General features: G+C 43.0%; 4 protein-coding genes across 4 annotated transcripts; 1 reads left to right on the plus strand and 3 right to left on the minus strand.

Moving 5' to 3' along the window:
- The first annotated feature begins 35,258 nt into the window (after positions 1-35,258).
- On the plus strand, positions 35,259-37,591 carry LOC133453496 (UPF0696 protein C11orf68 homolog). Its single transcript, XM_061733101.1, is given in 3 exon segments — positions 35,259-35,391; positions 35,394-35,549; positions 36,516-37,591. Coding segments are annotated over 3 exon segments (732 nt in total). The 5' UTR covers positions 35,259-35,291; the 3' UTR covers positions 36,992-37,591.
- A 1,267-nt stretch (positions 37,592-38,858) lies between these two features.
- Positions 38,859-68,075, minus strand: card14 (caspase recruitment domain family, member 14). The gene is made up of 20 exons (XM_061724702.1): positions 67,804-68,075; positions 64,171-64,308; positions 63,761-64,086; positions 61,328-61,486; positions 59,706-59,825; positions 59,001-59,126; positions 55,015-55,155; positions 54,804-54,926; positions 53,948-54,042; positions 53,381-53,436; positions 53,150-53,210; positions 50,310-50,526; positions 50,106-50,232; positions 45,694-45,934; positions 44,850-44,913; positions 44,651-44,768; positions 44,405-44,569; positions 43,917-44,035; positions 41,443-41,558; positions 38,859-39,290 (listed from the first exon to the last, which is right to left on the minus strand). Exons 1-20 carry the CDS (start codon positions 68,015-68,017, stop codon positions 39,083-39,085), a joined length of 2,934 nt encoding a protein of 977 aa, XP_061580686.1. The 5' UTR covers positions 68,018-68,075; the 3' UTR covers positions 38,859-39,082.
- Positions 68,076-78,799: 10,724 nt separating this feature from the next.
- Positions 78,800-100,413, minus strand: ccdc40 (coiled-coil domain containing 40). Its single transcript, XM_061718927.1, is given in 19 exon segments — positions 78,800-79,164; positions 86,963-87,121; positions 87,195-87,383; positions 89,820-89,934; positions 90,065-90,156; positions 90,239-90,408; positions 91,814-92,027; positions 92,120-92,365; positions 93,075-93,256; positions 93,627-93,638; positions 94,343-94,526; positions 94,528-94,630; positions 94,767-94,888; positions 95,908-96,030; positions 96,153-96,310; positions 97,109-97,328; positions 97,456-97,539; positions 99,334-99,463; positions 100,352-100,413. Coding segments are annotated over 19 exon segments (2,802 nt in total). The 3' UTR covers positions 78,800-78,927.
- A 2,442-nt stretch (positions 100,414-102,855) lies between these two features.
- On the minus strand, positions 102,856-139,017 carry LOC133446713 (testis-expressed protein 2-like). The gene is made up of 13 exons (XM_061724716.1): positions 138,866-139,017; positions 137,193-137,265; positions 119,613-121,156; positions 115,644-115,844; positions 115,212-115,536; positions 114,803-115,059; positions 113,542-113,712; positions 113,042-113,141; positions 108,612-108,738; positions 107,000-107,113; positions 106,662-106,871; positions 106,161-106,281; positions 102,856-104,710 (listed from the first exon to the last, which is right to left on the minus strand). Exons 3-13 carry the CDS (start codon positions 121,131-121,133, stop codon positions 104,561-104,563), a joined length of 3,297 nt encoding a protein of 1,098 aa, XP_061580700.1. The 5' UTR covers positions 121,134-121,156; positions 137,193-137,265; positions 138,866-139,017; the 3' UTR covers positions 102,856-104,560.
- Positions 139,018-144,179: the final 5,162 nt, after the last annotated feature.

Consider the following 144,179-nt stretch of genomic DNA (forward strand, 5'->3'; position numbering starts at 1 on the left):
CTGGTTCTTTTCATTTTTGGAAGCAGAAGCAGTTGGAAGCAGAAGCAGTTGGAAGCAGTTTGGAAGCAGAAACTGCTTCCAAACTGCATTCAGGACCTGTTCCAGATAAGAGAAACCCGCTATGACCTGAGGGGGAAACTCATGTTTGAGATGACGACAGCAAGAACTAATATTAAAAAGAAATGTACATCAGTTAAGGCTAGAGAAATTTGGAATAGTTGTAATAACAACCTAAAAATGTGTCGCTCTATCGTCAAGTTCAAGAAATTGTTTAAAGAAAATATTGTAAATAAATATAAAACACTATAATTATAAAGTATACAATCAAAAACATTCTAGGATGTGAAATGTCAATTTTATATTTTGTCTTACTTATTTTTTTCTTCTTTATGTATTGTTTGTTTTCACTGAGTTAAAGCTAATTTCTCATATTTTTTGCTGATCAAAAGAAAAAAGGGTAGGCACTATAAGCTACGGCTTCAGCCTACACCTTTTCGGCAATAGAAATGTTGATTTTTTTCTTCCTTTTCATCTTGTTCTGTACAAGCCGAAATAAAGATTAATTCATCTTGTTCTGTACAAGCCGAAATAAAGATTAATTTTTTCGTTTCAGGAAAATGTACATAGTATTACATTTATCTCTAATCTCTAATGTGACAGTAATACTTGATTTCGCTGTTGAGTCGATGTATTAACTGGAGTATTTCAGCGGAGATCTGCTGACGAAGCTGGTAGCTAAACATGTGACCCAATGGTCATGTTTAAGAAATTAACGGTGTGTGTAGCCGACGAGGTTAGTCTTAAATACTGATAATGGCTAGTCATTGCCTGAGCTGACTGTCAATCAAAAGGCTAAGCCTCATATGACAAGTAAATGTGTTTCTGATGTAGTAATGTAGTTTAAAATTTTGTATGTTTTTTTTTAACTAGGCTGTAAATATGTTTATTAAAATCTGCTCAAAAACAGGGGACGTGTGACTGGACATTAATATTCGTTTGAAATACTCAGATCGTCATCAGTTGCTGCTTGTTGGACCAAAGTTTGCCCCTTCTAGACTTTCAGGACATGTTTTTGACGTACAAGGATAATTGTCCGTTCTTATAGTATTGCAATTTGAAAAATATCTTTTTACGACAAACAGAACATAAAGAAATGTTTATGTGATTAATCGTGATTAATTGCGTGTTAACTATAAAAATCATTCAGTTAATCCCATTAAATCGATCAAAAACATTGATCAACAGCTCTCATGTGAAGACATACAGTCACGAGTACTTGTATCTGCTGGAAAGGAAATCAAAGTCAACTCAACGGGTTTGGTGGTCCATCAGCCTACAATTACACTAATTATCCATAAATGGAGCGAGATTGGTTCTGTGGTTATTCTAGAAGTGCAAACAACGAAGATAACGCCAACGGCAAAATGCAGAGTCCTCATTGAGGTGAAGAAGAACCCAGAAGTAACAGCTGAAGGTTGGCAGGGATCACTGGAGCTGCCAAACATCTCTGTTTGTGGGTCTACCACACTGAAGTCTTGAATATGCAGGATGTCCCTGGAAAAACACCACAGAGGAAGCTTCTGCTAGCCAACAAAAAATCCCAAAACGAAACTTCCCTGCACAACATAGGTTTGCAAAAGACCACCTTGGCAACCTGCAATGCTACTGGGAAAGTGTAGTACAGTGGAGGGAGCATCATGATTATGTTTCCGTCGATGCATCGTGCAGGGCAAAATTAATTCCCACATTTACCGAAATGTCCTACAGCAAAATTTCAGAGTGGGAGTTTAATAAAGGTTGGGTGATGCAGCAGGATAATGAAGTAAATGCACAAAAGAATGGCTTCAGTAAAAGAAAATCCATCTTCTGGAGTGACTCAGTCAGACGTAACCCCACAGGAGACTCTGACCTTCAGAGCTGTTCACACCAGCAGACATCATGCAAATGTGCCTGAGCTGAAGCAGTTCTGGAGAGAGGACTGGTCCAAAACTCCTGCAGAACGTTGTACGGATGTGGTGAAGTCGCTGCGGCCATACTGGCAGAGGTGGACAGAGTACTCGACCCCAGTACTTGAGTAAGAGTACAAATACTACTGGTCAAAATTTACTCCGTTACAAGTAAAAGTAGCTACTAGTAGGTACTTAAGTATCCAAAAGTAAATGCTTTTAAATTTCTTTAAGTAAAAGTAAGAGTAAGAGTAAGAGTACATTTCTTATTTTCCACATCAGTAAATTACTATATTTTTTTAAAATTAATTTAAGGATCTTTTAACTCTTGTTTCTGAGAATTAACTCTTTGAACCCAGCTGCACTGATGTGCTGCTTTTAGAACCACAATGTTATATAAAACCTGCAGAAACACCAAAAACAAATCAAATGAATGGGATCATAAGAGGACAGCAGATGATGCAGAGTTTATTAACAATCATGAACTGAAACCAAATGAACCTGCACCATCCAACTAAGTCTGGATCCCCCTCAAAGACCACTGCTTTACAAAAAATTGTGCCCTCGTTTTTTACTCGGTCGAACTCAAACATTGAGTTAAGATACGGCCAAGGATTTTGTGAAAGTTCCTGCTCCGAGTCCGGCTCATTATCAGACTCAGACGACTCAGCGGATTGTATTTCTTCTCCTGACGCAGGCGTAGCCATTGTTGCAGCTCTGTCTTGACTTGTTGCGACTCTGTCTTGACTTGTTGACTCTGTCTTGACTTGTTGCAGCTCTGTCTTGACTTGTTGCAGCTCTGTCTTGACTTGTTGCGACTCTGTCTTGACTTGTTGCAGCTCTGTCTTGACTTGTTGCAGCTCTGTCTTGACTTGTTGCAGCTCTGTCTTGACTTGTTGCAGCTCTGTCTTGACTTGTTGACTCTGTCTTGACTTGTTGCGGCTCTGTCTTCACTTGTTGCGGCTCTGTCTTGACTTGTTGCGGCTCTGTCTTCACTTGTTGCGGCTCTGTCTTGACTTGTTGCGGCTCTGTCTTGACTTGTTGACTCTGTCTTGACAAACGCAGGCTACTTTGGCGGTATCGTTTTGAGGAGGCTTGACGTATTTCCGCTTTACGTACATCCCAGTGGAGAGCGTGCACTGTGATAGGTCTCCTCCTTTGACAAAAACAGCTTGTGTCCAATAGGATTTTAGGGGAGAAGAAAAAAGAGCAGACCTGAAAGTAACGAGTACTTTTCAGCCTTCCTAGAAATTTACTCGAGTAAAAGTAAAAATATTTGTCTTGGAAATGTATTCAAGTAAGAGTAATAAGTACCAAAGAAATCTAATACTCAAGTAAAGTACAAATCCTCTGGATATGTACTTAAGTACAGTACTCAAGTAAATTTACTCCGTTACTGTCCACCACTGCTTACTGGCAACTCAAGACCCTGAATAAGGGAGAAGCAAGCGCTGATGGGTGGATGTATGGATGCAGTGGAGTTATTATAGAGTGTTACTGAGAGTGTGAGTGAAAGGCTTACAGACGAAGTGAATAAAAGAAAAGATCAGGATTGCGGTGGTTTGACAAAGTCATGCATCCCTTCCTATTAGCTGGACTAGCACAATTTGAATCTGTTGTGAGGGAACCTGACATGAACAATGCCTCGGGTTAAAAGCAAACTGGCGTTGACCCCCCCCCCCCCTCTTTTTCTTTCTATACAGCAATGAATCCCCCGATGTCACGAACAAGCCCTTATTTGGCGCCGTGCACCAACATTCTAGGAATTTAACTAATTTAGCCGGCTTCAACCTGGACATGTGCAGCTGATGAAACGCAGGCTGTTGCCGGGCAACGTGTGACCCGAGTCCAGGACGACCACCATTCCAGCTCGTTTTTTCCATGACCTCATGAAAAGGATCTTAAAATCGCGCGGCGGCGCCGCGGTTTTGATCCGTGCCGTTTGCTCTGTGATGAGCTCTCGTGCCCCAGTAAACAGGCTCCAATCTAACAAGTGGAGGTCGATACTACATCATCTAATTCTAGCCCAAAGGCACAGGCCACACCCGGACACAAATCTAATTTTGCCTCTGGCCTTTTCTCTCTTTTTTTTTTTTTTTTTTTAAGGGGGGCAGGTCTGTCAGAAAAGGCAGCTAGTTGCTTCTGTTTCACAGGTAATCTGTCCTGCACCGACTTAATGGGCTGAGCTCTGTAATAGAGGTCATTTAGCACAATGGTTTAGTGCTGTGGAACATTATGGGTGAAAGTGGGGCTTACCAATCCTAATGTTACATTTTAGCTGCAATTTGGGGATATTTACGCTCTTCCTTCAGTCCCTGAGCCCCCCACCACGGTAAGCCCCTCCCAAAAAAACCCCTGGAGCAGCACTCAAACAGCCCCTGGAGACTGCAGATTTACAGGATCATCTTCCTCTGTGTGCATGTGTGAGCGCAGAGCGGTTTGTAGATGGCTGAGGGGGATAGATTGATTTGGTTTTGTCAGGCAGAGCAGATTTGCACTATAGCGAAGCTTTAGCTCCTTTAAAATCTCTCCTTCTCTAAATTTCCTTCCACTCTTCCTCTTTTCAGCAGGGACAGGGAAGTAATTAACAGCTACTTAAATTCCCTCAATGGATTTGGCGGACCACAGAGAAGGGGAAGGGGGCAGAGCAGTGAAAGATGGGTTCTCTCCTCTGCTCCCTGCAAATGGTGGCATTAAGCTTCAATTTGGTCGATGAGATTTCTTTTTTTTTCTTCCACATTGGTTGGAGGGGAAAAAAAGATTCATGGCGTGGCATTATTCAGTAATGAAGCAGAATAATACAAGAGGCTACTAATGCATTATGAAAACCTCTTTGCATTTATTCTGCTGCCATTGATTGCATCAAAATCTCAACCCCCCTTTTTGGTCTAAGAGTGGTTCAGAGCAGCGCTGCCTTCCCTTACAACCGGCTTTTAAACCATCCCAGTAACATGTTTTACACTGTAACTCCAGCTCTTTCTCTTGTCCACCGTAACCTGCTAAAGGCTGAAGCAACGACTCTCCACATCCTTCCACGAAACAAAACACAATGATTCACACCACAAGCATGCTCTCATGTGTCAAGACAAAGCCCATAAAGTCTGTATTATTGTCAACCGCTGGTTCTTTAATGAGTTAAGGCAATGGCAAACACATTTTTGGTTTTCCCGATGAAGCGGCAGCAGCGCCCAGATGGAAACAGCAGCACTTCCTGTCAGCACGGTTCAGTTTCCTCTCCGGTTCTGCTGCCCTAACAGCTGTGTCGAGTGTGTCGGGGCTGCCAGATCAGATGTCCCGGGTCCTGTGTGTATATCACAACAGACAATGGACCTCCTGCTGCAGGCTGAGAAAACGCCGTCTACCCAGAAAGCATTCATTTCCCCTGTTGAGCTAATCCTCCATCCCTGGAGAGACGAGCGGGTGGCTAATGAATACAGAGGAGGTAATCTTAGTGCCCATTTTCACCGCCATCAAACACCAGCCATCCCTTCACACCAATACTGTACACGTAGTGTTTGGATAGATGCAGAGATGCATCAACGTGCCAGGATATACCGCACACTCCCACAGCGAACGTAAAGAGTGCAAACAAGTTGATTATCTCAGACTGCATCAGCGGTTAGGTGAGCCTCATTATCTGACTGACATCCAGGAAATATCACGGCCTGCGGTCCATGGATCTCTTCACGTTGCATAACAGGGTGGGTTAATTATTTACTGTTTGGTTTTCAGATGAGGTTATGGCAGGATTATGAAGCAGGAGCTCAAACACAAGTCCTCTTCTTTTATCTTTATCTCTCCGACGCCCTGATGGATTTAGCAAACGTTTGCTGGAATAAGATCGATGTGTCAAGCTTGACCTCCAGAATGTCTTTCTTTCATGTATCTAACTTAAATACCCGATGTGGGGTTATAACATAGATTTTAAATCTTTACAGATACTGTGGTTGTGATGGTGGACAGCTAAAGCCGTTATATGCGTGGGTTTGGAGGGTTTAGTTGCTCCTAAGCACATCGGGGGGTCATCCCACATCCTGGCAATTCAATGTATTGAACAAAACTGCCAATAAAGGCTGTTTTTTCCTTCTCTTTCAGTTTAATGCTGGGATCTATGCTGTCTACAAGTGGACTTGTCTAAAACTGAAGGCACATGTGCAGTTTTCATGTCCTCCGAAGAATACTCGTTTTTGGGTTATTAAAGGGAAAGTTCGTTTTTTTACAACCTGGACCTTATTTCTGGCATTTTTTATGGTTGTATACTCACCCAGAGGTGTTTGGTGTCATTTGGAGTCCTTCGGAAGATATTAGGAGTTTTTTGCGAGCCGCTTCTCCATATAACGGTAGTGAACGGGGCACAGCGGGACACAGACGATGCAGCGTCTAAATAACACATGATTGCCGCGAAACTCTTCATTTCTTTTATGAATCACTAGATCTGCTTCCAGGACCTGTTGTCTATATCCGGGGCTGTGTGTGTAACAAATAAATCAGTTTGTAAACAAGACCTCTAACCTGAATGATCATCTCTGTGCGCGCATCCCAGACACAGCTCTGTGTACAGCTGGAGTTCACTACTGTTAGTTTACTGTTAGTTATTTGAAACATGTCTGAATATTTGTCAAATTCTGAGGTTGTGGACGACGACTTTGAATATGATGGACGTCCTTACCGTTTTGAGCCAGAGTATACGGCTGAAGAGCTCACTGAACGGAGGACAGAGTGCGCGCACAGAGATGACGTCATGAGTTCAGAGGTCTTGTTTACAAACGGATTTATTTGTTACACACACAGCCCCGGATATAGACAACAGGTCCTGGAAGCAGATCTAGTGATTCATAAAAGAAATGAAGAGTTTCGCGGCAATCATGTGTTATTTAGACACTGCATCGTCTGTGTCCCGCTGTGCCCCGTTCACTACCGTTATATGGAGAAGCGGCTCGCACAAAACCTAATAAAAACCCCTAATATCTTCCGAAGGACTCCAAATGACACCAAACTTTTCTGGGTGAGTATACGAAAAAATGCCAGAAATAAGGTCCAGGTTGTAAAAAAACGAACTTTCCCTTTAATGCATGAAAAGCATTGATTATCTTTGCGACGCAATCAGTTCAGTGTTCAACGTGATGGAAACTGATGAAATATCATAGCTTTTAGAGATATATGAAGTAATTATCCAGATTTGTCGCGGGACTTGGGCGTCCTGAATCCCATAAGTGAATCCTGGTACTCACATTCTGATTTAGACTTTCCAAATATCCTGTACATTTCAACATCAATAAAACTGAAGGTAGTTCACGCTGACAGCGGGTTAGCTGTACTCTGAGAGACCGAGCAGGTTCGGAAGTCTTGTAGATCTTGAAGATCCACGTTGCCCACAGACTCACGTAGGTCCATGGACCAGATGTTGGCCAGATGTTGGATGAAAAAGAAAAGAGTCCGAATCACAACTGCACTTGTGTGTGTGTGTGTGTGTGAGTGTGTGTGTGTGTTGCCTCCAGGCCCAGCTGAACGTTTCCAGCTCAAACGCTGTGAAAAACCTTACGAAACACAAACAATACTGTCCAAATTATATACCTCAGTCACTGTACAGTATATCCCTCATCGCAAAGGTTAACTGGTCAACAGGCTCTGGAAATGTCCCTCAACAGCTGCGGGATGTTTCAACCTCAGAGGCTGACAGCACAGAGAAATGAGTCTCCAATTAAATCAGTAAAAGCTGTAATCTTCCCAAAAATTCCCCAACAAAGCATCACTCATCCAATCTTTTCAGGGCTGCCATTAGTGCAAGACCCTCCATCACTGTTTTTATCCTTCCCTGCACCAATAAGTTCTGTTTCAGAGGAATATTAGCTCTAATGTGAGGTGGCAGGAGAAGGGAAGGGTCTTGATTCTGTGAAAGTGAGGGCTGTCACCATTACAGCGCCCTGCAATCTGCCCCATCAGGTGTCTGAACGCTCTGGATATAAATACGCACCATCACCGAGAGGTTGCCAGGGGACGGATCGACTAGAGCAGGGGCTGTGAGCCTCCTTACCACACACACACACACACACACACACACACACACACACACACACACACACACACACACACACACACACTGAAGATAAAAATATCTTCCCTCCAGTTGGCAATCACAAGCAAATTTTCTCAAAACAGCAGTGATAAACTCTACTCAGAGCCAATATATAGATCTAGTGGAGTGTAAAAAGAGCCTTGGTAAAGCTTTCAGCCCCGTGTGAGAGGCCGTGCCTGCGTGGGTGTGTGTGAGCGCCGAGGCCATCTCAAACTGAGGGACAGGTGCCTCCCAGCTGCCCCATCCCCCCCCCCGGATCGATAGCCCTCGCTCCAGGTTTTAATTAGCTAATCAGTGCAACATGGGCTTTTAAGCACGGCGGCAGAACATTGCTAAAACCTGCCGTCAATACCCATTAAAACATTCGCCTTAAACGCGCCTGCGATTGACTCGGAGCCACAGCTTTTTATGGCACTCCAGCCAGTTTAGTGCTCTAATGAAACCGGCAGGAATAAAAGGCAGGGAGCGGTCCGGGGAAGACGTGTTACAGAAACCTTTCACGACCAGTTAATGGGCATACTGTACATTTAGAGGTGCAATATTGTTTGTAGACTACGGATCGTGTGAAGAGAACTGGACAAGAGTTCACCCATAGATGCCCGCTGCTCACGGTGAAGCAATGGCTTCATCCCAGCAGCTGTTACCCGGCTAAAAGCCCTGGGAATCACTAGAGCTGCACATCCACGGCTGGAGCAGACACATGTTCGGGTTTCATGCCCTGCATTTGTGCTGCAGAACCAGGCACACCTGTGCTGGAGCTGGGATTTTCACATTTCTTAGCTCAGCATCCCTCCATACAATGAGATGTACGTGGATTCCACCAATCACAACAAAGGAAACAAAGCTACAACATCCTGGACAGTTTGCATTTGGTTTTCCCGCCACAGACAAAATACCTTTAACACATGCAGGGGTGGACTGGACCACGATGTGCCCTCACACCTCGCAGGAAAGGGGCTGTATTTTCAGAAGCAACTCATTCCTGGAGCAAAAAGATGAGCCTTGACACTGAAACACAAAACGAAACGTGAAATGAGACCTGAGTCAGGATTTAATTTACAGCAGTAGCTGAAGTGATGACAACGTGACTGCAATGCAACCGTCACTCCAGCGGAGAAAAGGAAGACGACACGCCTATTTGCTTATATTTGTGAATTTTAGGTAATGAGGTGCAGAAAAGTTCTTATTATTGTTGGCAAGGATGCGACATCCAGCTGTATTTCTGCATTTTAACTTGCAGTTCGGTGGGATTTGAATGATCTCACTTTCACTCACTGATGGGTTCTTTTTAAACTTCCACGTCTAGTTAAACGTCTCATTTTAAAACCAGCGGTTTCCTCCTGATGCACACAGGATGTTCTTACTATCATGTCTTAACTTTCAGTTTGGACGCCTCCGTGTTTGAGCTACATCGAAGCCTTTTTTAAAAAAAACGTTTTTAAAAAACGTTCCCTACTTGGGTGTCTGTTAGCAGCACTGAAGGTTTATTACCGAGATGACGTGCAGTAACAGCCACCGGGCTTGTAGAAGCAGCGTCTCCACGCTGAGAGATGAAATCTGACCGGGATACTTGCGCTTGATTTTTTTGTTAGAGAATATAAAATCACAACCACAGCTGTGAATCCATCTTGAAACCTCGCTCTGTGAATGTCTGCTGTGTGCACGTGTCACATGCTGTAAATACCAGAGGGATTAAGACTCGTAAGTTACTGCCAAGAGACGGGCCGAGAATTCAGCGGCAGCCGCGACGAACTGCTGGGTAAATATACTGCTGTGTGTGTGTGTGTGTGTGTGTGTGTGTGTGTGTGTGTGTGTGTGTGTGTGTGTGTGTGTGTGTGTGTGTGTGTGTGTGTGTGTGTGTGTGTGTGTGTGTGTGTGTGCGTGCGTGCGTGCGCGTGTGTGTGTGTGTGTGTGTGTGTGTGTCTATGTGTGTATACGGTATACGTGCGTGTGTATGTACATGTCTGTGTGGCGATGTGTGTGTGTGTGTGTTTGTGTGTGTATGTGTGTGTGTGTGTGTGTGTGTGTGTGTGTGTGTGAGAATGTATATGTATGTGTGGCTATGTGTGTGTATGTGTGCATGAATGAATATATGTATGTGTGTGTGTGTGTATATGTCTATGTGGCTATGTGTATATATGTGTGTGGGCATGAGTGTGTTTGTGTGTGTGTGTGTGTGTGTGTGTGTGTGTGTGTGTGTGTGTGTGTGTGTGTGTGTGTGTGTGTGTGTGTGTGTGTGTGTGTGTGCGTGCGTGCGTGTGTGTGTGCGTGCGTGCGTGTCAGAGGTCAGAGCTGGGATGAGTACGTGTGTGTAAATGTGTTAGGATGACATGATTGCTCCGTGTGGTGAGTGTGTCACCTGTGCCGGCCGGCCTCCCCTCCAGGACGGTGCAGAGTTACGCCGGGGCCCCGGTGCTCCACCTGCCCGGCTCGTCCTGCCTCCAACCATCGCCTATCTCTGGGACAACTCCCTCGCAAACAGCGCTGGCCTGTAATTTGGACTTCAGTTTGATTTAGCTGCACCGAGATGATGTGGCGCAGAGCGAGACAAACACAACCCAGAGAGAGTGTTTAGGCTGGAGCTGCTCGGACAGGATCTGCATTCCCGGCGCAGGAAGCAGGCGGGGAAGCAGGCAGGGGCCGAGGTCGGCTCGGCTTTCTGGCACGTTTCTAAATGCGCTTTGCACATGAGAGCAGGCTCCTCAGTTCTCATGAGCGTCAGCGAACATTAGCCGTCTCCGCAGCCGGTACTAGGACTCTAGGAGCGATGCGAGAAAATCCGCATTTCAACGTTTCCGGAAAAACCACTCCAGTGAACATGTACATTTGGGATTTTGCAAACATCACTGTTTCAGTTGTCTTGGATGTGTTTTTTAACCCCTGACCCATATTGAACATAATCACGAATGTTTCATAGGTCTCACAGGCTTTTACTGAAAAGTATATCCCATTCATGCAGAGATGATATTCGCAGAGTTCCTTCATCAGAACTTCTGTAATCTGCTCCGACATGCTGGATATCTGCTTCTTCCAAATCTGATGGAGATGTATTCTTGTGCATGTTTTAGTGCAGTTTGTATTCCCGGCTGTGTTTGGAGGGTAGGATTCATCCCAGACACAGCTCCAATCATGGATGTTTCACCGTTTGCATGCTGACTCGTGGTAGACTTAACTTCTTCAATTTTACAGATTCCCTAAACAGCTGGACGGTGGCTTCGTTGGAGAAAATAACTTTGCACCTGTCTTGTTCTGCTAACTTGAGTATTTCCTGTTGAATTTCAGTCTGTCCTGGATGATGGCTTCTTTGCTGACCTTCTTGACACCAGTCAACACTCCCTGTGTTGACTGGCACATGTGGTCCAGCTGCTGCCCCGGCGCCACCAGACTGTTAAATTACACCTCTTTTTCTGCCCAAATATACATACGCACGAAGGAAATCAGCCTACCCACCTACGTATGTCAGTCTCTGCCACGATAGGAGGGGGTGTACGCGCTCTCGACTCCTTGTTAGAACTGGGGTAAGCGTACTCTTAAATTAAATACTTATGACTTTTGAAAACTGCGTGAAGTTACACCAGTGATGGATAAGCCCTGAATGCAGGCATTGTGACGTAGAATTGTCAAATTGGTCTGATTCACCTCACAACTCAGCACAGATTGCTTTTGTAATACTGTATTTGATATGGGCTCAAATTAATGCAGATACAAAGTATTTTGTATCTGTAAATAAACTTTGTACTTGCAAAAAATATTTGTACTTGCAAAAAATACTTTGTGCGTGTGAAAAAAATATTTGTACTTGTAAAAATATTTTGTGCGTGTGAAAAAAATATTTGTACTTGTAGAAATATTTTGTGCGTGTGCAAAAAATATTTGTACTTGCAAAACATTTGTACTTCTAGATACAAAGCTAAAAACCTTTTACAAAGCTACAAACTTTTTTTACAAAGCTACAAACTTTTTTTACAAAGCTACAAACTTTTTTTACAAAGGCTACAAACTTTTTTTCAAAAGCTACAAACCTTTTTTACAACTACGAGTTTTGGCAGTGTTTTGACGTGCCAAAACTGGAAACTAATACAAGTAAATGAACTTATTCTCATAAAGCAGCTTTCTACAAAGAAATGTACGTTTTACGTCTCATTTATTCATTCACACACCCACTAATATACTGGGGAAACAGTTAGGCACCAAATATAATATATTAAATTTTCTCAGACGCAAAAATAAGAACTTTATTGATCCCACATAGGAGTAATTCATGTTATATCAACTATAGAGAACAAGGTAGTGCCGAAAAACAATATATAATTTGACCCGGTCTTTGTACGTTTTGACCGTATAGAAACGTAATTCTTGCCATTGTAAGAATGAGATGTACCTGCTGTACTCTACTGCCCTTACTTTTTAACAACTTGTGCTTTTTATTATTTCACCTCTATTTTTATCATTTTATTTCATCGTATTTGATATTTTCTGTTTAATTGTGTCTTGCCGCTTTTAATGTTGATGTAAAGCACTTTGAATTACCTTGTGTTGAATTGTGCTATATAAAAAAACTTGCCTTGCCTTGGGGTTTCACATTTGACCTGTAATGTCACACGCCCCACCAGCAGATACATCTTTGGTTTATCAAAGAACTGGCTCTTTGACGTTGTGGATGTATCTGTAAATAGATCCCTGAGGTTCACTATTCTTTAGCCACCATTTCTTTGCATGCAAGATCATATTGATGCAATCACAGCTGGAGTTTCTTTGGAGGTAAGCATCTCTGACACCATGAGAGAGCACCTTCTAGCCTTTCCGTCGTAGCCGTCAATCCTATTATTCAGTCAGAATGATTGATTGATTTCAGTTGACTTGTACTCGTCAATAAGCCTCTGCTCCCTACTGGGTAGCTGAAACCACGTGGCCTAAGGTACAGCTAAAACTGTCCTTGATCTTGAGTACATTCTGATGCCAATGAGGCTATTCTGCGATGTATTAAAAGACAACACAAAGGAACATTTGTAAGTTTTAGCTCAGTGGGTCCCCCTACAGGCGTGGAGGTTAAATCACCTCTACATTACCGTCTAGCAGTGGCGTCAATTCAGTGGAAGCTAAGGTATGGCAAGGTTACGAGTCACAGAACTTAACTAGAGTATCAATCAACACGTCCAGCAAACACTCATCACACAAGTCTGCTATGGAGCTTATCTGTGTGGTCAAGAAAATTGGAATTTTTTCAAATGCAGTCTCACTCACTGCAAAAACTCAAAATCTTACCAGGAATATTTGTCTTATTTCTATTTAAAATGTCTAATTTTTAGTAATTTTTAGTCTCATTACACTTAAAACAAGAGTCATCGCCAGAAAAATAACTTATTTGACCATTTTCACCTGTTTCAAGTACATTTTCAATTGAAATAAGTAGAAAAATCTGCCAGTGGGACAAGATTTATCTTCTCATTACAAGCAAAAAAACATTTATTTTCAGTGAAAATCTACTTGAAACAGGTGAAAATGGTTGTTTTTTGAGTTTTTGGGTCTTGTCTTAAATGTAATGAGATTTTTTTTACTAAAAATTAGACATTTTAACTAGAAATAAGACAAATATTCTTGTTAAGATTTTGAGTTTTTGCAGTGTATAATAACTAGTGAAATCGATCATGTTGTTCTTATTTGCATTTGTAGTTATTCTATATGTATTAAGTAATAGAATAATCAATACAAATAGACACAGAGTAATTCCATAAATGTATTTAAAAAACAAACATTTACATTTTCCCTTGAAGCCAAGGTGTGGCGGCTGCCATACCTTGGCATACCCAATTGACGCCCCTACCGTCTAGTGCCTTGTTTGCACCAAGGGAGGTGCAGAAATGGTGTATTACGGGAATATAAGCAGAGTCTGTGTTTTTTAGTGATTTACAAGCCAAACAGACAGGTGCTGATGTCAGAAATGTCCGTTATTTTAGCGTGAGAACAGCCAGACTCCCGGGCCTTGGTTGTTCACACCTGCGTCAGATCAGACAGTTTGACTGCAGAACCAACATGTCGCAGTTTGACGAGTGAAACCCTGAAAACAGTTCTTTTGAAATTGTCACTTGTTTGTAGCAGGTGTTTAAGTTGCCATAGTAACGGTGAACAGCAGCTTTTGTGGTCGTAAAGGCTTTGTACTTTCAGATTAGTTTTTGAAAAGAATTTTCTCTCCATGCCTCCATACGCGTCATCCCTCTCATCAACGCTCTTCTGATCGACCTTCGTGCTTTCATGAGCCCCCCCCCCCCTCAAAATATCTATCACTATGTGCATTCACACAGTATTAAAATGATACCAAACCTTATCCAAGATACCTTATCCTTGCTGGAGGCAATGTGGTACTTTAAATGCACATCATGCACATATTTTTTGGGATTGTGAAAAATTGAAATTTTTCTGGAAAGATGTACATTCAGTTTTGACAAAAGTACTTGGATATGAGATTCCATTAACATGTACTGTCTTATACTTGTGTCACATTGCAACGGTAGTGCAGGCAGAGGATCACTGGTTGGTTAAGACACTCCTTACAGCTGCTAGGAAAACCATCACTAGAGCTTGGTATAAACCTGGATCGCCTACTCTAAAACAGTGGCTGGATATTATTAAAGAAATATGGACGATGGAAAGACTGACCCGTATCCTGAGTTTGAGGGAAGGACTATTTGAGAAGAGATGGCAAAAGTGGACATTTTATCTACAGAAAGCACAAGGATGCGGGCCTCTTTTTTTTTCTTCCTCTTTTCTTTTTTTTTGGATAGATTATTAATGTGCTAACCCACAAGTTTATGTTTGTTTTTCTACTTTTTATTTTTATTTGTTTGTTTGTTGCACGGTGAATATACAGATAATTTTTGTGATCTGGTAAAAATGTGCAGCTGTAAAAAAACTGAAAATCTAATAAACACAAAGTGAAAAAAAAAAATGAAACCAAACACTCCATGTTTGTTGATCAGAGGTAGGGAGTGTGAGGAGAAACGTCCTCTGCAGATCCAACATGCGTCATAACAAAAAGACATGACTGGGACGAGATTCCAGTTTCTTCGGCTGGTTTTTGTCAAAGGTCAAAAGGCCATGAGGTGAGATTGCATGTTCTAAAGATGATTAGGATTTCATATCTTTTAACAATAAACATAATGTACTTGTTCATTTTACACAGGAATCCAGAACTGTGAACCACACACTGCTAAACTGCAAACGTATACCGATGCTGAAACTTCTTAGCGCGCCTGTCGTCTCGTCGTCACTTTATTGACCCTTTTCACCAAGTAAACGGATTAATTGAGCTTCAGTTTAAAGGCATTATGCTTTGTTCAATTTCCACTCCTTTTATGCGGTCACAAAAAGAGAGATGGATCAAAACGAAGCGGGGAAGGCGAAGGCACAGAGAGAATTGCTTTTATGAGGTGTGACTGCTTGGCCCTGAGAGCTCAGCGGAATTCAATATTTTTTCTAAAGATGTCAGACACATTGGTATCTGGCAATAAAAGAATGAACAACAAAAGTATCCATTTTCACTCAGACAGAGCGAGGCATGAAGACGATGAGGGAGTCGGTGGGAGACGGAGGAGGCGAGTGATTGCATGTGGGGAGTGTGGGGGGGGTTGGGCGTCCAGCGCTTTAATATGATGACACCGGGCCGGCTGAGGCCATTATCGCCCTTGTAGACTTCTCCCAACGCAGACGGGGTCGACGGAGGGAGAGAGAGAGAGCACCCCCACTTTAATAAAAGGAGACGTTTGCCTGGGTCTGATTAGAAATATCATTTCCTGACGCTCATCTTTTCACTCCCATTAAACCGGTCAGGGATTGACTGTGTATAATAAGCTGCGGGGAAGCATCCACACGCCGCCGCCGCCGCCGCCGCGCACACAGACTGCTCAAGTGAAGCCTCTCTGACTTCACTCAATTTCTCCCCGCTTTAATTGGCTTCTAGGAATTTAATTTCCTGACGCTTCTGCTTCAGAAAATGTAAAAACAACACCAAAGAGTATGTGCTGTAAATAAAACGCATTATTGTCTTTGTAAAAAGACGAGAACAGCAACAACGTTTTTATTTGATCACTCTTATTTCATTCACTTGACTCTTACTTTTAGTTAGTGTCCCTATCATTATCAAGTCCTTATTTTTGTATTATCGTCACTACAGCTAATCAAAGATTGCTGATGAAGTGATTGGTCTCCGTGTGTTTGAAGATGTTAGCAGAGATAGTTGTTTTATAATGAAACAGAAACTCCTCCCAAGCTGAGTGAGGGAGATGGCCCGATAAGTGGGGAGGTAATAAATAGCCCATCTCAGTCGTGAACAGCATGCAGACAGCCGTGCAAAGACACACACACACACACACACACACACACACACACACACACACACACACACACACACACACACACACACTTTCCTTTCCTCGCTCCCTCTCTCTATTTGGCCCCGTGGCCAAAGAGGCATCTGCTGCTCATACTGATGTCATCTGGAGATAATAAGCAGGCCCAGTGTGGCACCGGGCCACAGCGAGCGCCTCAGACCCCCTCCACGCCGCGTGAGCTTACTACGATCTGGCAGGCTACATCTGGGAGAGCATGAGGACCTGCAGCGGCGAGGACCTGCAGCGGCGAGGACCTGCAGCGGCGAGGACCTGCAGCGGCGAGGACCTGCTACCCGCAGCTGCTGGGGGGACAGAGGGGCCTGGATGGGTCGGGTGGCTCTGGGTGTGGGTGAGGCCTGGCGGCCCCACCGCTGGAACGGATGTGCCGTTTCCTCCCCCGCCACGAGCCCGGCGGGCCCCGTTACTCCACAGCTGAGGAAGCAGCACCGCCTGTGGACGAGGGGGGGATTTCACAGACGGCTGGCGGAACACGTGACGGAGGGAGGAACCCGACCCCGGACTGCTGCCTGCGGGCTCCGCACGCGGCCTGCTGCGCAGGTGTGCTGCTCTGTTACCTTATACTGCACACACAAGCAAGAAATGTGTTCTAAACCAGACAAACTGGATACAAGGTCTCAGGGTACATATCTGTAAGTGTTTGATCATGAAAAAGGGTTATATTTGTCCAAAAAAAGTACTCATTTTTGATTAATTTGCCAGTTGTTGACATTGTCTGCCCATCTTTACACCATTTAGGTTATTTTCATTTTATGTTATTTTTTCTTTAAATTCTAGGCAGACTGATCCTCTCATGGTTCAGTTACATTTTAGCTTTTTATTCTTTGGCTTTTCAACCAATTATATATATCCTAAGACTTTTATCGTTTCAAATTGTAATTTTTCATATTATTTCATTGTTTTTGTTTTTATTCATTTCAATTCTCTTGGTGTTCAGCACTTTAGCAAACGGCAGTGTTTTTAAAATGATCTTGAGTTTAGATGTGAGAAAAATGAAAGAAAAATCCATGTAAATGTAAAACTTGCTGGATTTATTTTATTTTTTCTGCATCACCTCAGCTCATCCCAAATATATATTTAATTGTTCAATATTGTTCAATGAATAAGCACCATAGAAATGTATTAAACCGTAAAATTCTGCATGACAGAATGTGTGTTTTTCCCCATGGCCTCATGACTACTTACTTATTTATTGTAATAGTCATTTTCCTTTGTATTTAGACACAGATGACTGACTGGAACCAGAATATGGATTATTAGCAATCTTATCTGAGGCTGATGAAATTGTATATAGATGAAGTATGGATGGTTGTATGTAGGACTGTAAGGATGGATGAGTATACGGTTAGACGGATGGATGGGTGTAGCCACCATCTCCTTTGTATTCTTCCCATTTTCCTGTCATGATATTTTAATTTATGACTTAATGCTTCTCAGTTTCAAATACCCATGTACATGTTTCTTACGTGTGTGTACATGTTTCTTATTCAGGACCAAAAAGAGAATCATCACTGATAGAAATGTCAAAATCAACTAGATTTCCAGATTAAGCATCATTTTTGCAATTAATCCAGCAATTCTCACTCTTTCTGAAGCATGTGCACCATCATACACAGACAAACTGAGCAGAAGTGATAAAACAATATAATGAACGTCAAAAAGCACAAACACACACACACACACACACACACACACACACACACACACACACACACACACACTGAGGTGGACACACCAGACCAATCCAGAGTGCTGCATGAGTGTGTAGTTCCTGATGAACGTGTTGCTCAAAAACGTTTAAAAGGACATTACTGTGGCAGGTGGTCAGCTGCTCGGAGCATAATTCACCTGCCAGACGCTCTCTGGTGGATAATAAATCTATCTGTGTACATGATCACATGGAGGTAAGAGGGCCGGTCCTGCTGGCCACCCTGATGTGCTGAGAGGGGCTGAAACAAGAGAACAAACCCCAGGAATTGAGTTACTTTCAACAGAATGGCTCTGGTTGCCGCTGCCTACCTAAACTGCGGTCTATTATTGACGCTATTATAGGAGCTAAGAGGCGTCAATCTTCTCATCTGGACAGCAGAGAGTGGGAGGACTATTAAGTGGCTGGCTGGTAGCCTGCTATTGTTTTCCTCACACAACCTCTGGCTGCTCTGTGTTTCTCCTCTCAGGGTTCCTCTTCTCATTGTGATTCTTTTTTTTTGGCGTTAGTCTTAATTACCTGCTTGGTGTTTCTTTCACACTTCAAACAGCACTTTCCTTCCACCTCCATCTTGTACCCCGTCTTCATCAGCGTGTCTCATGTTGCTCTACCTCTGAGCATGCAGGCTTTTTTTTCTGCAAGTATCAAACGAAACCCTCTCTGCTGTCTGTGGAGGAAACGAGGGCCTTGAAGACGAAGAAATCAAATTGTCTGCTGGTGTCTAATTCCCCCCGACAGCCACTTCAGGCTGGCTGTCTTCACCCACATCCTGGAGGGAGGAGAGGGGAGAGGGGGGGGGGGATTCTGTAGAGGCAATAAAAATGAAGGAGCCGTGGTAAGTGTGCTTTTGTGTGTGTGTGTGTGTGTGTGTGTGTGTGTGTAGAAGATGGGGGTGGGGGGTAGTTGGCTGGAGGCGGATCCTGACTCTGTGTGCTTCTTGTCAGATCAAGCGTGGATCAACCTGAGGCTCAGACCTCACCTCAACATGGATTTATAATGCACAAGCACACACAGCTGCTCGTGTAATGAAACATCTTAACAACGGCTTTTTAAAAAAAGGTCATGAATGCTGTCATCACTAGAGCTCTAATGTTTACTCAGCATTCGCCTTGAGCCGTCACTTTCACTTCTACGGACAATTTGCATGCTCTAATCATCCTGCATGTATTCAATTAAACCGAGGGAAGAAGCCAGAGAAACCCTTACGTGAATCTGAGCTGACAAGCAAACTGCACAGAGAGAGAACTCAGCCGGGGTTCACCGCGTCATGTGAAAGGTATCAGTAAGAGCTGCTAGAAGCTTCCGGCCTCCGCAGTCACAGAGCGACGGCAGGTGAGCTTCACAGCAGTCATGGAGAACTAATCTACTGCAGGTTGGACTGCAGTTGGAGTGGTGTATCTCAGTTAAAGCAGCATGGGAGCGTACGCCGCGGGGGCAGTATCCATTCAGAAGCAGGTCAGGAAGGTTTTGCAGCATCACATCCGAAAAAAGTATTGGATATAATTTCCAAGAATGAAAAAGGAGTCATGATCATTTGCACTAAAAGAATATTTGTGAAGTAGCTTAACCATTTTAATTTTCTAATTCTTTTGTCCAGCAATAAAAGAATTGCAGAATCGCAGAAACATGTTAGGTAATTAAAAAACTAAAAATGTTTTTGTCTGATAAAAAGAATTAGAAAATTAAATTGTAAATCCATAGACAAAATGAACTTTATTAAATCAGTGGCTTAACCAGCAAACACATTTCTTCTGTTGCATGAAGAACAGGTTTCGTGCATATGTAACCTATAATATGGGCTTTTCAAACATTGTTTGTGTTTTTGATTTGTTGTGTTGTTGAAATATTTAAACTTTTACCTTGAAAACAGATCTCAACCATCTGTTAGAAGCTAATGTGTTTTTTGTTAATTACTTGGGTTTCCGAGAACAAAAACTGACATAAACAACAGCAACGCATGGAGGTCTATATTTGAAATAACTATGCAGGCTTTTGGGGGGGTTTCAAACGAAGTTAAAATGTTGTTTTTATCATGGACTAAATTAAATAGAAATTGTTTAATCAAAATTCCATCGCTTTTCTTCTTGGACCGTAAAACGCTTCAGTACATACAGAGAATAAACAAAAACGTGCCTTTCGTCTTATTTCATTCTGAAACATTATATTTGGGCAAAGATGTAACTGCATGCCATGAAAAGTGTTTTATTAATTAGTTTAGACAGAGTGGACCAGTGACATCTGTGCACTCAAATAGTTCAAAATGTACGTTTTCATGATTTAAACTAAACAAATCTAATAAGAAAAGCGACAAAGGATCATGGGGAAAACACCTACTTTAACTGCATTTGCAGTTCAAATCAGAGTTGGAATCAGAGTTTCCAGATAAAAGCAAACAAAGTTTAACTCAAAAAAATGTGAAAATAAATGGAACGACTGACCTGTTTCTTTTTTTTTCCATCAGCCTTTGAATAATAAAAGTGGTCGTGTAAGAATATTGCAGCAGTGTCTCTTTCGTGGCTGCTCACTGATGGTGGCAGCTCGCTGTGGTAGATTTGTACATATTTTGAGTTATTTGAGACTATTATTTCCCACAATATCAACGACTTTTGAATAATTTCTCAATCCAGTTTGGGTGCCGTGCTGCCTGAGGGAATTCCTCCATTGGGTTTTCATCTTTTACCACCTATTCTGATGAGTAACCATGACAACGAACGAGGTGTATACCAGAAGCGAGCACCTGATTGAGATATCAAGAAGTCACATTATACCCAGACTGAGACCCCAAACCCCCCCAGGAGGTGAAAAAGAGTCGTGGTGGATGTAGAGAAGGAACAAAGCGGAGCGAGAGGAGGAGGAAGTTTAAAGCAGCATCAGAGCCGGTGACTTCAGAAAGTGAACAAACTGATCAGGAAGGATGGATGTGTTCTGGAGACTCTGGAGCTGATTGTGCAAAGGAGGATACTTCATAAACCCAAGAAGATCATGGACAACCCTGAGCATCTTCCTCACAACACAGCTGCTCAGTAACGAAGAGACTTAAATCATAAAAACTACTGCAACAATTAATTTACCTTCCAAAAAATAATAGTAACTCTGAAGTAAAGTGAATAAAGGCTCTCTATGTGGAGTGGACCCCAAAACATGACAAATGCTGCACAAAGAAACACAGTTGTCAAGACGGGAAGGTAAATGAAGCTAAAACTTATATTTCAAAATGAAATTAGTCTTACTCTGAGATCTGACGAAATTGTGTTTCACACAAAATGAAATATGTATTCTTAAATAAAATGAGCCTCAAAGACTAAGTCTAATTTTTCAGTATTCCTTCGTATTTCTCTCTTTATTCCAGAGGCCACATGCATTTTTCTCCTCTCTCTTCTATTCTATGTCTTTGCTCAAATATTTAGTTTAGCTGGAATCATGGATCAACTCTGCTTTTTAATCAACAGTGACACCCATGACTCCGAGCCCTCCATGAGCCAATATGATAACTGTCTGCCAGACAATAAAAGGGAAAAGGAGCGCGGACGGACGGAAGAAGGAGTGGAAATAGTGGGTGCAAGTGTGATCACCCCCCATTGCCTCTACTGTAATATCTGTTCTGGGTGACGTACAATGATTCAAATTCCTCCTGTGAAAACCCGGTCTTTCAGGTTCCTCTTCAAGCTTCATCCCATCACACTCCCTGAGGGACCAAAATAACAGCCAACACCTTTCATGGATGCACTTGTGCAAAACAGATCTAGATATCCAGCATATTAATGCTTTATGAAGCATGAAGTACATGTGAGTGTTGAACTGGCCATATCGTACTATTCTTTGTTTTCTGAAATATCTGATTTCCTCTGATGATAAATGATTACGCTGTAGAATTCCTCATGGAGGGCGTCATAAAGAAACACTTGAGCCAAATCCTGTCATACTTAGGAGGAGCAGCTGCTTCTGATTCTTGTCTTTGTCATTGAGAATTAATGACAGGTTTTTGGAGTCTGGGTGCAAAGACTCTTGAGGTACCAGAGATGATAATTAGGTGGGTAATAATTAGCATAATAGAGTCAGTTTAAATACTGGCATCAACACGGAAATATGAAATTATGGGACGTGCAGAAGACACCAAGTATCCTGTAACTGAATGTTCTCTCGCTTTCATTTTCTCCTTCGTTTTACTTCCATTTGCATTTCAGAGTTTCATTTTTTTCTTCATCATCATTCTTATTATGTATAAGCATTAAATAGGAAATAAGTAAGACCATTACATATTTTGTTACCGTGAAGTTGCTGATGAACCAGATCAGTGAAACCTTGAACAGATTCCCGTTGAACAGATTGGTATTTCACATGGATTCTGCACGTTGTTTTATTTTGTTATTGACCACAAGCTTGACGCCACACCTTCTGTGGTTTATTTGACAAGTTGTATTTGTGTAACAGATTCAAATGAGCAGCAAGTCATACAGAACTCAGGCCGTCTCTGCTGAGACTACAGATGGAGACTTGATGGAAACTCCAGATTTAAGTTTTAAATCCTGGAATCATTCAAATCATTCACTGCCGGCAGCTCACACGCGCCGCTGCTTCGGAAAGCTGCTTAGAACACACACTGGTTTTCTTTTTTTGGGTGTTGAAGACATCATCTGTTGAGAATATTTCTCATTTCACATTTGTATGATACAATGAATCAATAATTAGAATTATATAAACAAACTTCAAAATAAAAACGTAATTAAAAACTTTATCTTAGTGACGCCTGAGAAAAAATAACAATGTAATGAAGGTTTTTGTGGTCAAGAAACAATCTAATTGTTAGTTCTTTGCAGCAAAATGATTCCAAATGCCTGTAATTATCATTATTATAAATATTTTTCTTATGTTCCAGATTGACTCAACAAATGAAGCATAAATAGACACAATAATGGAAATGAGAAAACGTTAAAAAAAGGATAAGATCAAAAGGCTACAGAGAGACAGAAGCGAGAGTCCTCAGCTTGAAAAAAAAAGACAAAACTTAAAAAATAAATAAATAAAATAAAGTACTTGGGGTTTCATGCAGTTTAAAATCAAAGGATATAGCTGATAAAGTTTTACAATTTTTTTTTCCTCTCAAGAAATGTCATATTTCTCATATGTTAATTACGGTATTATTTTATCTACATTGCTGCACTTTATGAAAAAGTTGATTTTCCACATTTAAAAGGTGTAATATAAAGATTACTTACTTTATTAAATAAGAAAATGAATTGACAAAATTATTTTCCTCACTTGGAAGCATGAAAAAGTTTACATATTTGGGTTTTATGTGAAACACTTTACAGATAATTAAGATTCATTCATATTTTTGTTGCTCTGTGCAACATCAATAGAAGGATATCGTCTAATGATCAGATGGATTGGCGATGTGGGGAACTTCCACAAGAATATATCATCTCAAAATATTTCACTGATTGAAGAATAAATGATCTGTGGATTCAATCTCCTCAGCTCAAAGTTTACAGCAATTAACGTACATCGTAAATCTTTCATCGTCGTCGTCAATAATAATAATAATAATAATAATAATAATAATTCATTCATTCATTTTTGCCTGTTATCATTTTAAAACACATCATAATTACTGGCTTTTCTTGAATTTGAGCAGATTTGGATCCCTGGAGGCTTTTGCATGAGCAGAACTAACGGCTCATGAATGTCTGCAGGTCCTCTCGCCAGTCAGGCACATGTTTTCAGCTCTTCAACACATCATCGACCGTATGTTTCTGATATTTCCTCCTAATGATCTGAATCCTTCCACTCATGCACGAGTGAGAACTGGATTCAGGGCATCAAAGTATTCTCTGTTGAGTAATTACTTCTCTTTTTACCTGCAGTTGGGTATCATTATTGATTATAATCTACGTTCAGTCACTCAACTTTGATACATGTTTTTCTGCCTACACCTATGCTAACTGGCCTAAATGTTTGGTTAAATGCCAGCTACGGTTGCCTGGGCATGATAATTATCCCATCTTTTATGTTTTCATTAGCTGCATTAAAGTGAATAGATTGTTTTTCTTGCTTGTGTGAGACAGAGCATAAAAACTTCAAGGACTATTCACACCATGATCATCCACACAGTTTTCCTCTTCTGGTGCTACAGTACTTTCAGCTCTTTAGCCATTAGGGGTCGCCGCAGCGAATTGTTCACTTCCATCTGACCCTGTACTCTGCCCACTCTCGCACCAGCTAGCAGCATGTCTTCTTTCACCACACCCAAAGGCCTCCTTGCTCCTCCTCTTCAATCATCAGCATCCTTTGACCAATATATCCTCTGGATGTCCAAATAATCTTAATCTGGCCTTCCTAACTGTGTCTCCTTCTAAGGAGAACATCAACAACCTCGAGTCTTCTACCTCCAGCTCTCCCTCCCCCTGTGTTTATGTCAGTGCCACCGTCTCTAAACCATATAACAGAGCTGCTCTCTCTTACAGACCTCCCCTATGACTTGCTCTCGTCATACATCACTCCTGACTCTTTTCTCCTCCCACCCCACCCTGCCTGCATTCTCCTTTCTCACACGCTCCATTTTTTCTGAAGAGTTGACCCTTAAACTGCACTTAATCTATTGCAACGTCTCCCCGTTCCACTTAGCTCCCTCTTATTAACACACGTACGCTGTCTTGCTACAAGTGACTTTCATTCCTCTTGTCTCTAGTGCATACCACCGCCTCTCCAGGTGTTCCTCTCCCTGTTCTCTGTTCTTACCACAGATTACCGTGTCATCTGCAAACATCACACGCCTGTGGATTCCCGTTTGACCTCGTGTCAGCCTGTCCGTCACCTTTGCAAACCAGAAAGGGCTCAGAGCTGATCCCTGACGCTGCCCCACCTCTACTTTGAATCCTCCTGTCACGCCTACAGCACACCTCACCTCTGTCATGCTACGCCTATACGTATTATTCACCAGTCTAACATACTTCTCTGCCGCTCCACACTCCCTCATTCAATACCACAGCACCTCCCTGGACACACAATGCAGCTTCTTCTGACCTTCTCTATACTTGTGCATAAGCATTCTTAAAGGAAATGTTGCATCTCACACTGCTGAACACGAATGGAAACATCCTTTCATAGTCTACATTCCACTACTCTTTCCCAGACCTTCACTGTCTGGCTACTCACATGTAAACCTCGATACTTGCTAGAGCCCTGCACATCACCCTTGTTCTTAAAACAAGCCTAATCTCAGCTCTAAGTCCCTTTTCGTCCATTCCTCTGGCATCTTTTCCCTTTCCGAGATCAAATCACACAAAGTACGCAGTGTTAATGGTGTTGTCTCACACTGGGGTTCACATTTCTGACCATCCTGAGAGGCAAATATGACATAAGAGACGTAGCAGACCCAATTCTGCTCCGAGTCTCAAGGCTGCGTGTTTGTTTTCAGGGTTTATAAAGAAACCACAGATGAAGGATGCTGGTTTTTCTCTTGATAGGGATCTTGTGTACAAAGAAATTGTTGACTGAGCAGAGTTCCCATGAGAGTTTAATCCATGCAGAGCTGCCTTCAAGGTGAGGTCTGAGCGTGTGTGTGTGTGTGTGTGTGTGTGTGTGTGTGTGTGTGTGTGTGTGTGTGTGTGTGTGTGTGTGTGTGTGTGTGTGTGTGTGTGTGTGTGTGTGTGAGGCTGCAGCCACTCCTCTGTGGCACGTTTCACACTCTCTCAGGTCATCAGAGGGTCAGCGCCGTTCACAGAGCATCTTTTCTCTTTGAGGTTTTAATAAAATCCCCAACAAAGACAGCATTTTAAGGGCTGAATTCCACTAAATCATAAATAATCAAATTCAGATACAACCGTCAGCTGCAGTTTGTTCAAACGGGCTTCTTCACTGCTCCACGTCTGCTGTGAAATTAGAAATGTGTCAGTCAGTAACATAACTAAATAAATAAAACAAATTCCACACATAGCGAGCGTTCATTTTCATTAAAAAAATAAGTCTAAGATATATTTTTAGACATCGTCAAGGCCTTGATATTTTGTTTCATCATTATTCTGTGTAGGTTTCTTATTTACAAACCCAGCACCACACATCGGGAATCTGTAAGGCACCGAATAATAAAATAAATGATGAAAGCAAATCAGGTCTTCGCCTCACATTCTGCACAGAGGCAAATGAGTCAACTGTGCTCAAGTGATAGTGGAAGAAAGAGACTTAATTTAACATAAAATGCAACTGCATGAAATCACCCCCCCCCCATTCAATTTTGTTCCATCAGTTTGTATAATGTAGTCTTGTATAAATGTTGCTGTATAAATCACTGCAGTGATGTGAGGATCATCTCCATGTCAGGATTTATGGTTTATTTTACGTTTCAGTTGTTCATTGGCTGCAGAATAAACAGCGAGGAGTGATTGTTTTTTTTTCTTTTAAATCAACTCCATAGAAAATTATTATTTTAGGCTCATTCATGCTCCCTTTCATATGTAAACATGCACGTCCATTTCAAGCGTTGTCCTACGTCGCCGTCCTACTTCCATGCGTCGTTTACGTCACTTTGGTTGTTAGGTCAGTTCCTCCACTAGGGGGCAGTGCCGAGGTCAGAATTCAGGATACACTATGGGCCTGATTTACTAAGATCCTAAATAAAGAGTACTAAATTGCGTGTGCACTGAAAAAGTTTGCACGTGCTGTTGTTGTGTGTTTTGCGGGTGATCAACTAAGATTGCGTGCGCAATTGATAACAGGTGCAAACCTCAGTATTTAAATGAGGTGTTGCGTGTCTTACGGTTTGCGCCATGGAGAGTCTGGATGGAAAGCAGGATAGTCGCAAGCGCAAAATGAAATTTGACGAGTTGGAGTTAGAGATATTAGTGGAAGAGGCAAATAAACACATTCATGAACTACAGCAAAGAAATTTAAACATTACCAAAAGAAACGCAATATGGGAGAAAACCTGCGATAGAATGAATGCAGTTGGTAAGACAAAAAGAACGGCAGATGAGGTTAAAAGAAGGTGGCAAGATATAAGGCGAAGAACTAAAGAAAAAGTGGCCTTTAATAAAACTTGTGCAACCATTTTTAAAATAGCATGCAGCAGAATAAAGACTCTCTCTCTGCGTATTCTTTGATGTTGCCGATGTCGCCTCCTTGCCACAATAACAGCAGCCATCGGTGCGTAATGCTGGGCAGATTAGCACCTTCCTTTTGAACGTATTAAATACAGACGCAATCACAATCCCCGCAATTACTTTCAGGCTTGGTAAATCTCATTGCGTGTGGTAAATGAACCTATTTGCATTTTCCCCTCCCAGAATTTAGCGTTTTCTGGCGGGTACGCCCCATATTGATTATTCATCAGGGCAAAAGTACTAAATGAACAGCGTGTGCTATTTTGCTCATTTGAGAGGGGCAGTCCTCTTTGCACGCTGTTAGTAGATCAGCTCGCACATTGGTTTGCGGGTGATGTCAAGTTTGCACACGTTTTTACGCACGCAAACCTTTAGTAAATCAGGCCCTATATGAATGAATTAATGAATGAATTGTTTTTTATTTATGTGTCATACACCTTTAAGGTGCCCAGCCTATAAGGGCTTACAAGACACAGATACCCTTACGCCAGCAAACAAACATCAACTGCGTACAAACAAAAACACAAACACAAAATTATAATATCCACTTATACATTACAGATCAGATCCTTTCTCTTTCCCTATATCTGCATTGACTGATTATTTTCCAAAGCAATTACAATTATTAATAAAATTAAACTCAGGAACATCAAATGTCTTGGTTGTCCTGCATTCACAGTGTAGAGAGACAACATTTAATCCTTGCAAGTAATCAGGGACTTTTGTCCTTCAGTTGGGCTGTTTTATTCCATACAGGATCATTTCTTGTAAGGAGGTGTTCATAAGGTTCATAAGAATTCTAGCAATGTTGTTATTAACACTGCACAACAAACCAGAAATATATTAGGCAAACAAATAAATACAAATATACTGAAACAAAACAAAATACGCGGCAAGAGTACGAAGGATAGGATCAGCTGCAACACCAATGCTTTTGCTCATTGCTTTGTTGTGTGAACGTACACATGTGTCCCGGTCACACCTCCACTTGTCCTTCTCCATCTTTGGACTCACTCCCTCGTTGCGAGCGACCTCATTCCAGCTATTATCATTTAATGGCTGCTCGTCCCTGTGCCCTTGCAATGTGATGTGGCAGATACGGCAGCAGTTACGGACACTCACACACCTCTCTCGTGCTGGTTGTACGTTAGCTAGACTGCTCAGCCAGGCACCAGCAGTCTCACTTCTCCAATGAAGCTCATGCCGATCTAAGTTTCGTTGCAGTTCCTTGACTGGCCGCTAGAAGCTGGCTGCAAAAACGAGTCAACCTCTTTTGACTCCCATGTTAAAATGTCCAACTTTGGAACAGAAATAAACTTATTTACAGCCTGGTTCAAAAACATTTTGGTGTCAATTGTTTGATTTCACATCCAGAACTCTGAGGGGGGAGAGTTCATATAATGCATTACATTTATTTCTAATCTGACTGATTGACAGTCGGCTCAGCCAATGGCTAGCCATCATCACTTCCTCATCTAATCCTCATGCTACCGCGCATAGTGAGGCAAAACCAAGTTGTTCAATTTGTATATGGTTCTTTAAATAAAACTCTTCCTAACTTTTTTCACAATTTCTTTTTCCCGAACAATGAATTTCATAATTATTCAACCCGTAAAGCATCCCAACTTTGGCCCCCACAATCGCAAACTATTACATCTCAATTTATGGAATTCACTTCCTCCCCACCTTGTCAAACTTTCTCATGAATTCTTTAAAAAATCTGTGAAACATATTTTGCTATATCAATAGCTTAATAATATGATGTAAACTTCTACTTACTCACATTTGTCTTTTTTCCTCATACCTCATTTCATTTTTCCTCGTTTCCGGTTTCTGAAAAACTCAGTTCCTTTATTGACCACTAGGGGAATCCTCCAAAAATGTTAAAATGTCCAATCCTCAGCAGAAATCAACATTTACAGCCTGTTACAAAGATCTGCTTTGGTTTTCATGGCTAGATTTCACATCCACGAGAACTGCACATGCCTTATCAGGTAAAACTAAATAAAAAGCATATTTTCATGTAGCCTATACCTGAGGGCATGATTTGTTCTTGAGTAGCAGTTGTAAAACAGTTGATCACAGTATCGGACAGCTGACGTTTCCTTGGCTACTGTGCGCTCACCATTTTTGGTGAATTTGACATCTGAACTGAGAGTAAAAAGCTAAGAGATCATAATTATTCTCATTTTAAAGATTATTTGGCTTCTTTTGGTGTTAATTGCACGAATCCCAATAACAGGCTATGGCTAATGACTGAACTGGCGACGCCGCAGCAGTCCTCGTTTCGGCTGAGTTAAGTTGAGTGTGTTTGATGTGACTGCCAGGTTTATTTGCTCCTCCTGTTTGCTTATTTTTGAATGAACTGGAGTTGGGTGGAGTCACATAAACTGCCTCCTTCACAGGCCCAGATAACTCCCTGAACCTGAACGTTGGGACTCCGCTCTGTGCCGTCGTCGGCTCTTCTGTAAGTCCCTGGCGATGACTGGCCACTGCCGTAACCTCGTCCTGTCTGCTCATTGAACCGCTTCCATTAGCGTCACTGCTGTGTGTCGACTCCTGCAACACGACTAAAAAGATTCTCAGCTTCCCAAAAATGGTTTGAGAGCAAACTGAAGCGTCTTCTGTCATTACTTTCTTAAATGTCTCCGTTTTCTCTGCCAAGATGCCTGCTGAAATCACTATAATAATGGATACTTTTATGTATAAACATAATTTTTACTGTTTCGAGAACTACTTACACACAAATTAAAGCGAAAATATGATGAAATTATTATTTTTTAAAGTATTTGAGTGCATATTCAGCATCTGGACATTTGAAATGACTACCAAGTCAATAATTGAAACGTGTGAAACCATCTCTTTGCTTGCGGACGTATAAGTGATCATTTGTAAATTAGCCTCAGGGTACTGTGACATCACAGGCCCAGATCACTATCTTCTCCCTCCTGCACTCCAGGACTGACAAGCACAAAGCTGCAAGACCAGAAAAGAGAGTGTAGTGAGGTAACATGCCAGTTCCATATTTACCAAAATATGTACTGTAACATTTATTTAATAAGAACTGCAGTTTTTGTCTGTTTAGAGGGTATAACATGACTCCGGTCAGGGTGTAAGTATCCATATGCTGCTGATCAAATGCATGTGATTCACTGAGGAACTGGAAATCCCCATATTCGTATTATAATGTCTAAAACCCAAGAGTAAATGTTTAAGATACATTTATAGTTTGATGTCAAATTAAGCAAAGTGTGGTCTCTACTTCCTGGGAATTTTAAAACTGAAGCCCGTTCAAGACGTGAAGGTCCTGCTGGGAATCTGGAGGCCGTGTTGCCACGCCGTCAAACTGACATTTATGACATTCATGTGTGGAAAGCCTGACGAGGCCTAAAGCACAAACGAGTCACTTTCAGCACGATTCTGCACGTCTGCGGTCGCGTGAACATATACGGTGGGCTAATTTCATTTCTGATCCAGTCCATACTGAAATACAGACGAGTGCTGTCCGAACATTCCTCCTCCAAGGTTTCAACAGTGATAATTACCTGCAGCACCACTTTATTTTTTATTGTTTCCAAACGCCTGCACTAAATTAATAAGAAAAAACTAATTAAGTTTTCTTAATCGCTGGTTTTTAAACCAGAGTTTCATCCAGCAGTGGTGATGTAAAGCTCGTCCTCGGGTGAAGATCAAGCTCTTCTCCAGCTAACACCTTCACTGCTACCGTGACTTAATTAAATGCTTATAAATAAGATACCAATCAGAGTCTTTCCTTTTTTATAAATAATGAACTTACAAATGTAGAACGGTGACATTTTCAGCTGTTTTTATCCACTGTACTTGTGTTTTACAGAATCACCACGTTTGGCACATGAATGTGAATCTTTCAAAAAAGACAAAAACATTTGGTACGATATCAACTCCTCTCACTTATGAAAACACGGAGGACTAAAAGCTTGACAATCTCCTGTAGGGACACTGCTACATCGTATTCCAGTCTTAACAGAAGATTGAAGCGTCCAGGTTTCTGCATCTCTAGCGAGTAAACGCTGCCAGATAACACCAGAAAACGCACACGTGCACGATGACATCTTGTTTATTAGGTGCATTTTACTCACCGAGACTGAAATTTGGCAGCCGACTGTGTTTTTGACTGTGGAAGGGGAGAGAAATCAGACTCAGTGCTCCAAATCTTGGCACCATATTTCCCGGAGATGCACAAACGCATACCGACAGTGATTAAGGGTAACTGCAAATAGCAAGCTTTTTTTTTTTTTTTTCTTCTTTCTGCGCTCTAACATCCAACTTCAGTCAATTAACCATCAAATACTCTCACAACAGCTAAGCTGCCAAGTACATTTTTCATTCCTTTAATCCCAAAAGCTGAAACTCAACCCAGTTCAAATGCCAGAGGAGGAGAAGGAAGGGGGAAGCAGGGGAGTGAAAGCACGGTGCCCCGCGGTGCAGCATGTGCTCACAGGAACACATCAAGAAAGAGAAGCAGAGCTGCAGCACATGTGCATGTCATATATATGTGTATATACATTTCTTTACTGAATCCTATCTCCTTCATCATATCGCTTTCTTCCATTCTCTGCAGCCGAGGCTCCGCTCCTTCCCTCTCTCATGTCACCATCTATAATGAATTCTGACAACACACAAATCACTGAAGCGGTTTCCCGGCAACAGAGGGGAGGGTTTTGGGGTTTTGGACTTTGATGGAGCCAGAAATGTCTTCCAGGAGAGGAAATTGATTCAGTAGAAGTCCTTTTTTTTAAAACAAAAAAACCCCTTCAGATCCACTCGATAATTACCATAAAAAAAGGAGTAAATAGATGAATAAAGGAGGGGAGAGATGTGGGTGGAGGGTGTGTTGTTGCTCAACTCGGGCAGTAAAAGCAGGAGCTGGGCAACGGCGGCGGAGCAGCATGGGAGTCTGATGAGAGACAGTGATGCTGTGGGCTCGTGGTCACAACCCACAGTACACCCCCCCCCACCACCGCCGCCTGTTCTTCTCCCAGTGGGAACCATGTTTTCCCATTCCAACCCCTCCCTCCCAAACAAATTCCTTTCTCTCTGCTTCCATCAAGTGGCCGACGGCGCTCAAGGCACCTTCAATTTAAAAACCTAAAAACCGTTCACCAGCATTGTCTTGTTCTTGTTACATCCAGGGCATAATTATTTCCACTGTTGCCTTAAACCTACATAATAACGTCTGCAGATCTGCAATAAAATAATCATGAAGCTTCAATGGTGCACCTTATTATTCAAATAAGAATCCTTTTTTCACTTCAGTCTTTGATATAATTGAGAACGATTTTCTCCATAATATAAGTATATAAATTCAGAAGTAAGCACAGTATGGTGCTTGTATCTAGTTTTCCACATGAAACAATGACCCAAACTGCAAACAAGCCTGGTAAAAAAGGCTTTGTTCCTCCGTTTTCATCTGTGAACTGGTCTGTTGCCATTTTCAACAGCTTCCCGCTCATTAAAAGGTCTCCTGCGGTTCGTCCTGGTGGGGGTAACGGGTCGGGCCGAGGGGAAGGTTGAGGTCAGGTTCTGCGTCTCACAGGCTGACAGGCCGGGGTCAGGGACCAGGTTCAGCTCAGATTTACTGAGGTTAATAACAACATTCTGCCTCATCTGTATTCACCAGAGAGTTTGTGAAAGGTCACAGCAGGACGCGGCTGTAATAATGGAAGCTGCGTGTCACGGAGGCGTCCTCCCCTGAGCCTAAAGAGGCCTGCCATGTCTTAGTGATGGACTTCTTCTCAACAACTTCTGGCATTTACCAACTAAACTTTTCCACTAGTACCTACTCAGCCTGATTCGACTCACCTCGGTTTGGCGCCCTTTCCACCAGGGGTCTAACGTGCCGAGTAGATACTTTTCTGTATCTATTCTGCTGAGGTTCTAAGCGGCTGAGTTGGCTGTATCTGACCTCATCACACTACAGACCACCGATTGGTCGGGAGGTTGGAGTCAGACGTCTGAGTCAGAGGGGGAAATCAGTGAAAGAGACTCTGACGGATTCTTGTTCATTTTATTCAACAGGCAATGGCAGCAAAAGTCTGTTTCATGGTCCAACTCTGAGGTGCAGATGTTCATAAACCTGGTGCTGAGGAGAGAATTAAAAAGGGATATAGACGGAGATAAGGAATGACCAGATCTACCAGGAGCTCTGTCACTTCATAGTTGCTCACGGCTCCAGCTGACTTTTCAGCAGCGCCCAGACAAACTAAAATAAATTAAAAAGCGTTGCTGCCTGAATCTTCTCTCACTCTCACTTTTTAACTTGATATGGAACACAAGTCACAGACCCAGCAGCACATTTATCATCTCCTCCAGGTTCTACATCTTTAGTGTTGTTGTCTTCTTCGTTTAGATACACAATCAAATACGTCACAGCAGCTTCTCCAACCTCCTACTTCTGCTCCAGGTGCTGAATTGTTATGGAGAAAAAAAACAGGTTGAGTTGAGTCGACTCGAGCTGAGATGAGATGAGTAGAGCCGAGCAGGTACGAGTGTAAAAGTGCCATACAACAGTTTAGTTTCAGAATCTGAGAATAAGGAGTGGCAGGGCTGCAGGAGAAACTGCATCAGAAACGGTCCTGTTCATCCCAGGATGTCAGCGATCCAAAGCACGTCGCTCCCTCTTGTGGTGACACGGCTGTTGCGGTGGATCATTGTTCTGCAGGAACCAGAACCTAAAACCCTTAAAAGACACATTTAAAGAAGATATTCACAGACTGGGGCATTTTTATTATATATTTTATATATAATTTAAGCCAATAACAGGCCACAAGGTTTTTAACATTTGGCTTGTTATTGTACTGTGATTCATTCTACATCCTCCATTCTGATCATTTCTGCTTTTCTTTGTCGTCTGATACCTGGACTAATCACTTTTGTCTCCCACCACAGATATAGCACCCCGACCCCCTCAGGGAAAGCTGCAGCTCCTCTTCCTGACTCTTTTTACCCTGAAGCAGCTCAGGTCCATGAGGTGTCTGGGTGTTGCGTGTTACTGAGGCTGCGATCCCTGCAGGGGGGATTCTGAGTGTGAGCAGGTGGGATTCTCTCTGAGATGAGCGTAAGCTTGTAAACGTTGTGGTTCAGCTGGGATCTTCTGTTCTCTGATCTGTGGGACGAGGCTGTGTTAGACATCTACTCTGCCTCCCAGACATCCAGCAGCAGCTATAAAACTCATAATAACGTTGTAACATTTTAATATTGTACAATGATAATGAATTTCACCATATAAACCAGGGATATTCAATTGGCAGGCCCGCGGGCCACATGCGGCCCGCCAGGAGCTTTTATGTGGCCCCTGGTCATATTTCAAAAAAGGGGGTGTTTGTTGAATTTTTTTTTTTTTTTTTTTTTTTAATAATATTTTTATAACTGGCTACTATGGACTAAAATGGTTGTGCTCAATGCTTAATATAATATTCAAATAAGGAAATCTTGGTGGAAAGTGGTGCTTTGTCATTATGGCGTGTTTTATTAAAAGTAGGTCAATATCAATTTCATTAAGTTTGCACAATGCATGGTCTCAAAATGAACTTGCATTTAAAATAATATTTCTTTATCTGAATATTATATTTAACATTCACAATTACTAAATCTGGAGACAATTAATACATAATTCATATGTAAACTAGATATATTCAAATGTATAATACAAATGTATTATATTTACATAAGTCTTCGTCTTTGAGTTCAAAATACATTTTGAAAACCCCCACATTTTCAAATTGTGCGGCCCTCTCCATACAGTCCTTTTGCAGATGTGGCCCCCGGCCGAATCTAGGTGAATACCCCTGGTATAAACAATCCAATATAAAGTATTAGAGGCACACCATCTCATATTAAAGGAAAATAAAAAAAATCATTAAACTGAGACGGCCTCTGTTGTGGAAGTGCAGTGTCTTAAATGACCACTAAAGGGTGTTGTTTTGGATGAACGTCTAAGTTGGAATAATCAAAGGAGGAAAACAAACTTCCACGTTGGAAGCAGGAACCCCGGGCCCTGCTGCCGCCGCTGACGGCACCATGGAGGACGGCGAGGCGGGGGAGCCCTTCCCCGCGGAGGCGCACGCCGCCGAGGCCATGGCCGCCGACATGGACCGCTGGCTGGTGTTCAATTCCCGCAAGACCCCCGGTCGGAGTTTGACGACTGGCTGCAGAGCAACATGCCGTCGCAGGTGTGCCGGTTCGGGGACGAGGAGAGCGGGACCGGCTCGGTGGGGTGGATCTCGGTCCGGGGCCCCCAGCAGGACAGCCCGGGGGACAGCGACGTGGACGTGGAGGGTCTGTATGGAGCCAAATCAAGGCCAAAAGTTTTGCTAATTTGAAAATAAAATTTGAACCTGAAAATTCTTTTTTACAGTTTCAATTTTATTTTTTTCAGTATCAGATCTTTTTTTCAGTTTCAAATCTTTTTATTTCAGTTTCAAATCTTTTTTTTTCAGTTTCACGTCTTTTTTTTTCAGTTTCACTTCTTTTTTTTTCAGGTTCAGACTTTTGGCCCGGATCTGGCGTGGGGGGCGTGGCATCAACTGAGAGGGGCGTGGCATCATGAGTGACAGCAGAACAGAGAAGGCGGGGGACGTTACTCAGTCATGTTGCCTTCAGGAAACGTATCAGTAGAAGTTTGATTCAACACTGTACACCATATTCACGTGATTGGCAGTGAAAAAAACTGATATTAGTGACACATTTCTGTTTAAAAAGCTGTTTTAGACCGTACTTGGTAGTATGTGGAAGTGGGAAATGTCAAACTTTAAAGTGTGGCTGTTGAACTGTACACCTGCATAGTTTATTGCTTTTATACTGCGATTGGTGTCAAGTACGGTCTAAAACAGCTTTTTAAACAGAAATGTGTCACTAGTATCCGTTTTTTCCACTGCCAATCACGTGAATATGGTGTATATACAGTATTGAATCATACTTCTACTGATAACTACTGCAACCTACGTTTCCTGAAGGCAACATGACTGAGGAACGTCCCCCGCGTTCTCTCTTATGCTTTCACTCATGATGCCACGCCCTCTCAGTTGATGCCACGCCCCCCACGCCAGATCCGGGCCAAAAGTCTGAACCTGAAAAAAAAGACGTGAAACTGAAAAAAAAAGATTTGAAACTGAAAAAAAGATTTGAAACTGAAAAAAAGATCTGATACTGAAAAAAATAAAATTGAAACTGTAAAAAAGAATTTTCAGGTTCAAATTTTATTTTCAAATTAGCAAAACTTTTGGCCTTGATTTGGCTCCATAGGTCTGCAGGACAGCTGGGACCAGCTGCTGGCCAGCGGCCGGCCCGTCACCTTCCACACGGTCCGGGAGCTGGCGCTCAACCACCGGGTGCTCTCGGGCAAGTGGCTCATGCACCTGGACCCCGGGTTCAAGGTGGACCGTGCGTGGGAGTGCGTGGCCAGGGCGACGCACGAGGGCAAGATCCGGAGCGTGAAGGTGAGCCCCTTCAACCCCGGAGGGGGCGCCCAGCACGTCATCTGCGTCTACAACCGGGACTTCACTGATGAGGCGGAGGTGGTCCGGCTGGACTCCATCATCCGCGCCACGGGGGTCAAATGCCCGCTGTACTACAAGCCCAACGTTTACACCCACCTGGGCATCTACCGCAGCAACCGCTGGAAGCTCTGCCCCACCATTTACGAGAGCAAATACGACCTGGAGTGCGTGCCCCGGCGCTCCCACATCATCAATAAAGTTACCAATCAGGAAGTAACATAAACACATCTGAAGAAGTGGCCAGGACTGTTTTATGAAGAGGCCTTTAGTCATTGCACGCTGCTTGGCTCAAATGCTTTTCAACCTAGTAATTATATTTTCATCCCAAGTTCTTCCATTTTTGCAAAGAGAAATGATTGACAATATGGTGAAATCTTGTTTTGATGCAGTTATATTTCAATTTAAATAAATGCCATCCTGGTTTTTGCAGACTATATTGTAATAAAAGAGCAGCGACTAGATTTATGTTAAAAGATCAGCTCTGAACTGACTTTGTTTCTCCTTCTTTATACCATCTGTGCATGTTTTCAGTGGATCATTTTTATTTTGTGTTCTTGAGAAAACATACATGCATTTGGTTAGTTTTTGTTTTGAACTGAACTATAATTGCAGCCTTGCCAAATAAAATACTTTTGAAGACCGTCAAAAAAAAAAAAAAAATAAATTGGAATAATCATATTAATCAAGTTTGCAAAAGATCAATGAAAATGCTTGCCATACTGAAAAAGGTTTGTCCATTGATCCATCCCTCTGCTCACTTGACTGTATTATAGTTTCCTATTTCCATATATGAATTACTGCAATATTGTCTGGTCTGAAACTTATCCAACTTTTCTCAATAAATTACTGGTAATCCAAAAAAGATTCTTAAGAACGATCTCTCAGTCTGGTAGACACAAACCATCTGCATCTCTTTTTATGAAATATTTCCATTTATCCATTCATAAACTTAATGTTTCTCACTCATGCTTGTTTGTGCATAAGTTTATCAATAGAAAATAAGATCTTCCTGTCACTTTCCAGCAGTTTTTTTACTTTTTCATCTGATTTTTATTCATATCCAACTAGACACAGTGGCAATCTTCATTTACCCTTCTGTAGAACATCTGGTCATTAATTTAATATTACATTTAGTTCCAAAACTCTGGAATGACTTGAATGTGTCGCTGTAGTCAACATTATCTTTTACTTCCTTCAGAAAGTTATTAAAAAAACATCTTATTCTGTCATAACCTACAATGTCTTTATCTTTAATGTAATCCAGACCATGTATCCATGTTCTCTTTTACATTTATATTTTTTTTTAATTTGTTGTACATTATCTTTGTTACTTCATAACAGTTGTTGATGGGAGTGAACTCTGTACAAAAACTGTTTAAAAAAAATAATTGTGCTAAATAAATAAATGAAATTAAATGAAATGAAGTGAGTCACCCTCCACCAACAAAAATAAACACAGATTTCAGATCCATGACCACCGTACAGGAGATGGATGTTTATGTCCCCCGTGTGTTAAAACTAAACAAAGCCTCCCACAGGCTTGACGAATGTCTACGGCAGGGGTAGGCAATTCCGGTCCTCGAGGGCCGGTGTCCTGCATGTTTTAGATGTTTCCCTGCTTTAACACACCTGATTCTAATTAATCATCGTCATCAGCTTGTCATCCAGGGCTGCACAATTCTGTTAATGACACAGGTACTTTTATCACGGTGTGCTGAAGCAGGGTAACATCTAAGACATGCAGGACACCGGCCCTCGAGGACCGGAATTGCCTACCCCTGATTTAGCTGCTTGCAGTGAACTGGCCTCCTGAACTGTGGATTAAAGATCGATGGACCATAATCATTCTTTGCAGCTTCTTGTGCTGTAAACTTTAATAATTATCGGCCGTGACCACCAGACTAAAAGTGGCTAGCCAGAGCTAGCCTAGTCTTCCACTAATGGGGTTTTGACGGAGAAAGCTCGTGGACGTCGTTTCAATCAGTGGTGACAGGTGTACACTTTCAAATCTTTAAATTTAAGCATCCTCATTGTGAGAAAATATGTTGTAGAGATACAAAAAACCTTTTAGAGGATTCAAAACAGCCATTTATTATAAACAAATACAAAAAATGATTGCAGTGATTGTAGAAAATATTTCTTTGTACACCTTCTGCACCACAGCTGCATACACTAAAAGTAATTTTATTTACCAATTCTCATCAAAGTATCATAGATACATACGTTTGTTTACAAAATATTTCTTGTAAAGCTTATATACAGCATACGGTATTAGTATATATTGTCTTTGTATTTTATAGCGCCTCCTGTGCTTCACCACAGGTCCGGCTCCACCCACACGATCTTCTTCTGCTCCTCCCAGATGACGGTGCGCAGGCTGGTGAGCAGCGACGCGTGGTCGCACCAGGCGTCGGGAGGAACGCTGTGGTACAGACACGGCAGCTTGTCCAGCAGCGGCTCCTCGCTCCTGGAGCACGCCAGCAGCTGCTCCTCCGACTGGCCGTGCCGTTGCAGCTTTGACCTGCAGCGTCCGACCAAGAAAATACCATTCATTAGTTTCCTCTGCTTTTTGTTCGTTTTAAAGCCTCTAAACTCGGACGATATGATATGAGCGATAAATGAATAGGTAAATTATGCTCCACCCTCTTTTTCAAAACATTAACGGAATATTTTTTGCCTTAAAAGACTTTTCTCTCGTCTCGTGTAAAGCTTGAGTTATGGTTCTGCGTCAAAACGACGCCGTGCCTACGGCGTGTGGTACGCGTCGACGCAGACCACACACCGTCACTGACGTGCACCTTCCGAAAATTGTAACTACGCGTCGAGGCCACGCAGACCACACGCAGACCGAGAGGGCTGTGATTGGTTCGCTTGGAAGCAACGCATTTCCGGTTTGAAGCAGTCGTGAACTTTCAGCGCTCTTTTCTTCGTGTATGTGTGATTTTTTTTGTTTTGGTTTTTTGCACAATAGTTGTCCTTATCTCTTTGATTCACTGTGACGGGAAAAAGTCGGATAAACCATTCAGAAAAAGATCGCTAACTAGCGGTCGCGGTTGGGTACTGCACCGCGACGAAATGGAGTGACGGAGAAGTCCGAAGGGTTCATGACGGCGTCACGGTGACGGTGTGTGCTCTGCGTTGGTTTGACACAGAACCATAATTCAGGCTTAAAAGTTAACCAACTCAACAAATGCGCTGTTTGTTGAGTTTAACATGAATGTTTTTTTCCGAACTGAACCGAACCAATCAGAACAGGGTTAGTGGTTAGGGCAGCCTTGGTGCAACCACTCATCCTGGACCATCATTTATTCAACACAACCCAGATCCCTGCTGTCACATGCTCCCCCTCTCTGATTGGCGGTACGTCTATACAATGGCATCTATAGGCAGTTTCTTCTACATTTGTTGGTACTGCCCCAAAACCAGAGGCTAATTCAAAGGAACCAGATCAATTCTTTGTATCAAAAAAGGCAAAGAATAACTATGGGTGACCCAGTTAGTTCCAAGCAGAGATCCAGATGATGACTACATCTGGATCCGGGTCCGGTTTTAGCTCAAACATGTACATGTCTAGACTTGTGTTTGCGTTCGACAGAACATAAGTTGTTCATGCTCAAGACAACATCTTCTCATTTAAATCTTTATCGTTCTTTCTTCATTCTCAGTATTTTCCTTTGAAGGAGCAATGTGTAAGATTGCAGGTTCAAAATATCCCAAAATAATGTAGAAACAACCATGAAAGAGAAGAAAAAAGTGCGGTCATGTCACAACAATGATGTGGATGTACTTGGCTGCTGAGATGTTTACCCAGTTAGCGTGCTAAACAACTTGCTTCGGCCTAGCTAGTCTTGTAATACCAGTTTCTGCCATGTGTGGCGGTATTGAGCAACGTAGCGGCCTCAGTACAACATGATGACGCAAAGGAGTTATGTAGGCACCACCATCAAGTTACCATTTTGGGACAGGTTAACAGAAACTAGCATGATGCCCGAGGCTCCCCACCACAACCCCACGGTACAGGGAAGAAAGACTTGGTAGGAAGCAAAAAAGAGAAAATAAAAACCACCAAAACCAGAGTAAATATCAGCGGTGCTTCCCCCGTTGGAGACGGCTCATGGACAGCAAAGACGCAAAGTCTGTCGTGGAATATTTCTGTTAGATTGGAGTTTAGTTTGGCTAAACATTTTTGATGGCAGAGTAAGTCAAGTCACTGTGGCGTTCAACCACAAAACACAAAACTAAGGATGACGGTTCAGAAACGGAGATGGTTTTAGAAATAAAGGTGTTTCTGAGAGAAAGATTGTAGTCTTGGTTAGATATGGTTTGAATCTCTCGGTTACAGATTCTGTTTTGATTCTCAGACTTTGGGTTTTTATTCGCGATACAATTGGCACTGAATTGAAGGCCTGGACTTGAGGAGGAGGGGGAAGGACCTTGCGTCTTCTGGTTTTTGACGTGAGGGTAGACCAATTCACTTTGGGAAACTATACTGCCCCGTCCTGATTGGCGTGTGGAGAGTGAATAACATTTTTGGCTCACATGACACATTGCTCCCTCTGTGGTATGAATACAAAAAGTAATCAAAGCTTTCTATAAATCAACTTGACAAGAGAAGTGTTAACGTTGCTTTCACACAGGAGGAATCAGCTTGTTGAGAAGAAAGACGTAGTTACCTCAGCTTACGTGCACTTCGTGCAGACTGGCTGATGAAGATGATGATGGGGAAGATGTCGGAGCGATGCAGCCGGCGCACACAGTCCAGGCCCAGCGGCAGCACACAGTGGATCCCCTGGAAGAGGAGGGAAAATCATCTTGAAGAATCACGTGTGGAGAGAGAAACAAAGCGTGATCGGATGATCCCAGAAGTGTAAATGCTTGCACAACCACTGTCATAAACGTTGAAGCTTCATAGAAGTCAGTACATTTCTTACACAGTAGTGACAGCAGAAGAACACTTGGGGATGCCATTGTGCTGGATTATGTTTCCCATCAAACAACCTTGTGGCATTAACATATCTGTGTCAAACATCCTTAGATGCTTGGACTCTTTTACTTATTAGTTTTGGGCTAGTGTGAAAATATGGTAGGTAAAGTCATAACTTATCATTTTATCCCAATGTTATGTTTGTGCTGCTATTCCAGGTGTCGTTCTCGCCACGTGTTGCTGAGCTTTATGACCAAACACCCCCTCTTTGTTTTCAGTGTCCAGTCTCCAGATAATATTTTCCTCAGATTGACAAGCAGCAACAACTGTTTCTCTAACATCATTGCTGATATCTTTCCTCTTTGGGATTGTGTTAGCTTTTACCTGAAAACTCCACAACTGTTCCAAAACTTCCACTTTTACAGAGGTGCCGCCACTTTCTGATGATCAATCCCAGTAATCCTGTGTATCTGACTAGTATCAGCTAGTGCTTACTCCGGTGTTCTGAGGCTTTCCCGCTACGCTGCTGCATATATGGATATATGAAATAATGGCAGGGTGTAATACGTCTGAGGTTGCATTAACTTTAACACCTGGTAAGGACCAAACTACTTCCATCGTGTCCTGATGCATAAAACCTTAGAAGTGAAAAACTGAAAAGGCCGCCGTTACAGCAAAGCCCCGTCCCGGGAGGCCCGGGTTATTCAGCAGGACAATGTGAGACCTCATTCTGCAGGAATAGAAACAGCATCAAAGACACGGTGTGTGTCCCTGATCGTCCTGCCTGCAGCCCGGACCGGTGTCTCCTTGAAGCTCCTTCAAAAAGACTGTCCATTCAGCAAGAATGGACAAAAGAGCCATCACGGCTCAAACTACTGAAAAGCAGAATGAAAGGAATGGTAAGGCAACGCTGCGACCCGCCCAGGGAGTAACTCTGAATCTAGCTGGGATGGGTTCAGATCACCGCTGCTGCATCAAACTCTGGATTTGTTCCCATTTCTTCAAAGACATTAAAGTTTTTGTTGCATTTTTGTAAACCTTCTAACGTTCCTCTTAGGAAGGTTTGTAAATCTTCACCTCCGTCTAAAGGAGCTCCAGCACATAGTGCTGACGGCACAGTTTGTTAGCACGTGGCTAACTTAGATGAACATTTCAGCGTAATCCATAGCTGAGATTGAGGTTAAACGCAGGTTCAGCGTATTCACAGCTCACGTGTCTGGGAGGTTTGTATCTGAAGTTGCTTCTGATTCCCGGCCTCCAAATCAGCTGGTGGCGAAACGGCTGCTGCTGAACTGAGCGTTACGAACCAGAGGCAAACTAAAGAGTTGTGAGGTGCACTCCTCTTTTGGGGATTTAGATATCTGAGTTAGTACAACCTAATTTAAACTATTTTTCATTTTTCATTGTCACAGATTATCAGACAGCATGGCCACAACTGAAAGTAAGTATTATCAGAATTTGCAAGTTAGAAAATGCCTCATTGTTAAAACGGACCCGGATCAGGTTTAAGCAAGCATGCAGAAACAGATCTGGAGGTTGATGGGATAATTTTAGAACATCAGTTAAGGTCAAGTTAACTTTCAGTGGCAGGTCGAACCCCAGGTGCTGCACTAACAACAACAACAACAACAACAACAACAACAACAGGTACAGGTGGTACATTTACGTGCCCAGCTTCGTGGAGATAGGGCTAAAGCTTGACTTGGCTGTGTAACTGGATTCCTTTCTTAGTCCCAAAATATGTGCATATGAAGGGAATTAATTTAGTACGGAAGACTATTAGGGGCATGCAGGAGAAAAAATATTTGAGAGGGGAAGATGTTTTTTTATTGTGCACTTCGAGAAAAAAGTCAAAATGTCGAGAATAATGTTGAAATACAATTTTGAGAAAAAGGTTGAAATGTTGAGATTAATGTTGAAATACAATTTCAAGAATAAAGTCGAAATTTTGTGAATAAAGTCGAAATTTTGCCCTTTTTCTCAACATTTCCATTTTATTCACAAAATTTTGACTTCAACATTAATCTCGACATTTCGACTTTTTTCCCAAAGTGCATAATGAAAAAAAAATGTTCCTGCTCTAAAATATTATTTTTATTTTTCTCCTGCCTGGACCTAATACTCTTCCGTAATTTAGAGATGTAAAGTATATGTTTTTTAGCGTAGTGTAATAATAGTGTAATAAGTATGTTCGTGCATTTTAATGTGTTGAAGCGTTCTGACCTTCTTCATGACTTTCTCAACGCCCTGCAGGGTGTAGCAGCGGTTTTCCCCCGGCTCACACTCCTCCAGGATCTCGGACCTCTGCAGCCGAGCGGCGTGCTCGCTGGAGCTCAACACCTCTGAAAACAGGGGTGGAGAGATTAGGATGGGATGATAAATGACATACAGTATCACCTAAAGCATGAATTATCTGAGTTTCTTCGGTAGAGATCAATAAATGTTCAGTTTATTATTGCAGGGAACACTGGCCCACACCTCCTGTTTATAGCATCTCTGATTTTTATAACTGTTTACCCATCGACTTTATTTCCTTCCTGATTTACAGCAAGACACCAAACCATAATATACAGTATGAGGCTGGATGTTTACCAAGCTGGGACAACACACATCCTCTGACACATAAAACTCAAAAATAGAGGAAGAGAAGCACGGGCGACCTCACCAATAAAACGTGACAGGAGCAGAACAACGGGAAGGGGTTTTCTTACCGGGCTCGCAGAGCTGGAAACCCTGCCAGCCGGCCAGCTTCTTGTCCAGCATGCGTCCCAGGACGGTGGGCAGCAGCAGCACCGGCCTGCAGATGGGGGGGTAGTGGGGGGTGACCAGGGTGTAGGGCATGAGGGTGACGCAGCATTTGGACGGCGTCGGACTGCCTGCAGGGGTAAAAAAAAGACTTTCACGATACAAATACTGCAGCAGATTCTCTGCATCTGCCGCTGCCGGTTGCAACGTACCTGGCTCTGGGCTCTTGCTGTTTTCCTCCTCCATGCTGACCCACAGGGGGTTCCTGCCCTGCCGCCCCGTGCTGACTATCCTCACTGCCTTTTTACACTGAGAGACCTCCTGTCCAGCCTGATGAAGGGGAACAATATCTCAGCACAACGATGCTTTGGAGTAAAGACACAGGAGTCTTCAAGATTCTTTCTACTTTACCTTTTCAGACTTGTTGGTTTCAAAGTTTATGTCTTCGAGTGCTCGAATCAAAAGTCCTTGGGCCCTGTGAAACCAGAAAAGCAGTTCCATTTTGAGCTGTGGTTCAGTTTTATGACTCCAGATCAGAAGAAATAGAAAATAAATAAATAAAAAAGGATTTTATTATCATAGAAGTTTAATTGATTCTCTCATAAATGCAGCATTTCATGGATTTACTTTGACCCCTATCATTTTTGCTGTGTGAACCCAAGATGTTTCATACTCGGCTTTATTTTAATTGTTTTATTAGGACTTTATATATTATATTACATTATTACATATTTATATAAAATATATATTATGTTTATATTACTTATATGGGACCATTTCTTCACACAACACTTCAGAAGGTCTTCTGACATTGAAGATACCGAGTGATGAAGCCTTTCAGCTGTAATTTGGTCCCGTTCTCTGAGACGTTATCCTTGTTGCATCTTTTGTTTTGAAATTCCCTTCACATTCTGTATTGGGGACAAGTCAAGATTGCAGGCAAGACCTACATATACCCTCTTTTTCCTCTGTAATGCAGTAATGGGTGGATGCTGCCTCTGTAAAGGGTTTCCATCTGGCCCTTTTATCCCACAACAGAGGAGAGTCTCTGTTCATCTCTGCTAAAGACTCTAAAGACTCTGCTGCTTTGGTTCAGAAGCACCGTTTAAAATAATATTTCATATCTGCACAATGAGCATAATTTCCCATGTATTGACTTTTGAAAAAAATGTGTTGCAGGCTTGAAATTCAAACAAAGATGTACATTAATGACCCGGTTGGCTCTTGAACTACGTGTTCCCAGCGGGGCTCCCACCTGTAATAGTTGGGGACGGTTCCACTGTCCAGGTCCAGCAGCTGACAGGGGTGAACCTGGCTGGCGTGCCACAAATCCTCAGCGCCTTCAGGGCGCGTGTTTGCTACATGCAGGATGTCGTTGCAGGACACGGCCAGGGAGCCACTGGAGCCAGCGGGGAGGGACAGATTGACCCGGACGTAGAAGGAGTCTCCTGACGACATCTTGTCCTTCTGCAGCTGCTGCAGCAGAACCTCGTAGTCTGAACAGACAGAGAAGGATCGTTATGGGGGACTGTAGCTCTGACACTCATTCATTGGTCATCAACTAAAGCATATTCCATAACCAGAAAGGAGCAGGAAGAAGAAAATCTTATTCTACCTGCCCCTCCCTCAAAACTAAATTGAACAATAATAATAGATGGTCTGCACAATTACAATAACTCAGTTAACATCACAAAGAAAGGAAAACAAAAAAAATCATAGATAGATTGTCTGTCTCCATAAGCATATATTATAAATCTTAACTATTTCATCGATACATTGCTTTTTTTTCTCTTTAAATTTTTTTAAAAACTGAAATATGTTTATACAGCCCTTTAAATCATCATGTAATTGAATTGAATTCCATAACTTAATTCCAACAACAGAAACACCCATCTGCTTTAAAGTTGTTCGGGCAAGTAGATGTTTAGAATTACATTTTCTTCGACTATCCTCATTATTTGAACTGAAAGTAAACATGTATTGTAAATTTTCTGGTAATGCTTTACATTTAGCTGATCAATAGTCATAATTCCTCAGTACAGTTTAAAAAAAAAAAGGTTGTATATTTCTGTCAAACTATCTGAAGTTGGTGGCAGGAGTCTCGTAACAAAAGCTCTGGCGCATCAGGCTATCATCCCTCGGGTTTGTGCGGATGTGACTGTCCAAAAAAACAAAAACTGGACAACCTCCCTTGGTTGCTTGGTTACCGGACGACCTAGTCGTCACTGTGCAGTTGACTAGCTGTCTCAGTAGCAGTAGCCTAACCGGGGAGAAGGTAGCCGCTTCCTGAACTCGCCGGGCTCGTCAAGGCCTCCCCGGAGTAGATTACAGCAGTTTGTTGGGATAATTAACGGTACAAAATGTATCTTATCTAATGTATCTTTTTAATCTTTATTCGCTGCACAGATGGCAAATTCACTGAAAATGCTAAGCGCTAACCATTGACGGCTAACGGTAAACATAATGACATCAGTTGGGTCTCAAAAAGTAAGTAAAATGGTTGGCTTTGTGTAGGGGTGTAACGATACACTAATCTCACGATACGGTACGATACACGATATTGAGGTCACGATAACGATACGATACAATATTATAGCAGTATTTTTTTATCAACCTTGAATGAGGAACATATGAAAAAAATTGTCTTTTATTTGAAAGACACAAAATACAAAACAATTCTGTGCGTTTGCCCTATTGTTACAGTTTGTAATGCTTTATAACTGTTTAAGTTTTAAAGAGAAAGCCAGGCCAACTATTTTCCACAAACTGAACTAAAAGTAAATGTCAGGTTTGCATTATGATCTTCAGTTTCATACAAGTACAAATATTTTGCCACAAACTGAATATTTTCTCTCATGTATGATTTGACTTTTTTCTTAGTTAAATAGTTAAATAAATAAATAAAAGTAAATAAATACATACAATTTTACATCATAAAAAAGATTGATTCATGCTCACCTTATAAGTGTAAGAGGAGATTTATTTTTGTTAAGAAGGTTATTTTGGTAATTCAGGGTTCATTATTTTATCAATATATTCTTTATATTCTGTAAATCAGGGACTATAATGACACTAGTCAGTTTATCTGTAGTGATTAGTATGTTTTAGATTGGGCGGAGTGATACAGCACTAGGTGCTGTGTTGATGTTCTAAAATCCTACACTGTTGAGGGACATTAAAGTACACTCAAACTCACGCAGAAGTTGTCCCCTGTTTATCCTACTCACGACCCGAAAAAGGTTTAATTTAATAAGGTAAGGCTTAACTCTACACCAGACTTACATAAGTAAAGGTTCAGAGCTCAAAACGGGACCGCAAAACGGGACTAGTTTCTTCTGAGTGTAGTAAGATTTTGGTCTGCTCGGTCGCGGTCGCGGTCGAGGCGTGGTCAGATGCGCGTTTCTAGTCAACACAATAGATTAATATTAATAATCCAATATCGCGATACACTTTGTTACCTCCACGACACGTATTGTGACGTTTTTGTATCGCGAAATTTCGTGGCACGATATATTGTTACACCCCTAGCTTTGTGCAACTTTAGCAAATGTATATAAAAAAAAAATCATAGAGTCAGATACGAAGTGTAGCGATGGAGACCAAAGCTATTTGTTATACCAGTTTTGAAACATGATCAATCATGCCATAAAGATCCACAGCTGCAAGTTTCCAACTTCCTCATCGATGTCACACTAGTGAGATGGATTTAGTCCCTTGCTGAAAGCATGCAGCAGTGTGTACGTGGTTACTGGTGCTGAAGGATGTAACCACTGTCAAAGGAACATAAATAATGTGTTATCTTATTCAGACCTGCTGTTGTTCCTGTTCAGCGTATAAACACGTCAACGGTGTATTCAACGGTAACAATAGCTGCCACTGATGCCCACAGTCCTCCCCGACTGCTGCCAACAACAACTTCAGCATTTTCCTAATCAAAACATATGCATTACAACAACGACGAGCGCAGCAGTGATGTGCTGATCTGGTTAATGAAGCTCTGTGAACCTGTTGGTCTGGCTGGTCTAGTTTACACCGCGCCCCGAGTGCTACATCAGCAATAGATCTGAACAGGACATCTAGAACTGACCAGCTGATTGCATATTAAACATTTATTCTCCAAGGTGTTGGACAATGATTTGTTGACCTTGGATTTCCTCCTTCTCCTGTTGGTTTCGTCTCACACCCGAGAGGGTCCTTAAAGTTCACGCTTCGCTTGGAATCAGCTACAGGAACATTCCACAGTTAAACTAACCTTGGGTTTATTGTTAGATGTGAAGGAATGTAAACCTTCGCCAGGGACCAAAACAGCAAAGAGCAAAGCAGTTTTGAGTTAGAATGAAATGTGTCTTTGCAGCTACATTTACTGTAAACACCTGGAGCACTGGAGTTACGCCAAAATAAAAAGCTATTTTAAGCCTCTGACAAGACTTGAAAATCACTTCCTGTTTATATGATCACATGGATGAAGTCCCTAGAAAAACAAAGCAAGGTATTATCTATCTATCTATCTATCTATCCGGTTTGTGGCATCAGTACAAGACCAGTTGTCAGACTGACAATAGAAGCGAGAGAGTTCAAGGCCTCTGCGTCCTTAGATCTTTAAACCTAAATATGCAAGCGTTTGAAGAAGAGGCCGTGATTTCTCCTCTTTTCTGACAGTAGTATGAGCAATATCAGTTGTTGACTCGCTCTACCTTGTAACAACATGGCACCAACTGGATGGAGACGCCACTGCAAACACACCTTTTTGTACACATACAAGATTAAAGTTATCTCAGTTTGCTTGTAGGGACCAGGGCTGGGGATCGATTCAAATGTCAAGATTTGATTCTGATTTTGATTTGGGTTAGTGTTATTAAAACTGTTTTTTGAGCTTTTGCATGAATTATATGACTGTGTAGTTATGCAACAAATTATTACTAGTATTATATTGAGATTCAACAGCAAGTATTGGCAGCTAATGATGCTGTAAGGACCAATCACCTCCCAGAATGCTGATATAACTGCTTTCAGAAACATCTTGTGGGGCAGAATTACCAAACAGATCCAGGGCAGCAAACAGAGGCCCTATGAAATCGTTTTTTTTTTTTTTCCCACATTACGTTTTTATATTTCCATTTTTGGTCTTTTTCGGTTTTTAATTTTTGAGAATTTGGTTTTTAGCATTTATGCAAATGTAACCCCAAGACAGTATATAAAGTAATGAAATATAGACAATTTACGCAATTATAACTGAAAATTTTAATGTTTTCATACCTTTAAACATATTTAAAGGCAAAAACATGGCACCAGTTATTCTTGTGTCCAATAAAACATTCCTTTTTTGGGAATAAACAAAAAAATACCAAAAGTTGAAATGTAATGATGAAAAAAAAAATCGATCTTTAGACATATGAATCGATTTTTAGGAATTAAAATGAGAATCGAATAGAGAATCGCCTAGTAGGGACCCTATCTACGCCCCACATTGTTTTGGTCACGATCACAGGTTTACGCTCCTTGCCATTTTTCCATCTAATAGGAAAGTTATGGGGTTGTTACAGATTTTCTCTGAAGAGGAAGAAATATTATTAGGACATTAAAATTCTTGAGTTCAAGAATGGAGAAAATGTTCACTACACTGGTGGTGAAATCCTTCATAAGAGTTGGTTTCCGTCTGTGACGTACCACACTGCCTGGGCCGCAGGGAGAGGTGGCAGACGCCTGTCACCTGGCCGAGGGCCCACGTGGCTTCTTCCAAAGTGGAGTCCTCCAGCACCATCCTCAGAGCTCTCTGGTGTTGTTCATAGCGCACCTGAAGAAAAACACAACCATGAGAAACTCTTCCACAACAGCTGAAGTACTGAATATGTCTGACACACTTTCACCCACCTCCACAATCTGAGCGCCGGGGCTGATGCCGACCGTGTGGGCGGCGCTGCCTGCAGTCACCTGGTGCACGAACACGCCCGTCTTGTTGCCCCCCACCACGGTCACCTGGCTGAGGAGAGCCTCGCCCTGGAGGGAGATGTTGAGGACGCGGCCGCTGACGCGAATGGCCTTTGGACGGGAACGCACCAGGAAGGTAGGGACGGACGTTCTTGAGAGGCTGGGGACATGTGGGAGAAGATGAAGAAGGATTTAGTCTCTGCAGAGAAGTACAATGTCACACGTGTCTAGTGGCCCGTAACTGAAACAAATATCATCATCAGTGACAGCGGTCATCACAACTTATTTAGCTAAATTTAGGGGGAAAAAAGATTCACTAAAACAGTACAATACCCGTTGGGTAAGAAAATCCAGGAGTTTGCTGATGTTTCATACCATTTATTTGCAGATGATATCCAGCTTTTTATCTACTGATGTTTTAACTTATCTTGCTTCTTATCTTGGGGCCGTCCTTTTTGTTCTTTGCTCTTTTAGCCAAAGCACTGTCGTCACTTTATCTTGTCCTGTGTTGTTGAGCGTATGGTTTTGGATTGTATGAGGAAGCACTCACTGTAAACCAAATTTACCCAAGGGTACAATAAATAAATAAATCTAATCTAATCTAATCTGTACTGCTATTTTAAGGCCTCTGAGATTCAGAAATTGAACTCCTTGATGGGGTGCCTTGTGCGGATAAAACAGTGGCTCGGAGTAAATTCTCTGCAGTTGAGTCTGATAAAACCGTAGTGCTGGTGATTGGCCCTGATGATGTCCTTCCAGCTATTAGCCAGTTTTTAGGTGATTTGAGTGTCTCATCTCAAGCCTAAGAAATCTCGGTGTTGTCTTTGACAAAGACATGTCATTAGAACGCCACTCCAAACAGCTGACGAGGAACTGTTTTTACCATTTAAGGAATATCTCCAAACTAAGAACAGTTGTTTCAAAAAATCATCTTGAGCTAATTATTCATGCTTTTGTGTCATCTTGTTTGGACGACTGCAACAGTTTGTTTTCTTACTTAAACAAGAAAGAACTGGAAGAACTGGCTGTGGAACGATCTCCCGCCGTCTCTGGACTCCATCCATGCTTCTAATAGCAAACTAAAAACCCACCTGTTTCTCCAAGCTTCTAAACATCAGTAGTGAGAGGGTTGTTTTATGACCACCATGTTGATTTTATGTACTTTTATTCTAGGAGGTTTTATCGGTATTGTCTTGTTTTTATCGTATTTCTACATTTATTGTTGTGTTTTATTCGTGTAATTATTGGTATTGTTTTATTTTTTGTGAAGCACCTTGTGACATTCCGTTGTCTGTGAAAAGTGCTATATAAATAAACTTTACTTACTTACTTACTGACAATGAATCCTGTTTTTTCAGTTCCTACTCACTGCAATATCATTACTGAAAGATGTTTGTTAGTCATTACTGGGGAAGATTGAAGAACCTCTACTGTTACAAAGACATGACTGACACTAACGTGTTCATTTGTCATATCACACATCCCTCACTCTTGTTGCAGGTCCTTTACTTTGTCACTTGTCCATACTTTGTGGTTTGTCTATTCTTATTTCTGGAGCGAATCTGAAGTAAGTGACAAGACAAACCAGTTTGGTGTCTGAAGATTGTTTTGTCTTACCCTGGATTCACACTGAAAGCGCCATAGGTTGCCATTCATTTTCTATGAAAGCGCGCTGCGAGAGACGTTGGAGGCCACGGAGCCATTGGAGGCGTCGGGAGCGTCAATTTGAAGTTGAAAAATCTCTACTTTATGCAAATGAGCAGCGGCGACGCCGAGGCAGCGTCCAATCACAGACCGGGATTCCCGAAGTGAGAAGCCTCAATGCAGATTGTACTTTCGTAAACTCACTAACGTACACTCATTCACATGCGTACAGGAGCAGAGCTGTGCACTAACTAACTTATTTTATCAGGAATTCATATATTTCATCCAGCAAACTGACATTTTTGCTGATTTGACTGCTGTTGTTACCTGAACTGCTCATGTGAAACACGTATCTGATGGTTGAGGAACTGGATGGTCTGAACTATTTTATTTGCTAAATCGATCCAACACAAAATCATTAAAAACCGTGCTTATTAATCGCAAAACACAGTTTAAACAATATGACCAAATCCGCTCCGACCCGGTGTGTCAGTGTTCACGCAGACAGACTGCAGCTTCACCGGGACCAACGGCTCTGATGGTTGCTGTTGATCCGGGACCAACCTGGTTAAGGAGGAGCATCAAACTCACTCTTATCTATGCGGAAATAACGCTGAAATATAAAGAAGGCTTCCCAAAGTGTGATCTATGGTGAAATAGGAAACTGAAGATGTGCACGCTATACAGTATATAGATATGTTTAGACTATATATAAACTTTGGTCCCTCCAGCTCTGCAGCGCAGCTTGAAAGCTCCGCCCACTGCAGACGTCGACAGGCTTTGTTAAGCAGAGATGCAGGAGTCCCGAGCCTGAACAGGCGATTTTTGACTCTTTCAGTGTGAATTCACCATTACTCATTTCCCTGGTCGGTGGGTCTCCTTTAATCTGTGTACCGACCTATTTAATCTATGTAGGAGGTGTTTTTCTCCCCACTGTCGCCAAGTGCTTGCCCAGAGGAAAGTGCTGCATTTCTCTTCGTATAAACGTGAACTGGTGCTACAGTTTTTATTTGTGATGTTCATCTTTTGCTCCTCCTCCTCCTCGACTTCAGTATGCAAGCCTGCCACATAACAATGCACTACGGTTCAGGTGTAAAACCCTCCGTCTGTGTCAGCATTGGTCCAATGGACCAGCTTACCCATGAGAAGTGGAGCCACCAGAGGAGGAAAGCCTGGATGTCTGCTTGTCTTCACTCGTCACTAAACAAAAGAGAAGCTGTGAGATGACTCTGCATCAGGGTTGTTTCCCTGGAGGTCATGTGACACAGTGCCGTCGTGGCAAAGATCCAGATTTAAACAACGGACAATGACGCTTGTTCCAAATAACAGCAAAGACACACACTCATTCAGAGAAAGATCGGTATGCATACCATCAGGAAGGAGCACGAAGTCATCTAAAAGGGAATCAGTCACTGTGCTCTCTGGGCTGTGGTGGAAAAAGAGGAACAACGCTGTTATGAACACAGGTGACGGATTTATGTTTGCAGCTCCTGCAGGTATGTTCTCACACAGTCGATTCTTTACAGCCAGTGTACTTTCAGGCAGCAGTGAGGGCGAAATGAGAGATTAGATATTTCTCCACGGACTGGTTTTCAGGTTTGAGATAATTACAGTTAAAGCTCAGTCTTCAGGCAAGACTGTAAAGACAGAGTGTTCTCGAAAGCTTTAATACAAGCTGGGAACATGTCCATCTCAACACCCTGTACGCCTTCATGCTTGTTCCTCTGAAGTGAGAATTTGCAGTTAATCCCTGTAAATCAATAATTAACTAAAATCTCTGACAGGAATGCAGAAGGGAGCAGCAGCAAAGAATCCTCCTTCCTGGTTAGACTCGGCAGACGGCCGTTCAGCAAGAACTAATGTATTTTACATCTAAAATATAACCTCAAACACACAGAGAGGAACACACTGAAAGTAAATCAGAAACACACACACACCTCCTGTCGGCATATAACACTTCCTGTCTTCGGCGGAGGGACTCTGGACTGGGTGGCTGTGCGTTCCTGGATCGGACGCTGCTGGTCGGAGTTTCCTCACACTTCAGACAAGAACACAAGTTCACATGTTCACAGGTGGAGAAAGAGCCGGGAACAATATCACTGTCACACAGAAAATCAAGTCAATATGTTGTTTAAAAAGATCACAGGAGAAAATCTTTAAAACTGATCAAAATATGGAAAAGACATTTTTTAAATGAATTAATTTATTATCACTTTTTTTGACTTTGCAGACAGTATGAACCCAAGATATGTCATACCTAAGAAATCTGGTATGGAGGGAATTTAGTGAAGAGTGAAAAAGTGAGAGGAAAAAAAAGAAAAATATATATATTATGTGATGTCTAAACAAATAAGACGGTCTACTTTGCCAACAAAGGCATGAGAAAAAACACGGAAATGTCTAAAAACCATGTTTCTCATTGGAGGGGATTTGCACATTCCTTCTGATACAGACCATAATATCACATCAAGTGTTTCAAGGACTCTGGAGGAATTTCAGTGCGTAAAGACAATGGCCCAATCTATCAACGATCCCTCATCATCATCGTCAACCAACCTTCTTCATATGAACGTTGGTATGAGATAATGAGCAAGTGATTCGTTTGGGAGATCTTTATCAAGCACTCAAAATTAAAAAATGCCCCTTAAATCTTGACTGTGCCAAAAAAGAAGCCCCAATCAAAGCTGTACTCTCCCAATCTTTATCCTTGAACTACAAATAAAGAGATAAAAATGTGCTGAATTAATTCAGTCAATGAACGACAGATTTCTCCCGACTGTAGTCATCACACACCTCGGAGATGTTGCAGATCATCAGCGTGGGGTTGAGTGCGTCCATGCGGCGAAGTCTGCGTCGAGAGGGCAGCTCCTCGGAGTTGGGGCTCAGGTTCTCCCAGCGGACCTCCTCATCCTCATCCTGCCAACCAAAGCCAAACGGAGGCGTTAGCAGGATTCTGTCTGCAGGACTGCTTTACTGGGGTACTGAGGTGTTTGTGTGAAGGTACCTGAGGTCTCTGGTCCCGGGGTCTCTTGGCCTCCAGGCTGCACACGGCCTCCTGCAGCTCCACCAGCTGGCACCTCAGGGCGTCCTTCTCCGCCAGGATGCGGGCGATCATGGCCTGGGCCTCGTCTCTGGAGAGGTACGCCTAGACGACACACAGGCCGCTCAGATTCATGACGCGCTCACCAGTTTACATGAATGCAGACACACCCTGATTCTTATTTCGCAGGTGCAAATACACGACATTCAAGACAGGTGTGGAAAACATGTTGACGCCCGGGACGGCAGAGCTCGTCACGCACCGCCACACCAACGCGTGAATGCGTGAACGTGTGAACGTGGACATTCGGGGGAGGGATTGTTAGAAAAATGGGCAGCAGCTGTCATCAGGTTTGTGAAATCCAGTCTGTACAGTGGAACGATGCTGAGTGGAAACTTGGGCGCCGGAGCGTCGGCGTCCGGCCAACATGATGCCGAATGAAAACATCAGGATTCCAACCCGCAGAGTGACTGGACTTACACACAGAAGGCCTCGATATTGCTAGTCTCATAAAGCAGGATTCATTCATTCATTCATTCATTCATTCATTCATTCATTCATTCATTCATTCATTCATTCATTCATTCATTCATTCATTCATTCATTCGTTCGTCAATTCAATTCAATTCAATTTTTATTTAAAAAGGGACAGTGTACAGTTAAAACATAAATGTTGCCATCTGATGCACTGTACCAGATTATAGCTTTGAGCTAATTTGCATCTGCAGTCCCTTGAAAGGTCACAATAAAAAAGAAATACAGTAACAAGTAATACAATACCAAGAAAAATTACACAGATTATTTAGAACACAATTTAAAACAACATGGCTACACACATCTGCGTGCAATCCCCCCACCCTGACACGCCCCCCAGCCACCCACCCATCCCTTATCCCACATACACACACCCCGAAGAGAGCCCAAATTAATGGTTACAGAGCTGAGCAGCTTTTAACAGATTTTTCAGGTTGGCTTTAAAGGCTCTGAGAGAGCTACTGCTCCTTACAGAATCAGGTAAGGTATTCCACTGTTTTGTGGCTCTTACAGAAAAAGCTGATTGCCCAGTTACAGTGCGGCGAAATGGTATAGTGCAATCCAGTATTGAGGATATCCTAGTGGACCTGATGGAGCTTAACGAGCGAGTGTGAACAAAGTCACACAATGGCTGTGGGGCCAAACCATTTACAATTTTAAAAACCATGCACAAATTGGCAAATGACCTAAAATTCACAAAGCTCAATAGGTTGTGTTTCTCAAGTATTCTGCAATGATGGTAGCGAATTGGCTTTTTGTCTAATGTTTTTAAAGTTTGTTTATATAAAGACTCCAAAGGTTTCAGAGTAGAGTCACCAGCCTGCCCCCAGCAGGTGATTCAGTATGACATATGGGACAGGATCATTGCGTGCATAAATATCTTGGCTGCATCCAGAGAAAGACAGTTTCTAATGTATTTAAAATTAAGTAGATTATATTTTATAATTGTAGCCATTTTTTTGACATGTTTCTTAAACTTTAAATTTGGGTCTAGAGTCATGCCAAGATATTTCAATTCAGTAACTATGTCAATGCTTTCACCTTTGACGAGGACCTCAACATCAGGGAGTTGAACCAAAGTTTTAGAAAAAAACATGCATTTTGTTTTGTTTACATTTAAACTCAAACATGATTGATCAAGCCGAAGAGTGATTTTCTCCAGTGCAGTTGTTAGCTTAGCAGCTGCCATGTCAGTTGTTTTAGCATGTACATGTACAACAGTATCATCTGCGTACATCTGCAGATTGACATCATCACATTGTTCAGCAAGATCATTGATATAAAGACTAAACAATAAAGGACCTAATACCGATCCTTGTGGAACCCCCATAGTGCATTTCATGTAACTGGACTGTGCATTACAAACTTTGACACATTGCCTCCTGTTTGATAAATATGACGAAATATGTTGTTCGTTCGTTCGTTCGTTCGTTCGTTCGTTCGTTCGTTCGTTCGTTCGTTCGTTCGTTCGTTCGTTCGTTCGTTCGTTCGTTCGTTCGTTCGTTCGTTCGTTCGTACGTACGTACGTTCGTTCGTTCGTTCGTTCGTTCGTTCGTTCGTTCGTTCGTTCGTTCGTTCGTTCGTTCGTTCGTTCGTTCGTTCGTTCGTTCGTTCGTTCGTTCGTTCGTTCGTTCGTTCGTTCGTTCGTTCGTTCGTTCGTTCGTTCGTTCGTTCGTTCGTTCGTTCGTTCGTTCGTTCGTTCGTTCGTTCGTTCGTTCGTTCGTTCGTTCGTTCGTTCGTTCGTTCGTTCATTCATTCATCAATTCATCAATTCATTGTTTGTTGTTATATTTATGTAATAATTGCTCAGGGGTCATATTCTGGGTCTCTGGAAAGATCCCAGAGACAACTTCTGTTGTAATATACGCTATATAAATAAAATTGAATTGAAATTGAAATTGAAATTGAAAATGAATGAATGAATGAATTAATTAATTAATTAATTAACCCATTCATTCATTCATCCATTAATTCATTAATCGATTCATTTATCCATCCATCAATCCATCCATCCATCCATCCATCCATCCATCCATCCATCCATCCATCCATCCATCCATCCATCCATTCATTAATTCATTCATTGATTATTAAGCAATTTATCCATCATTCATTCATTCATTCATTCATTCATTCATTCATTCATTCATTCATCGATTTATCCATCATCCATCCATCCATCCATCCATCCATCCATCCATCCATCCATCCATTCATTCATTCATTATTAAGCAATTTATTCATTCATTCATTCATTCATTCATTCATTCATTCATTCATCGATTTATCCATTTATCCATCCATCCATCCATCCATTTATCCATCCATTCATTCATTCATTCATTCATTCATTCATTCATTCATTCATTCATTCATTCATTCATTCATTCATTCATTCATTCATCGATTTATCCATTTATCCATCCATCCATCCATCCATTTATCCATCCATCCATCCATCCATCCATTTATCCATCCATCCATTCATTCATTCATTCATTCATTCATTCATTCATTCATTCATTCATTCATTCATTCATTCATTCATTCATTCATTCATGTATCCATCCATCCATCCATCCATCCATCCATCCATCCATCCATCCATCCATCCATCCATCCATTCATCCATTCATCCATTCATTCATTCATTCATTCATTCATTCATTCATTCATTCATTCATTCATTCATTCATTCATTCATTCATTCATCCATTCATTCATTCATTCACCCAGGCATCACTGAGGATCTGTACCATCCCTCTCAAAGACGGGGTGATTTTTGACTGTGATGCCAGCGTTTACAGATGCGATTGTTGGAGTTTGGGGAGAGACATGTTGTTCAGGTCTTGTCTGATGACGATCTGAGCTGCTCTATCAGCCTCATGTTGTGCCGCGCTGTCTATATTTTTCACGACATGGTCAAATGTGTCACTTTTAACATTTGCTATGCTTTAGGAGGAATGGGGGCAGAACACAGGAACATTCAGGCTTTTCAAACACCAGGTTGGGCAGCGGTTGCAGTCATGCTGCCACAGATCGCATAGCAATTGTGAAGCTCTTGTATAAATCCCAGTCCTGTTTGGCAGCTTTCTGCAGCGCTGCAGCGGGACGGCGGGCGGCTAGAAGCCACCAGGCGTTTCAAAGGCGTGGGTGGGTTGTACATTTCATTCTCCTTCAAAGAACACGGCTCAACGCCTCCAAAACGTTGTGAATAGCAACAATAGAACAATGCAGGACTTGAAAATGAATCACTGGTGCTGAATCATTGCGGCACAACAGTCAAACGTTTAAACAACGTCCCACATAAACCCGGTTACGCACGCAGCAGGGAGCCTGAGAGGATGACTGATGTGGTTTGACAGTTTCTTCTGGACAGATTGACAGCATGAAGGCAAACGTGAGCAGTTCCTGACCTGGTCTCTCTCGGCCTGCAGCTCTCGGATCTGGTTCTGGACCACGGTGCTCTTCTGGAGCTGCATCTTACAGTCCAGAGTCAGCTGCTTCACCTCAGCACTCAGACCCTCCTTCTGGTGCAAGAGCTGAAACACACACACACACCGAGGACTTCATAAGCTCCAGGTGGTAAATACACACCTGGTGTTACATAAGGTGAACTTTGTTTACTCGGTGTTAGAAGGGCAAACAGAGGAAACTGATGCACGTCATGGTGTGAAAAGAGAAGCAACGTGGTGGCATAGGATTGTCAAATTGGTTTAATTCACCGTACGATTTGTTACAGATTACTTTTGTAATACTGTATTTGACCCGGTCTTTGTACGTTTTGACCGTATAGAAAAGTAATTCTTGCCATTGTAAGAATGAGATGTACCTGCTGTACTCTACTGCCCTTACTTTTTAACGACTTGTGCTTTTTATTATTTTACCTCTTTTCTTATCATATTATTTCATTTTATTTGTTATTTACTGTTTAATTGTGTCGTGCCACTTTTAATGTTGATGTAAAGCACTTGTATTACCTTGTGTTGAATTTTGCTATACAAATAAACTTGCCTTGTCTTTTTTGAAACTGGAATATTTTTGATGTTTTCCCTCATTTGCATGGTGTTTCCTGATCCACAGGGACTGGGAAACCCAAACACACGCAGACAGACACACACCTCTTGTTTGTCTCTGTGCAGCTTCTCGTTCTCCTCCCTGTAACACCGGAGCTGCTCGGCCAGCTCCAGCTGACTGTCGATGGCCTCGGCCAGGTCCTGGGCCAGGATGTCCTGGCGAGCCTGGACAGGACAGCAACAACAGAACCGGAGAAAGAAAACAAAGACGTGAGCAGCTGCTCAACGGAACCGGTGTTGTGTCGATTTTTCCTACCCTATCAAAAAATGCTACCTAATGGTTTTCTACCTTTGTAGAGCTACAATTTTACTGTGTTTTACTCCCTAATCCACTTCCTTTTCCCCCAAGTGGTCCTTGTCTCTTGCCAGGCCGTTATTGTAAATAAGAATATTCTTAATGACCTGCCTGGTTAAATAAAGGCCAATGACTGAATGAATATCAAATAAAGCGATGGAATAGTTTTTTTCCTCTTTATCGTATAATGTTCTCAAAGTGTAATGCAATTCATGTCATGGGTAGTGTATTTTGAAGGATCAAATACTCAACATCCCATATTATCAATTTTAAATCAATATTTCAGGGGTAGCATCATTTGATAGTCCAGTAACATCCTATCAAATAATGCTCCTGTCACTTAATGCATTCAGGTAAGATACTAATCACCTCACTGCCACTGCAGGATGAATGTCAGCATACTTATACCTCAATTTATCAATGTTATAATCACTATTTTTCGATTGATAAGTATAAAAATTAAAGCTGCAAGCAGCGATGAACGGGCCCTCGCACCCTTGTGCACGTTCAGGCTGCAGTGGAAGCTTGTATGACTTGCATGTAGATTCTTCAGGCCTGGACATTTAGCGGATGACACCACCCACGACTCTCTATATCAAACCATTCAAAAGTTATGGCAGAAAATAGGAACTATCAGATATCGACCAATCAGATGAAGGGGGGGCGCGTTTTTGGCATCTATCATCACCACGGTAACGCTTTTGACTGAGAAAAGTAATGTGCATCGTCGCAGGATTGAGACGCACATTTTGATGTATAACACACCTGGGTGCACGTTACGGTTCGGGCAAAGAAGCGGCTGAAGAAATGGCATAAATTGCGCCAAAATTACACGATTAATTCAAAATGGCCGACTTCCTGTTCGGTTTCTGCCATGGCGCCAAGAGACTTTTCTTTAAGTTGCAACATGATACAGGTGTGTACCGATTTTCGTGCATGTACGTCAAACCGTATTGTGGGGCTTGAGGCACAAAGTTTTCTAGGGGGCGCTGTTGAGACATTAGGCCACGCCCATTAATGCAAACCATGAAATATCACATTTTTCACCAGGCCTGGCTTGCGTGCAAAATTTGGTGACTCTTGGGGCACGTTTAGGGGGGCAAAAAATCCTACAGATACAATAGGGCCTTCGTACTGTAAGTGCTCGGGCCCTAATAATAAGAAATAAAAGTAAAGGCACACAAACAGCGTTGGACTGAAGGGATGCAAGAAAATGTGGGCGTGGCAATCAAACTTCAAATCGACTGTGCGCGTGCGCAGAACCTCAAAGTAGCAGTTCTCGACGGGTAGCAAGGATCGACCGAACACCGGTAAAAAAAAAAAAGTGAAATGAGTGAAGAGGACAGAAGGATTGGGATTGCTCCTCACTCACCGGGTCCAGTTTCTGCGCCTTGGCCAGCTGGCAGCGCAGACTCCGGAGCTCCTCCTGCAGCTGCGGCGTGTCGGGGGCAGAAACACAGCGGAGGGAGCGCTGCTTCTGCCGGACACTCTCCATCTCCACGCTCTTCAGCTCCGTCTGCAGATGATACACCTGCAGGACCAACAGCAACAACCCGCCTCACTTCTCTGAAAGCCATAGACGTTCATGCCCATGAAACATTTGTTTGTTTTATCTGATAAAGACTTAAAAAACAACTTTCATAATGCAAAACAACAAAATATTTTATTTTGGCATGGCAGCAGATCAAATTAAAGCCCAACTTGAAAGATTTATTTAAAATTGATATAGACTGCATTGTTGCAGCTATCCTTGTCCAGTTTTTGATATTATTGTGTTTTGCCTTTGTTTTATTTTGTCCCTTTTGTTTGTTTGTTTGTTTTTTATTGTTGTATTATCTTTTTTTCCAGTTTTCCTTATTATTAATTATGAATTGTTTTCATCGAATGCTTAGGTCCGAGGGGTGGGTTTGGAAGGGGGTGAAAATATGTGTATAATGTTTGTTTGACATCATTGTGGATGCCACCGTTTATAATTAAAAAAATATATAAATAAAAACATTTGATAACAAAAAAAACTACCAACTTTTGTCATTACATTTTAAACAAAAACATTTGCAGGAAACTGGCGCTGCTGATGCTAAGAATCAGGTGGTGGTATAGATATTAGAAAACAGTATCAAATAAGCTGTCGCCTCATTTCTGTGGTGGAAGAAATCAGCGTTTCATGTGACCCGGATTTCTCTGTGAAGCTAAAGGGCTTCTGGGTAATCAAAGCTGTTTTCTGCACACAAAAGCAGAACCTCCTTATCTTCCATCATCCTAAAAGAAGTCTTTACGACTTTTGTCTAAAGAGGCAGAGTAAACAGTCTTCCTTTTTTTTTTTTCTTCTTTTCTTCTTTCTTTTCAGAGACAGCGGCGGATGGAGGAGCAGTTCAACACACATTTAAACAACGTTAACCTAAATCGCTAAAATCCGGTACGAGGCTGAAAACTGAACCGGTCTCAACGTTCTAATCCGTTTGGCTCCAAAACAGGACCAGCTATTTTGGCCCAATGAGACTCCACTAACTTTTATCTAAAATCACATCCTGCCAGCCATAAAATGGTGGCTTCTGATTGGCCAGAAGCATCAAACAGGACTAAAAACATGATTCTGGACCAGAAAAATGCCGGAAACGTGTTTGAAAATGTGTCAAAATGTTTAAAAGTGGAAACTGTTAATCTCATCAATCAGCTGCTTTTGGTTACTGAACAGAGTCTTCCTTTTAGTTGGTAAGAAGAAAAGTTTAACAATGAAGGAGTCTGCAAAGAAACGAGTTTGTGCATTTTCTCACAAATCAATATGAAAAGCCTGAAACCTGTTCAGCTAAATCATAACGACAGCAGAATGATGTTTCTAGCTGGGGAAGTGGGATAGCTTTACGTTATCACTTTAAATGTTATAATAGTGTAGTGTTTCCTGTCCAGTGTAGTTTCCCGTATCAGAGGACTCATTGAAACTTTAAAAGCACTGTGATCTTATCACCTCAAAGAGTTGCAGTAGGAGGGACAAGCAATCTGGGGATGTGGGAGTAAAAATGAAACCTAATTCCTCCCGTTGTGCTGCCTGATTGTGAGTGCGTTGCTAAAGAAAGAAAAGGAGGGGCTGGTTCAGAGGGAGGTACGGAAGAGTATTAGGGCCAGGCAGGAGAAAAATAAAAATAATATTTTAGAGGAGGAAGATTTTTCTTTCATTATGCACTTTGAGAAAAAAGTTGAAATGTCGATAAAAAAGTTGAAATGTCGAGATTAATGTTGAAATACAATTTCGAGAAAAAAAAGTGGAAATGTTGAGAAAAAAGTTGAAATGCCGAGAATAATGTTGTAGTACAATTTCGAGAAAAAAGTCAAAAAATGTATTTCAACTTTATTCTCGAAATTTCGACTTCATTCATGAAATTTCGACTTTATTTACGAAATTTCGACTTTACTCACGAAATTTCGACTTTATTCTTGAAATTGTATTTGAACATTAATCTCGACATTTCGACTTTTTTCTCAACAATCCTTTTTTCTTAAAGTGCACAATGGAAAGAAGTCTTCCCCTCAAATATTTTTTCTCCTGCATGGCCTAATGCTCTTCCGTAGGGAAGAGCCTCATCCTGCACGTTCCTTTAACACGTTCCTACCGGACCTGCCCGCATTCACACACAGATCCCCCCAAAAAGATCAGCCTTTTTTCGACTTCAAGTTAAAAATCTACCTCTAACTTTTGCAGATGTAGCAAATGAGTTTCAAGATTTCAATATTTTTCTTAGATTTACTCTACAACAATCTGCAATGGTTGTATTTAAACTCTGAGGACGACGTTGTGGGCGCCACTGACCTGAAGGTTAAGGTCGTGGAGCCGCTCGTTCATGGCCGACTTCTCCTCGATGGCTGTCGTGTAGCGGATATACAGATCACACTTCTCATCCTTCAGCTTGGTGACCTCCCGCTGCAGAGAGCCCAGGTGCCTCTGCGTGCGTTCGTTCTCGGCCTGGATGCGCCTGGACCGCTGCTCCTGCTCCATGATCTGGCCCAGCTCCGACTCCAGGGAGGCGCAGCGGGCGCTCATCCTGCCGGCCTCGCAGCGGGCCTCCTGCAGCTCCTTCTGCATCCCCGTCACCGCCCTGATCAGATACTCCGTCAGCTCCGAGTACTTGATCAGGCCTGCGGGGAGAAGAACGCAGCTGAGGCAAGCTGGCGGGGAGAAAGATCTGCTGCTGAGCTATGGGGTGGTGTGTGGTCACTGACCGCTGAACGTGGAGGGCTCGGCGCTGGGCTTGCGGCCTGTGACCTGAGTGTACATGGTGGGGTAATGAATCATCAGGCTCTCCAGCAACGCCATAGCTCCATTCCTCGCCTGAGTCCTCAGCAGATCCAGCATGTAACCTTAAAGAAAAGTGTGGAAACGTGACCTTAACTCCGCCACAAGGCTTGGAGTCAGATTATAGTCATGAAAAACATATACTGTATGTTAACACAAAAAAAACTAACTATAACAACCCTTGGGTATGGAAGAGGATTAGGGCCACTGAAGAAAAAAAATAGAATTCTGAGAAAAAAGTAAGAATTCTGACTTTTTTTTAGAAATGAAAAAAACTAACATTTCGACTTTTTTCTCGAAATTTTGACTTTTTTCTCAACATTTCGACTTTTTTCTCGAAAAAATCGTTCTTAAAGTTTAAAGATTTTTTTTATTGTTCACTTCGAGAAAAAACTCGAAATGTCGAGAAAAAACTCGAAATGTCAAGATTAATGTTGAAATTTAGTTTGAAGAATAAAGAAATTTTGCCTTTTTTCTCAACATTTCGACTTTTTTCTCGAAGTTGTACTTCAACATTAATCTCGACATTTCGACTTTTTTCTCAACATTTCGACTTTTTTCTCGAAAAAATCATTTAAGTTTCAGAAAAAAGTCAGAATCTGAGAGAATATTTTTTTTCTACAGTAGCCCTAATCTTCTTCCGTAGTTGGGCATTGAATGATTCTCTGCATTAAAATGTGTGATGATGTGATCTTTATCTAAGGGACAATAAACTGATAACAGCGATGTTTCGCAGCTTTGGTGAACAAGCCCGTTAAATTTGGAAAGTGATCAGTCACCAGCTGATCACAGCTCCTTTGGCGGAGCTCTGGATCAGAGCCATTTCTGAACGGTCCTCTTTCCAGAGCCGCTTCAGCTCAGACGGGTTTGCAGGATGTTTGGTGGGAACTGGTCTCTCGAGCCACTCCAAAACGTGGTGGACACCAGGATCATTCTCCTACTGTCATATCTTTATCTGTCCCTCGTGGGTTCTTCTTCACCTCACTGAGGATTGTGTGTCGCGCGCAGCTCAACTAGTCCTGACTGCATGTCTTCAGTCACACTGACATAAGTACCGTATTTTCACGACCATACGGCGCACCGTGTGAAAAGGCGCACCCTCAGTTTTGTGTGTCATTTTTGGTTTTAAAACACACATACGGCGCACCGACCCAAAAGGCGGCGTCTACAGAGACGGAGCTGCACACACGCGCGCTACAAAACACACACGCGCGCTGGAGAACACACACACAAGAGTGATTATTTAAATAGAGCAGGAGCAAAACTTAGTTTGATATTTTATTTCACTTTTCACATCAATCAAACCCTTCAAAGGTTCATCTTCTGTTTCCGCATTAAAGAATTAAAAAAAACCACCGGGTCGCCGCACATAAACCTGTCTCAGCCACCAGCCCTTTTCATTTCACTCTGGCCGGAAAAGTCTGTTTAGGCAACGCTTTTCTTTTAAAAATCACCACAGCCGGCAGTTTCTGTCCATCAGCGTGGCAGGCAAGCACAAGAGTAAATAAACTTTTCATACCCCGTTGTGCTGCGGATCCCAACCGCGGCGGTCCCGGGTCCCGGGTCCCGCTCCGCCCCCCCCCCGCCCCCGCGCTGGACCGGGTCCCGGGTCCTGGTCCGCCCCTCCCCCCCCGCGCTGGTCCTCCTCCGCCCCCCTGCGCTGGTCCCGCTCACACACACGCGCATGTTGGGGATCTGGTACTGGGTTGTATCCGACAGGAGCTCCGCTCCGCTAATTCAGCTGCGCCAGTCCGAATTTCAAGACCTGTCTCAGCCACTTGATCATCATCCCTTCATCCCATAATGACTCCGGCTGGAAACGTCTTATGCAAAGTTTTTCTTTTAAAAATCACCACAGTTTCTTTCCATCAGCGCGCCAGGCAAGCACCACATAAATGAGAATGTGTGTGTTTCGCGGCGCGAAACACACACACGCGCATGTCGGAGATCCGGTACCGGGTTTGTAACCGACAGATTTGGCTGAAAATCTCGGAGGGGGAAGCTGATCAGACCTGGGACAGACCCCAGAAATATCTGCTCGCAAAGCGGCCGGGAACCAGGTCGATCGGACCCCGCTTGGGGAACCAGGAAGTCGGGAGGAGCAGCGCGCATCACCGCGGCTTCAACCGGGGAAAGTGATCGGTTCCGACCGGCCGGGACCGGAGGAGCCCACATGGACTGGTAGTAGGGGCTCCCGGGGAAAGAGCACCGGCATTTCACCCGGATCTGCCCCGGGGATGCGGCGATCGGACCCGCAAACCCACGGCAGGTGCTTCCTCGGTTCCCGACATGCAAAACACACGCGCTGCAGAACAAACAAGTGTGCTTATTTAAAAATAGAGCTGGAACAAAACTTAGTTTGATTGTATTTTATTTCACTTTACACATCAAGCAAATCCTTAAAAGTCTTCATCTTCTGTTTCGCATTAATCAGCTCAGTGGATGGTCTCATTCACGTCCGCAACTCAAGGCTTCACCCGCCCCCTTCTCCCTTTACCGTTCTCATGGTGGCCGGCCTTACATTACCGTAATTCAGGTAATAGACACGGCGCACCGTTTCTTAAGGCGCCCGGTACATTAAAAAAAAAAAAAAAAAAAAATGTATCTGCGCTTTATGGTCGCGAAAATACGGGGTAGATGTTTCTTATGAACAGCAAACTTCAAATGCTTGTGTTTCTTCTATCAATCACAATGGCTCTAAACCAGAACCGGAAAAATTCCAGTTTTCCAATTAGTTTCCAATTATTTTTCTCCGATATAGTCGGTCTCTGGGTCTAGTTTTGCCTCCAGCGCTGCAAATGTTTGATGAGTGTGTCCAGCCAATCAACAACTCATTGTTCTGTGTTGTCAGCATGTTGTTTTTGTCTGTTGTCGTGAGTCAGATGAAGATCCAGCTAATTCCAAGGGTTCACTTACGTCTTTCTTGCCATTCTTTCCCAGTCTTTGTATGTTTTGACTGTATAGAAACGTAATTCTCATCAGTTGTGTGAAATAAGACCTGGAAACAGGCATTGTGGCATACAATTGTCAAATTGGTTTAATTCACCGTACGAATTGTTACAGATTACTTTTGTAATACTGTATTTGACCTTTTTACATTTTGACCGTATAGAAATGTAATTCTTTCCATTTCAAGAATGAGATGTTTACCTGCTGTAACTGCTTTCATTTTATTAATTATTTACTGTTTAATTGTGTCTTGCCGCTTTTAATGTTGATGTAAAGCACTTTGAATTATCTTGTGTTGAATTGTGCTATACAAATAAACTTGCCTTGCTACTAAATACAGACGCGTGAAAAAAAAAGAAATGAAAAACGCACTCTTCATTCCTTCAACTCAGAGGAAACAACCTGTAACCTGATCAATAAAACATTCCTCTTAACTCAAGCAGCATTACATTCTTGCTCTTAGATCTAATTCTTTGTTTTTTCTGTGTTTTCCTCCGTTGAGTCAAGGACAGTGAATAAATAACTCAACATAATCCATGTATCTATGAACAACATTCCTCCTGAGCTTGATGAAGTAGCCTGGTGTCTCTGAAACGGCCGGAGGATCTTACTGGTTCTCATGCAGCGGTTGGTGAGGTTGTGGCAGGAGAGGATCTCATCCTCATCCATCTCCGTGAGCACCCTGGCCTGCCGCAGGTACGGGATGAGGATGCACGGCCGGACCCCTAGGGATATCCTGTGGCGGTTGTCATTGATCAGCTCCCACAGCTCCTCCTCGCCCATCTCCTTCAGGTCGGGGCCGTCGGGAACGCGGTCCCCCGCCATCCCCAGTGTGTCTGCGGAGAGGGATCCTGGTTGGACAGATAGACGCAGCAGGACCAACGCAGACCGGCAGACTAACGAAGAGGCACAAGAGGTACTCTAAACAACAGACCAGGTACTTTCCACGCCCTGTGGGAGTTTATTCCACAGCATGTGTCTGTGTTTGTATGTGGGCGGGAGGGAAAACCTGTAAGACATGACCTCTGCGGCGGCGTGCCGTGTTGACACGCGCATGCTGGTGCAAACATGTGACTCAGTCACCTGTGAGAGACACTTAGTCAAGCAGGGCTCATTTACCGTCAGTCTGTGTCAGTCACGCTCTAGTTGTTTCCTCCGAAGAGCAAATACTCATTTATAAAAGCACTTCCCAGGTTTATTAACGGCTGCATTTAGCCTCCGGCTAAAACAACATTATTAGGCGGCGTGTGAGTCCAGCTTAATAATTCCTAATCGCAGCAAAGCAAACACACGGAGCAGGTGACAGACAAGGCACTGAGCGCTGCAGTGCAAAGTCCTCTCTCACAGAAGGAAATGCTGTCTGAGACGACGCCCAGCTGCCACGGCAGCGTCAGCAGAAGAGCCGGTGAGCCAGCTGATGGTTCTGATCCCTACTGCGTCATACGGGGCTCATGAATGTACAGACATGTTAGCTAACGTACAGAAACGATGCTTCAAGCCTCCTGAAAAGCCTTCATCTCATGCAGACCCGCATGCCTTCGGTATGTCATGGAGGAAACTGACAAAAGTATGGAAGTTCATTTCTCAAGGATAAGAATATTATTCTTAAACATCTTTCAAAAAATTATACCTGGGCAGGTTTTAAACTAGTTACTGAACCGTAATTAGCATCACGGATGCTGTGATTATAAACACCCCGCAAGGACCGCCGCAAGCGGTGTGCGAACCGTGCGACCGCACGGGGCCTCGCGCCCCAAGGGGCCTCGCCCTATGGGCCGTTTTTTTTCTGTTTTTTTTTTCGTTTTTTCCCTTATAAATATCAACAGTCACGTTCCATTACAGACCTAAATGTGTACTAGTCTGTGCATATCAATAAATATATGTGCAATGATGCGCGTGTGTGTTGTTCAATACAACTAATCAGACCAAGCGCAGACACAAGCTGCTCTGATCCAGACGGCTGGAGTGTGTAACAAACTGTCACACAATGTCGAGAGACAGAATCAGGAAATTTCCATCAGGGGATGAAAAAAGAAAAAAAACTAAAGAAAATGGAAGAGTTTAATGCCTCTCTGAAAGGCTTGTTTGATACATTTGTTACAAAAATCACCGAACCAATCGGTCTCAAGCAGCCGTGGGGCCCCGCGTCGAGGCAAGCCAAATGATGATGAAGCAGGGGAAGGTATCCAGTATTTTGCTAATTGGAGAGTTAAAATTGCGCATATAGACACCCGATCTGACCCGAAAAACCCAAAAAATTTCGCCTATCGTCTAGGAAACGCAACACCAGGCCGATCTCGGTCTCGTGCACATGATAGGTCCTCAAAATGTTCTAAAATGCATGTTGACAAGTCCCAAAGTTTCCGGGAGAATGTCTATTGGAGCATTTAGCATTTATTTAAAATCAATTTAACAGAGAGATAAATGAAGCTTCAGAAAGAGAGCAGCATACTCACTGTGAAACACGGAGGAGGCTTGGTTATGGTCTGGGCTGACCGCTTTGCTGCATCTGACACAGCAAAGCTTCAAAATGCAGGACATAATGAAGCCACAGGATCATGAGGGACAATATACTTCCCATCGTCAGGAAGCTTAGCCTCGGCTGTCCGGTCAGCTGGCAAAATACTGAGCCGAAGCGAAAGCTAAAAACACCCAAAAGCACTGAAAGAAGGCTCCCTTCAAACACCAGACGGCGAGATCAGCGTTCTCAAGCATGGGCTAAAATAACTGCTGGTAGATGCAGAAGTCTTGTTCACAAAGTTTGATGCTGAAATATTAAGTTAAGTTTGTTAAATCTCTTTGAAATGAAACAATAAACATTAGATTTAAGTTTCAGACAGACAGAATGTGACAACTTAAAATAGGGGTATGAGTGTTTATTTCACACTCATCATTTTTAATCAACGATCAATAACGGCATGAAGCTGGCCGTCTCCAGAATCGTTTGCAACATTTAAGAGTGCTGTTGAAAAGAAAATGATCCCGTTTTAACCTCCTTAAAGAGAAGGACGAACAGGCGTCCCGGGCAACAGCTGGGCTGCCCAAAGGCTTTTCAGGAAGTAGGAGCAGAACTCGTTTTTCAGGTTGGACACGTCTGCATTGCAGCTGCTGAGTCAGCTGAACACTGCAAGAGGACATTTTAATGAAAGCAACAGAAACAACAGAAAGTGTCCCGGAGCCCATTGTGTCTGTTCCGTAGTCTTTGTCCGTCCATTTTCAGGGTCACGGGGGTCTGCTGGAGCCCAACCCAGCTCATACCCCCAGGGTACAGAACCAAGAACCTTTAACTGTGAGTGCTAACCACTAGGCCACCATGCTGCCCTTAACTTGCCCGTATATGTTTTGGAGCATGTTTTGTTGTTTGTCTTATATTATGATTTTTAAAAAGCAATTCTGTGCCTCTCCAAACTGAATCGTCACTTGCCTTGCGATAACTTCCCCCTGCTGTAGCCTGGGTGGCATGTAACCTGGCAGTTATCGGAGGTTAGTGGCAACAACGGGAGCAAACTCGGTACAACAAATCAGAGATGGATGGAATGAGAGAGAAGGCATTTCTGCCCAAAAAGCGAAGACTTCTTGTAAATATCTCTAAATATGGGAAAGAAAATGCACTTTCCTAAAGAGGAGCAGGATGGGGCTCAGTTACGAGTTCTGAACGACGTGTAACTGCGATGTTCGTGTCTCTCACGGGGGAAGCACCGATGTCCGTCAGCAGCGCTGTATGAGTCAGTGAATACCAGAGTGAGTGAAGAAAATGTAAATGTTTCACTTGAAGACAACCAATGTGTTTATAAACTGAAAATATTTCAAATGAATAGGTGTGCTTTTATTCACTTTTATGTTTTCATTTAGGCTTTATTATAGGAATTATATACAGTACACAGGAATGTCCACAGCATTTCAGTGTCAACAAAGGTACAGTAACTATCAGATTCTGAGCTCATAACTGTAGTTTGTAAGTGGTTGACAGGTAGATATTTTAGATTTGTTGTAAACCTATCTTGAAATGTAATACTGGACCTCAGTTGGGCCGTTGGGACAGTGGCGGAAAAAGTCCCTTATTTTTAAATACAAAACTTGACAGGTACGGTGCAGGATGTACTATAAACTATAAACTATAAACCCTTGCAGCCGCTGTTAGTGTGCACAGCTTTGATTGCTGTAGCTTCTTATTTTCATTATTTTTTTCATTTTATTATTAAACCTTGAGAGAAAAGTCCACGTTTGTTTGGACAAACTTGGTGGATACAGGTGTTTTACGGTAAGTTTAGTGTCTCTGAATGTCCAGTAATGAATGAATGTCTGGTACTTTTCAGATGGCCGTACTTCAACAGCGCGGTGCACCTTTCACCACAGACTCTTACAGAACTGACGCTTTATGTGACACTTTACCTGCACACATTTGCATTCCCATGAGCCAACATTCACACCAACGCAGGTGCTGCTAGAAAAATCCCCAGTCATTTAATACAGTATGTGTGCTGTAATTGTTGCAAAATCCTACATAATAGAAAGACCGGTCCTGTCACATCTGCCTCGGCACACAGGGCTCATGCACCTGCAAAAGACGCTTAGAGCAACGTATCTCAAGCAAAAAACACTGCTGACAGAGGCAGCTCACTCTTTTCTTTATTCTTTATACTATTTCTTTATAGTCAGACGAGTATTTGGGCCCAATTCACTCTACATTAACATAAACATTACTGTTTACTGAAACATACTCTTAAATTAAATACTTACCTGCTGTACTCTACTGCCCTTACTCTTTAACAACTTGTGCTTTATATTATTTTACCTCTTTTCTTATCATTTTATTTCAATTTATTTGTTATTAACTGTCCAAGGTCACTGAGGTAGTTCATAAGCTCCTCGGTGGCACCGGGGGTGGATGAGACCCTGAGTACCTCAAGTCTCTGGATGTCGTAGGGCTGTCTTGGTTGACACGCCTCTGCAACATCGCATGAAGGAAGGGGACAGTACCGCTGGAGGGGCAAACCGGTTGGTGGTCCCTCTGTTTAAAAAGGGGGACCGGAGAGTGTGCTCCAACTATAGGGGGATCACACTTCTCAGCCTCCCCGGGAAAGTCTACGCCAGGGTACTGGAGAGGAGATTACGGCCGATAGTTGAACCTCGGATTCAGGAGGAACAATGCGGTTTTCGTCCCGGTCGTGGAACACTGGACCAGCTCTATACCCTCCACAGGGTGCTCGAGGGTTCATGGGAATTTGCCCAACCAGTCTACATGTGCTTTGTGGATCTGGAGAAGGCATTTGACCGTGTCCCTCGTGCCATTCTGTGGGGGGTGCTGAGTGAGTATGGAGTCCGGGGCCCTCTACTAAGGGCTGTCCGGTCTCTGTATGATCGGAGCAGGAGTCTGGTTCTCATTGCCGGCAGTAGATCAGACTTGTTCCCGGTGCATGTTGGACTCCGGCAGGGCTGCCCTTTGTCACCGGTCCTGTTCATAGTTTTTATGGACAGGATTTCTAGGCGCAGCCAGGGGCCGGAGGGGATCCGGTTTGGGAACCTCAGGATTTCATCTCTGCTTTTTGCAGATGATGTTGTCCTGTTGGCTTCATCAGACCGGGACCTCCAGCATGTGCTGGGGCGGTTTGCGGCCGAGTGCGACGCGGCAGGGATGAGAATCAGCACCTCCAAGACCGAGGCCATGGTTCTCCACTGGGAAAGGGTGGCATGCCTTCTCCGGGTGGGTGGAGAAGTCCTGCCTCAGGTGGAGGAGTTCAAGTATCTCGGGGTCTTGTTCACGAGTGAGGGAACAATGGAGCGTGAGATTGACAGACGGATCGGTGCAGCGTCCGCAGTTATGCGGTCGATGTACTGGACCGTCGTGGTGAAGAGGGAGCTGAGTCGAAAGGCGAAGCTCTCGATTTACCGGTCAATCTACGCCCCTACCCTCACCTATGGTCATGAACTTTGGGTAGTGACCGAAAGGACAAGATCGCGGATACAAGCGGCCAAGATGAGTTTCCTCCGCAGGTTGGCTGGACGCTCCCTTAGAGATAGGGTGAGGAGTTCGGTCACCCGGGAGGAGCTCGGAGTCGAGCCGCTGCTCCTTCACATTGAGAGGAGTCAGCTGAGGTGGCTTGGGCATCTGTACCGGATCCTCCTGGACGCCCCCCTAGGGAGGTGTTCCAGGCATGTCCCTCCGGGAGGAGACCCCGGGAAAGACCCAGGACACGCTGGAGAGACTATGTCTCTCGGCTGGCCTGGGAACGCCTCGGACTCCCCCCGGAGGAGCTGGAGGAAGTGTCTGGGGTGAAGGAAGTCTGGGCATCTCTGCTGAGGCTGCTGCCCCCGCGACCCGGGAACGGATAAGCGGCGGAAAATGAATGGATGGATGGATGGATGGATGGATGGATGAATTGTGCAATACAAATAAACTTGCCTTGCCTTGCCTCGCCTTATGTGGAACACTTCATTGATAACACAAGCTCACAGTTTTGTCGTCCTAAACTGCACGTCTTCCTCTACAGAGCGAGTTTAGTGATGACTGTTAAGTTTGTTAGAGCTAAAGTGGATTTCTCATTTCTGATCAAAATGAGTTTAAAGAATGCACAGCAAGTCAACAACGATGGGACTGAAAATAATGACGCATACCACTTCTATCTGATATCATCAGATATGACACGTTTCAAATTCCCATGCACTGCAGGTCACGCACGAATAACCTTTCCTGGTGTTCTGTGTCCGTGTCCTGAATAAGAGGAAACGTTGTTCTGTTTTTATTGGAGGCGCTGCGTTGCGTGCCTTGTCTGCCCTGCGTGTGCGTGCTGCCAGCGATCCTGTGGAAAGTTTCTCCAGACACTTTCTGAGCAGCCGGTTCCACAGCATAGCGTGAAATCCCTTCCATGGAGGACACCCTGCAGCTGTGGGGTCCCGCTGGTCACAAAATGCAGAACTAATGTCTCATTTAATGTGGAAAAGGCAAACCAACGTCTACACTGCTTAAGGAGGCTGTCATCTTTTCACATTAATAAAAAGCTGCTCACCATGTTCTATAGATGTTTTATTGAATCTATAATCTCTTTTAGCTTAGTGTCCTGGTTTGGCAATTTAAGCCTAAAAAATAAAAACTTGTTTAATCAGATTGTGAGGTGGGCCAGTAAGCTAATTGGAGAGCCACAACTCAACTTGGAATGCCTCTTTAATGGGCAGCTACAAAGACTAGCTGAGTCCATCTTAGATGATACATCATATCCACTATACGGCAAATCCCGGTATCTCCCTTCTGGCCGTAGGTTTATCAATAAAGTTACCTTACCTTACCTTATTTAGAAAGATATTCTAAGCGTGTCTGGATGAAAACAGCTTCACTACTTCAAGGTTTAAAGTGAAATGCTTGTAAACAAACACAGACATTAAATCCTGTGCAGGTTATTCTGACTCCCCGCCACCTGAGGATAACAGACGCTGACCAGAGACCAGCGACATCAGCAAACACCGCTTATCTCGGCACAGTGCAATGTCCTGCAGAGAAAACGTGCATCCGGTCGTTCACATGAATGCTATTTTAATACGTGCCACTGATCTAAAAATATTTGCAGAAGATTACGAAATCAGCATGACAACATCATTTCTCTACGGCAGTCTCCTCCCCCAGCAGCATGAGAAGTGCTCAGATGATGCAACTAATGACGCTTTTCCACTAGTACCTACTCGGCTCGATTCAACTCAGCCTAGTTTCTTTTCCACAACAATTCAGCTCCTGGAGCAGAAGTAGGAGGTTGGAGCGAAGCTGCTGTGACGTATTTGATTGTGTGATCTAAACGAAGAAGACAAAAACACTAAAGATGTAGAACGTGGAGGAGATGATAGATGTGCTGCTGGGTCTGTGGCTTGTGTTCGATATCAAGTTAAAAAATGAGAGTAAGAGAAGCTTCAAGCGGCAACGCTTTTTAATTTTTGTTTGTTAGTCTGGGCGCTGCTGAAAAGTCCGTTGGTAGCCACGAGCAACTATGAAGAGACAGAGCTCCAGGTGCCACTATAAGAATATTTGTCTTATTTCTAGTTAAATTATCTCATTTTAGTCAAAGAATCTCATTACACTTAAAACAAGACTCATCACTGGAAAAACTATTTTCACCTGTTTCAAGTAGATTTCACTTGAAATAAGTAGAACAAGTGGAACAAGATTTTTTTGCTTATAATGAGAAGATAAATCTTGTCCCACTGGCAGATTTTTTCTTATTTCAACTGAAGATTTACTTGAAACAGGTGAAAATTGTCAAATAACAAGAGATTTTTCTGGTAATGACTCTTGTTTTAAACCTATTATGAAAAACACGTTTTTTCTTGTTTTAACATATACTGTATAAAGTGGTCTCCCCTCACCCTGCCAACACAGGGGAGAGGAAATACCATGGATTTCTGCAAGGTCTGTGACCCCCGCCCGACAGAGTCCCCCAGTGTCATGTGATTTTTATGAGCCGTTTAGAATCTGCTCCTGTCGTGAGTCACGACGGGAGCAGATTTCCAGAGGTTCAGCCTCCGCTGCTGAAACCACGCCCACAACCAGCTCTCTCCGCTGCTGGAGCTCCGCCATTGTTCAGCAGCGGTGACTGTTTTCCACCGGTTTCAACAGCGAGGGAGAGTTAAAATGAGGTTTTGCATCGACATTTACCCTCATAAAAGGATCAGTTCCAACAGCACGGACCCGGCAACTGCACACGAGTCAGCGGTAAGTTAGGTTTTTTTTTATGTTATTTATATTTGTATGATCTTTACATGGGCTAAGTATTTAGCTTAGCTCCAGAGCACCGGGGCCGCATGCGGAGCTGCCGGAGCTGCTCACGGACCGGACCGGTGAGGAGCCCCCGAACCCGGTGCTCCGAACCCGGGGGCTCCGGGGGAGCCGGCAGCTCTATTAGTACCGTAATACATTTTTCTTCTGTGGTTTCAGATTTTCCAAGCAATGCACCTGGAGCTGTTCAACAACACATTCAGAAGACGCGCGGTCCTTCCTTGAGCCAGCAATAGTGCATACATTTTATTTATATATTTTAACAATAAAGTTGACATTTGTGAAAATTCAGTGTTGTGATTTCTTTACAGTTACATGATTCATTTGTCTTGTAACATAAGAAGTGAAATGATGAGGAATCGGAGTAAATAACTGTGGTGTAACTGTTTAGAATTAAATTCAATCTTGTGTGAAGACGAGGTGACTAAAGGCTGATTTATGGTTCTGCATTACACCAACGCAGAGCCTACGGCGTAGGGTAGGGAACCGTGGACACGCTTTGCTACGCAGCCGCTGCTCTTCTCCCCGGAGCGACGCTTTGTCTCCTCCCCTGCTACACGTCATTCAAGCAGCCAATCAGCGCAGAGCCTCATTATCATAGCCCCCCCTCCCCTCAGAATGAAGCACAGAAAAAGGCTTTATTATCTGTAAAACTAGAGACCTGGCCCACAGGCTGAATTTCTGATTTATGTAGAAAAAACAAGCTTAAGATTGTTTTTAAGACATTCAAGGCCTGTTTAAAATATACATTAAATGCCATAATATGTCCCCTTTAAGTGTAATGAGATTTTTTGACTAAAAATGAGCCATTTTAACTAGAAATAAGACAAATATTCCTGGTAAGATTTTGAGTTTTTGCAGTGGGATCTTGTCGTTCCTTATCTCCGTCTAGATCCTTTTTTAATTCTCTCCTCAGCACCAGGTTTATGAACATCTGCACCTCAGAGTTGGATCATGAAACAGACTTTTGTGCTGCCATTGCCTGTCGAATAAAATGAGCAAGAAGCCGCCGTCAGAGTCTTTTTCACTGATTTCCCCCTCTGACTCAGATGTCTGACTCCAACCCCCGACCAATCGTTGGCCTGTAATGTGCTGACGTCAGATACAGCCGACTCAGCTGCTTAGAACCTCGACAGTGTAGATACAGAAAAAGTATCTACTCGGCACATTAGACCCCTGGTGGGAAAGCACAAAACCGAGGCGAGGCGAGTCGGGCTGAGTAGGTACCGTATTTTCCACACTATAAGGCGCACCCAAAAGCCTTTAATTTTCCGATGCCTTATAATGCAGTGCGCCTTATATATGATCATTACGGTAATTTCTGTTACTGTCGTCAGGGGGATTGTGGGTAATGTAGTTGGTGTCGCAGAAGTAATGGCGCTAAAAACGTCAGGAATCGTCACAGACGTTCAAGACAACAGCAGCGACGCTGACTCTATTTTTTGCATTTCCTGTAGCGCAGCTCCATCAGGTAGATACGTAACTCAACCCCAGCCACTATAGTACGGTATTTTAACATATATTTAGTGCCCCTTATAATGCGGTGCGCCTTATATGTGGAAAAAGTTTTAAGATGCGTCATTCATTGAAGGTGCGTCTTATAATGTGGTGCGCCTTATAGTGCGGAAAATACGGTACTAGTGTAAAAGTGCCATAAGGATCATAAGGGACCTGATGGCGTCTGTGAGACCCGACCCCTCAGTCCACAGAGCCTGAAGCTTGTGTTGGTTACCACCCGGTTCCAGACCCCGCAGAACACTTTCAGATGACCTCCCTCCAGACCCTGGCCGAGAGCTCTTTTAGGAGTAAAACGTAAAACCAGAGCACGTTTTTCAGACTAAAGGTTTGTCTACTTCACAATCATTTAATGCATTGGAAAAAATTGGAAGTTGACGGTGACGAGTAGCAACATCAGTCACGTGTAAGAGGCCAGGCTTTCCTGACGAGCTGTCAGTTTTGGTTCCCTGAAGCAACACCGGGTGGGAATCACGCTGCAGTGACAGGAACAGCTTAGTGTGTCGTAGAAGTGAATTTGAATACAATACTGAAGGAAAAATGTATGTTTTAGAAATGTAAAATGGCCAAGTATTAAGTGTGAATGGAAATTCATGAACTAACTTGGATAAAGTATGTTAGAAGAAGGAAAGAAAATGTTCCACACAGTTTACGTAACCCATTCTGTATAAGAAATGTGAAAATGATGCAAAATTAGTTTAAAAATTGTTTTAGACTTTTTAAAGAAGTGAAACTTCGGAGACCTCTGCGACTTAAAAGCCTGCATCTACGTAACATTTAATAATGAACAATTTTGGGCCCGAGCTTGGAGGATGAAGCCTTTGTGAAATATGAGCAACATTAGAGAGGAGTTGGAGGAAATTTTCTGTAATTCCAGATTCATTTTGACCTTTTTTTTTCTTTTTGAAAAGACTTGAAAGACTTCAAGCTATAAGATGTGCTCCAGCTGGCCTTATTTGGTAAATGAACGTATACAGGACTCATACATGTATAGACAGTTTTACGCGTCTACCGGTGTAAACACCGGTGTACATTCATTTTTTTTCTGTACTTAAAATAATTTAATGCAGAAAAAAAAGAAACCAACAAGAAAAACCTGGTTTTTCCAACATGGCAACAGCTGAAGCCCAGAAGCACCAAGACTTCTTCAGGGAAACTTCCCCATCACTCAACAGGAAGCACAGCCAGATTGTACGAGGGTACGAGGGTGTAGTCATGTCACCGTTAATATTTATGACTGTGACAGAGAACTATGCATCCTATATGCACTCATAAGAGGACTGGACTGAAAGAGACAAAGACTGTGAAGGATTTAGTTATTTTTATTTCTGTGTCAGTAATCGTCGGGTGTTTCTTTTGAAACATGAGCAACCGAAGATTAAAATAAAGGATTGGTCATAACTTGACTAATCTCACTCATGTGTGACGTCTGTAGCGTTGCCCCCGCCAGGACGTCTGCGGCTCAGAGCATCTGCGTGCGAGCAGCCAGGGCCTGCAGCACCTTGCTCAGCGCGTCTCTGTGCTCCGGCACCTCCTCACACAGGCGCTGCAGGATGCTGCTGTTCCGCTGAAGCCGCTCCGTCTGGCTCTGCAGGGCGGCCTGCACCCTCTCACTGCTGGATGAGGCCTCGTAGCTGCCCTGGTGCACGGCTCGCAGCCTCTTGCTCCGACTCTGCAGGGTCACTAAATAGGCAAAGACCTGGAGAGAGATGAAGGGGGGAGGGATGCTGAAAGAGTGCAGATTCTGTTCACAGAGGACACGGAGGTTGTTATATCTGCTATTTTTGAATTGGGGGAGTGGTTTCTGTGACGGGAAACTCAGTAAATCCAGTCGTATCGACGTGCCCCAGGAAAAAGGTTTAAAAATAAACATGGCCACCACTCCTTCATTAAAGCTATTGTGCAACGGTTGCTCAACGACGACTGTACATAATCAGATCTGCCACATGATTGACAAACACACCTGTGTTTTTGGTCTGTTATCTACAGTGGGGCAAAAAGGTATTTAGTCAGCCACCACTTGTGAAAGTTCTCCCACTAAAAAAGATGAGATATACCTGTAATTTTCCTCATAGGTTCACTTTAACTATGAGAGACATAATGGGGGAAAGAATCCAGGAAACCACATTGTAGGATTTTTACTGAATTCCTGGGTTAAATAATGATTTGGTCTCCTACAAAGAAGCAAGACTTCTGGCTTTCACAGACCTGTAACTTCTTCTTTAAGAGGCTCCTCTGTCCTCCACTCGTTTCCTGTATTAATGGCACGTGTTTTAACTGGTTATCAGTATAAAAGACACCTGTCCACAACCTCAAACAGTCACACTCCAAACTCCACGATGGCCAAGACCAAAGAGCTGTCAAAGGATGTGAGAAACTAAATTGTAGACCTGCACCAGGCTGGGAAGACTGAATCTGCAACAGGTAAACAGCTTGGTGTGAATAAATCAACTGTGGGAGCAATTATTAGAAAATTGAAGACATACAAGACACTGATAATCTCTCTCCATCTGGGGCTCCACGCAAGATCTCACCCCGTGGGGTAAAAATGATCACAAGAAACGATGAGTAAAGATCCCAGAACCACACGGGGACCTAAGACTAAAGTAACAAAGATACCATCAGTAACACACTACGATCAGGGAGTCAGATCCTGCAGGGCCAGGCGTGTCCCCTTGCTTAAACCAGTACATGTCCAGGTCTGAAGTTTGCTAGAGAGCATTTTGATGATGCAGAAGAGAATTGGGAGAATGTTATATGGTCAGATGAAACCAAAATAGAACTTTTTGGTGGAAACACAACCTCTCGTGTTTGGAGGAGAAAGAAAGCTGAGTTGCATCCAAAGAACACCAACCCTACTGTGAAGCACGGGGGTGGAAACATCATGCTTTGGGGATGTTTTTCTGCAAAGGGACCAGGACGACTGATCTGTGTAAGCGAAAAAATTATTGGGGCCATGTATGGTGAGATTTTGAGTGAAAACCTCCTTCCATCAGCAGAGGAAGATGAGACATGGCTGGGTCTTTCAGCAGGACAATGATCCAAACACATCGCCCGGGCAATGAAGGAGTGGCTTCGTAAGAAACATTTCAAGGTCCTGGAGTGGCCTAGCCAGTCTCCAGATCTCAACCCCATAGAACATCTTTGGAGGGAGTTTGTTATGGCTAGTGAGTGTGACCCAAGCGCACAGCAACGAGGAGACGTAAGTTTGGTGAAGCCCGTGGGCGTATTTATTTAAGAGGCCAAAAGCAGTGATGAGGAAGTTGGAGTGGGGTGTGGGCTCCGCAGGTGACCGCAGCTCAGCGTAGAAATCCAGAGAACATACGTGTAGACAGGTGAAGCTCTGGCGAGGAATGAAGTGCAGACTGGGTCTTTATACTGGCAGTGGTTGATTGTAGATTGGCAGGCTGGTGTGAAGATTGGTGAGGGACATCAGGTGTGCTGAGCTGAGCCATGGAGCAATCAGTGAGGGGGGAGGGGTGGATGTGAAGGTGAAGAGGAGCGAGCCGTAACAGGACCCCCCCTCCGAGGGGCGCCACCTGGCGACCGTCCGGGAGCGTCGGGGTTAGCCCGGTAGAAGTCCCGCAGGAGAGAGGGATCCATGATGAGCTTCCTGGAGATCCAGCAGCGTTCTTCTGGGCCGTAACCCACCCAATCCGCCAGGTACTGGAACCCACGACCCCGCCGCCGCACCTTCAGCAGCCCTCTAACAGTCCACTGGGGATGACCGTCGACCATCTGAGGAGGCGGAGGGGCTGGGGCGGAGGGCATGAGAGGGCTTGAGGAGACAGGCTTGACCTTGGACACATGAAACACGGGATGCACATGCTTCATGGAGACCGGAAGCTTGAGACGCACAGCCGCTGGACTCAGGACGTGGTCAATCTCGAAGGGGCCGACATACCGCGGAGCCAGCTTCCTGGAGGATACCTGGAGCGGTAGATCGGCAGAGGAGAGGTAGACCTGTTGTCCGGCCTGGTACACCGGTGCCGGAGTGCGGCGACGGTTGGCCCCACGGCAGGAGCGCTTATTGGAGCGTACCAAGGCAGCGCGAACCTCCTTCCACACCCGCCGACATCGCCGGAAGTTGGCCTGGACAGAGGGGACAGAGGCCTCAGACTCCTGGAGAGAGAAGAGTGGGGGTTGGTAACCCAGTGATGCCTCAAATGGAGACGTCCCAGTGGCGGAGCAGGTCAGGGTGTTGATTGAGTATTCCACCCAGGGTAGATCCTTGCTCCAGGAGGTGGGATGGAGAGCAGAGACGCAGCGAAGGGCAGACTCCAAACTCTGGTTGGTCCGTTCCGCCTGGCCATTGGTCTGTGGGTGGTACCCTGAGGAGAGGCTTACAGTGGCGCCGATCTCCCTACAGAAGGCTCGCCAGACCTGGGACGTGAATTGGGGCCCCCGGTCAGAAACAATGTCACTGGGAAGTCCATGGAGCCGGAATACATGCTGGGTGAGGAGTTCAGCCGTCTCAGCCGAGGACGGGAGCTTAGGAAGTGCTACCAGGTGAACAGCCTTGGAAAACCGGTCCACTACGGTGAGAATGACGGTGTTTCCATGGGAAGGGGGAAACCCGGACACGAAGTCCAAGGATATGTGAGACCAAGGACGACTGGGCACAGGAAGAGGACGTAGAAGTCCAGCTGGTGGCTGATGTGACGCCTTGGCTCTGGAGCAGGTGGCACAGGCAGCGACAAACTCCCGGACGTCAGCTCTCATGGACGGCCACCAAAACCGCCGGCTCAGGAAGGAGAGGGTCCGTTGGAATCCGGGATGGCAAGCAAACTTGCTGGTATGGCCCCACAGCAGCACTTGAGACCGCACCGACTGGGGAACGAAGAGGCGGCGAGGAGGACAGCCGTCCGGCCCGGGTTCAGCATGTTGGGCCCGTTTGACCTCTGCCTCTATGTTCATCGTGACCACCCCTATGACACGAGAAGCAGGGATAATGGGCTCAGGCTCGGACGAGGACTTCTCAGGTGCGTAGAGTCGGGACAAAGCATCAGCCTTAGTGTTACTGGAGCCAGGTCTGTAGGTAAGGATATAGTTGAACCTATCCAGGAACTGTGCCCATCTTGCCTGACGAGAGTTAAGGCGCTTGGCAGCCCGGATGAAGGTTAGATTCTTGTGATCAGACCAGACAACTGTGGGCTCCTCCACGCCCTCAAGCCAGTGGCGCCATTCCTCAAAGGCTGCCACCACGGCTAGCAGCTCTCTATTCCCGATATCGTAGTTCTCCTCTGCTGAACTAAACCGACGGGAGAAGAAAGCACAGGGGTGTAGCTTCTGGTCCTCTGCTGACCGTTGGGACAAGACAGCCCCTATGCCTACCTCTGAAGCGTCTACCTCCACTATGAAAGGCCTGGAGGGGTCAGGATGGAGGAGGACTGGGGCTGTGGTGAAGTGCTTCTTGAGGGCAGCAAAGGCGGCGTCGGCAGAAGGTGTCCAGATGTAGGGACGTTGAGTAGAGGTGAGTTGAGTAAGGGGGGCAGCTATGCGGCTGTAGTTCCGAATAAAACGGCGATAGAAGTTTGCAAATCCTAGGAAACCTTGGAGCTGTCTGCGGGTGGTGGGTTGAGGCCAGTCGACGACTGCTTGAACCTTGCGGGGGTCAGGACGAATGCAGCCATCCTCAACAATGAGTCCTAGGAACTCCACAGAAGGTGAGTGAAAGACACACTTCTCAGCCTTAATGAAAAGGCGGTTTTCCAAGAGGCGTTGAATGACCATGCGGACATGCTGGACATGTTCCTGGAGGCCCCGGGAGAACACAAGGATGTCATCCAGGTAGAGGACCACGAATACCTCTAGCATGTCCCTGAGCACGTCATTCATAAGAGCCTGGAAGACTGCAGGTGCGTTGGTGAGTCCAAAGGGCATGACCAAATATTCGTAGTGTCCACGGGGGGTTTTGAAGGCGGTCTTCCACTCATCCCCCTCACGGATACGCACAAGGTGGTACGCATTCCGGAGGTCCAACTTGGTGAAGATGGTAGCACCAACGAGGGGTTCGAAGTTGGAGCTCATGAGGGGGAGAGGGTATTTGTTCTTGATTGTGATGTTGTTGAGCTGCCGGTAGTCTATGCAGGGCCTCAGATCCCCACCCTTCTTCTTGACGAAAAAGAACCCTGCTCCCACCGGAGATGTGGAAGGGCGAATAAGACCCTCAGCCAGACAGTCATTTATGTAACGGTCCATAGCCGCCTTCTCAGGTAGAGAGAGATTGTAGAGGCGACTCACAGGAAGTTGGGCGTCAGGACGGAGCTCAATAGCACAGTCGTAAGGTCGGTGGGGAGGAAGGGTGCAGGCGCGTTCCTTACTGAAGGCCACTGCCAAGTCGTGGTACTCAGCGGGAACCTTGGTGAGATCAGGAGGAACAGGACTGGGCCGCTTAACCGGGGAAGGCGTCTGGGCGGACCGAAGGCAGCGGGCATGGCAGGGAATGCTCCAGCTGAGAATGCGGCCCGAGCTCCAACAGACGTGAGGGGTGTGGAGCTCCAGCCAAGGTCTGCCTAAGATGAATGGCATATCAGGAGAGTTGATAATGTAGGGGCGGATGTTTTCCACATGGTTACCAGAGACCGTGAGGGTGAGTGAGTCGCACCGGTGGGTGACGGGCCCCATAGGGTGTCCATCCAAAGCGAATGCTGAGAGTGACCTCTCCAGAGGTGCAATGGGGAGACCCACCTCCATGGCGTAGCGATGGTCAATAAAGCTCTCATCAGCCCCAGAGTCGATCAGCGCCGGAGTGGTGAGCGTCCCTCCCTGCCAGGCAAGAGTGACAATGAACCTGGCCTTACTGGAGAGGGACTGGGGGTTAACCAAGCGGCTCACTCGGAACCCCCGAGCGGGTGAACCCTGTCTTTTTGACTGCCGAGCAGAGGAGGCTCTGGAAGACAGGATTGGGCATGAGTCAACAGAGTGTGCGGAGCTAGCACAATACATGCAGAGCCCCTGTAGTCTCCGGTGCTCACGTTCTGCAGGAGTCAAGCGAGCTCGTCCCAACTGCATAGGCTCCTCTTCAGCAGCAGAAGTTGAAGAAGTTGAAGGGGAGACCTGGACAGGCCGATCAAGGCTGACCGGAGGTGGAGCGAGTGGCCTGGATACATTACGACTGTGGTGAGCCCTCTCTCGCTTGCGCTCCCGGTGACGTTCATCAAGAGAAATGGAGAGGGAGATAAGCTCGTTCAAGGTACTAGGCCTCTCTCTACCGGCTAAGGCGTCCTTCACAGGCTCTGCCAAGCCCCGCCGGAAAGCACTGAATAATGCGGCCTCGTTCCATTTGCAGCGAGCTGCAAGGATGCGAAACTCTGTGGCATACTCTGCCACAGAGACAGAACCCTGCTGGAGGGCGGAAAGAGCTGAATCGGCATCCTGCCCATGGACATCATGATCGAAAACAGTCTTAAATTCCTCAATAAAGGCTGCATAGTCTTGCATATAGGGTGTAGAGCCCTCTCGACTAGCCATAACCCACCGACGAGCCTGCCCCGTGGTTAGATTAGCAATGTAAGCTATGCGAGCAGTGGCAGTGGAATACATGCTAGGTTGTAGATCAAAAACGTACTCACACTGCATTATGAACTCCCGACAGAGAGCGAATGACCCATCGTAGAGAGCCGGAGCAACAAGATGGGGCTCCCGTGGGGGAGGCGTGTCTGGCTCAGGGACTAAGTTGGGCCTGGGCGCTGGAATCGGAGGAGCTGAGGACGGAGCGGTCTGTGCTATGAGAGCGGCGACCTGGTCAGTGAGGGCCTGGACTGAGGTGGCGAGACGGCTGACCTGGGTCTGCTGGGAAGAGGTCTGGGCCTGCTGAGCACTTGAAACCGCTTGGAGATCAGTCTTCATGTTTGCAATGACCGTAGAGGCCTCAGATAGCAGACGAGAGTGTTGAGCCAATTTAGCCTCCTGGGCCTGAAGCGGGGTCAAGGGCGGAGTCCTATCCGTCATGCTGGCTGGGTCACTTTGGCCAGAGCTTACTGTTATGGCTAGTGAGTGTGACCCAAGCGCACAGCAACGAGGAGACGTAAGTTTGGTGAAGCCCGTGGGCGTATTTATTTAAGAGGCCAAAAGCAGTGATGAGGAAGTTGGAGTGGGGTGTGGGCTCCGCAGGTGACCGCAGCTCAGCGTAGAAATCCAGAGAACATACGTGTAGACAGGTGAAGCTCTGGCGAGGAATGAAGTGCAGACTGGGTCTTTATACTGGCAGTGGTTGATTGTAGATTGGCAGGCTGGTGTGAAGATTGGTGAGGGACATCAGGTGTGCTGAGCTGAGCCATGGAGCAATCAGTGAGGGGGGAGGGGTGGATGTGAAGGTGAAGAGGAGCGAGCCGTAACAGAGTTGAAAGTCTGTGTTGCCCAGCGACAGCCCCAAAACATCACTGCTCTAGAGGAGATCTGCATGGAGGAACGGGCCACAATACCAGCAACTGTGTATGAAAACCTTGTGAAGACTTACAGAACACGTTTGACCTCTGTCATTGCCAACAAAGGGTATATAACAAAGTATTGAGATTAACTTTTGTTATTGACGAAATACTTTTTCCACTATAATTTGCAAATACATTCTTTAAAAATCAGACAAAGTGATTTAGAACCTGATTTTTTTTTTCATTCTGTGTCATAGTTGACATTAGGAATGGGTGATATTTTACCGTTCACAATAAACCGTCAAAAAAATTCCTCACGATAAGAATTTGTCAACTCGCGGTAAAAACGATAAATTCCCGTTGATGACGTTGTTGTGTAAAACTGATTTATGGTTCTGTGTTAAATCCACGCACAACGTACGGGAGGGAGGGAGGGAGGGAAAGAAGGAAGGAGAGGGGAGAAGGAAGGGAGAAAACAAGGAAAGGAGGAAGGAAGGGAGAAAAGAGGAAGGAAAGAAGGAAGGAGAGAGCAGGAGGGAAAAAGGAAGGAAGGAAGGAAGGATGGAAAGAAATGAGCCTGAAAGAAAGAAAGAAAGAAAGAAAGAAAGAAAGAAAGAAAGAAAGAAAGAAAGAAAGAAAGAAAGAAAGAAAGAAAGAAAGAAAGAAAGAAAGAAAGAAAGAAAGAAAGAAAGAAAGAAAGAAAGAAAGAAAGAAAGAAAGAAAGAAAGAAAGGAAGAAAGAAAGAAAGAAATGAGCCATAAAGAAAGAAAGATAAATTCCCGTTGATGAGGTTTTTGTGTAACAAACATGGCGGATCTGAGAGCGAAATAGATTTATAGTTAAAAAGATGGAGTTGAATTGGTATTTTTTTTATCGTCATTTTTATCGTTATCGGGATAAATGCCAGAAATGATCGTGATACATTTTTTAGTCCATACCGCCCATCCCTAGTTGACATATACCTGTGATGAAAATGACAGGCCTCTCTTATCTTTTTAAGTTGGAGAACTTGCACAACTGGTGTCTGACTAAATACTTTTTTGCCCCACTGTACAGTATGTGAGATGTCAGGAGGTAGAATGTAATCTTCACAGGAGATGTTTGTCAAGGCCCAGTGCTCCTTACTATTTCCTTGGTACCCTGGAGGTCCATCAAGTCCGAGTCCATGTTGTCCTTGGTGCTGGATAGTTGTATCAGCGACTGCTTCTCCTGCTCAATCCCGTCTCTCAGACTGTCCTGGCTCCTCCCGAGCTCTCCGCACGCCTGCACACACTCTGCCACATGCTGAAAGCAAACATCAGATTCATTGCAGCGGGCTGTTTGCACTTCTCAACGATGCACGGGCCGCGTCACCTACATCGCATGTTTTATCGATCTTGTGCTGCAGGCCCTCGTTGAAGCGCTTCATCTCCCCCTTTATATTCTTCTTGGGCGACGTGCGGGCCATGGCGTCCTTGCGCTGGGTGATGTGCTCCCAGGTTTCCACGACTGCGTCGCTTTCCCTCCCCAGACTCTCCTGTTGCTTTTTCAGCTGTTCGATTCGCACCTGCACAGACGCAACCTCGACGAGTTCAGCCCATAGACACTCATGCAAAAACATACGTCACCAAATAAAGGATACAAATCATTCTATGGCTTGTGATACCTCAAAATATGAGGAGGGTGAGCCCAAGATTCAGGTAAGTCTACACACGGCACGCCACTCTGGCGATGACCCTAATCGCAGCCCCAGCTGTTTCCTTCCACACACCAACCATCACAGGTTCATTTCTCCACAGCTTTGAGTCACGTCTTGTCTGCTGCAAGACATCTGGATGCTCTGAAGTCCCTGGGTCAGATACTGTTTTGGTACTTTATTTATCCCGCTGCAGTTTTGTTCACTTCAGTGGTTTAACTAGGGGTGTCAAATTAACGCGTTAATTGCACTCAATTAATTACAGTTATGCGGTATAAAGAAAAATGGGCCAATGACATCTGGCATAAACCGAAACTTAGAACTTACCGGTTGATGAAGAGTACTTATTGTCCTGAACCTTATGCGACTTTACCCCTGGATAGATCAAAAAGATCATTATGTGCTCAATTGCGAACTGGGATTCTCCCTCTGGCCATAGAAACAGGTATAACTCTGTTCCTGAAGAGGAAAGATTGTGTAGTGTTTGTGATTTAAATGTTGTTGAGGGTGAACTTCATTTTTTGTTTTATTGTCCATGATGAAGCCAGGCAGCTTTTATTTCAGAAAATGCAAGATTTGAAACCTGAGTTGTTTTGGACTGAGGATGATGCTAAGTTGGAATGGTTTTGGTCAGAGAGGAGGTTTTCTCTATAGCTACCTTTATAACGAGAGCCTGGAAACAGAAAGGACAAATTATATGGAAACCGAGAAAGGATCTGTAATTTGATCTGTAATGTATAAGTGGAATTTATAATTTTGTGTTTGTGTTTTTGTTTGTACGCAGCTGATGTTTGTTTGCTGGCGTAGTGTATATGTGTCTTTTTTATTTATATATATATATATATATATATATATATATATATATATATATATATATATATATATATATATATATATATTATTATATAATTTATATTATATATATATTACCCTTATAGGCTGGTACCTTAGAGGTGTATGACACATTAATAAATAACCATTCATTCATTCATACAGGCATATGTAGCCCATTATGTTTTTTGTTCACTTAATCTATTTTTTAATCTCTAACTTTACTTTTTCTGTTTGCGAGTTGCCTTTATTATGAAATCTGTGTTTGTGCGGTGGCCTTCTTGTGCTTGAGTTGTGCGGAAAAACAATGGTCAGTCACCCTTTAAAGTGGACACTGATTGGCTGTTGCTGTGTGTGGGCGTGGTTAGTTACGTTGCTAGGCTCCCATTGTAGCTGGACCGGTGAGGGGGAGTAGCGGGGGAGAGAGGTGAGAATGGAGGAGCATGTGAACGTTGTCGGTCCAGTGAATGGGGAGTTTACGTTTCTAAAACGCCCAAGAGGACCTTTGATAAAGGTAGAGTGAAATGTGTTCTTTGTGGAAAGGACTTTGATCACCACCGAAGCAGCTCAAGTTTAGTTACCAAATAAACCCAAAGCAGCCGGTCGCGAGCGCAGCTACAGCAACGATGTTGCCACAGCAACCAAACTGGAGGAGAGCAGCGCGCGCATGCGCACGTCTGCGACAGAGAGGCTGGCCAATGTTGTTGCCAAGTGGATGTAAACAGCTAGGACTGTATCTGTTCAGCAGCTCTGTTAAACATACATAAATTACTTTATAAAGCCACTTTTTTGTTGTTATATTATTGTTTCCACAATAATGTAATGAATTCAAGAAAAACACCTTAAGTTGAGGGCTTTTCTCAGAAATTTTTAGGTGAGATTAAAAAAGAGATTAATTAGATTAATTACTGTATTTTCTGGACTATAAGCCGCTACTTTTTTCATAGGTTTTGAACCATGCGGCTTATACAAGCTGTGGATTTTTCTTCCACCGCTCGGGGCGCTCTAACCGGAATTAGAATCAAAACTAAGACAAAATAAATGCAAAGAAGAATACGCTACTTCTTCTTTAGCAGATAGAAGTAGGTAGAAGCAGATTTCAAACAGATAAATAGATAAATAAATACCGGTTATTTTCTCTTGGTTCTGTCCTGTTTTAATCAGCAAAGTTGCTGCCGTGTTAAAAGACAGGGAAAGGATCTATTTACGTACATACATGTACATCATTTACAGTTCAAAATCCTTCTGTACATGTAGTAAATATCTAATCTAACAACATAAATATCTGCGGCTTGCATATCTTATTTTTAAATAGAGTGCATGCAGCTTATATGCAGGTGCGGCTTATAGTCCAGAAAATACGGGTAATTAAAGATCTTAATTAATTAATCACTAGACAGCACTAGGTTTAACAGTAAAAACAGACAGTTGGTCACAGTTCACAGTAGCTATCATCCCCGTGATCGTGGCGTTCACCTCCATGCGGTGTATTTCATTTTTCATCTGCCTGATCTCGTCCTGCCCCATGTCCACGATGGAGAAGGTTTCCTCTAGAATCTGGGCCTTCTTCTCCCAGAGCATGAGCTGCTGCCTGCAGGCCACAAGCACAACGGCATGAGACACAACAGAGGACACATGCAACCAAAAACAAGCCTCCTGCTTTGTTTCGTGGGCTTAAGATACAAACGTTCGACCAGAAGTGCAAATTAAACCCGACTGACTCAGACTCCACCAGAGCGTTGAGGAGCCTCTCCTTTTCCTCCTCCACCTTCTCAAGGTTCATCTGCATGTTGATGGACTCCCACTCGTCATCCTGAAAACAGAACATTCATGTTAAACCATGATGGATGCTAGAGTGCGGGAAAGTGCAGCGTTGAAGTGGAACCGCGGCGTGCCTTGATCTTCTGAAGGTACTTGGTCTCCATGAGGGCGTGGTCCTGCTCCAGAGCCAGGCTCAGCTGCTTCTTCTCACTCACTAAGCTGCTGAGCTTCAGCACGTCTCTGTTCAGCATCGTCAGCGTCTTGTCCAGCTCTGCCTCTTCCCGTTCCTCCAGCTCATTCTGACCTGGTGGGGTTCAAGTCTCACTCAGAGTGGGTCCACCATGAGCACACAAAGATGTTTGTTAGGATTTTATGAAATTGTTCAAAGGTTTGAAGGGTTTTTCTATAAGATTCTACACTGGTGGTTACTCTCAACGCAGGACAACATCCTGGTTTGTATGACTAGATCAGGGGTCGGCAACCCGCGGCTCTAGAGCCGCATGTGGCTCTTTAGCGCCGCCCTAGTGGCTCCTGGAGCTTTTCAAAAATGTTTGACCTTTTTTTTCTTTTTTCTTCTTTTTTTCTTCCTTTTTCCTTTCCTTTTTAATCTCGACATTTCGACTTTTTTCTCGGCATTTCGACTTTTTTCTCTACATTTTGACTTTTTTCTCTACATTTCGACTTTTTTCTCAACATTTAGACTTTTTTCTCGAGATTGTGCTTCAACGTTGATCTCGACATTTGACTTTTTTCTCGACATTTCGACTTTTTCTCGACATTTCAACTTTTTTCTTGACATTTCAACTTTTTCTGGACATTTCGATTTTTTTTCTATACATTTCGAATTTTTTCTGGACATGACTTTTTTCTCGAAATTTTGACTATTTCCTAGACATTTCGACTTTTTTCTCAACATTTCGACTTTTTTCTCGAAATTTTGACTTTTTTCTCGAAATTTTGACTTTTTTCTCGAAATTTTGACTTTTTTCTCGACATTTCGACTTTTTTCTCAACATTTTGCCATTTGCCTTATTTCTAAGGCTTATACAAGACTTTTCATTTTTGCAGCCCCAGACATATTTGTTTTTTTTTGTGTTTTTGGTCCAATATGGCTCTTTCAACATTTTGGGTTGCCGACCCCTGGACTAGATTGTTTAGCTGAGTTCTTCTTTAGTTGAAGACAAAGAAGAGAAACAGTTGTTTAAAACTGATAGGTTCCATCCTGTTTTTCTCAAAGTTTTAGTGATCTTAGGTATTTGCTGAGTTAGCATATCAAGTAAAGAAACAATCTGATGGCTATGGCTGAAAGTGTGACATGTTTAGGATTCTTTAACCCCAGATGTTTTCACTGATAAGGTTCAACCTGTAACATAAAGAACCCCTCCTTTTTTAGTATAAATATGGCTGGATCGATGACCACAGTGGCTCTCCTACCTTTGTGGTTTGAGAAAGGTGCACCTCCGGCTGGAAAATATTGTGCATGATATAATAAAGCTTGTAATAACTTTGATTCTGTTCACTGGTTTTCTTATGGTGCACCAGACAAACAAACACGCAGATCTTTCATGTTTATACTGTAAACTACGCCCTGCTGTGGGATAGAGGCAGACTTTTAGACTTTAAACTTATTGGACTAGTGTCCAATATCATTATTGACTCCTGGGTTACTTTGATTTACTTCTCGTGTGTATGTGTGCGCGCGTTCATACTCTCAAAGCGGATTTTGCTCTGCTGCATCGCGATGTACTCCGTCTGCAGTTTGCTTATCTCCCTGTTTTTGTGCTCCATCTCCTGACTCTGCGTCACCAGCACCTCCTGCTGCTTCAGCCAGAGATGCAGCTTGCTCATGATGTTTGCTTCCGTCGCCTCAACCTGAGCCATGGTTTCTTCCGCCTTCACCTCCAGGGGACTCAGGTCCTCGTGCTGGGAGCAGGAACACACAGACCATGAAGGGAGCCCGCTGTTTTCACGTTTGACTATCGTGGTTGTTTCAAATGCCTCCCCCACTCTCTCACCCCAGTTTTGGCCTGGATGTGAGCCAGCCTCTGGTTGTAGGTGCTGATTGTCTGGCATTTCTGCTTGATGAGTTGGGTCATTGAAGACATCTGGCTCTCGCTCGTGGTCAGCGACTTGTTGCACTTGGCGAGCTTCTCTTCCAAGGCCTCCTGGGTGAGAGCCAGGATGCTCACTTGCTCCTCCACCTGTTGGCTCTCCAGTGTTGCTGACATCAATTCGTTTACCAGCTGCTCCAACCGACAAATCTGAGGAGGGATAATGAGAGCCACGGAAACATGAATGATCTCTTCATATGCTCCCCCATGTTTATTCAAGAACAACCATCGGATTCATGCTTTGCAGCGCTGAATGAAACCTTTTCAAGGTTAAAAAACCCCCAAAAAAACCAGTGATGCTATAAATTACAGTCAAAGAAAATTAAACACACAGAGCCTGAAAGCTAAAGGCTTTAGCAGAAGGCAACTGGACGTTTCATAGTTCTCTCGGCCTATTAACAGACTTTTACATTTTTCTTAGGGGCTAAAACGTAACTGAAACCAGTTTTATATTAGTTTTATATTAGAGTTGACTATGTGGAGCTTTTTTAAGCAAAACGTGGCTTCTGCTTCCACAGAACTGGATAAGAACAGATTTATTCATGAAAAAATAGTTGTTAGAAACCGGCCCACAAACTTTCCTGGTTTTGAGCCTATCAGCAGTCATTTGTGCAACATTATATAGACTTATGACAAGTTACCAGAGATCCCTGGACAAACTGTCCTTTTTTTACACTTTTTGTACACATACAAAGTAACATCCCTTCCTGTTTGTCAATAGTTACCCCATACACACATAATACTGAAGTAGAATGACATTAATTCAAAACTGCTTTGATTTATGTTGTTTTGGTCCCGAATGAAAGCTTACACTCGTCCCCATTTAGTAACATGCCGAGGATGGAGTTGTTTTTGTTACCTTTGCGTTCTTTAGGCTGGCCGTCTTGCTCATGAGGTGCTGGCAATCCTGCGCCGCCTTGCTGTGTGACAGCTTCTGCTGCATGTGAGTCATGATCTTATCCTCCAGCTGCAGACGCAAGCCGCTCTCCTTCTCCAGCCACTTCCTCTGATGCTTCAGTTCCGCCTGGTGTGCTTCAATTCCTTGACAAAACAAAACAAAAATTAATGCTGCAAGCAGCGATGAACGGGCCCTCGCACCCTTGTGCACGTTCAGGCTGCAGTGGAAGCGCTTGTATGACTTGCATGTAGATTCTTCAGGCCTGGACATTTAGCGGATGACACCAGCCACGACTCTCTGTATCAAACCATTCAAAGTTATGGCAGAAAGTAGGAACTATCAGATATCGACCAATCAGATGAAGGGCGGGGCTAATTTGCACTAATTAAGGTGAAGGAGTCAAAACCGAGTCAGATGACACCACCCATGACTCTTTACATCAAACCATTCAAAAGTTATGCCGGAAAATAGGGACCATATCAAATATGGACCAATCAGATGAAGGGGGGTCGCGCTTTCTGGTGTCTATCATCGCCACGGTAACACTTTTGACTGAGAAAAGTAATGCGCATCGTCCCAGGATCTAGACGCACATTTTGATGTATAACACACCTGGGTGCACGTTACGGTTCGGGCCCGTATTAACTGCCGAAGGAATGGCATAAATTGCGCCAAAATTACACGATTAATTCAAAATGGCCGACTTCCTGTTGGGTTTCGGCCATGGCACCAAGAGACTTTTCTTTAAGTTGCGACATGATACAGGTGATGTACCAATTTTCGTGCATGTAAGTCAAACCGTATTGTGGGGCTTGAGGCATGAAGATTTCTAGGGGGCGCTGTTGAGCCATTAGGCCACACCCATTAATGCAAAACCATTAAATATCAAATTTTTCGCCAGGCCTGGCTTGCGTGCAAAATTTGGTGACTTTTGGGGCACGTTTAGGGGGGGCAAAAAGGCCCTCCTTTCGTCAGAAAAAGAAAGAAAGAAAGAAAGAAAGAAAGAAAGAAAGAAAGAAAGAAAGAAAGAAAGAAAGAAAGAAAGAAAGAAAGAAAGAAAGAAAGAAAGAAAGAAAGAAGAAGAAAGAAAGAAAGAAAGAAAGAAAGAAAGAAAGAAAGAAAGAAAGAAAAGAAAGAAAGAAAGAATTCCTACAGATACAATAGGGCCTTTGCACTGTAAGTGCTCGGGCCCTAAAAAACAAAAACAAGAAGAAAGAAAAAAATGTCACAGAAAATCTGAATCATCAGCCGTCTTTGCGTCCTGGACCCACCTTGGTGCTCTTGGCCAGCGTCTGCTCTGTGTCGTTGCAGGATGCGGCTGCAGTGGCTGTAGGAGGCCTCCAAAGCCTCTTGATCAGCCTGCTTCTGACTGACTCGTTTTGTGCGACTGTCACACTCCATTCCCAAACCGTGTCAGCTGGTCGGTGTGAGCCTCGTTTTCCTGCTGCAGTGAAGTCAGAGACTTCTTATGTCCTTCAATCTCTCTGTCCAGCAAGATCACCTGATGTCTGACCGAACTAGAGGACAGAAGCAAAGCGCAAAGTCCTGAGAAGTACTTTAATCTAACACATTACTGATGTAGAAAAATATCCTGCCTAATCCATTTCTGGAAAAGGTCATAGGTCACATGCGCTGGTGGAGAGCTAATCTCACCGTCTGGCCTCCTGCATGGCGCTGAGGGCCTCGTCTTGCCCGCTTATGGCCTTGAGGCTGCTGTTCCACTGCTGCAGCAGCTGCTTATGCGCCAAGAACAGTGTTTCTATGACCACCTCACTCTGAAACAGTCAACAACGCACACGGGATGAGATGGGTGGCAGGTAGAGGCTTCACCTGTTCTGAGCTCACAAGTACATTTCATGACATTGGGAGGAAATAAAGAAAAGAGCGACGGCAGAGCAGTTTATGTTAGTTTTTTTCATTACATTTAGGTTTGGGATGCAGAATCTTCCCAGGTTACATGACAGCACTGAAGGCGGCCAGGGACCGTGATCCGTGTTGGTCAAAAGGCATCTTTTGACTAAGAAGATGGTCAATGTACTCTTGACCTTTCGGAAGGTCAAGAGTACAAGTATAAAACTGTAAACTACCGTACCTGGTTCTGCTTCAGCTCTACTTCAAACTCTGCTGAGCATTCAACAGAGGTTTTTTTATTTTAGTGTGAGATTTGCTGCAGAAAAACAACACAAGTCATAAAGTCATCTGAATCTGGTTCACTTGATATCACGTCGATATAAAAGGAGGGAAATCTTGAAGGGGCATGTGTGATTTATTTATTTAAAATGATAACTGTGTCAAAAGCTCTTTCTTTTCTTCCGTCATCACTTTCTCGAGCCTCTGTGAGGCCTCTGGCGTGGAATAAAGCTCTGCCTGCTAGTTTCTGTGTGGTTGGTGTGTGACGTGGTGACAAGCAGCAGCTGAAGACGCGAGCGGGGCGGAAGTGCACGTTCACTTACAGCAGGAACGGGAGAGCACACTTCCTGAAAGGAGGTGGATATTCCTTCAAATAAATGTGAAACTGATCATTTAGCGAGAAATAAAGCGTGTAGTGTTGCTTCGAAGAGCCAGTTTTCAGCAGGTGATGGAGCTCAAAGTGGAACCAAAGGTGACAGGATTATCAAACCTTGGCTTGTTAGGAGGTCGGAAACACGTCTAAAGAAACATGTTACTTTCTTTTCACTGAATGAGGAAAGAATCATGTTCTTCACACTTTAAACAACTTCATCAGTGAGACCGTCCCCACAAGTCTTAGTTAATTTTTAGTTAATAGTTTAGTTAACTAAACTTAGTTAATTACCTCATAGAGCGCCTGTTTGACTGCACATTTCTCCTCCGCCTGCGCTCTGGCTTGGGCCTCATACGTGGCTATCTGCTGAGTCAGCCTCTCCACATCTGTAGTGAGGCGCTCTATATACAAATCCTTATGACACAGGTGGAATAAAAAAAGAAAAAAAAAAACAGGTACCAATTCATTTTAACGGGAACTGCAATAAGAAACTTGAAATGAGCTGTTTCCAGCGCGCCAGACCTCAGCCTGCACACCTGCTTGAGTTTCTGCTGCTCAGCCTGAGTCTTCTCAGATCCCTGCTTGCGGCGGACGTTGGTCATTGTCTTGACTTTGGAGCTCAAATCTTCACCGACTCCTTGTGTGAAGAGGATCTGCTGCAACACTTTATCTAAGGTCGCCTGAAGCCCGGAAACTAGGAGAAAGGAACACGAGCAAACGTTACCCTAAAACTTCAAACCTCTGGTTTAGATGTGTTAACCAGGTTCATTTTCATTTTATATCCAGTGAGGGTTTAAATCAAATGTTGTTTTGGCAGGAAAGCTCTTGATGCTGGAGATTGTGTATAATAAGATGGTAATGATAATAACAAAAAAAAGACAACATTTTATATGTATTAGTACATTTGTTTGCATTAGTCTTGATTTTTTTCTGATATTTTGTGCAAAATCGCAAAACCTGGACAGATATCTGCTATGTCTGCTGCTCTGCTAGGAGGAGTGTTGAATGGATGCATGCTGCATTGTCCTGGATAAAAGTTGACCAAAGGCTGGCGTGTAGCCTGGTAACATTTTTGTTCAACATCTGGAATATTGGTAAACCTATCAATTTGTTATCACATCTAAAACCCAGCAATACCCAACATGGCTCTGCAACCAGATCTGCTTGTGGTGTTCACTTTCCTCTTCCTCTACCAAGAACCAATGCACTAAAGAGAGCTACGATGTATAGAGCAGTAACATATTGGAATAAGCTTCCGCCACATTTAACCATGATAAACAATAAAGCTGGATTCAAAAATAAATTAAGAAAAGCAGTACTTAGCAAGGAAGTCAGTTTTAGTTAGTTGGTTTATTCTGAAATTCTTAGGGTTTAAATTCTTAGGGTCTGAGGGTTTAAATCAAATGTTGTTTTGGCAGGAAAGCTCTTGATAAAACCCATTGACACCCTTGTACAGTACTTTGTGGACAGACAGGGCAGCAGTCAGACTCACCTTCAGAGCTGACTTGAGTGTGCCAGCTGCTTTTAAGAGAATACCGACTCTTCGTCTCCCCCTGCTGATCTTCTACCTGCAGGTATTTGGTTGTGGCCTCCGCCAGAGCGCAATGACTGTCTTCCAGCTTCTTTCTCTTTGCGGCCATCTGCTTTTGAACTTCGTACAGTTGCGTAAAGTCTTCCAATACATGCTGCTCATGTGCCTTGGTAACTGCCCGCTGTAGTTGGAGGGGGTTCAGATCAGAAAACACAAAATCATTTGCTACAAGTCAAAACATCCCACTCTGCATTTCATTTCCTCATGTCACCCCAACTCAGCAACGATGCTATGACTCGGTAGCAAACCTTTTCCTCCACTGCCAGGTTGAGCTGCTCCAGGCGTCCGCTGAACTTGGCGGTCATCCCGTCCTGGTACCTTCTGACCAGGGGCTACGAGAGACAAAGCATCAGTGAGATGATAGTTGCTGTGCAGGATATCTCTGTAACATCTGTAAACCCAGCGTCCAACGTGTGTCTCTGCAGGAGGCACAGCGGTCTTTGTGCGCTCTAAACACAGTTTACATGGGACACAGTTTTCAAAAGACACAACCAACGTCTTCTGTTAAATCAATAAACACTAGAAAGGATTACTGTGTATCTGGAATGCAGCCAATACCACGTGGTCTCTGAGGAGCAGGAAGATGTAAAAACGTGAAATACTGAGAGATTTCAAGATTAGCTACGGACATGATCCAAGTGAAGAATGGTCAAGCCGTCCTCATCCTCCTCTTCATCCTCCTCCTCTTCCTCCTCTTCCTCCTGATCGTTCATGTCTTCTGGAGAGCTCTGGCTCGACAGGTGAGCCGTCCACGTCGGCGCCGTGTGAGCATCATCTCCTTGTGCTGAGGAAAAATTGCAAACTGAAAGTCATTATTTGGTGAATCATCAAATAAAAATGCACACAATTGTGCTGAACAAATTACATTCCGTAAATATGGAAGACTTGTGGGAGTATTTTTGCCTTTTTTTCAAAGTGAGACTATTCTTCCAGTGTTGTTTTCCACCCTATCCAGTCCCAGCGCACTCACACAGCAGAGCCGCACTGGAAGGTCAGCCTTTCCAAGCTTTAGTGCAACTAAACGCCTTCATCATATCTACAAGCAACTGATCAAACCTACTCCTGCTTGGTACGCTAGAATGCTGGGGTTTTGACACAGATCGGCCATTTGAGAAACTAAAATCCAGAAATGATGACTTCAAAAAGTCCACGTTTCTGGCTTCATAAGCAGAGTTGTGATAGAACATTGCATAATTTTGTTGGACCAGTTTGCAGCTCTGATGGATCATGATTGGTGATATCTTTCTTTAATGTTCAACAGTAACTGCACTTTTAATGGCTTGGAAGCATGATGTAAAGCTGTTTTAGAAGTACCCTATATAAGACTAGACTGGCCAGACTTATCCTTCTGATTAGTTTAGTTTAGTTTAGTTTATTTTGCACATACAATAAAAAATAACATCACACAAATAAGTGCAGTTAAAAGAAACTGTGCAGGGAGGAGCGAGAAAGCCAGTAGGCTTATGAGGAGCCCCCACCTAATAACATTTAACAATAAAGTTATGAGGATACAACATCATAAAATAAAAATAAATAATACATCATAAAAATTGCATGCATAACATGAATGAAAATAAAAAATGACTGTAGACCTATGATCACATGATCATGAAAATATGAATATTATGCTGAACAAACTACATTGTTGAATTAAATGTTCTCTTGAGCGACTTTTGAAAATGGATAGGGACCTACAATTGTTTGCAATATGGTACCAACTATTCCAGACTTTGACACCTCTAAATCTAAACAAAAATTAGCTTCTAGATTCCAGACATTTAGGCGGATGTAGGGCGAGGGCCTGCCGTGTTGAGTAGGAATGAAATTGAGAGTTTGTAGCGAAGTATGACCTAAAGTGATCCGGTACATTTCCTTCTGAGGAAAATATCTTGTAAAGAAAAATGCATATTTGGTAAGTAAGTAAGTAAGTAAGTAAGTAAGTAAGTAAGTAAGTAAGTAAGTAAGTAAGTAAGTAAGTAAGTAAGTAAGTAAGTAAGTAAGTAAGTAAGTAAGCAAGTAAGTAAGTAAGTAAGTAAGTAATTTGGTAAGTAAGGATTCCTGCTCAATAAGTATAAAGTTATTTGCACGGATCAGATTTCCGTGCTGCATTTGCAGCATCGTATTACTCCCTGTTTCCCAGTTTGCTGTGTTTGGACGGATGAGCGTGTGCCAGACTGCAGACGGATGTTCACCTGCTGCACCGTCACCGGGCTCAGCTTGGGGGACGGCGTCCTCAGGCTCTGATGCTGACATATCCTGAATGATATCACAGAAAGCAAAAAGAAAGGTCTTTGAGAGCAGTTTAATGCTGGAGATTGTGTATAATAAGATGGTAATGATAATAACAAAAAAAAGACAACATTTTATATGTATTAGTACATTTGTTTGCATTAGTCTTGATTTTTACTGATATTTTGTGCAAAATCGCAAAACCTGGACAGATATCTGCTATGTCCGCTGCTCTGCTAGGAGTGTTGAGTGGATGCATGCTGCATTGTCCTGGATAAAAGTTGACCAAAGGCTGGCGTGTAGCCTGGTAACATTTTTATTCAACATCTGGAATATTGGTAAACATATCAATTTGTTATCACATCTAAAACCCAGCAATGCTCAACATGGTTATTGCTGCAACCAGATCTGCTTCTGGTGTTCACTTTCCTCTTCCTCTACCAAGAACCAATGCACTAAAGAGGCTACGATGTATAGAGCAGTAACATATTGGAATAAACTTCCAACACATTTAACCATGATAAACAATAAATCTAGATTCAAAAATAAATTAAGAAAAGCAGTACTTAGCAAGGAAGTCAGTTAGTTGGTTTATTCTGAAATTCTTGGTTTATTCTGAAATTCTGAGTGTGTAAAATGGAATATTTTTTCTTGTTTGGTGCTGGCTGGTTTCAACAATTTAAGGGTTGAATTCCATTACATCTCAGATCGTTTTGGGTTTAGATTTAGTTATGTTTTAATTGTAAGGATTGTATTTTATTGTTTTATGTGTGCAATGTTGGACCCAAGGAAGAATAGTCTTCACTGCAGTGAGGACTAATGGGGATCCGTAATAAATACATAAATAAATGTCTATAGATGCGTTTAAAAAGTAACAGCATGTGCAAAGAAAGCAGATCTTTCTGCACATCAAACCTCTGGAAGAAGTAGGGCAGGAGATCCTGCGTCCTCTGGTTTCTCAGGATCTTCAGGATCATCAGGATCTTCCTCCTCCAGGTGGGAGCGGTGGCCCCGCCCCTCCTCTAGCCCCTCCTCTAGCCCCTCCTCTAGCCCCGCCCCTGGCCCCGCCTCCTCTCCGTTCTCCATTTCACCTGAAAAATCCAACAAACCGTTTAGTGGCTTTTCTCCGGTCGTGTTACAACTCCTGGACTCGTATTAGCAAGTGTCTTTTTTATTATTTACCGGCCTGACATTTATGTTGCTGAAGCAGACAACTCAAAACCCTCGAAACAAAAAGGAAAAACAATAATTCTTCCCACTGCTGCGTTGCGGCTTTTTTTTTTGTTGTTGTCGTGGCTGTAATTGACGGTCAAGAATATTTAACTTATGCCATTTCCCGTTTACATGAGAAACTGAGCGCTTGTGAAGAATACATTAATCGGAATATCGTTAAAATATGACACAATTCCGTTATGAAAACTATACTTACCGAAGCTGAAGTACCGCTTGCAAGAACAGACCGGCGTTGCTAGGCAACCACAAACTTCCGCTGTCAGGAGGAAGCAGAGCGCTCATCACAGAGGGCTGCGGTAACCATGGTGATTGCTGCGGGTGCATAATTTACATGGTTTAGGCAACGATTAAACCAACTGTTGATTTTCCATTATTAATAGGCTTCCCAGGCTACAACATTTGTGTCAAATAAAGTATCAAAAAACGCTGTTTGAATTATACTACATTAAAATAAAATGCAATGCTTTCCAAACCGTATTGTCTGTATTAATAATATAATATAGAAAACACATCAAACCTTCAAAGTGAGAAAATGGACCATTCAGAAACAAACTACAGTGATTTTGGATTTGATGACAGCAGCACATCTTAAAGAAGTCACGGCAGGATGAGGATTAAAACATTCATTATGCTGAATTTAGTGTAGTTTTTGTCCTAGTTTTTCTCTAACGATGTGCTTAATGTTTCCAGTTGGTGAAAGGTCTGGACTGCAGTTCGGCGAGTTTCTTCAGCTGCAAAGCCTTGTTTTTGTTGTGGATGCCGCATGTCGTTTAACATTGTTCTGCTGAAAACTGCAAATCCTTGAAAAATATCTGGATGGTCTTGTCTGGATGGGGCAATAATTTCCTCTCAAATCTGCATACATTGATGTTTCCTTTCCAGGTGAGCAAACTGCTTGTTCCTTGGGCACTAAATACACCTCCATACCATCAGAGATGCAGCCTAAGTGCTGATTACAAGCCAGATGGTCCTTCTTCTCTTTCGTTCAGTCACAGTGTCACAGTTGAGTCAGTGTCCAGTTTCCAAAAGGGATTTCGAGTTTTGATTTGTTAGACCACAGGAGAGTTTTATACTTTCCTTTAAGACAGATAGATGTTCTTGAGCCCCTGCAATGATTTCCATTATAGATAATACCTGTTATAAATGCAGTGCCACATGTCAAGGGCATCCCATACTGATTATCAGTCATATCCCATGCATACAGAGGTTTCTCTGAATCTCTTTGGTAATAATATGCATTTTAGATGAGTCAAAGTCCACACAATTTGAAACTGTGGAACATTATACAATATAAAAAATGATCAGAACAGTTTTTCACATTAACGAGCTTATTTTATGTTCCTCCAAGTTTTCCTGACTTCTAAACCAGTTACATTCCATCTTTTTGCTCGATACATCCAAACTTTTAAAGGTGCTTTACTATTAATATATATATATTTTTTTTTGATAAACCTAAATCAATGAGATTTTAAGACTGAAACTGACATTTTGGTGCTGTAAAAATGCAATATTCTGATATATTCATATAGTTTTCTCCCAGGAACATGGAATGCAAGCAGATTTCTCTAACATTTGTTATCTGTGCTTTTTATTAGTCACTAGACAACAGTTCAGGCTGAAAATAAACTTGTTCTATTCTCACAAATAGACTCCGCAGGCAACACCGCCCTGAAGCTTTTTTCAAACGCTGCTTGGGTCAGCCGGACACCGTGCAGGGCGCCCTCTGCTGGACAAACTATGCAACATCCGCACTCATAACAGGGTTGGTTTTTCACGTCATCTCACGTCCTTTCTTCATTTAACAGTCAATATGATGTGAATAAATTGGTAAAATAAGCAAAACATTGGCTGATAATGAAATTATAGAAATCCTAAGTTTACAATATTAATTTATATTCTATGTTCTGTGGTTTGTGAAAAAGATATGGATTTACAACTTTTGCAAATCACAACAATGTGTTTACAATAATACAATATATTTTTATTAGAAAACCCATTATGGTTTAAATCTCAATTGATTCAACTTTTCAACATGCAACAACTAAACAGACTTTAGGCATGGGTGCAAGACTTAAGTAGGCCAATTATTTCTAAATGACAAAGGAAAACTGTCCGTTTGTAGAGATGACAAACCTCCCCATCTCCCCCAGACCAAATTAATCCAAGCTCAAAACAACAAGGTGGTCATTAACAGATTTATTGTGCTCTATAAATAAGGCAGATACACATAATTACTGAATTTGGCCTTAAAATTACACATGTAATCATCAAAAAGTCATTCACAATTCACAGATACAAATCATGTCATGATCTTCATATGTCCTCAAAAATCTTGTTTCATTCTGGTTACACTAAAGTAGTATACAAAAACCGAAGCCAGAACCCACTTTACATAATCATTCAAAAATACTTAGAGACAAGCAGGTAGAGGAGAAGAAACACTGCAAAGATCAGCTGCGTTACAGTGTTTCGTCATCCTAACAAGGATCGGAAAAGACAACAAGGCAAGGACTCCTGTAAACAAAGTTAACACATTTATTTTTGCAGGACATTTGTAAATATGAGCTCCAAATGCTTTAGCAATAGTAGACGTGTACCTGTACGCACAGAGAGGGATTAAGCTCTAAAGGCCTTTGGCTATTTAAGAGTTTTGTAGAAAAAGGAACCTGCTGTTGGCTACACGTTTTAGGCAGCAGGTCCGTCGTGAATTCTGTCTGCAGCTTAACTTGAGTGCTGTTAAACACGCCCTGCGGCGTCCGTGCACACACAGCATGGCAGGTAGAGTCTTTTTAAAGCACTGTCACATTTAAAGTGGTCATTTCAACTCGCTCCCAATTTCATCTCCAACATAAATATACCGTTAGGTACAAGTGATGCACAGACGAATGCAACACTCTGTAAGCATAGTCATTCATTTACACATTCAGAAAGATATGTAAGGTTAATTAAAATAAAAAAAAAAAGAAAACAAACATGTATTGTGCAATTATTTGCATATCCCCAGTCAAATTTCTAGGTAAAAATATGTTCATTCACGAAGAACTAGAACCAAAAACATCCATACATACATTCAATAGACGCGATAGAGGCCTCGTACTCTTCGTCAGGCGTACACTTCCTATAAACAGTCTATACAGGATCACACTGAAGCCTGCAGCATCTCTATCATTGCACTATAGTGTTAGGCATCGGTCATTAATCGGGAATTCAAAACCGCGAACGACACTCGTACTACATCACCTGCTCTGGAGCGACTTCCACACATGCAGGTACGGTTAACGGCATCAGTGGCATAGGAGACGGGGGTTTGGCAGTCAAACAAGGTCAGGTCACAGCACAAAGCAATACTGTTGATCAACTCCTGATTTGATTTAAAAAAAAAAAAAAAACCTAACGGCAAGTATCCGAGCATCTCACATGTGTGTGTTAACCTGTGTCACTATAAAACTCCTCTAAAGTCAATATATTACCACACTCTGAGTCTACGTGCCGCATGTAAAGCTGCATCCTGGTCAGCAGACTGTAAGGTACCTGGTGAATGAATCCCCATCAATGATTACTTACTTCTATATACCAGTACAGTATATGTCAGCCTTTATTCAGCAACCCATGACCCTCCTTCAGATACCGGTTGCTCTCTGATAAGGTCTTATCATCCATGAGCATTAACAACATAGCAGCAAGCAACAGTTTGTCTTCAGTGTCTACTTGGTCAACTTCATCGCTTATTTCTTTTGTGTAAAATTCATAGAATTTCTCATGTGGCGGGTGAGAAAGCAGCTCGCCCAGGGAATGTGGTTTTATTACAATAGTGTCCCAGCTAAAGACTTTGGCTCCAGTTTCCATTTTGAGATGTCATAAACTTCACGCAATACTGTAAACAAACAATCTTCAAGGCTGACCGGTGTCATCCGTCCCGCACGAGGGGGGGTCCGGGTTGGCCGGGGGGGCGGCCGGGGGGCCGCCGGCGCTGCGTGGGTCCATGGCAGAGTGCATGATAGTCAGCCACAGGTCATCCATGTTTGGCATCACCAGGATTTTCTAAGAGAGGAGAGAAAGATGCACGTAGTGAGTAGCCAGCTGTGACCCTCCTCGCTCACTCCTCAAGTGTTTTTGGTGTTTTTGGGCACTTTCCAGCCCAACATTGTAAATAAGAATCTGTTCTTAATGTTCATACGAGATACAGAGGGTGATGTGCCATCAACTACTTGAGGAAGTGCATCACAGTTCAGGCGACACCAGCAGGAGGACAGACCCTGACAGAGGGGAGAGGGTCTCCATCTTTGGGCTCCCGGCTGTTCATGTCAGTAATCTGAAGAGATAGTGTAATTCAGCTGGGCTGGGAACGCTTCAGCACTCCCTGGAAGAGCGGGGGGAGGTGGGCAGGAAGGAGGAGCGGGTCAGGACCTCCCTGCTGCCCACACGACCCAAGTTCAGAAAAGTGAAAGCTAGTGAACAGATGGACGCTAGACCCTGTACTTCCTCTGAGGGAAGCAAAGCTCCATGCCAAGGTGTTTCAGTCTGGACAGCAACACTGCAGAGGTTATTACACACTCACTGCATCGTCTGCTACAGATGCTGCAGACACTGCAAATGCCGCAGACGCTACAATCGTTACAGGTGCTGCAGACGCTACAGACGCTGCAGACGCTACAGGTGCTACAAATGCTGCAGACGCTACAGGTGCTACAAATGCTGCAGATGTTACAAATGCTGCAGATACTACAAATGCTGCAGATACTACAGATGCTGCAGATGTTACAGATGCTGCAGATGTTACAAATGCTGCAGATGTTACAAATGCTGCAGATGTTACAAATGCTGCAGATACTACAAATGCTGCAGATGTTACAAATGCTGCAGATGTTACAAATGCTGCAGATGTTACAAATGCTGCAGATGTTACAAATGCTGCAGATGTTACAAATGCTGCAGATACTACAAATGCTGCAGATACTACAAATGCTGCAGATACTACAAATGCTGCAGATACTACAAATGCTGCAGATACTACAAATACTGCAGATGTTACAAATGCTGCAGATGTTACAAATGCTGCAGATGTTACAAATGCTGCAGATGTTACAAATGCTGCAGATACTACAAATGCTGCAGATAATACAAATGCTGCAGATGCTATAGAACTCTAAATACTTGCACTTGCAGGTTCAGCTTCTATCGGCAGCATTAATGAAGTGAACCCTCCCAATTTACTGTATTTATGGAATTTCATTTCAAGCACTTCGTTTTTGTAAGATATCACCTGCATGTGTGTGTGTGTGTGTGTGTGTGTGTGTGTGTGTGTGTGTGTGTGTCTGTAATGCAGTTGTTATTGTAATGATAGAAAGTATAATTTTAGTTAAGTGTGCTATATTCAATTACAATAAAGGCATTCTTCTCCACTGCAGGCATTAACACTGCTCTACTGTTGCACTGTGAGAGTACATTCAATTACAGATGCTTCTCACAGAAATAAAAGTAGAAGTCCTACCTGGAATTCTTGCTCCAGTTTCTTCTCTATCCAGTCTGTAACATGAGCCAGAGTCACCTCTCTCTCCCCAAGTTTGGGCCGGGCCTTCAGCTCAAGGTGCGGTGGAGTCTTGAATCCATACCTGCAAGAGAAGACGTCCATCGTAAACAAACGCTGCCGAGGTGCCACTGGAGGGCGGTGGTGCGAGACGAAGCCACGAGCGCTGAAACCTCGTTGGTTTCAGAAAAGCACGAACTTTGTGCTGAAGTGACTAAACTTGCACATTCCACCCCGGCGCATATTTAATCTCAGCAATCTCTCATTCAAAAATAAGTGACTTCTGACTCAGTAACTCCTGACACTAAAGAGCTTTGTTTGCGACAGACTTGATTGTGTTTCCCGTCAGGGGGAAAGTTCAGCCTCCCAGGATAATGTGACTGTTTATAACGGGGACAAACAAGGATGTTTACTGTGCGCGGCGTTTTGATGATGCAACAGTCAGACAATGCTTCCTCCACATACCATATCCTGTCGGTGGGAGGGGGCGGGATGTTGACGGCCAGCGTTCCCTGGAGTTGCTGGACCTCCACCGTGAGCAGCAGAGGCGTGTTGGACACCTCCTCCAACTTCTTCTTGATGAACTCCGTCTCCGTGGCCTTCTGGAAGTACTTGGACTTGGTGATCTTGTCCACAAAGCGCATGATCTTGCTCGGCTTATGTCCTCCCACAAAACTGCATTCAATCACAGGACATTTGGAGTTAAACAGGAACCTGCACTTTTAATCTTCTTAATCTTTTTGCAGTATCAGTCAAACAGCAAGTGAAAGCAGCAAAGGAACCATGCACAAACTCCTTCTCACCCGTCAGCTCCAGCTGCTTCGCTTGAGACGTCTGAGGAATCTTCCTCATCTGAGGAACCTGCGCTGGAAGACTCCTCATCACTGTCAGCCAGGCAGTACGTCCGAGGCCTGGGTCTGAAACGGACAAACACACGCAGGTTGGAGCAGATATCTTCACTGGGAACTGCCCAGACTTCCGTTCGTTAATTACAGCTAAAGCCAAACCCTAATCTTAACCTTATCTCATCTCACATTTGAGCTCCGGTTCCAGCAAACACCCCAGAAATGCTGTTCTGAGGGCCGATCACAGGCAGAAACAGTAAATGGAGGGAAGTATCACAGACTTCAGGATGACCTCACTGGTGTAGCCCCAAAGGGTGAGTAGGAAATCTCTCTGAAGTAAAACAATCATGCTTATATTAAGACAAACCCTTCCAGTCACGCGTGGAGGCGACGGCGCTCCCAAAGCCCAGGACGGTGCGAGTGTTCCCGGCTCGTCTGAAGTGAACGGGCATTTTCCAGTCACGTGGTTTCAGGAGCAGGTGTGAAGGAAGGGGATACTACTCCTATTGTTCCTGACCTCAGAACCCAGTAGAAACCAGTTCAGCGCGTCCCAACGCGAGCTCTCAGGCTAGGTCATTTATTTATTTACTTATTTTTTTAATTTATTCTTTATTTCATTCATTAAAAGAAAAACAAAACAGTTCAATATAATTACAACAAGTCTCTGTCCTTGAATGAAAGGGAACAGAAAGAAGACTAAGCTTATTTTATGTCCCTTTTTCCGAAGAAAGCAAATTTCAATTAATGTAATAAAAATAACACAAAATAGCTGTCGTCCAACACAGATAGATAGAAAAATATGACAATGGTGCTAAAGCCAGAGAAAAAAAAAAAGAGGAAAAAAAGAAAACCCACCTAACTTAACAATTATCATGATATTTCTTCATCAAACTGGCTTTTATAATTCTTTTAAATGTAATGTTTGATTTGCATTCTTTGGCTTCTGTATCCAAATTGTTCTGACATTAATCTGTAGATTAATATGTTCTTTTCAGATGTAAATCTGAATGGAAAGCTCCTTGCTTGTGTAGTGACACAGTCTGGCCCTAAGAGCAGCACATCCCGTCATTTATCGGCCCATCAATGCATTTCACTGATTGCTGTGAACACAGTTACCAGTCAGCTAACAAACAAACATCCCTGAACAACCTGCTGTAATGAGATTCACAAAGAAAAGCTTGGCTGCATTTGACACATCTTGATATTTGCTTTTATCTCTGGGATTTTAGAAGTGAAAATGAGGAAATGCATTAATGAAAGCAAACCAAAGAAATGAAATTAAATGAGATGCTGGTGGAGTTAAAGAAAAGAGTCAGCGGCGCTGAAAGTGGAGCAGAACTCACCAAGGGCAGAGATTATCCCACGAACAGCCGCGTGGATGGAGAGTCCAGAGAAAAGTGACAGATTTCAGAGGAAGGGGAGAGCGAAGGGTGCGAGAAAGACAGAAAAGAGGGAAAGGGTTTAAAGACAAACAGCAGACGAGTCCAGCAACGTTGGCCCAAGTCGGAGCAGGAACGGCGGTAAATCCGACCACGACCGCTATGAAAGGTGCACGTTTAGACGGCCTTACCCTTCTTTCCCCAGCTCCCCCAGGCGGAGGCCGTCCCCCTCCTTTCCCAAGCGGTTGAGGATCATCTTGGTTTCCAGCGTCATCAGGAAGGAGCCGCTGTAGGACACGTCCAGCTCAAACCACAGACCTGGTGAACACAAGACGACTGTTAGAAACACTGACGACAACACGCTGGAGTTCACCGTAGAGGTTCACCCACTTCCTCTTTAATATTATCATGTGTTTATTCACTGGGGACAAGGCACTAAAGGAAATAAAAAGGTAGTGAAAGTAAGAGCAGAACCCATGAACTTGTAATGGAAATGGTAATAGTAATACTTTATATGATGCATTTTGATTCCAGACTTGTACTTTGAATGAACTCACTGTCTGAGTCTTGGAAATGCAATCATCTTATCTTATGCCCTTTTGTTGTTCATCGCTTCATCGCCACTTCATCGCTACTCAGTTGAATCTGCTGTAATCTAGATCAGTGTCTCCCAACCTGGGGTCCGGGCCCCCCCTGGGGGGGCGCCAGAGATCTCTGGGGGGGGTGCGAAACTTTGTCTGCTTTGAGGATATGTAGTTTTAAAAATTATATTTGCGCATGTTAAATATATAAAAAAAAATCATAATAACACAACTAATGGAATACAGTAATCCAAGTCTGTATAAACCCACTTAGAAATATATTTTGGTCATTTTAAAATACTAAGTTATTTAGCAGGATAAAAACTTAAAAAAATATTATATAATTATTCAACATTTAATCATACTACTACTCCGACAGGTTGTTAAAGGAAAAATGTAAAAACATTTTGCTCTCATATTAAAGAGAGACATTTTTCAGAAATATTTTTATGTCCTTGCAATTATTTTTTGTGCATATTTTATACATTGGTGACACAAAATGAAGGTGAGAAAAACAAAGTCATATGTATACAGGGTAAACCAAAGAGAAATGTATAAAAAAAAAACATAATTAATGTAAATTTTTTTCAATTAATGGTTTGTAACGAATAACTTGTAACTCTTTTGGCGCTAGTACGTACGGGTCGGGGGCCCGGCTGGTCTTAGACACAAGTAGGGGGGGCTCCATGGAAAAAGGTTGGGAACCACTGATCTAGATGACATGAATCCTCCACCAGCTCCTACCAGAGGCTGCAGATTCACCCTCCTCCCCAAACCACAGGATCACACTTCTTTGAGCACAAGAGCCCCATCTTGACATATTTTGATGTAGTTTCTCTTTCTGCCACTGGAGGGCAGCAACCGTTGAAAGAAGAGAAAGCAAAGAGGAGGTGAGTGGGAAGATGAGAGCTGTTCATTTGATCTTTTAATTATTGTGGACAGTTATAGAAAATGGATGGATGGATGAAATACATGATTACGTCTGGTTTCACCAGTCACTGGTGTTGAGATCAGGGGAGATGTGTGGTCTGAAGCAGAGCAGCAAAAGCCCTGCCCGGCTGTTTGAGCACCTGGCAACCAGATGCCCTTTATGCTGCATGATGTCATAATCCGCAAGTGCAAAGAGGAAAAAAAGTTTAGAGGAAATCAAAGCATGACCGACGAGTTTAGACCAACTGTGATCACAGGCTTAGGAAAGTTTCCCTTGTAAAAATAAACACAGAGCAGAAATGCAGCGGCGTCAAGGACGGGGCGACGTGCTCATGTGCTGAGGCGGGTGTGGGCCTCGCCGCCTCGCCGGGCTAAAGCACAGCAGAGGGGGCTCTTCCTAGGGAAATACAACTAATGGACGTGACCACACAAGTCCAAGGAAGGACAGATGAGCCATTTGCTTGCTGGGATATATGTGAACACAGAGCCGAGGAGGCCCATTGATCCTCTGCACTCAGCGCGCTGGTTCCAGGAAGGAGAGGAGCCAGACGAGGTGAAGCCTGAAGGACGGAGCCACCGCAACGCCGCCCTCAACTTATAAAGAAGGACAAACTGAACCGGCACCGTCTGCAGGAGGATCTGGAATCAAAAGCAGCTCCGACTATGTGCACGGGCAGAACTTCTGATCAGATCAGATGCAAACACAGCAAAGCTAAACGCCTCTGCAGCCTTCAGTAGGGTCGCCAACTCCCTGAAGAATAAATAAGGGAAACCTCATCAGCAGGGCCGGCCAACCTGATTGCCTTCACCTTGGTGGTGAATTTTTTTTGCCCCTTTTTTTGTGAGTGAAACGATTTTTTAACTATTTGACTGGAACCTGAATTGAATTAAATGCATATTTTTGAATGCCATGAACAAATGGAAAACAAATTATTATCCAGCAATTCACTTTAATACATAATAACAAAATGAACTGAATAAAATAAGTATCTTTCTTAAACAGAAATCTGTCCTGCTTAACGTAAAATTGTATAAATTCATATAAAATAGAAAGAAAGCAGAACATCCATTCTGTAATAGTGCACATTTTTAGTGCAATAACAAAAGTGCAAACAGAAAGTCTGTATAAAAACTTGTAAACATATTTGTGCATCAAAGGCCATGAATGTAGGCTACAGTTGTAGTAAAACAGAAAAAAAATAAATTGTAAACTCAACAGCTCAATGCCATTTTCCATTGGCATTTTATGACTATTTTTTGACTCTCACAGTAATATGACACAAAGTGCGTCCCTTTTCAGCTCAATACGGGAAGCGTATTTTAGTTTATAAATACGGATCGATTACGTTGTTCAAGGGACAGTTGGCAACCCTAGCCTTCAGCCGCACTTCCTGTGACTGATAACATGGATCTTTGATTGAAAACGAACCTCTTGCTGAACCTTAATACGACTCTGATAACACTGGTGGGCTCTGAGCACGTGGACTTTGTTTTAACTGCCGTGTCAGGAAGGTCTTTCTGGTTGAACCTGCACCCGCTCCGATGAGGGATGTTGCTACGCACGTCTCACTTGGAGACGCCATCGATTCCTGCTCTCATTACAGGGTAACCTGAGCGCCGCGGCGGTTAAAATGAGGCAATGACTCAAGGCCGAGAGGAAGAAAGGCAGCAAGGATAAAAGAGCAAAGAGGAAGATTAAATGAAATGAAAGGGAGCGTAAGGGGAAGAGAGAAGGAGGAAGAGTGCAGCAGAGCTGCAGGGCCGGGAACGGCAGCCTGCTGGCTCCTCTTTCTAGCATCTCTCCAGTTTACTGCTGTGATTCCTCCTTCTGCTCCTCGTGCCCCTTCACCTGATGGTCCCAGAGTGTTTAATAAAAGCTGCTTCTGATGCATTTAGCAACCTGCACGCTGCCTCAGGAAATTATGCAGATTCCAGCGTACAATCAGGCATAAATTATAGCTCAGATCTCCATCTGCCCACTCAAAGCAGGAAGTCAGGAAGCTCAGAGCAACCAGCACCATTCATAACAACAAAGAGAATGCTCAGGTCCATTTAAACAACTTATCAAATCGATGCATGGACGGTGAAGGAAAACACCAGCGTTAAACAACCCAGATCTATTATTAGATGGTCAGGAGTGGAAACTTTCATCATGGGCTGATACGATGTGAATCAAAGATACGCTTGATGAAGAGACCATCAATTTATGCAGTGTAATCTGCACACATCAGGGGAAAGTGCTGTTTTAAGCCTCTAAGAAAACCCACAGAAGTAGAAAAAGTGTATAAAAACGGCTGTTTGTGCAGAAATGTCCTCGTCTGTCATTAGTCAAGCTGATAAACTGTCAATAACCATAAATAGACAACAGAAGCCAGCTGTACTTAGATATTTAGGACATAATAGATGTTGAACGCTCCTTTTGAACAGAAACATTCACATTACTGGGTTTCAAAAACCTGCATTTCACATTTACTTTACCTGTAAAGTGACATGTGTAACTATTTTTAAGACTCTTGTTTGTTCATTGGCTCTTGATTAGAGTAGAGTGCTGATTGTGTTTGTGACGGCTGTTGCTTCACCATCAGCAGTGATGCTGGTGTCTGGATGGAGGCTGCAGCCGCGGATCACCGTGTAGTCCCTAAAAGTGACAGGGAGCTGACGAGTGAAAACCCCGTCACAAATGCACCAAACTGGATTTGTGCATGTGCATCCTCTGGGGATGAATTATTCATGTTTGGAAAGAGACTTGAAGTTGCTACAGGGATACCAAGATGAAGAAGAAAATAAATAAATAAAATCAGTGGGATTTAGTTATTGCTCTTTAAGTCTTTTACGTGTCACATTAGACATAAATGATTGCAGTTCAACTAAAACCGGACGTTTTGCAAACTCTACCAAACTATTTCCAAGTCAAACCTGATGGTTGGAAGCGTCCAGCTTGTGTCTGCACTTATCTGGGATAAAACCCGGCGTGAAAGACCTGCTCACAAACGACCAGCTTCGTCTAAGGAAGGATGCGTAGTTCTGACACCTGGCTGTTACCGGTCACCGTTACTAAGTGTGTGTGTGTGTGCATGTGGCCTGTGGTGTAAAGTGAATGTGTGTCTTGCCTCGATGGTCGGCGTAGGGTGTAGATGCCCCGAGGATTCTGGGAGTGGCTGAGCCCATGTCCAGTTCAGTCAAAGTCAGCTCGTTCATGAAGTAAGGCAACTGAAAGAGAGGAGTAAACACGTGAGTGCAGGAGCCGGGCAGAGGAACACAGCTGTCTCACCGTTATGTGCTTTCATCTATCAGAAACGGTTAATCGTTGAACAGTGCAGCATTCTGACAAGATTACTGCAACACATGGAGAAACGGAAAGACATTATAGACACACACACACACACACACATCTGTGTCGGTCCCTCCAGGACTCTTTTCCACAGCTGAACCTGCAGTAGTTCCAGAGGACACATTAATGAGGCGTGTTTACAGGGACAGTCAAGAGACCGGAACAGCGACACACTGACATTTAACCGCTGTGTGAACAGTTTCTGCAGGAAGGCAACGGAAAGTGTTTCTCCCTCGTCTCCATTCACCTCCGTCTCGTGCTGAGCTCCGTTCCACTCACCCGGATCTTGCTGAGCTTCATCTGAATCTTCCTGGAGACCAGTTCTCCCCAGTAGGGCTCGGTCAGGAAGTCCCAGGCGACCCGGCCCAGCGCTGCGTTGAGCCAGGCAACGGAGTCCTCGTCCTCGTCCTCCCCCTGGGGCTGCACCTGAGCCGGAGCGGGGCTCTGAAGCTGGAGGAGGAGAAGACTCGCCGTAAACACCACAAGCACCAGACGGGAATGAATCCTTCATTCAGATTCAGATCCAGACGACTTTATTAATCCCTTTGGGAGGTTCCCTCGGGGAAATTGACTCTCCATCTCACACACTCGGCACTGTCCTTTACAAATCAAACACCCAAAAACCAAACAACCATAAAAAGATAAAAATAAAAATAAAAAGTGCATTGCCATAAATGAATAGAAAAATAAATAAATAAATGTTGTGAAATATTGCACAGTCCAGTTTGTTGGACTGACTGACCCCCCACAGTCCCTCTGTTCTTCTTGCCCCCCCCCAGTGAGGAGGGCCCAGATCTGCGCTCAGTCGTCTTTTAATTCACTGATATTTCTAAAGATTAGTCACTAGGGATGGGAATTGATAAGATTTTTAGGATTCCAATTCCATTTTCGATTCTGCTTAACGATTCAGTTCTTTATTGATTCCCTTATCACGCTAGTATGATGGGCAGTGTTCGTTAGTTAACTAGTTACCTGCAGTATTATCAGCCAAGGACATGGCAACGTTGCTGCTGGGTGGAGAAGTACTGACGTTGGTCCCGAGCGGATTGAAAATGCGATATTCATTGATTGTTATTGGTTGCTGTGTGCGCAAATGTATTAGAATGTTAATAGTATTTTTTCCCTTCGAAGATAGATCCACTTGGCAAGTATTGCAAGTTTCCCTGTTGTCCTCTTTTTTACTGAAATGTAACCAGACTTTTGAGCGTTTGTATTGCTTGGGCTTCATGTTTACTATTGAGTGCTGGCTTACGCATATTGCTTAGCAACGTGTGTGCTGACGTCATTCGTGCCCACTGGAATCGAAAAGAGAATCGTTTGCAAAATTTGCAAACGATTCCAAAGAATTGAAAACACTGGGGACCGGTTCTTGTTCAGAACCGGTTCTCGATTCCCATCCCATATTAGTCACTCATCCATAATTTCCTGTGTTAATAGTACAATAAAGTTAAGTCACAAGTGAGATGACGGTTTTATTACACAAGGAAGGAAATGAAGGAGGAAAAGGTGTTTGTGTTATAAAGGGAAGGGCCTGTGGTACCTTTTTATCGGCCCCAGGACTGCTCTGAAGGCTCTGCAGGCTCTGCAGGGCCGGGCTGCTGGCCGAGGCGCTGAGGGCCAGCTGCCTGGGCAGGAGGGAGCCCATGTAGGCGTGGTAGTCCAGCAGGGGCCTGGTCCTGGCGCCGCCCGCTGCTGCTGCGGAGGAGGACGAGGAGGAGGACGAGGGGTCCTTGGAGCGGGAGGTCAGCACGTCATCCAGGCTGCTGCGGCTGCTGCTGCGGCTGTGGGAGCTCGTAACTGTGGAGACACCAGCACTTAGATACTCCCAACCATAGATTTTATAACAATCATTTCAATGAGGCTGTCAGCTTTGTCAAAAGGGCAAAAAAAGGGGTAAATAAAAGGAAAATGTGCTGAATTAAGAAACAAGAAAAATCCATTTTCATCACCTTTCTTGCTGCTGCTGACAGAGGAAGCTTTCTTCAAGTCCAGCTTGACATTAGAGGCTGCCAGAAACCTCTGGAACCACTCCTCCTTCTCCCTCCCAGTCCTCCCGAACAGGTAGAGCGTCAGGTCTCTGGAGGAGGAGGGTCCTCGCTCCTGCAGCCCTCCTCCCCCCTCTGCCCCGTCCCTGGGGCCCGGGGCCTCGCTGGCCTCCCAGCGGTCGCCCTCCGCCTTCGACATGAAGTCGTCCTGCCTGGCCAGGTCGATGCAGATGGGATACTTCTTATTCCACACTCTCTTCCTGGCCAAACTCTGAGGCACTAGATACACCTGAGGGAGGATTTGAGGGACCGTTAGGTAGAGGCTGAGCTCTGGTTTTCCTAAAAACCCTAGTTCTGTGTTCTCGCCCATGTGGGAGCGGTTGTGTAAAAGCACACCTTGCTGTTGGTGAGGTCGTAGATCTTCTGACTGACGTAGGTCACGTCGGGCTTTGGTTCGTTGTGTGCAGCGCGGCGGGCGACGTTGTGGTTGGGCTTGGACAGACGGATGATGGGGCCCTCCAGACGGACGTACACGGAGTGGGTCAGCGTGGCGTGGTACGTCTCCGGGTCATAGTTCATGATCTCATTCATCCAGCCCTGCCAGAAAACGTGTCAGTTGCATAAAACACTAAATCTCACTGCATTATGATGTACGGAAAAGTGTTAGGGCCATGCAGGAGGAAAAATATTTGAGAGGGGAAGATTTTAATTTTTTACTTCGAGAAAAAAGTCGAAATTAATCTCGGCATTTCAACTTTTTTTCGACTTTTTTCTCGAAGTGCATAATGAAAAAAAAAATCTTCCACCTCTAAAATATTTTTATTTTTCTCCTGCATGGCCCTAATACTCTTCCGTAGATGTGTTTTACTAACATAGAAATACTTCAGTTTAGGTTAACATATAACGAACACACACACTGCCTGTTCAATAATGTGTTCCACAGTCCATAATATTTTATTGAACCATCTTTATCTTTCATGTAAGCATGCATTCGCTGCAGCGTCTTTTCGATACGTTTCTTCAATCTCACAACATGCACTTCTCTCCAGGACAGATTGATGCTGGGAGAGTCTTGGTCCAGCACATCCCAAAGATTCTCAGTGAGGTTCAGGTCTGGACTCTGTGTTGGCCAATCCCTGTGTGAACATGTGTGTCTCATGCTCCCTGAATCATCCTTTCACAAATTGAGAGCAATGAATGCTGCGCTGGAATCTGCCCACGCCATCAGGGAAGAAAAGATCCATCGATGGAAAACCATCAATATTCAGCATCTTCAGGTAGCCGACGTCATAACGGTGCTGAACCTGGACCTGAGCCCCTGCAGTAACCCCAGATCAGAGCTCTGCCCCCACAGGCTTGTACAGTAGGCGCTAAGCATGATGGGAGCATCGCTTCATCCACCCATTATCCTGGAGCCTTTTTCCCCGGTTAGTCTCACTGATGGAGGTTCTCCTAAGGCTGCACAGCTGTTCAGTCCCTCGGGTCTCCTTCCTTGCACGTGTACATGCATTTACTTTCACTATTAAACACAGCTGTGACTTCTACTGTGTTTTTTTTACGATGTGAGTGCCGATCATGATCATTCCAGATTATTTGGGACCACATTTCTTCCCGGGAGATGATGGTTCCCAGTTTCCAGATTATAATAACACTCGGACAGTTCTTGACCCTGTTTCAGTAGTTTCAATCTCTTAAGATGTTTTCTTTGCTTTTTGCCAATAATTTGACCCCTTTGAAACAAATGAACCTCTTTTGCACGACCACAGGCTGTTTAAGAAATGAGAAGCTACTCATGCATGAGTTGGGGTTAAAGAACTAGCTGCCAGCTGAAACATCTTCATCCATGCAGTAATAATCTCATGGGAGGCTCTTATCCATTTGCTTAGTCAAATCCAGATGGTGCCATTTATTTAAACATTTTCTTTTGGGGCGGGCACCGTATGAACATCGTCATATAGAGAAAACAACCATCTTTCACTGCAGCAGAAAAACAAGGACCATCCAATCGTAATCTGGTCAGATTGAACTGCGTAGTGTCTGGTTTGACAAGTGAAGCCATAAACACTTGACTTTCACTCGTCTCATCATCTCTATGGTTTAACATCGTCCTGTTCAACTCTATTCTTGGGTGCAGTGTTATTGGAGACGTCCCTCTCAAGCTGTGTAAGTGCCAGAATTTACTGATTTATCAGGCTTACTTCCCAAAAAAAAAAAAAAAGGGGGAGAAAAGAGAGTAATCAAAAGTCATATTTCCAGTGAGCGGTCTGGAGAGGTTGAGGTGTGGATGGTTTGATGGGAAAGGCACCAAAATAAGTGATGAATACAGTCCAACTTTGTGGCATCCTTCTGTTAAGGTACCAAAAACAGTGGCACGATACGGTTAAAGTAGAGCTGGGATCACTACGGGGTATTGATCGGTTGGCGAAGGATCATCAGGTCCTTCCAACAGGGTAAGAAGCACAAAACAATGAAAACCAAACTTAAGTACACAGTTGATTGGTGATGGCTCAGACCTGTGTGCAGCAACTTAAAACCAGGCATACACTGTGCGATTGTCGGCTCGTTTTGAACCAATTTTCCACTGGTGTGACTATTTTTGGGATCGGGTCAGATTTTGACCCAATTGTTGGTTGCGCCTCGTGCAGTATACGTGGGGTAACGACGAGAGTTCAACACTGGTCGCTCCTCGTGAAGGTATCGCACAGTTAAAGCAGCTACAACCCGATTGGCCTCATCCTTTCGCAGCGAGCATGCGCGATCTCTGATGTCGCGTCAAAAACTATTATTTGTAGTTTAAAGTGTTGCAAATTCACATTACAAATCATGTTTTAATAGCAGAAAAATAAGACCGCATTTCCCACGTCTGCCCAGCCAATTCCTTGTCCAATCACAACGTTGTGTAATCTTTTTTTGATTTATCGCCACACAGAATGGCACAAACTGCCAAAGCAGCACGTTTGTTCTTGCTGAGCATCTTAGGTTTCTCCCACTTCGGGGTTCCTCCTCTTCCACTTCTTTTTGACGTTGCAGTTCCAGTACACAGAAGTCCGACGTGAGGATTATGATCAGAGCATCGGAACGTACAGTGTGAGACCATTACTCGTGGGCTGTGAACTTTTGAACTCAGCGATCCAGTCGTGCAGTGTGAGATGGGGCTGAATCAAATGATTTAAAATATCGCACAGTGTATGCCCAGCTTAAGAGGACCCCTGGAGAAAAGGAGCTGCAACTGGAACTGGATGGAGCCGCCAGGAACGAGAACACATTCAGACAGGACGGGGTGAGATGGACGTTAAGGATGTTGCAGCAGAGCAGTGCTGCAACACTTGAGAAGCTGTGGAATGAGCCTGGAGAGATTAAAGTTCACAACTAGCCAGAGTGGGGTCGCTGGATCGGCTTGGTCTGACACCATTTGAGAACACAAACACTTTTTTTGTGATTTATGGTTTTCAAACGAGTTGTATAATGAGAGAAAAGCTAAGCTGGAAGCCCTCTAGATGAGACACAAATGGCTGGAAATGAGCACCAGATGTCAACTTTAATACATCATGTAATCTCAATACTCAAACAGAAAAAAGACAAATATAAATTAAAGCTGCAAGCAGCGATGAACGGGCCCTCGCACCCTTGTGCACGTTCAGGTGTGCTGCAGTGGAAGTGCTTGTATGACTCTCTATGTCAAACCATTCAAAAGTTATGGCAGAAAGTAGGAACTATCAGATATCGACCAATCAGATGAAGGGGGGGGGGCGCTTTTTGGCGTCTATCGTCGCCACGGTAACGCTTTGAATTGAGAAAAAAGTAATGCGTGTTGTCACAGGATCGAGACGCACATTTTGATGTATAACACACCTGGGTGCACGTTATGGTTCGGGCCGTATTAACTGCCGAAGGAATGGCATAAATTGCGGCAAAATTACACGATTCATTCAAAATGGCCGACTTCCTGTTCGGTTTCGGCCATGGTGCCAAGAGACTTTTCTTTAAGTTGCAACATGATACAGGTGTGTACCATTTTCTTGCATGTACGTCAAACCGTATTGTGGGGCTTGAGGCACAAAGTTTTCAAGGGGGCGCTGTTGAGCCATTAGGCCACGCCCATTAATGCAAACAATTAAATATCAAATCTTTCGCCAGGCCTGGCTTGCGTGCAAAATTTGGTGACTTTTGGGGCACGTTTAGGCGGGCAAAAAGGCCCTCATTTCGTCGGAAAAAGAAAAACGAGAAAAACAAGGAAAAAAAAATTCCTACAGATACAATAGGGCCTTCACACTGTAAGTGCTCGGGCCCTAATTAATAAATTACTGTTGATTGTTGGAATAACATCAAGCATAAAGGGTGGAATGAAAGTAGAAAAAGACTGACCTTATGCATTTCGGGTTCTCTGATGTCCAACTTGGTGATAGTCCACAGCTTTCCATGCTTAGTGGACCGTCTCCCATCTGCAGAGCGCTTTGGACCCGTTAGCCACACGACCCCGATGGCTAAGAGGAACCCCAGCCCGACGCCGAGCAGCACCCCTCCACAGTAGCTCGGCAGAGGTAATACAAAACACCCATAGAGCACAACGGTGAGGAGTGCCAGGGTGTAGTGTGGAATATCAGGCGCCGGCTCACTTTCACATTCATCATCACTGTTCGGGTCGGCACTGCCGCCTTCTGGCACTTGGTTTCCACTTCCAGTACAATCACTTCTGTCAGCAGCGTCCGTGTCGGCGCAGGAGTCAAAGTCCTCACTGGACAGGATGCAGAAGTCGTCGTCCTCCTGTTTGGCCAGAGCAGACATGGAGCACTTGTCCAGGGACATGGAAAGTGAGGGGGATTTCCTGGGGCTTTTAGTGTCGACGAGGGGGTCCCCGGGTGATTCGGCCGCGACACAGGTCCAGCTGTTGGGGCTTTCAGCTTCCAAGTCCTCTTCCTCCCGGATGCAGTAGTTATTGTTGCTCTCCGGGTGGCCGTTGATGGAGGTGATGGTCGACAGCTCCGTGGCACTGGCAGAGAGCACCTTGGGGCGGTAAATGCTGCTGCCGACTAAGTTGCCGCCCTTCTCGTCCATTATTTTGCTCAGCAGCTGCAGCGGTTCTGCGATGACTTCAGAGAGACGCCGCTTGGTGTCCTCGATCCGCGCCTCGACTTCCGAGACTTTGAAGAAGCTGCGGTTATCTGGAGAGGTCATTGGCGAGGAAGGGGCCGTCTTAGAGTCGCTGACTAATGACATGGCGGAGGGAACCCGGGACTGTGCAAACTGCTTAAAAAGCTGCAGATTAAGGCGGGACTCGGGAAGGCGGCCGGATGCGGATGAAGGCGATGAGTCAGCGGTCGTATCCGAGGATAGAGATTTGACCAGACTCTTCATGAGATGCCTGTGTCGCAGTGAGGAAGACGGAGCAGAGGCCCCGTCGCGAGACTCGACATCCGAGGAGAGGGACTTCACCAAACTCAGTGGAGGTTTGTCAGTGGAGGGAAAACTCCGAGACTTTGAGGGGGAATAACTGCTAACTGAAGGTTTTTGCTCATAAACGTGTGAAGGCAGAGTTTGTGTGGGAGAGTTGCTAGTTTGGCGTCTGGGACTTGGAGAAAGTTTGGTGGAAACGCATGTCCCACCGACCGCAGCCGATGAGTCAACGGGCGTCCTTTCAAACATTTCCTCACTTGCCTCTATGGCTGTCGCAACGTTGGACTCATTCGAGGCAGCGGAGGCGGCGGGGACGGTCCTGCGGTACAGTCCCTCCTCCTCCTCCTCTTCCTCCTTCCCGAGAGCCGAGAAGTGGATGGTGATGGTGTCCTTTGACAGCGAGCCCTGGACGTGGAGCTTCGGGGCCACGGCAGGTGGCTGTTTCTCTGTGGGGTGAGAGCTCTCTGCATGGTGGGGATGCTGGCTGGTCATTTCACTTCTCCCACTGAGTCAGTCTGCAAAAAGGGAACAGATATGACCGTGCATTAGAGAGGAGATGATGAGCCCACTAATCACCTCAGTCATCCATGTTGAAGCGTGAGTAACTGCTTCAGCCATTACAAAAATATGAAGCCTCTTGTAAAAACAGTCCATATCTATTGGCACTCGCGAATAAGATACATAATAACAAATGTACATATCATACCTCTAAGTCCATCATAAGGCAAAAATCATACCAAAAGAGCACACATGGCAGCGGTTTTGTAACTGCAGATGTTCTGGTAAAACAAGCCAAATCAATTATTGATACTTTATTAAACCCAATGAGTTAAGTCACTTTTAAAACACTGTACAAGATTGATTCGTTTGGCCAGTCTCTCATTTTGTCTTCTATAATTACTTTCTGAGGTCTCCAACTTGCCTCTCCATGATGTCCACTGTAGTTTCGTTGCTGCCGATGTGTGACAGCAAATACAATATGCCATAAAGTCAAAGGTACTTTGGCTGGTTTCTGAAGATAGTAAGGATGGGAGACAATGACTCCTTAAAGTAAGCAAATATTCAATTAAATTCAAGTGAAACTTGTGACTCATTCTGGATGTTTATTGCAGTTGGAGATTTGCTCAGAAGACATGTAGAGTGGGAGTGTGCTAATGTCTTGGGAGAAAGTGTAGAGATTCCAGACGAGCGAGCGAGCCCATCTGATAAAACAAGGGCATTGTGCTGAGCATGTGCAGTGTTGTCCACCGTGTTTTGCATCTAACGCAACATTCTTCCTTTCACAATCGGCACCAGATGGAGCGAACATAACCAAAGATGCCTGGGCAAAAATGGAAATCAATAGCATATAAATGTTTGAGCAGGTCACACCGTGATACCGTTGTGTTCAGGCTGTCAGTAGCATCAGCCAACAAGGATGATGCAACATTTCACAACAACTGCTGGCTGCTGTGCCTCTTTGGAAGAAGACACCTCAGGCCACGGTTATACATAGCCGGGTATTTACAAAAACGGATATTTCCCCCTCTACGTTTTGAAAAATACCATCATTTACACAAACCTGCATAAATACCCTGTTAAGGTGCTATGAGCAGCCAAACCTACAGGGGGCAGTGTAACGAGAAGATAAAGCCATGCTAGCCAATCAGAATCCTGGAAAAAAACATCATCAAATGACACGAGTAACTTCCAGTTACTTCCAAGACCGAATGAGAGTCTTTCGTTTGGAGTGACAGAGAAGTGGAGTTACTTTTAAGTGTGACTTTAGAATATAAAAACAGGTAAAATACAAGAAAATATTGACGGTGGCCAAACAAATTGTAAACACAGGTCGCACACATGACGCTGGTGACGTTTCTGTCGCATAATGTGACGATCTGAAGCCTAAATGACCGTTTCCCTCAGTTTACAAGCAAACGTGAAAACTGAGTTTTTGCAAATCTCCACTTTGGCCGGAGGTTTCAGAAATTATTGTTTTTTGGTGACTTTGAGCATCGTTTTCGTGTAAGCGAAAGGCCAAAACGCATGAAAACACCAACGTTTTTGCTACGTGTAAACGGGGCCTCAGTCTGCTGCACTCAGTAAGGGCTTGAATATTATTAAGAAAAGAAAAAAAAAAAAAGGATTGAACTTTGTGGTGCCGCTTGATGTCCAAAACTCCACGATTCAAGTGATTGAGTTATGACATCCCATCACTGTTATATGCATGCAGTCTTTATACCCATCATATGGGCATATAATGATATATATAAATTAGCAATATAGTAATTGATGGTTAATCTAATTAAATCTAAAGTAAAATGACTCAAAGGGTTATTTAGAAAAACCATCTCTTCAGGCCAAGTCATAAAAGTTTAGCTATTCATTAATCCCTCATTTATATTATTTGTGAACAAAACATTATTTATTCAGAACTAGGAAAATGATGAGCCAACCTTTCTGGTAGCACAACGTGATTAAATGTTTTTTTTTTTGTTTTTTTTGTCGTCTTGTATTATTTTGACATCCTCTGGTAGTGAAAGCAGAATTGTGGAAGCAGAGGGGGCGTGAGGTCACGCTGGCTCACATTCACACACTCGACTTGATCACTCATTGTCACATGGGTCATGACTGAGCTTGTTGCTCTGCCAGGCAGTCGGCCAGCCACCTCTGTCCCCAGCTAGCAACCTCCAGTCAGCAGCCACAGAATTATTATTTTATTTTTTTATTGAGCTTTATTTCGAATATGCAAATTAGAAAGAACAATACTAAAAAGTAAAAAAAACAAAAAAAGACAAGGCAGACCTCGCAGATCCACCAGAATGACACCATTGTAGGAGACAGACAAGTCCGTTGCAAATGCACCTCATATTAACATTCACGACTGAAAGGCCATAAAAACATTTGCTTGAAGCACATTAGAATAGTGATAAAGTGCACAAGTCTGTCCGTGCTTCTGTGGTTTGACAGCTGTTTGCAGTTGACACGATATGTCCACTTAAGAGCAGAGCTCCTGGTCCCTCTCTGCTGTGCTTCAGCACCATCTCCAAACCCACTCCATAAAGATCGTGTCATACAAGAACAGTTAGTTAGCAACCACCACTGAGGCAGAGACCGTCACCGGACAGAGCTCCTCTTGCCTCACTAGTTTAGGGATTGGCGGATTAAACAGAGAGCAGTAGAAGCACCGGGAGCTTTGGGACTCAGACTTGTTTACAGTATTAATGCCAAAGTAGCTACAGGTTCTGTGAATATAGTCAAAAGTAATCGCTTTTCATGTTTTCAACTCATTTAAAAAAAATAAAAAATAAAAAAAAAAAAAGGTACTGTAATCAGAATAATTCAGATCAAACATTTCCTGCTGTTGGTGTGAGCTCACTTTCCCCTGTCGGAATGGGTTTGGTTTACTTTATAATGGGATTTCCTGGATGTCTTATCAAGATTGGGAATTCCCTAAAAACGCAGAGGTCAGGAACTTGTAAAGCTGTATTGTGAGGACAGTAATGATGTAATAGCAGGAGGTCAGTGTGGTCATTAAAAAAATAACAAAGTTACACGAAACCAAATATAACAGTATTTGTACACCAGTATGCAGGGGCAAGAAAAAGTTAGTGAACCCCCCCCAGTATTTACAGACTTTCTGTACTGTTTACCATAAATGTGATCTGATCTTCATCTAACTGACGACGATTACAGAAAAACTAAAAGTGCTTAAGCTGACAACACACAAGCAATCAGTATTGTATGTATTCATTGATGCACCCATTAAACAGTCACAGTGCTGGGAGAAAAAAAGTAAGTGAACCCATAGTCAAGTACATCCACAAAAGTAACATTTTGCACACAGAATGAAACAAATTAAATTAGTTTGGAGGTGTGACTTAGTGATATTATGATTGATGAACTTTACTCATGAGCAGCAAATGATGCTGGTTGTTCCTAAGAAGCATCCTTTAGCTACTGATGTGAACCCTGTCTCAGGAAAAGGAGATCTCTGAGCTCATACAGTCTAGAGTGGTTTTTGTTTGGTTTTGTTTTAGCATGTCCTAAAATTTTCCTTTGTGATAGAAAGAACTTGTCTTGATTTGATTTTGATGATTTCTAATCAATCAAGAAACTGCCTCTTAACGCCAGTGGATAGGCAACCAACAACCAACCAGACGTGAGTCATGTGACTTAGGCAAAGCGGCAACCAGACTAAAATCAACAAGATGTTCGTAATAGCGTGCAGGGGCGTAAGACGGCTGGCAAATGACTGTTGTTGGTTTTGCAGTAAAAAAAACGTCTTGATCCAAGGTGTTATTAGCAAATCTGCAGCTGTCCTGGTTGTTTTGAACAGTTTCTCTTTTTCATGATGAAATGTTTTTATTCTGACGGGAGAAATCAAGAGGCACAAGGTGTTTGACTGCCTTTTCAACATTTTCTTCCAAATAAAGAGCCACAGTGCTCTTACCAAATGAGATCTGCATGAGGGTGTGCATTGTATCTGTGCAAGGAGGGTCTGCAGGTGTACTTAAGCTATTGGTTCACTTATTTTTTCCTCCAGCACAGTTAATGTTTAATGGGTGTAATCAATAAAAGACAAGATATTATAACTGACTGTCATCAGTTTAAGCAGATTGTTTATGTGTATTACTCTGATCAGTCTCCATTTCATAGCAAATTAATGCAGAAAACAAGCTATCCATACTTTTTCATGTCACTGTTATATTTGTGAACTTAATGCTGATATGTCATATTTAGAAAGTTTTGACTTCCTCTGTGAACACATGACTCAGTATGTCACTGGAGGATCTTCTCCAGTATGATCTCATCAGAATCTCCTCTCTGCAACTCATCATGATTTACTGGAACTAGGACTTAAATGAGTGATAAGGCCGTGTGCTCTGGTCATGTGTCACTAAGCAATCCACAAATCTTGTAGCACCGGAGCAAATACTGGAGCCTGGAAAGACAAACTCAGTATCACCGCTTCCTTTGAGTGCAGAATTGATTGGAGGATGTGCACAAACACGACGTCAATAAACCGGCGGGGCAGAAGCTGATCATTGACAAGTTGCCTTATTTTAAGCTTTTCTAAAAAGGACTTCATTTGTCAAACCGAATCTTATCTGAAACATGCCACTTGGCTATATCTGCCCAAACGTCTAGGAAAATAAAAGTAAACAAGAGTGTGTAGTTAGGAATACTGGACAGGACACGAGCCTGTAAGCTTACAGCAACAACACAAGGGGCTGGCAGTGTTTCTGGTTATATAGTTCAGAGGATGTTGCTGTGAGGATGTTTCTGCAAGTCACCCTGCCGCCTGTTGCTCTCCACCAATACAACACCACATGCTCGTCCCCTCAGAGAATCTCAAATGTCATGCACCACTGATTCACATGATACCAGAGACCTGCAGAGCATGCCAAGAGAAGGAAGTTGAGAAAAAGAAACCGACCAAAAACGCCATGTGGAAAGACTTTTGAGGTTGCTTAGGTGCACTAGAAGGAAGTCCTGCTCTGAATCCTGCCGTTTACTTACAGTAGAGGTTTTTCATTTGCTCAAAGTGACAGTTAAGTCAGGAAAGAGTGTCACAATCCAGTGCTTGCATAAATGTTACTGCAACACCCCCACTGTTGGGTGGCTCAGATATACAAGAAAATCAAGGGGCTGGAGATCAATCAAAACAGTTGAGAAGGATGTTGTTAGCGTCTGAGTTTTTGCTCATTACTGTAAAATATTAAAAAAGTGCAGCATTTACAGTCTGACATGCATAACTCAACATTTAACCCTACAGGTGAAGGATGGGGGTTATTTTGTTTCTTGCTGAGGTAACTGCAAATCATTACAGCAAATCAAATTGCTGTGCTGTTCAGACTACATGATTTGGCTGCCCTGAAACTGGAGTCTAGAGGTAACTGGAAAGGGAGGGAGGGGTCACACTGCATGATCTCTGCGAAAAAATGTGCAAAAAAAGACCGAAAATGTTCAAAATAGGAGGAGGGGGAAAGAAGGTCAGGTGTGAGCTGTTTGTGATGCAGTTTGTTAATTGAAAGGGAATAACAAAATGTTTAAAGCGTCTCCCTATCTTCACGGGTTTTCCTTCCTCTCTCACTTGAACGTGAAGTTGCCAATTACTAATATTCACAATGCCATCACAGATGCCCCGTCTCGGTGACACTCAGTTGTTCACACATCATGATTGAAGAGCGCCGACTGCTTGCCGATGGGCCTCCAACCCGTCATTAGCTCGGCTAAAAGTCCTGAAGCGTGGAGGTCATCAAAGTTGTTGTGAGTGAAACTTTTTCCATGATGAAATGTTTTTATTCTGACGGGAGAAATCCACAGGCACAAGGTGTTTGACCGCCTTTTCAACATTTTCTTCCAAATAAAGAGCGACAGTGCTCTTACCAAATGAGATGTGCATTGTATCCGTGCAAGTTTGAGCAACTGCTATGTCCTGGTAGGTCATGACATTCCATCTTCTGTAAACAAGGGAAAAATGTGAGGCCAAAAACAAAAAAAGAGCAGCTGATCCTGTTCTCAAGCATGCTGACAGACCGGTGACACGGGCAGGACTGAGGTGTTGGAGGCTGAGATCATCACAAGCACTCACTGTTAGCATTCCTCTACCAACTACACCCCAGTAACAATATTACTGGAGCACAGAAGCGGGCTGCTGCCTTTGGAAAGTTAGTGCACGGTCAGAGGTGAACCACAGGCATGGAAATAAACCAGCCTCAAACCTTTATTTAATGTTTCTGCACTGCTGGAAATCTTTTAATGGCTGTTTTGTGCTGCTGACTCTTTCTTGGAATCGACCCCAACACATCTGGAGTTATTAGAAGAACCAAACATTTTGTAAATTAATTAAAAAGATTAAAAATAAAAAAAAAATACAACTCCAAGAAATCCAAATCCAAGAACTTACAAGTGGCACAAAATAAAGCTGCACGTTGTACTTTATTGTGTCCTTATAGATCTAATGTGTCCAGCATGCATAATAATCTAGGCTGGTTATCTATATGACAAAGGTCTACTTATACTTTGTTACATTTTATGAGGAATATACACTGGTGACACGATCTCCGAACAACTGTATGACGGATTATACTATCATTTTGCTCATGCTTACAGTACAAGAATTACATCAGAAAGGAGGTTCATACTACCAAGGGTGAGAACAGGTTTGATACAGAGAATCTTTTTTTTTTTTCTTTATAGAGCCATGGTTGGCTGGAACTCTATAACAGTTCATATTTCTCATGTAGGGAGCAAAGATTGGTTTAAGATTCAGTTGAAACAATATCTTTTAAAATGTAATGAATTGTGATTTGACATTTGGAAGGAACAGAATGAAGTTTGAATAGAATTACAGGTAGTGTAAACCCTATCACAATAAAGGTGAAAAGTGGTCAAAGAAGTCTACGATTTCTGTATCATAGAAATTCCACATTTGTTTTATTGTTTATTCTATTTTATCACCAAAGAGCGAAATTACCGGAGTCAAATTCCTTGTTGGACAATGTTCGAACCTGGCCAATAAAGATGATTCTGATAAGGTACTTTCAGGCAGGTATTTCATTTGATTTAATTTCTATGTATTTATGTCTGAGAATGATGGTGATTTAATTCTCCTCTGTGTTGTTTGTGACTAAGGGAGTTGTGTCTATTATTGTTTTGTTTGTCATGTATAATGTATGTCTGCTATGCATTAAGTGTTAATTTGTGTGTTGTGTGCATGTCAGACCCCAGGAAGAATAGCTAATGCTGTTGCTGTTGCTAATGGGGATCCTAAATAAAACAAACAAACTGCTTAAAACCTTGCTGTGAGGCATCTGTCCCATGACAGCACCTCATCCCTGCTGGGACAACGGACAAGAAGACAATGATAAACTCTCTCAGGCCGTCTCAGGAAGGTATTTAACTGTGTCATGCTGTGAAAGCAGCAGATAATATCCAGACATGAATGTTGTTTATCCATCTAACCATCGGTGTCACAGCCACACCATATTCGCTTAACACAAGTTCCCTCTTGCAAAATAGTTCTGGTTCCCTCTCACTCGCAACCATTTCTACCGGTACAGAACGTACCGAGCCGTTATGAACATTATTATTGCTTCATGCAATGACATGCAGAAGCATCGAAGAGACACTGTTCAAACACCTGCCATCATTACACCTGAATCAACAAGTTTCTACTGCAAAACCAACAGCAGCCGCTCACGTTCCTGCTCCACCGCAGCTCATTTTGGAAGCGTTTTGTTGATACTGTGGTCGTCCTTCTGCCTACGTCAAATGCTCCGTTTCTCTGATTGCTTGTATATGTAAGCAAAAGCTTCTAGAGGGAGCTCCTTCCTCTGTTCATACTGCTGTCTGGAAATCAAACCCAAATCCAGAGCGGATTCTCTCCATCAAACAGCAAGTTATTTAGGGGCAGTTTTGTTTAAATATATTTAAATCCATCGACTGTCCCACAGCAAACATGAGTACAATGCATTGGGTCAAATTTAAGACGTATTTATACCTGTTGTTTCTAAGCATTACTGCAGACAGTCTTTGAAAACTGGCAAATAGAACCTAATTATTGTATTTTACCTGGGTAATAATATTTACCCAGGTGAAATATTATTCTTATTCTACCTTTTTTAATTAGAAATATGGTTAAAAATAAATAAATTCAAGTATCAAACCTTTTCAGTGCTTCCAAATGCAAATCTTTTCTAATAATCTAGAAAGAAAGCAGTAAAAGTACTAAAAAGAGTAGTAAAAAGAGAAAGTAATAAAAAGTACAAACAAACACACACACAAATAGATAATACAGAAATTAACCGTTTATCTGCAGAAATTGCACAATTAATTAAGCATGACATTTTAATAAAATTGTTTTTTTTCCTCATATTTTTGGTTAATATTCAAAGCTCCTAGAAAGTAATGGATTTTGGCTGATTTAACGGAGTTGACACTTGCTTTGAAAAGGTCACAAAGATACCAGGATTGCTCAATTATTGCCGCCAATGGCTCAGCTGTTGTAAATCACGACAGTGAGGTCAGTGGCTCGTGAGGAGCATGTGACGCGGCGTCCACCGAGATTCAGATGCCACCGAGGATCCGGAGGGGACAAAGGCAGAGGAGAGGACTGGAACGGCTGGTTGTCATAACGGAGACCCTGCTTTTACACCAGAATAACTACACAGAACCCAAAACAAAGAAAAAAAAACATCACTGCTACAAATCCTTTGCTTTTACTCAGAAGGAAAATAAGCCAACTGGAATGCAATTAAGAGCATGTTTGGTACTATTTCAGGCCACGTGAGTTCAGTCAGCCAGACTCTGCTGGCGTTAAATAATGCACTCGGTACTTAACGGCTCGAGCACATCAACATGCCCTCATTACTTTTGAATGAATGTCTTGGCTCCAGAAGTGACAAAACTGTGACACAAATCAAATATCCACTTTCCTGCTGCTGCAGTCACACCGGCTCGGTCAACTGGAAAAGAGGGGAACGCCCCCCTCCCAAAAAAGAAAACCCAGTATGTAGCTACTAATACAGGCTTCCAAACGGGTAAAAAAACTAAATGTTGGTAGGATGACAAGATGGACTATGTTGTCATGGAGAGGAAGCAAATCCCACGAGTCCAGCTTCCTTGACACACTTCATTGTACTGATATTTTAAGTGGAATAACTCAGTTTTTAGCAGGCGGTGGACCTATAGAGGTGCATCACATGTGCTGTTCTCCCCAATCAAGATATCCGTCAAAGAAACAAAGATGACTAAAGTTGGCTGTTGCTTAAAAGGTCAATTATATAATATTGTTATACACGCAGGCCATAAAGAAAAAAATAGCTTTTCTTCATCAGACTTTGACCTATAGTGCAGGATTTAGTACTGGTTTATGCTTCTGAGAAAAACAAACAAACAATCATGAGGCCTGCTGAATAAGCTCATTCTACGAAATAACTACTAGATCATTTCCCCTGAAACAGGTCCGCAGTTGAAACAGAACGCTAAACTACAACAACCTAAAGAAAGAGTTTTTACAAAAGTCCTTTATTTTCTCAACATCGTAAAAACAAATTGGTGGAGGGGAAATTTAGCGCTAGTGAGGAGCTGAAAGAAAAAGTAATGACGTTATTTCCAGAGGGTGATGTCAACAGATGGCTGCTATGATACAAAAGCTGCATTCATGCAAAAGCCTTTTTTCTTGTTTTTTTCCAACTTTAATTTGTTAATACACATCCTTTTTTGCATTTCAGGCCTGCAACACATTCAAAAACAGTTGGGGCAGTGTTTAACACTTTCATGTTTCTATTCCTCTTTGCAGCATTTCAAAGCCACACTGGCCTGGAGGAAACTCCTGATGGGTTTCAGGTCGTCCTAACTTCCTCCGAGCCCAGAGATGTCAGACAGTGACAGCTTGTACTAATGAAGTATCAGCATATATTTTTTACCAAGTTTTGCAGGATGAAAGGGGAAAAATTAATGTATATTAACAAATGAAATGAAGTTGAGGAGAAAAGAAAAAACATGAAATTAGTTAAATTAATACCGTCTGCAACAAATATGTTACAACTGTTGAGATATTTTTTCTTTCTTAACTCCCATTTTCATGCAAATCCATCATCTTGTACTTATTTGGGATTGTAAATATTCTGCAGCGAGGAAGACAGCAGGAGTTTTCAGGGCCTTAGAGAAAACCCTCGGCACATTGAGCCACATCTCATCTTTGCAAAAAATACTCCTCCGCTTCCCTAAATTGTCAGAAATCCCCACGTTTAGCTTTTTCCCCTCAAAATGCAAGCGATTAAACAAGCACATAAAAAAGGTTTATGAGATCGCCTCAGAGCACACTGAACCCAGAGATGTTCTTCTCCTGCTTGGAGCTTTGTGATTTTTCCGGTTTCAGATTACATTCACCACACCTGCAAAAAGCTGCTAATCTGCTTGGAGTAATTACATTTTGAGCTTTTCTATTCAGGTCCAACAACAGCCAGCTCCTGAAGGCCACCTGAGACCCCGCTGAGTGATGAGAAGAGACTGGCCGGCGGATAAAAGATTAAACAACCATTTAAGTACCGCAGAGCTGCACATTCAAACGATAAAACGCTAATGATTTTCAGTCACTTCCAAGACTGGAAATGCTGTGGGAGTTCACTGCTGGACAACAACAAGTTGACAGGAAACTGTCTGAAACCCTGGGTTTATTTGTTGCCTGGCACAAAGTGAAGGGAATTGGCCGAACTCTGTCTCTGACAGTCTGTAATGACAAAAGACTACATTGTTGTTGAGTGAGAGAGCAGCTCATTGGAGCCTGAAATGGTGAACGGTGGCATGAAATTGTAAAGGAGGCTTTATTCTTATGAAAGACAGCTGCACCATTCCTCAGGGCTCAAATTATTTCACTGATGGTCAGAAATCTCTCCTTTTCATCCCAGTGTTTCTGCTCTCACGCTGCATGCGAGTGAATGTGCTGCAGTTTTCTACGTGAGTCGAGTGAAAACCTCTGAAGCTTTATTTATAGAGCAGCTCTATTAATACATGAGCATGCCCCTACCTCCCTACCTCCCACCTTGTGTCTGTATCTTTCTGCAGATAAGTGATCATTACGATGACGGGCCCGGTGAGAGCGACTGGTGCACCTGACACCGAAACGAAGGCCTGCTGGCAGACGGTTGGACATGCTTTCCTGATGTCTCAGTAATGGTCGCTTCACTTCAGGGACTGGGAAAGTGAGGGCAGAGTGTGTCTCACCGTGTGAACGATGAGGGAACATTTGGCTTCATTACCAAAAGTTATTACGCTGCTGGTCTACAAAGACCTGAATGGTCTTGGACCAAAATACATGCTGGATCTGTTAGTTCCTATGAAGCTCCCAGACCCCTGAGGTTCATCTGGATCTGGTTTGTTGTGGTTCCCAAGAACCAGAACCAAGCAAGGTGAGGCAGTTCAGTTATTCTGCTCCTCACCGGTGGAACAAACTTCCTGTAGACCTGAGGTCTGCTCCAACTGTAGATCCTTTAAATCAGGATAAAAACATTACTGTTTACTGAAGCTACTCCTAAATTAAATACTTACCTGCAGTATTTTATTGCCCTTACTTTTTAACAACCTGTGCTTTTTATTATTTTACCTCTTTTCTTATTTTATTTGTTATTTAAGCGTACTCTTAAATTAAATACTTGAAAAATGATTTTTGAAGTTATGGATAAGCCCTAAATGCAGGCATTGTGGCTAGAATTGTCAAATTGGTCTGATTCACCGCACGAATCGGCACAGATTACTTTTGTAATACTGTATTTGATACGGCCTTTGTACGTTTTGACCGTATAGAAACATAATTCTTGCAATTTTAAGAATGAGATGTACCTGCTGTACTCTACTGCCCTTACTTTTTAACAACTAGTGCTTTTTATTATTTTACCTCTTTTCTTATCATTTTATTTGTTATTTACTGTTTAATTGTGTTTTGCCGCTTTTAATGTTGATGTAAATCACTTTGAATTACCTTGTGTTGAATTGTGCTATACAAATAAACTTGCCTTGCTCTCTTTTAATCTTATGGTTTTATGCAAGTTGTGTGAGACCCATTTTAATCATCTGATCAAGGGGGGTCTTGGTATTTGCCACATGCTGACACCCCAAAAAACAAACACATTTTTACACAGTGCCATTATTCATTTAGAAACTTAAAGACAATGCGAGAACCACTAAGTACCCCAGGTGCTGCAAACCATCAGGGCGTGTGCCGATCTCGATGCAAGCAGACATTCTTGGCAGTGGTTTTGGACAAGTAATTGCTGCTACACATCAATCTTTTTTTTAAAAAAAAAAAAGGTTATGAAACCGTTTTGAAACAATTTGGAGTTCAATGCTCTTTTGCAATAAAATTTACTGACATGTGGGAAGCACTGAAAACCGTTGCCAATCTTCCCAGGAGTCCAAATCCCAGGAGCTTCACTCCAGCTCAGATTGTGCAAATGCAGAAACTTTCAGCTCCTTTGAGGCTCGTGGCACCCCAGTGCAGTTTCTCTGCCTTGGATCAATACATTTCCGCTCTTGGCAAAGAGCGGCAGGTCCGGACTCCTCTTGGAACACTGAACAATTTCTGGACAGTTGGCCCAGTTTGTAATCTGTGTTCATGAGCCTGGCTACACCAACTAGAGCAGCTATATAACCGCTTATTCACAAACATCGTAATACCCCAAAACAGTTGTGAAGAACGTATACGGCCCCGTGTGCAGCTCTGGAGAGACCCAAGTCCAACAAAGCCCTGGACTTTGCTCTGATAAAAACTCCCAGCCTGCCTAGCACTCATGTGACAAGACAACGGTCTGTGGATCTGTGAACACGGAGACTCAAAATGAGCTAAGGGATCATGACAAGATGTTGTGAGACGGCACTAGGCAACCCCCGCGTGTTGATCACATCAAAATGCCACGGTGTTAGACGGAGCTTGGTTTTTTATCACTTATAACCCGAATGAGTCAGTCCCCTGACTGCTGCGACGAGCTCAAGGGCTTTTGGTCAAATAGGGTCAGCATACGACAGCTAGATGAAGTTGCAGATATTTATCAGTGGTAGAAAAGGATCAGAGAGCAAAAATAGTTGAGTGGAACCTAAACACCTCTGTTTTAGTGCACGACCTCTCTCATTACCTGTGATTCAATGTGTCATTTGTTGAGATTGAAACACCACTTCATCATCCATCAAGTATTCTACGTTAAAAGTACTACAGTACGTTACAATGTCTGCACCCCATAACTGATAGAACTTTGAGAAAGACAGAAAGTCATAAGTTGCATGTAAAAAGAGTTAAAGCCATCAGGAACCTGTGGGGTCATAGAGGATGAAGTGGTGTAGAGTAAACAGGGTGTAAGCAGTCACTGCGGTGACTAAGATTAAGTACAAAATGGTCATTTTTTTCACTGAAAGTTGAAAATGACACATTTCATTTGCAGGAATAACATAACAGGCAAATTGATAAAGTTGCTACCAGTTCAACTGCACCTAAATAATGGTGAGGCAGAAATTAAAACTGGTCATGGTGACCAGTTGAAATGATTTACCTCTATAAAAAGTGTAAAGAGTTTAAAAATCAACAAAAGAAAAAAAACTAAATGGCATCACAAGGATGAGAGCGTTGTCCCTGTGCTCAAGTTAGAAAATGTTAAACTTGGACGAATCCAGTCGTAGAGAACCTGACAAACCACCACGAGCATGAAGAGGGAAAGCTCAACAGCTTAGGCTTAACAGGTCTACTTAAAAACACACACAGAAAGAGTAGAAAGTTGTTTTTCTGCTCTCAGTAAAATGCTCTTACCGCTGCAGCTCGTCTCCTCGTCCTCAATAACGCAAATACAGCCAGAGCTTTTCACTAACAGGGGGAAACCTACACAGTGCACCCATAGTCTTGAAAAATAATTAGTTCATCTATGCTAACCACTCCCGGGAAGCGTTCTGCTCACCTAGCATCGGGTGCCCGAGCCGGTCTCGCCTAAGTCTGCAGGGAACGCAGCATAACACGTCCTATCTGGAAGCCCTTTAAGATACACCAAAGTACAGCTCTCGCTGGACGAAGGCTGGCGATCCAAACTCACGCGCTCAGATTTTATTTCGACTCAGCCGATCCAAGTGTCCCCATGTGGTCAGAGGTGGTATTGCTACATAGCATGTCTTTAATAAACTGATTAAAAAGCTTGCTGAATGCTTCAACTACTATATTTTGTATTTTTAGGACCAAAAATGAATAATACATTTTATTACAAATATGTCTGAAACGTGTGTATGTATATATGGACCAATACGCTCTACAATAGTTTCTCTTTTTCAGAGTAAAAAAAATGAAATAGCTGCGGATCTTGACGATTTACTGAAATATCAGAATGTCTGTGGACATATTTTGTCTCTCCATGTTGCCTGACTCAACAATAGTGTTATCATGATAGATAACCATCTGAAATGTGACTGGAAGCTCATAAACATTATGTAATGTCCTCTAACACGTCACAGGAGGTGGAAGTTCCTTGAATGCTCATTTTCTTCAGGCAGTGTGCATCCTCAAGTTTACATCTGAGCAGACGGGACCTAGTATTTTTTCCATCACGGTGGATCTGCTAGATCATCTCAGTAACTCTTATCCATGTCTATGGAAAAACAACAAGCTTGTAAGGGAACACATCTGTGACTGAGCACCATTTTTCTTGGGCCACCGAGGGATCAAATGTATTTTCCTTCCAGTCCTCTAAGAGGACTACGCGATGAAAAAGTCACCGCATGTAGCTGGAGTCGCAGGACGAGTAAAGCAGAAAGCCAGACGAGGTTGTAGTAGTATGAACACAAGGAGGCATTTAGAGATAAACACACATAGACGGTAAGTGAGTGAAATGACGTAATCAGTGACGTAGTGTTTAACAAATAGAGACGTCCAGCTGTAGTCTTTGTCATTACGGTTCATCGCATCTCGTATGCGTGGACGAGTTAGAGGCATGAAGCTCAATTACTGGAACTGTTGAGAGTATAGTATCGATAGCACGTGTATGTGTTGAAAACAAACCCTCAACAGGAGCTGCACACATTCATGAGCCTCAGCCCGACGGTAGGCCTCCAGGAATTCAACCAATCAGATGACACCTGAGCCAACTTTACCCATTTTCAAGTATCTTCCCCTTAGGATTATTGGTCCACGTCTTTCTGAAATAATTACAGCCTTTTGGAAGAATGCTGGGTACAAAACTACTCTACGAGGTACCAGAAGTTAGAATTCAATGATTGAAAATGAGCATCATAATAATTAGCCCCAAGAATGGTCAAGGAGGTCAAGAAGGACTTTTCCATATGATGATAAAGAGAATACTGTTAGAGTGCCACGACAACACCGTACGATCCCTCAAACATCTGATCATCTGATGAATTTTAAACAAAACCAAGCTCTCATTTTAGAAAAAGCTCCATTGTGCAGGCCTAAGGAAAAAAAACAAAAACAAAACTGTGGATATCCCTAAAGAGTAACTGGCTTTATCCTCGATAAATCACCATTACAAAACAAAGGCCTCCAGATATCAGGAGCAAACCGATTATAAACAAGAAACTGGGTAAAAGGATAACACGGAGGGTAATGTCTGCTCAAGAAAAATAAAAATAAAATCTGTAATAGAGCTCATTTCTACCATTGCTGCCTGTCAGGCAGAAATGTAGGCAGACTCTTCCTTTGACATGTTTGTGCTTCAGCGCTCTTACAGCTCCAGTTTTACACACCTCCCATCATCACGGGTGACAAACACACATGGCAAACATGTCATTTGGTTTTACGGCAGTAAAACTGCGAGGCGTCCTCCCGGTCCGTCCGTGTGTCTCCAGGTAGGTAATATAACATGACAGGAGTTTCCCTGATCCGCTGAAGTACAACAGAGTGATTTTCTGCACCACTACCCTGCTTTTCATTAGTCACAGCTTCATTTCTCCTTCATTTGCTCCCATTTCTGCACTTTCTCCCTCTCTCTCTCTTTCTAGACTTTGCCCCCACTCAGGTCATTTGTAGCTCAGGAAACGGATCAATAATGAGTTTAGACTTACTGGCTAAGTGCTTACCTTGTATCCTCAGTGCCATCCAACCCAGCCTGAGACTCGCATCGGGTTTCACATGTCAGTGGTGTTCAGCGAGCTGCGGAGGAAACAACACTCAGTTACATCATTACAATCACAATCATTAAATCATTACATTTATCCTTGTGAATTTGTTTGGCATGTGCATTTAGGTACTGTGTACCTTCTAGGAATGATATCACCCGGTGTTTGTATTTTTAATTAATTCATTTATTGGTATCAGCACTTTTTAATGCAACAAATTGCAGATTTTTGCACACAGCTGCCAACTTTCTCTCTTCTTCTATTGAATGTGTTATGTGTTTGTTATGTGTGGGTTTGGGCGCGAGCTGCCGAATCAAATGGCCCTTGCTTTTATAAGCTCGAGAATTGACTATTGCAATGCTTTGTATGTTGGTGTCTCCAAGTCTTCTCTTAGCCGTCTTCAGCTTGTTCAGAATGCCGCTGCACGCTTTTTAACTAGTACTCGACGTCGCGAACACATCACCCCGGTTTTATTTGCTCTTCACTGGCTTCCTGTTTCTTTTAGAATTGATTTTAAAATTGTAATCTTTGTTTTTAAAGCCCTCAATGGGCTTGCCCCTGTTTATTTATGTGAACAAGTGCGAGTTCAGAACTCCACTAGAGGCCTACGGTCCTCAAATCAGCTCCTGCTGGAAGTCCCTAGGACCAGGACTAAACTCTGGGGTGATCGGGCTTTCTCGCTAGCTGGACCAGACTCTGGAATAATCTGCCTCCAGAAATGTGCACCATCACTGACTTTGGGGTTTTTAAATCCAGACTGAAAACCTGGTTATTTAGACTGGCTTTTAATACATAGTATTGCTGTGATATATTCTTAATTTAATTTTAATGGTTTTATTATGTTGTTTTTAAATTGTTTTGTTTTAAGGTGGATTTTAATGGAAAGCACTTTGGTCACCCTGTGTGTTGTAAAGGGCTTTAGAAATAAAGATTGATTGATTCAAGGGATAAATAAAGTTGTCTTGAATCAGAATCATGTTTATTGGCCAAGTCAGGTCAAACAAGACAGGGAATTTGACTCACTGTGCAGTAAATAGGCAAATTATCAACACATAGGTTATACCATTTTTTTTTAAAGTGAAAGGTGCAGCAGTATGAGGTAAACATGGTTATTGAAAGGTGCATTGTTACAGCATATGATTGTGGTCATTATTATTATTGCACAGTGATTGATTACTCTGAGACTCTATGAGTGATGTGTTTTCAGCTTGATTGTTAAAAAATGTTTAACAAAATAAGCAAACAAACAAACCAGGGGAATAAAACTGGCTCCCACAGGGCGTTAGTGTCTCTTGGTGCAGCATTTGGTCACTCCTGGCCTTTTTGGTGAGATGAAAACCTTCCTGGTTCACATGAGGGAAACTATTTGGTCTCCAGAGCAGTTCAGGAGCTTTAAATGTGACTACAGCTGGTAAAACCAGCTCGTCTTGTGAAGCAGGTATAATGGCAGGGGAACAAAGACGCACTTAAACAAACTTTTCAGCCCGATACAGGCGTAAAACTGACCTTAAACCCCCTCCCCGCGGAAGCCCAGATGTGCTTGATTCAAAGTGATTAATAAAGTAGTTGCAGCTGAGGTCACACCACCAAACTCTGCTGCTGCTGCAAAAACACACGAACCAACGGTCGCTCACCGTCTTTAGGGGGCTCCATCCTGGTCCGGAGCAGCGAACAGAAGCAGGCTGGTGGATCGGGAACAGAGGTTCGGGTCCAGCGGGCTGGGATCAGATCCTGGGAGCAGGTTTTCTCTCAACGTGTCGCTCAGTCCTCGGACTGTTGACAGGCGTCGCGGCGCAGCCACTTCCTTCAAGTGCACCAGGGCTGGCAGCGCGCAGGCCGGAGCAGTCGAACTCAGAAAGTGGATCTGCGTTCTGTCAACGGATCCTAGTTCGGCAATTGATTAACAGGCCTAGAGCAGCTGAGGCAGATGTCACAGTAAATAAATGTAAATAGTTTACCTTCACTCGTTGTGTGAGTGAGCTGGGGAGAAAAGGGAAATGTAAAATATATAAATGTTTATATTGATAATGTATATGCAATTTTTGAAAAATATCAAACCTACATCTCCATATTTTTTTGCATCAAAAGCTCGGTTTTATTGCTATCTTAGCTTCCCATAGCAACTACCAAGGAGTTCTGAAACTTTGTGCAACATCAATAAAACATCAATTAAAGCTAAACAAATAATCGAGGAAAGCATTATTTTATTCTTCTCTTTCTCTTACTGTAAAATTGTATTATTTGTTATCTATTTTTGTACCTTTTTGGTAGCTTTTTGCATATTTTCTGTTTAAGTAATGAAGAAAAACAGTCTAGATGTAATAGCAGTCACACACATTTTTAAATGTTTAGTGATTATACAAGGAAAAATAAGTTCCCCTCTGGCTACTGGACTTTATTGCACACTTTTTGAACAAAATAAACCCAATCTAGGTCTCATGGAAGAAAATTATCCATAAAGAGTTCTTATAGACCCCTTTCCGTGTTTGTAAACAAGTATGACGTAGGCAAGCTGCGCGCGCATTGTTGCGGCAGAAAGACGGAGTTCATCACAGTTTACACCAGCCGATTGACGGAAAAAGATCGTGGAAATTACGTTACTAAACTAACTTTGGCGGATGGAAAGCAACTTCCTTCCCGGAGGAAGATATCACAAAGTGGCCCGATGTCCAATGGCCGGATATTCATCTGTATTTGGTTGAGAAACCTAGTGTTTACACTCAGAAGCTGCGACACTGTCAGCAGCTGTCACAGCTGAAGTTTGTAAAGAATTATGACAACTGAATGTATTTTATACACTAGACATTTAAGTTATTTTATTATTTCATATTTATTTAATTTATCTTATTATTTTTGTTAATTTACTGTGTCCCCTTTGTTTCTTAATGTGTTTCATTAAGCATTGCCTTTGAATGAAAGCCATGTCATGTGTACGTTTGTCTGTGCTGGCTGAATGAAGTTGATAGTTATTTTAAAAAAAAATAAAAATTAAAAATTATATGAGCTTTTTTGTCCATCCTGCATCTCACATTATCACCATTAATTTACAGAAACCTATTCCCACTAATATGATAAAAAGAAAAACATTAAAAGGCATATAATGCAAAATACTGTTTTTTAAAACTTAGTTGATTATTTTTAGGTAAATTCATTATTTTTATTTGAGGGTTTGTGGGGATTAATATATCTATAATATACCTGAGTTTGATATACAACACATATAGTGAATATATGTATATTTGTGTAGCATATTTACAGCTGTGGAAGTTGGATGTTTGTAGCTTTAAAAAGAGAAAATAATCAATACATTTACACAATCAGTGAGGAAAAAACAAATAACTCCGGTAGTTTATTAGCAAAACTTTAATAGTCAAGTAAATCATTAATGGCTGATATTCAATTCATAGTCACAACTCCAAATCACTGATGAGAAAATAAAAAAATGTCAAGACTTGATGTTATTATTCAGAACCCTTATTTCTTAGATTTTTTCGGAACAACACTTTTGCTAAGCACACACAATAACAATATCATAGAAGGTCAGCCTGTGACAGTGGAATTCTTGTCTGCAAAATTCTGAAGTTCTTCCATCTCCCTATAACACGTTCGCCATGTATCCTGACACGTGACAGTTGTCTTGATGTGTCGACCTCCTCATTTTCATCTCGCAGCTGTTGATACTTTTCCTGCAGGTTGACGTGGTCACTCTTCAGCTCGGTCATCGTATTCTGTCCTCGTGACTGGGATGTCCTCTTCAGCTTTAGCAGAAAAGAGAACAGTTGAGAATTGAAGACGAGATGGATGGATGGATGGATGGATGGATGGATGGAGAGGTGTATAGAGAACATAAGAGGGGCATTGGAATCAGTAGAGGACAGTTGTGAATAGGAGAGGAGAAAAGGACAGGGACAAGGAGATTTTATTTGTCACATACATAGACCTAAGATTAATTGCAACTGTGTTAGTCTACACTGTGCATAAATATGGGTTGTAAAGAAAAGAATGGATGTGGAGATCAGCATAGGGGGAGAATACTCAACATGGTTGAACCATTATACATACAATGAGACATGAAATGACAACAGTGGCTACACTTACTAGGACTGTGATCCATGCTGGTGATTCCTCTGGAGTTCCAGGAGCAGGAGCAGGTTGGTTTGGTGGAGCAACCAGAAGTCTTTCACTCCATTTCTTTTTTCTTTGGTATCTTCACATAAAAAAACTCAAATGAACAAAAATACTGATCTCAAGCTGTAATACAATACATTCCCATCTTAATTATCGGTTATGGTTTGCTTAATACCAAAATAAGTAAACCCTTAATATTCATGAGTTAATCATGTCATTAGGTTAAGCTAAAAACACAAACAGCTAGGTCTTATTTATTGTATTTTACCTTTTGATCTTTGCATCAGGGTTTTGGTTTTGTTTAGTGTATGAAAAAATAGAGGACACAAAATCAGTGGTCCAGTGACATCTCACCTGTAAAAATAAATATACACATTAGCCAAATAACACCAGATAACCACTTTTCAAGTTTCTTAAGTGTCATGAGATGCTCAGATCAGAATAAAGACAACCAGGGTACACATCCTAAACAATGATGCTAGAGCGTTAAAGCTGTTAAGTTAGTGGAGCTGCTGTACACCCATGGATCTATAATATTAATAATATTAATAATATTAATTATTATTATGTACACCACACTGAAGCTCTCAGCTGTATCAGTTAGCCAGTAGTAAACTTACAGTCTATGGTAGCAAACACTTACAATACACTTACTCTTCTTACAGTTACTCAATTAAAGGCATTCAAGTAAAGCTAAACCAGATAGCCACGATAACTCACCAGATATGAAATGAGCACTGCAAACGCGGGCATGCTTGATGTTTTCACCGGTCCAGTCGGTTCTCCTGATGGCTTGCAGCCACAGGCTCCTACGGTGCTTTTGAAATGGCCTGTTTCCTCTGGGAATTGCAAAAAATGTATGTTCCTCAGGATTTCTATTTGTACACCCGTACACACAACAGCTGGTGGGCATGTTGTTCTACTAAAACGTTACTGCAACTCCAAAAACGCAACTTAAGAAAAAAAATCTTCCCTCGCTCTATTCAAACTGATGCAACTTCTTCAGCACTTCCGCCGCAACAATGCGCGCGCATCCTGTGATGACGTAGGCTGGAAAGGGGTCTATAAAGGCACACATTAACTTGGAAGTTACATGCCCCATGATGTGACCAGCTATCGTCAGTATATCGCCAGATATGTCATTGTATTGAAACAAAAAAGAAAAACAAATTATGTTAAAAAAGAAACAAACTGTTCTACATTTAAAACTCAACCCGTGTTTGTAGCGAGGTACTAGTGTGGTGTCGCCATCTGGTGTTGGTTTGGTGGAACTACACATACCTTTTGGGAAGACCTGTTGAACGCCTACTTTAAAGGGCAAGATTGTACTCCAAATATCTATCTATAACGTTTCAACTGAAACATTTTGAAAAATTAAAAACATATTCAAGAGTCTAAACAAGATCCCAGAACCTTCCCAAATAGCAAAGACTATTCAGTCCAAACAAGGCCCGTGTCTGCCATTGACCTGCCCACATTTGGTTTTAAATAATAGAATTGATTCAGGATAAGTGTGGGTACCTGAACTCACCACCTATCCACCAGATCTGTGTATTTTATTCTATTTTTTATTTTTTTTTAAATCTTTTGGGCTATGGCTGCCCTCACAACACTTACGTGAACCCATGTCAACATCAACATATGTCATTATAACCACATTCGTCCCATACAACACAAAACATACACCATATCTGAGATCAGATTTGCCTTAAATGTATATTTTGTATAATAATAATAATAATAACAATTACAACAATAATAATAATCTTTTTCTCTTCCATTAAAGTGTCTGAGACTTTGTAGAGACACCATATTTAGATTCATGATCCCCCGATGATAATCTGTGAACATTTGAAATGACCACAGCAGGCCTTTAGGTTGTTATAATAGCAATACATAGTCTTTGGCTTATATATTGATGATAGGCAAAACATATCTTTTGATTCCTTGGACACATATGAATCAAACTCTTGCATTCATGCTAATCTGCGCTTTTCAATTTTCTGTACCATTTTCAAAAGCCTCTAAGCAAAAGTAAAATGAATTTGTCTAAAGCTGTTACTCAAATTTCCATAAAACTTGGCAGAATTAATCGACCGACCATGGTAATGAAAAACAACAAAAATGTTTTATGAACAATCCATTTGGAAGTTACATGCCAATCATATTTGTGGGTGTGTCCTGGGGTTTATTTTTGGCTTGCATGTGTCACTGTGGTCCACAGGCAGAACAATGAGGCCATGGGTCCATGTTGATCCCAGATGAGCTGCTCGCAATGCTAATGCTGAGGTGCATGGCTGATGAAAGGGGATTGACCCAAAAGGGCTATCAAAAGGGGCATCTTATACCAAGTGTGGTCAATATAAAATCAGCCGAAAAACCTACATGGGGTCCCTTTTTTAACCAATGTATATCTCATATGGCCCCTACATCCAAATGTTGGCTGGGAAGTTGATGAAACTTGGTGCTGACAGTCGGTATCATATTCTATAGAAGCAAAACATATTTGTGCACCCTCTTCCACAGGAGTCTCTACAGTTTACACATACTGATATCTCATAAACCAGCCGAGATTAAAAAAAAAAAAGAAATGTGAAACTTCAACAACCAACAAAATCCAGGAGGCCATTATTTACAGCTGTGAGTGACTGAAGTTCATGTAAGGGCTCGCTCATCAGAGCGCTTCAATTCAGTTCAATTCAATTCAATTCAATTCAATTCAATTCAATTCAATTCAATTCAGTTCAATTTAGTTCAATTCAATTCAATTCAATTCAGTTCAATTTAGTTCAATTCAATTCAATTCAATTCAGTTCAATT

This window comes from Cololabis saira, chromosome 1, assembly GCF_033807715.1.
Source record: "Cololabis saira isolate AMF1-May2022 chromosome 1, fColSai1.1, whole genome shotgun sequence".
In the NCBI taxonomy this organism is placed as follows: domain Eukaryota; kingdom Metazoa; phylum Chordata; class Actinopteri; order Beloniformes; family Belonidae; genus Cololabis; species Cololabis saira.

What these genes read in the sequence shown, in the direction of transcription:
- card14 (XM_061724702.1), bottom strand. Translation starts at nt 68,017, where the DNA reads ATGGCGGGGGACCGCGTTCCCGACGGCCCCGACCTGAAGGAGATGGGC. An exon ending in TGATCTGCAACATCTCCGAG is followed by an intron (nt 54,043 to 54,803) that starts GTGTGTGATGAC and finishes CTGAAGTGTGAG; the next exon opens with GAAACTCCGACCAGCAGCGT. An exon ending in ACCGTCCCCAACTATTACAG is followed by an intron (nt 44,914 to 45,693) that starts GTGGGAGCCCCG and finishes CTGGTTTCACAG; the next exon opens with GGCCCAAGGACTTTTGATTC.
- LOC133446713 (XM_061724716.1), bottom strand. Translation starts at nt 121,133, where the DNA reads ATGACCAGCCAGCATCCCCACCATGCAGAGAGCTCTCACCCCACAGAG. An exon ending in GTCCTGGGGCCGATAAAAAG is followed by an intron (nt 113,713 to 114,802) that starts GTACCACAGGCC and finishes CTCCTCCTCCAG; the next exon opens with CTTCAGAGCCCCGCTCCGGC. An exon ending in AACTGGAGCAAGAATTCCAG is followed by an intron (nt 104,711 to 106,160) that starts GTAGGACTTCTA and finishes CTCCTCTCTTAG; the next exon opens with AAAATCCTGGTGATGCCAAA.